Genomic DNA, 144,179 nt, shown 5'->3' with positions numbered 1-144,179 from the left:
AAGAGGGCAGACACTTTCACTAGGCACAGCAAAGCCAATAAAGGCTTCTGGCTCTTTTCTTCCCGACAGATCAGTACACACAGACTCAGCAGCAGTTCATAAGCAAGACAACTCTGTCACCTTTTGTGATAACTCCGAATTAATTCCTCCTACAATGTGATTATGAACAGCTCAAACCTGCCACCTTTCCTGGCGCTTCTGGTGCTGAGGGCTAATTCCCTCTGCCTACTGTTTGGCAAAGGGGGTGCCTGGGGAGGAGGGATGCCTGTGTTGGTTCAGGCTTGTGGGAGAACAAAGTCCCACTGTATGCAGGGGCACGGAGCACAAACGAGGATTGTCTCTGGTGACACCTTTCCTTGCCTCCTCCACCCATCTCCCAGCCCTGGGAGTGACTCACAGCTCCATTGAGGAGAACACACAGGACGAGGAGAACTTTTGCTCCCGACTCTGCCAGCCGGGATGCTGGGGCTGAATGAGCAGTGCTGGGTTAAGGCTGCAGGGAACGGAGCTGAGGTCACGACTCAGGCTGGAAACCAGATAACCCCGGGCTGCAATGGCACTTTGCCCACAGCTGAGGAGCCTTTTCTGTCACCCTGTGTGTGCCATGCTGAGCTGCTCAGCCCCACGAGAGGTGCTGAGCCCCACGATGCTGCTGGGGCACCCCAGTGCCTGCCACTAATTCACCCTGTGCTCATTATTTTATGCCCCATGTTGCTTTAAGAGCATCATCCCCTTCTAGACCTGCTGGCGTGGCAGACACAGGGTGGTCAAAGATGTCCTGACTCACTGACCAAGACTGGCTGCCCAAGCCTTGGGAGGTGACCATGGGAGCTTTGCTGGTCCTCTCCAACCCAGCCCTCATGAGGGGTGGCCGTGTGTGGGAATTGGCTTCACGGCTCCAACCAAAAACGGGCTGCAAACGGCGACCTCATGGCAGGTCCTGTTTGTACAGACACAGGAGAATCCACTGATTGTGGCTTTCTTGGGAATCATTTGCAGTCTGTGAGTAATGTGGACCACAAGACAAAAAAAAAGCTAAAGAGGGAGTCTTAAAAAAGAAAGGAGAAAAGACAGTGGAGTCAGTGTTTTCTACTCTGTGTTCTGGACATCTTGAGCAACACCATTCCCAAAAGTGTCTGCTCAAATGAAGTGTACCAGTTTGGGAATGGAGAGCCTGGTGAAAGATGACGGTGAAAAATCCCTCTCTTTCAGGATCATCACCATTTGCATGGGTTTCATCAGAAAAATGCAAAGTGGTGGTGATTGCAGTGTGAAAAAAGTTTGTGCTCTCATTTAAACATTTTAAAGCCCTGCACAAGCACTGGCATTAGCTGGAAAACTTCCACAGCTGACTACAGCTCTTCCTAACTTCCTAACTATCCCCTGTCCAAAATTACTTGGGCTAAGGAATGTGCATTGTATATCCCCTGTTATATATCCTTTATTATCATTTTCTTGATTGTAGTGATGGACTCAGAAATTCAGGTCTTGATTTCTGTCCCCATCCTTAAACTTCCTGTATGACCTTGGGAAAGTCTCCTTTTGCTTCTGTTTATTGCTCAGTACTTTGGGAAAAGGAAATAAGAACATGGGATCCTCTTTTGTGGGATGCAAAGCACAGCTTATTGCCAAAATTTGAATGAGAGAAAATGCCAATCACTTCCACAGCTGATGAAAGAGCAGAGGGATGCCACGAAGCACATTCAAAACTTTAATAATTCCCAGTGGTTCCGAAGATATTTTGGGTTTCTCACCCCTAGTCAGCCTTCCTCTGCCATTTGCTCCTGGTGCCTTCCAGCAATTCCTTGTGCAGTGCTCATCACAGCAGACTTCATCTGGTGCCAGCTGAAATATGCAGCCATAATAAAGATATTTTATTTCAAAGCTTCCTTCTCTGCTCATGGCCAGAACGTCTGAGTGTCTTCCATTGTGTTTCTGCTAATAACAACAACAACAACAATAATAGTAATAGTAATAATAATAGTAATAATAATAATAATAATGCAATAGAAGAAGAGTTCTCAGCTTGTGCTTGGTCAACACACTGCGCCTGTGAGCTGGTTTTGGGAGGAGAGAGGATTTTACTGATTGGATTCTGCAATTCGAGGTGTGTTGAGGGCAGACCCCACCTGCCCCTGGAATAGACACGGATTTGGCTCCAGCCCCACTGGCAGGACCTCCAGTGGTGCACATCCCTGTGAAGTGCCTGTGGCTTCCTGTCCCCATCCTTCCCCTGGATGGGAGCATGGCCAGGCCACCAGCGTGGGCAGCATCTCCATTCAGCAGAACAATAAAGTCTGAGCTCCTATTCCCAATGGGAGAACGTAAATTGTGAGATCTTGTCTAAAAATATGGATTATGAAAGTGCATCCATTTCTATTGTCTCGGTGAAACACTGTGTTAACTGGGCTTAATCAGACACACATTATTTGTCTCTGTGGATGGAATTCTCTGGCCTGTGTTACCCAGGTCACAGCAGATGGTCTAATGGTCCCTTTGGCCTTAAAACTCCCTGAAACAATGAAACATGGGTTTCATTAATGGAGCTAGACTTTTGAAAGAATGAAATATAAGCTCCACATATCCTAATAATACATCTTTCAGATTCCTATGGAATTTGTCCATCTTTTTCCAGACAGCTTGTGGAGGGAGGCAGGGCCCTGATCTCTCTCCCTTGGGAACAAACTCCTACCCCAGCCTTGTCTATTGAAAGGCAGATGTCTGCATGCTCTTGCAGGATGTTTGATCATCCAAAACCAAGTCTCTGGAGAACCTTAATCTTCTTTTCTCTCCTTTCAGTCATGGACTGTATAACTTCTGCTGTCCATTATATGCGTTGTGTCAAATCCCAGACCAAAGTCCTACTTGTGGGGCTTTAGTTCCTCCCTTCTCTGTGGTGACCTGCTCTGACATAACGACAAGGACAAGAGAAGGCTTTGGGGTGACCGAATTATAGTGATTTCTCTTAAGAGTTAGACTTGATGATCCTTGTGGGTCCATTTCAACTCAGAATATTCTGTGATTCCGTAATTGTGGCCTTCCTGTGTCTGAAGAGAGCCTACAAAAAAGATGGAGAGAGATGTTTTACAAGGAGCTGGAGTGACAGGACAAGGGGGAATGGATTCACACTGGCAGAGAGTAGGCTTTGATTGGGTATTAGGATGAATCCTTCCCTGTGAGGGTGGGCAGGCCCTGGCACAGGGTGTCCAGGGAAGCTGTGGCTGCCCCTGGATCCCTGGAAGTGTCCAAGGCCAGGCTGGATGGGGCTTGGAGCACCCTGGGATAGTGGAAGGTGTCCCTGCCCATGGCAGGGGGTGAGAACCAGATAATCTTTAAGGTCTTTTCCAACGCAGGCAATATGATATGAACCGTCCCAGGATGATTCTGGGATAAGATGATTCCTGAAGATACAACCCCTCTGGATCTACTTGCATCCAGTGAGGAGCTGCTGGCCTGTCCCATATCCATAATTCTGCGGAACCCTTTGTGCTCCTCCTGGTTCACCCCTGAAGCAGGGCAGGACCAGAGGAGGTGGTTACAGCCTGGCAGACAGGAGGTTAAGCACGAAGACGTTCAGCAGTGAATGCCACCAGCAAGAGATGGCACCAGGGGACATTGCAGCCTTCGCCTCAGAGCAGCCTCATCAGCATGAGCCAGGCTTCTTCATCCAACCCCATCCCTCTGTGACCTCCTTAATGCCTGTGGATGTGCACAGCCACTGTGGAGAGGGTTCCAACCTCATTAGGTTCCAGTCTAATTTGTGTGAAAGACCAAGAACAAAACAAAAAAGCTGCAGAAGGATCAAATTTCAAAACCCAGCCCCCCTGCCCAGCCCGTGCAGGCTGTGATTACAGACAATACCTTCCGGATTTCCAAGAGGGAAATGATATATCCTTCCCAGGGCAGGCCCAGGACAGCTGTCATGCTTTGTGGCTGCCCTGGGTATGCAATGATGTCATTTCAGAGAAGGAATCAAAGATTGGCTTCAGTTTGAGGAGGTTTAGTTGTTTTGGCGTTTTTTAAACTTTGCCTTAATTTCTTTTTTTTTTTTTTTTTCATTAAAATTTCACCCAGAGATGTTTCCAAACCCAAGAGCCTTCCCTCCCCGCTCGCTCTTTCCCTGCTGTCCCATGCTGGCGCCGGGCACTGGATCCTTACTGGGAAATGGGAAGGTCACACGGTTTACTGTCAGCCACAGAGACCTCTTTGGCCATGGCGTGAATCACTCTGGAGAGAGGCTCATTTTCTGCACCACCTCCCGAAATGTCAGAGAAAAATAAACCCCACTGTGTGACTGTAATGAGGCATATTCTGGGCCTGTTTATTTTGTAGGCAAACAGCCACTACCAGCAAGCAGAGTTAGCTAGAGGTTCCAAAAAAATCTCCTTTACCAAGGATATTGTATGTGGAGGAGAATTGCCAAATTCTCCAGGCTGGAATATCTGTTTTCCAAGGAACAGGCTCTTCTGGCACCTCTTGAGCAATCCAGAGTTGGATGGGCAACCAAGTGAGTGATACAGAGACCCAGCACCAGCAAGGAGAATGTCACCACTGCAAGGGGGAAAATCAGATATAACACCAGTCCTGAATCTCTGTCCCTCTCCCAAAACTCATTCATCTTCTCCTGAAGGAGGAATCACCCCAGTCTTGGCCTGGTGCCCAAATCCCTCCTGGCTTATCACTCAGCCAAGCCGGTCCGTCAACACCGGGAGTTTCCATCTCCGAGGATGGGCTGCAGGAAGCCAAAATCTGTCACCTCTTTCCTCTGGCTCATTAGATCCTGCCTTTCACAGGATGCTGGAATCAAGGTCCTTGTGTTCACAGGCAGATAAATCGCCTCAGACCACCAAATAATGGGAATTCTAACACAAGGGCCTATCTGTGGGCCTGATGTTTTCACACTCCCAGCAAAACTTTACGAGGCGGGAAGCGCAATAATTAAGAAAAAGTTCTACAAAAAGCGCCAACTAACTTTTTAAAAGGGCTCTTGGGTGCAAGTCTGTCATCATGAGTGGGGTTTTAATATTGGGAAGAGCTTTGGATGGAAACAGCAGGCCTGCTGTGAAAGGAAGGATTTCCCATCTCACCTGTGGGGCTGGAATGCTTTGACGAACAGGTTTTTGTAATTCAGGGCCCAACTCGTTAAAGTTTAGCCACCAAAACCCACGCGCAGCTTTCAAACTGGAATATCCAAAAAAAGATGAACCCCCTTGAGCAGTTTTATTTAAGTTTTGTAGGAACTCCCGAGGCTGAGAAGGTTTGTTTAGGTGGATGCAGCTTCACCAGCCGCTGAAGAATTTGACCCCAAATTAAACGATGTAACCACACCAAGTTTGAACAAAGCGCCTAGGCCAGAGTCATGTTTCTGGCAGTGGGAATGTATAAGAAAAATACATTTAAAAATATATAAATAGAGTGAAAATGTGTAAGGCCACCTCTAAACTCTCTCACAGTCTCCAAAATCATTACTTGCAGTAGGTGATTATGTGTATTTGTGAACTTTAACCTTCTGTTGGCCTGATCTTGGCGGAGCTGAGGTACTTTGCTCTCCATGACTTCAGCAATCTCATGCTGTCCCTCTGGCTATCGGGAGCAGGGATCTCCTCTGGGGTCTCTCCCCTCTCTGTGAGATCATTGACACATTTGCACTTCTGTTCCCAGATTACTTCAACACGGCCCTACCTTAATCAGCAAAGTGTCGATTCCCACACTTGGGAATGACAATTGCAGTGGTAATTTTAAAAGTATTTTTCGTCTGCCAGGAGCCAAGACCTTTTTAAAGCAGCGACATCAAGGGATTATTTGTTTTAAAAATTTTAACAGGAGGGGATGGCTATTTGTACACTTTATGTTTCCTTTTAACTTCAGCTTCGTTTTTTTGCCCTTGCAGGCAGAGTTTTCTGTGTAAGCAGTTGCTGTGTGACTCCTTTTCCTCTTCCCTGTAAATGCTGGGTACCTTATAGACCAAGAAGCCACATTTGGGAATGCATTCAGAGACCATTAGTACAGGAAGTCGGGTCAAATCCAAAGAAACCATGAAGCAGTAAGTTGGAAAACACGGGCTGAATGGCCTTTTCATACCGCCGCTTTCAGGTGGAGTTTGTTTTTGGATTAAAGGAGTTTATTCAGGTATTCACAAATATCCCGGCTCTCTGAACTGGCTGGAATGTGGAAACCTCCAAGTCATAATCAATTGCCGTGAAAGGGATTGGCGTGTTCTAACTAGGGAATAGAGGGATGAAAGTGTTGTAATTAGGTGACGCGCCTTCAAAACGGGATGAAAGGCCCAAAACATCCTCAAAGACGCGAGCAAATATGAAAATCTCAAATCACCTCTTTCTTTATTTGCAATCACGACGTTCCAAAAATGTTGGTTTCAGAGGTTTTCTATGTATCGAAATCCCACATCATTTTTTTCCCCCCCTTTGCCTGCTTGGCTGGGGAATTTAAAAAAAAAAGAAAAGGCCCAACACAAGTGAAATGTGACAGAGCCTTGTTCTCTTCCCTCTCAGGGGCTGCAGGAACTGGGATTGCTGTGTTCTGGGTGATATAAAAATGCTCAGAGGGGAAGTTTGGATGGTCGAGGTGTGATGCCATGGAAAATACTGTCTTTGGCAAGGCCGTGCTCAGAGATACATCCGCAATTTTTCCTTTTGGACACATGAAAGAGGGAAGCTGCTGACCTGAGTTCAGCGAGAGCAGGATTAGAAATGAAAGCAGAAAGAAACTGGAGTGGTGATCACCACAGGGATCAAATATAGATGGCAAACATCCTTGGGGAAGGAGAAAGACAGTGGAGATATTTCTCTTTTTCCTGCTAGAATTGTAGGGATTATGTCCTTTCTCCCCACTTGAACTTCCAGGAATGGCACCTTTTCGTGACCTGCAGGTGATGACCTTGATCTGGCTCAACAAGGATCTCAATATTTCCAGCACGAACCACCTTTGGCTGTTTTCAGGGATAACCCAGGTCGTGTTTGCCAAGAGCTCTGGAGATGCAATTTGCAACAGAGGTGTTAATTATTGTCTCTGCAAAGCAGCTGAAAATGTGGGTTTGGAGCCCACCTTCATGGCTGGGAGTTAAACACAAATTCAGGTCTTTCTGTGCTTGTTAGGCTCAGCTTATTTCGAGCCTCATCTGCCTTGTGCTGTTGTCAGTGGGAGGCAATTGTTTCCCAGGTCAGTGCTAAAAGAAATGGAAGGTTGCTGGGAACTGGCAAGTTCTCTGGAAATAAGTGAAACCTTCTCCCCTTCTCATCCTCAGCACATAAACACTCCTTATAAACAGCAAATATACCAGAGGAAAATCCACATTTTATACATCCTGAAGCACTCGAACCTCTGAGGTCTCTGTATTTAGAGAAACAGTCAGTATGGCTTCAGACACCCTTCAAAATAAAACCTTCTCCCATTCCTGTTACGTAGTGGCAAATATTTGGCACTTACTAATAGTGCCTAAATTACCTTTTTTTTCTCCCACTGCGGTCCTAACCACCCCACATGGAGCACACCTCACTCTTCCAAACCTCACAGAGTGTCCTTTTCCCTTCCCACAGGTGCACAGCCATGGAAGGACTGGAGGATTCAAGCACAGCCTTGGAATCTGCTTTGAATATGGACTGCTGCTGGCAGGAAAGCAATGTTTGAAAGGATATTATTGCTGAATTTATTACAGCAGGGTAGGATGTGTGTGTTTTTATGCAGGTTTTTTGCTCTGACCAAGATGCTGACCCAAATTCCATTTTGGTTCTCGTATCAACAATTGTTGGGTGCAGCCAGCCAACATTTTTTGATGGAGCAATTTTCTACCCGCACTGGAACGCTGTCTAAATTATATATGAAATGCAGGAATTTGGGATAAATTTACAACTCCCCAAAAGGTGAGATATCGGATTTTGGCTTTCCCACTTCTTTTTAATAATGGCAAAGTCATTTTAATTTAGTGCCACAGAGACATTTAAGTTTGATTTTCTTCCTTTGACTCATTTGGGTCAAGCAGTCCATTATATTTAATAGCATATTATTTTTACATTATGTTACACGTTCCCAGGGCCAACACTGGCATGCAGGGTGGAAACTTGTCCCTTCCACTTCTCTGCATCCTTTGGTGGTTTCCATTAGCTCCACGCTGCTGAAACCAACCCTGCTGCTTCCTCTGCTCAGGCTTTTGAAAAGATTTCTCTTGGAGATGCTCTGCTGCACTTTTCCAAGGCTCAGCTGTGGGTGGTTGAGTCCAGCTTGGCAGAAGTTGAGTGCTGGTTCCTGAGCTGGGTGTTCAAATCTCCACAAAGATGCTCCATGTTCTCCGTCCTGGATTCACAGCTGGAGCTCAGCTGACTGTGGGCCCTTTGGAAATGTTTTTCCCCCTGCACTGGCTCAAGTCCCCTCCTCATGTAAGGGCCTGCTTTCAACTCCTGCAGTGTTTAAGATTTATCTGGCAGCTCCTTCCAGCTTTACCAGCAGACTTCAGTGCTGTGTTGTCCAGCATGAGTGCCCCCAAAATTCTCAGATATCCAGAAAAAAGCTGGAAGAGGAAGAAATCTCAAATCTCTTTGCTGGTGATGAAATCTTTCCATACTCTGCCTGACCTTCTTGCAGTCTTTTCCTTCTTTTTTTTTTTCTCTTGGAAAGCATCTCCTTTTCTGCCTAAGCTCTCAGTGCCTCGCCAGCTCTCACAGCCCCATATTTTAACTGCTGAGGGAATAGCTGTGCTGAAAAGTCTGAGCTTTATCCCGAGGCTGCCCCTCTCTGCATTTCTTGTGTTGCTAAGTTTAGGAAATGCCACCCTCAGCCTTTCTAGCCCTGCTGTCACCTCCTTCTCGGGTCACTCGGCCAATCCTGCTCTGCCCAGAGAGGTGCATGTTGGCATTTCCTGCTGCACAGGAAACTCTTCTTATTCCTGAAGCTCTTTGGCTCTCCCAGGAGCTCCAGTTTTGGGAGTTGTCGCTGCATTCTGGGGAATTTTCATTCTATAACATTCTATAAATGGTCAGCTTGTACAAAGGACTTATTCAAGATAAAAAAACTGCGCTTAAATAGGAGCTTAGGTTGGATTAGGGAATACGTGATGAAAAACAAAGACGTGCATTTAGTCCGAAAAGGAAATAAAAATAAACTCATGTCCTGGCTGACTGTGCATTGAGATCACTTAAATGCTGCTGGGTTTTGCACACTGATGGTGGCTGTGTGAGTCCTTAAAAGCAAAAGTTGAGACCGTGCTCTTTTTGAGAGGAGTTGGCAAAAAAAGAGAGTTTACTTGCTTCAAGAAGGAGACAAAGAGAAAACAAAATAGAACAAAACAGGGCAGATCATTTGCCATCTGCTCATGGTGCCCACAGAGGGGTTTGCAAGGGTTAAAAAAGAAACTGATGGCTCAGAACTCTGGAGTTTCTGGAAACTGAACTGAAACTGTTCTGGAGACAACTCTGTGTAAGGATAATATGTGCTGCTCTGTGTTCCTCAGTATTCCTCATGCTTCCCATGGGCTCTGGAAAATCCGTGGGACTGTCATCCGTGGGACTGTCACTCCAGCACCTCATTTCTCCGCAGCAAAAATCACTTTGGGAACAGAGATCCAATTTGTTTGGCCTCTGTCCCTAGAGACTTTCTTGGGCTTTGTGGAATTAGTAGAAGACCCTTTCTGACATCTCTTCCAACATCATTCTGTGAGAGCAGGTTTTACTGGGCAAGGAACATTGCTATTATTAAATAAATTTATGTCATAAATGTTGAAAACACTACTTGAAGAGGATGTTTCAAGGATATTTCACTGAAATACTTCATGGTAAAAGAACAGACCTGAGTGGAAATCCCTTCTAATAGAGACCTTCTCCTATCCCAGGTTACTCCAACCTGGCCTCGGACACTTCCAGGGATCCAGGGGCAACCACAGCTTCTCCTGGCAACCTGTGCCAGGGCCTCCCCACCCTCACAGTGCTTGGGGTGCAAAGTTTGCAGATTTATGGGCATCTCAGACATCTTAAACAAAACTGGTTGTGCAGTTGGAGAGTGGAAGGAGGAGGCAGTCGGGTTAAGGCAGCTTTACCCCCTGCTCACCATCAGCAAACGGTGCACGGGGTCCTTGCGTGGTGGGAGCCGTGTCCTCCCTTGCTCCAGACACAGAATGTGCGGCCCAGTTGTAGCAAATGGATGGATAAACACAGCAGGAGACATCTGTAATGTGAAAATGGGGACTTAGGTACCTACAGGGCCATTGTGCATTCAATGCTCTGTGCTGGCCGGGCAGCCAGAATAATTACACACATTGATATGGGGAACCAGCTATGCAGGCAGGGGTTTGCTTTTAACGCAGACCAACGGCTTCCTGTTTCGGAAATCTTGCCTCTTCAGTGCACAAATGCATAGTTTTGTATGTGCATAATTTGTGGCTGTAATTTTAGAGGCTCATTAAATAACTTGGCTGTGGAAATCAAATTGCCTTTCATCAAAATCCAGCATGAGCTGGACCGGTTCTGTCCATCACAGCAGCCCTTCTGGTCTTCGTTACATGGCTGAAAAGCACAAATGCAAATGGGGCTGTGGATCTGTAGCACAGGAGGGAGGGAAAGGGAGCTTGGAAGAGGGAATGGTGCTGGCAGCAGGTTTCCAAGAGCGAGCTGGTTCTCTGAGGAGAAATGAGAGCTGCTCTGTTTCGCTGCCTGGGCAAGAAAGCAAAGTCCTGAGTGACGGGTTGGAGTGGGGCTGCTCAGGACTGTGTGACACATCCAGGGGCCCCATGGTGCCCTGCACTGCTCAGGGGACCCTCTGCCATCACTGCTCGGCAAATCCAGCCCTGGCACCTGAGCACTGAAACCCTGCAGGTACCATCAACCCAACACTTCCATTTCTGGCCACCCCGAGTAACTGCAGTGGAGTTTTCTGGCAGGAGGTCCCAGGATTGATGCCATTTCTGGGGTCGCTCCCTTCATGTCGGAGAACACTGTAAACTAACTCACAAACTCATAAAGTCCAGATTAATTATCAGTGTTACATGCTAGGAATGAGAATGAGAAACGAGAGCAGGTGAAGCCGGGGAGAGGCAGAAGCTCTTTGATGTTCTACAAAATTGTTCAAAGATTTTTTTTAGAATTTTATTTTAATCTTTACATAAATGTATTATCCCACTGCTCCTTTATAGTGGGATTGATGCTGAAATGAAAAGAACTACAAGACAAGAAGGGAAATCTGCTTTCTGCTGTAGCACTGTTACTTGGTTTGTGTCCTGTGCTCTTGCAGCTGACCAAAAACTCAGACATTTTCTGGGACTTCATCTTTATTCTGCACAACAGCAGCACAACCTCCTTCCCTCTTCAACCCTCCCTTCCACAATGATATTTATTTGCAGGAAAGTGGATTGGAAAGAAGGAAAACCAAGATGCAATTTCAAAAGGTCTCATGTCTAAAAGAACAGTTTAGAAAAGGGAGACAAATAAAGAGATAAGACAGATGCTGTTTCCTGTGGAAGGGGAGATGGCTCTTTGGCAGCTGATGAAGAAGAGGTGGGATTCCCTCTTCCTCTGATCCCTTCCATTTGGGGTTTCAGGTGTCTCCTTCAGAGACCCAAAGGTCACGCAGGGGACAGCCCGCTCACCAGAAGGGCCATCGGGCTGCCAACGTGTCAGAGATTCAAAGACCACTGACAGAGATAAGAATGCAGGAGAGGTGTGACTTCAGTGTCATCTCGGAGCCACTGCAGCTCAGATCCACTTCAAAGGCAGGAGGCAGCAGCGGCTGCTCCGAGAGCAGGAGCCAAACAGGGAGGTTGAAAGTTTGATTATGAGCCCTCGTATTCCCCCCGGGATGTGTGAAAACAGGCAGGAGGGACCCTCACACCGCAAGGTGAATGCTGATGCTTTAAAGGGATGCTTTTCTTCCATCGCTGGCTGAGCCACTGGGAAAGCTCCTTTATGAAGACAGCAAGATGTCTCACTTGTCAGGGCTGCTCCCCTCTGCAGCAGCCCCATGTGAAAGGGTAAAATGCAGCAAGGGAGGTGTCCAGAGATATCCAAGATGAGAAGGAGCTCACAGGGCTCCTTCTCCCACTGCTATCCATCGATCTGAGCAGAGTAACTCCGTGGTTCCCTCATGAAACCTTGCTGCTGATGCCATTAGAGAGCTGCAGGACAGGAGAGCTTGTTCATGGTGGTGTAGTCACCAACCTTCAAACCAGAGGAGCAGTAACTCCTGTTAGCACACCCCCAAACTCTTCATTTCTTGCTGTTTTGGTTTTTCTTTCCCCTCAATTTTTTTTTTTGTTTTGTATGTGCCAAGTACATCCCTCAGCATCTCCATTGCTAGCCCCTGGACTTTTCCAAACAACAAAGGAAGCAGAAATTACTCCAAGCTTTTATCTGTGCTTTTGAAAGAATGCAAATCAGGAAACTGAACCTCAAAAGCTTGGGCTGGAAAGAGCATCCTCCCCACTGCAAAACATTTCACCTTTAATATATTCGAACCAGCCTCGGAGACTGTTTCCCCTGCCAAGACAACTTTTCCTCATTAACTGTTGTGTTCCAGGAACCTCTTGGCTTATCCCGAACTTTTCAGCACTGAAGCAGAACACAAATGTCCAGCTCACATAGATGAGAAATTAAATCACATTTCAATAACTTGGCAGATGCTAAATGCTGATAAGGAGGCAAATCCTCTGAAAGAAACACCACTGCACCAGGGGTTTTTGAAAGCAACCTGCGATGGGAAAATCCTCCTGAGGACTGAGTTTACGCCTGTCCCTGCCATCCCAGGGCTCCCATGGAACTGTGGAGCCGTATTAATGCTGACCCCCGTAGATTTTAACTCACATGGATGCTCATGGCTGTGAAGTGGGGCTGTCATTGACAGTCCAAGACATCTTCAGCTATGAAAGCTGAGTCGAGATGTGAGTGCTGGTCATGGTCCCAGATCTACCTGATGGAATGGAGTGATGATGTACATGGATTTCTCATCAGCTCCTGTTCACCTGGGCTAAGAAAGTGGAGAGGAAACTCTTTTATCCAGCTAATAATGATTTATTCCCATTGACACTCACATGTAGTCTGATGTCCACTCTACTGTAGCATGAGAGGGAGTCACGGGAGGAAAACATTGGAAAAACCAATCCTTAAAACCTGATTTCTAACTCTGAGACACTTCCATGAGTTGCCTGTGCAGGTTTTTAATAGATGTCTTTATGGTGATGTAGAAACACAGCTCTGGCCAGCCAGTCCTAAAAATTTTGAGCAAATTGTCTCCGCACCTCAATTTTCCCCCATGTGAAAAATGGGGCAAGAACAAGAAATCCTTGAGGGGCAGGTGCCGTGGAAATGGCTTTGCTGAAGGGCTGAAGTGTCCATGCTGTGGAGGAGGGAGGCTTTAAACTGGGCCAGGGCAGGAAGCTGTGGGAAGCCTGAGTTTAATCTGCTCCGTCTGTGAGTCAGAGCCCGAAATCTTCACATCTTCCGAGGCTTTTGCGCTGCTGCCACGTTGGCTACGAGCAGCCAGCTCTGCTTTGCCCAAGTTCATTTGTGTCAGGGCCAGTTTTGGGCTTTTTCACATGTACTAATGGGATAAAAGTGGTCGAGGTTGTTCCATCCTTTCTCAGAGAGGTTCAACAGCACTCAGAGAGGGCTGGGCTGCCTCGATCTGTATTTCCATCTAGACGGCTCTTGTCAAGGAAAAGACAAAGAGAGAGTTTGTTTAAAGTGGAGTAACACATAAACAAAGTCCGTGGAAGCAAGGACATCAAAATGCCAGCAGCCAGCGAGAAGCCTTTGCCTTCGTCTCCTTTCTTAATCTAATTTTGCAGCTGCAAAAATGTGGTGGAAATGGGAACCTGGCAAGAAGCACAGGCTGAGTCCCTCGATAGGGAGCTGGGAATGTCTGCCACGATTAGGGCTCTGTAAATCTCAGCATGTCTCTCCTAATTACTCCAAGAGGAAAGCATTTCACTGTGTAACCAGGACACCCTGCCTGACACAGGCACACAGCACCCTGAGCACTAACCCTAACCTGGTGATCTGGCTTTGTTTCTAGACTAGTTAAATATAGATCAGTGAGACAGATCCGTCTGACCAAACAGGGAACACTCCTGTGGGAAAGTAAACTGGGCTTTAACCTGTACCAGTGCTGCCTTGGAGCTGGGTTTTACACACTCTTTCTTCCTGATCACATGCAGTTTGTTAATTTGTTGTTGTTTACTTCACCAGTTTTTGCCACATTCAGGCCTGGGTGTGATTTATTTCTGGGGGGTATCACTGAGTTTGTGCCACTCTTTTCTTCTGCAGGTTTTTCCGGATTAAATACAGGATTTTTAGGGGATATTAGATGGACATAAGTCCATCTAAGATATAAGAAAGCCTCTTTTCAGCCTTGATTATAACCCTGACCCCAATTAAATGTTGTCAGGGACTGGACATGGCACTCAGTGCTCTGGTCTAATTGACAAACTGGTGCTCAGCAAAAGGTTGGACTTGATGATCTTGGAGTTCTTTTCCAACCTAAATGATTCTGTGGTCACACTGAGGAGCTCAGTTTGACCCTGCTGCATTTTAAGGGCTTTCCATGGGCAAAGAGACATCCTGTCAGCCCTGGGTGCTGAGTCCTCAGTGCCACCTGCTTTCCCCTAAATGTCCTTGTCCTGGGCTGCATTGATGGTTCAGGTAGCACAGAATCATAAAATGATTAATGTTGGAAAATATCTCCAAGATCATGAAGTCCAAATTTCACCAAACAGCCCAGGAGCTCAGCTCTTCCTGAGTATTTTCTGGCTCTCTGTTAAAAGTTTCCCACTGACCCTGAATCCCAGCCCTGCAAACCCTCATTCCCATGAGGATCCCAACCATCTCGCCTTAGTTTTCCCCTTAAATGGATGCTAAAAGTGATTTATTGTGAAATATATCTGCCTGCAGCTGTATGGAAATTAATTAAGCACCAGGAATAGTTCCTAAAAGTGCTGATACTCACCTGACTGGTCAGCTTTTGGATTTTGTTTTTTGGACATGTTTCACCTTGCTTACATTCCCTGATTTATAGGGACATCCTGATGGATATGGTGCAATAGAAGGGACATAGCCCAAATTATTTAGATGGCATATATGAAATAATTTATTTAACTGTGATTAGTGACAGAAGAAGAGTAGAGCAGCAGAGAGGGAGAATTGGAAAAGGAATTCTGTCAGTTCAGTGTCTTGTGCATCTTCTCCTTCCCTCCCCTCCCTCCCCACGCCCCCACACATATTCCTTACCCAGAGCTTGTGCCAGCAGAGGATACAACTATCACTTGCATTTGATCCTATGGGCAACTTCTTGAAATTGTTGCTACTTTTTTAAATGAACAAAGCAAACAGTGGTAATCAGAGGGTTTGGCAGGGCCGGAGAAACCGCATCTCTCCCTTGTCTTAGTTACATGTCATAACAAAACTCTGGGCCAGAGAATTAAGAAATTTTCTAAAAATGTCCCCATGATGGTTGCCAGGGTATCTGAGCATTAACAGGAGCATATCTGCAAGAGTTGTTTAATGCTTTATTTTAAAAGAAACGGGTTCCTTTCTTTATAATCTGAAGCATCATCAATGGATCCTAAGGAAAACAAGATTTGCTTTTCCTTGGGAGATGAGAAACCACTGTAAATGTGCACGGAGATACAAAAGAAGGGAACTTCTCCCTTTGGAATGTGTTTTGTGGGACACCTGGGTGGGTTTAGCAGGTTGCAGGCAGTCATGCAGAGGGTTAAAGTGGCACCAGCCACCTGCTGAGTCATGCTCACCTGTGGGCACTGCAAGCAGGGCAGGCTGTGCTGCCAAGAAAAGGGTTTAACCTAACTCAGGGCAGTTCAAGACCATGAGAGAAGCTTGTAAAACGAGAAATTTCACTTCTTCCAAGCGCTACGATAATTTACTTTTCTTTTTCTTCAGTTCTGCTAGAGATGCATTGAAGTTTCCAGCAGTGGGATGACTCCCCTCACTTCAGCAGGTTTCTCCACCACCCTTAACCCCACAAAAAATCCTGTTACATATCACACACAGTATCTTTTAAAAACTCATTTCAAATTCTTGGACAACGTCAGAAAACTAGAGGATTAATTAAAAAAAAGCACATTATACCATATCATCCTCAGTATTGCAATGAAATCTCCCTAAATATCATCTTTTAGACCGAGCTCTGTGTGTCGTAACACGGCTGCCTCTCCAACAGCCAGCTAATATCATCTCTTAGGAATTTATTATGAGTGTTCTATGCCCTGTAACATTTTTTATGTCAGGTTGTTAATCACAGCAAGCAGGATGTGTTGAACACACGTTTGGATAGCAAAGATTAATTCCACCCTGGCATTTGCCACTCAAAGCTTTGGGGGGGGGGGGGAAAGGAATATCCTTATCCTTATGCTGGTTTAGTGCATCCAAAGGGCTGCAGGAAATAAGACAACAATTTATAAAGAAGCTTTTTCCAGTCGGGAGGTGTCATAAAGTTGTTTTTGGGAATAGCCATGCACAGCCCCCACGCTGTATTTTTCAATGCCCAGCACACATTTCCCTCTGATCCATCTTTCCATCTGTCTGCTCGGTTTAATTGCCCCTCCGTGGGTTTGAGACTGTTTCTCACTGTATTATTTTAATGATCCTTTGACTGAGTCAGACTGGAAGAATCCCATAAACTTCAGTGACACTGAGGGTGATGTAGATGGGCACAAATCAGGCTGCAGCCTCGCTCACAATCCTTCCCGGGACTCCCAGGGGAAGACAAACAGTTTCAAGATTTGACCTAAAAACTTTGGCCATGGCTTAAGCTGAGCCCTACAAAGAAACACCACAGATAGGTCTCTGTGGTCCAGCTGATAGAAGGTTTCCAGCAGCTTTTCAAGCTTGACCATGACCATTTTTGCTTGAAAAGCATCGAACATCTCTGGCAGCACCGGTGCCAGGCAGCTCTGTGGAGCGAGCACTGGAGGTGGCAGCAGAAACACCAGGAGACAGGAGGGAAGGACAGCCAGCTCCAACATGTTTTCCATCAGTTTGACTGTCCAGACAGCAACATGCATGGCCCGGAAATTCACTGAGCCAATGCAGAAATCAAAGAACTTTTGGCAAGGTAGGGAAGAAAAACCATTTCAGCTGCTCAAAACCATTTCACCTTTACAAAAAGCTGCTGGCAAGCAGTGGGCGGCACATTGGCACAGGCAGGTAAGGGCATGACTGCAGCTGAGGGACAGGTTTTTTGGGATGCTTCTGGCCAGCCTGGGGCTGCATCAGCTCTCTGAGCATTAATGCAATAGCTGGGTGACTCCAGAGATGCATTCCTTGGAGCCAGCATCGTGTCAGCGGCACCAGCTGTGGTGCCCAACATGACTCAGTCCCACAGATTTATCTATTGCTTGGAGCAAGCAACTCTGTCACCTCTGTTTCTAATTATCTTTTTCCTCCACATAACTGGAGATGCTTGAGTGGTGTGGAGTCCCTGGGATAAGCGCTGGGTCTTGTGCAGATGATGGGACAGGGGGCACCTCGAGAGGTGCTGGTGGTGCCAGGACATGTGGGCAGAAGGGATGGCAGCCCCTGTCAGAGGGGGGTTCGGAGTGGATGTCACAGAGGGGACACTGCAACTGTGCCCTGTGGCTCCGGCTTGTGCAAGGCTCAGCCTGGCTCACTGTTTAGGGCAGGGCCACCAGATGAGCTGAGATGTGGAGGGTGACACCAGCTTTGGGATTTCTGGTGGGGTTTCAGTGCTGGGTTCGTGCAGACAAATCCCTGCACTCGTGGCACGTAATGCTGGGCACACAGACTCCTGCTGGGCTGACAGAATCGTGGAATCACTGAGGTTGGAAAAGAGCTCTGACATCATCGACTCCAACCTTTGACTGATCACCACCTTGTCAGCTGGACCAGAGCACATCCAGAGCCACATCCTGTGGTTTCTTCAACTCTTTCAGGGATGGTGACCCCACCACCTCCCCAGGCAGCCACTCCTGTGCTTGATGCTTTGCTTGGATTAGGCAGAGTTTGGGCAGTTTTGTGGCACCTGGTTTGGGGCTGAGGCACCCCAATATCTGTTGAGATATTGATCAAGGTTTAAAACCATCCTGGTGGGGTTTAGGGCTCATTCCAGTCAAACATGAGGGAGGGAGGGAGGGAAAAGAGGTTTGCCAGCTCCTGTAGGGCTAATGGGCCGGGTTTATCCTACACACTTGAACTCTGAATCATGGTTATTATTTATGCATCGGTATTAGCATTAATTTTGCCTTTTTTTTCCCCCCTGAAACTCCTCCTCAAGAACAGAAAGAGAAAGATATAAGTAACACATTTTCAAATGTTCTTTCCTAGTGAATTACTTGGCCTGACATTGGAAATGAATTATTTTCCATTGTACCAGTGACCCCTGTTGTGTGTTCTATTAACACCACATGTTAAACTTTTATATTTTTAGTAAACCATGACCTTGTACATTCTCTGTCATTTCCCACTGGCATAAGTACAACACATGTGGTATGAAAGTTAACGGTTTTCATTTGTATACAGAGCTTTTATATCTCAGCCTTGTATGAAAGCACACAGGTCATGGCAATCAGGGCATCCCAGGATTTCACCAGCTACAAACAGTCACAACAAAGTGGATGTGTTTTCCAAAAAACATATTTTTGGCATCGTGCTTTCTTCTGTGTTGTGCAAATCCAGATGAAAATGGCATCTTGAAAGGCTGTGTTAAATTTTTTGATCGTGCTAATCCAAACAACTGTCTCCAACACATGCACGAGCAGGAGGAAGTCTATAAAATGTCAGGTTTGGTCTAAATATCTGCAGAACAAATGTGGCTCAGGAACATGACCAATTGTGCAGGACTCTTCAGATAAAAGCTGATGTCACAGAGGTTCGGTATTTTATTTCATCAAATGGTAACATTGTCCTAGACATCTAAAAAATTATGGATGATTTATGGATAGAGCCCAGGCTACGGTAGAGAGAATAATTCCTTCCAGTTGCCCAAATATTTCTTTTTATTCTTTTCTCCCTCTTTTTCTTTTTATCTTTTTTGTAGCCTGGGCTTTTTAGATGTGAGGTTTAGGTGCACTGGAGTGTGCTCTCAGCACAGGCCTGCTCACACACAGAAATGTGCCCACGTGTGGAAACACTGACCTGTGTGGTCATTTGGGCTTTTTCCTTGAAATCCAGCCTGTCCTGTGGGCATTTTCCAGCACTGATCCATCTCTTTTCCTGGGCTGATCCACCTCTTTTCCTGGGCTGATCCACAGGGGTTTCTGAAATATTATGGCTCACAATAAGAACTCGCATCTTGGCACAGCTGCCCAGGGCAGTGGTGGAGGGATTTAAAAGCCATGTGGATGTGGCACTTGGGGACACCTTGGTAGTGCTGAGTTAAGGGTTGGACTGGATGACCTGAGAGGGCTTTTATAGCCCTAAGGATTTTGTGATTTTGTGTTAAAAAAAGGCAAAAGTTTTAAGTCAGGTTGAGGTTTCCTCAGCTGCTTTCTGGACTCAAGGTCAAGACACAGAGCATCGTCCAGCCCGGAGAACTTTGCAGGTTTCCATGATCCAACACACAGCAGCAGTGAAGGAAATGGGAAAAAAGAGTAAAAATTCATAATTTCATGGAATCACAGAATGGTTTGGGTTGGAGGGGACCTTAAATCTCATCCAGTTCCAACCCCTGCCATGGGCAGGGACAACTTCCACTATCCCAGGCTGCTCCAAGCCCCATCCAACCTGGCCTTGGGCACTGCCAGGGATCCAGGGGCAGCCACAGCTTCTCTGGGCAGCCCGTGCCTCACCCCCCTGTCATATTCACCTGTCACACCACTGCATTTGCTCCCCTTTCCCTGGTGAACCTTGGTGATTTCTCCACTTGGAGATCTCATATCTCACATCAGGAGCTCAGACATCTTCCCAATTGATTCTGGTGCTGTAATCACGCTTGGAGCTGTGCTCTTCCAGGATCCACCTGCTCTGTTCTTCCCTCTATTTTCCACCCATCACCTGCAGGCTGGCACCACCTCTCAGCACTGGGAATGCTCTGGGTCATTGATGGTGACAGGGCCAGTTGTCCCCTGCTTCCCAGGACTCCAAGATGCTGTCTCAGACTTCCAGGCTGGCAGCTTCCAACATGACATAATCCTGTTTGTGATGTAACACCACATCTGCCAGGACAAACTTCCAATGTTTGGCTCGGGACCAGCCAGGCTCAGAGTTTATTTATGACAAATAACTATTGTCTCAACAATTCCATAAAGATTTCTTTTTGTCTCCTCCTGGTGCCATGGCCATTGTTGAATGATTGAAGTGTTTCTAACAAAAAGCCACATTCCCTGTTAATAAAACCTTAAAACAAATTGTGTTTGCAGTCATCCTCTGTGGTAAAGGGTTTTTTTTCCTTTGATTTGCCCTTTAGAATTTTATTCAGAGTGAGGTTTAATGTTCTCCCAGCACTAAAGCCAGAAAACAAGGAGGTGGAGGAGCAGGCAGGTGGGGAACAATGATGGGGAAAAATCATGATTGCTCAAAGGACTGCCCTGGTTTTGGGGTGTTTCCTCTCCAAATCCTTTGCTGGGTTCATATTTATGCTTCAGATTTGCCAAGAAAATAACTCCAGAGTCTTCTGAATTCCTGATTCCCTTGAAGCCTTAGAAAGTCCTGGAACAGGAGAACTTGATACACCCATGGAGATAACCAGTAAAGCAGATTTTTTCAGGGATCCCAGCTATAAATATATGTAAGTGAATAAAGGGATTTCAGCATCTCTTCTGTGTAATGACAAACAAACCAGCCCAGCTCCATTTATCTTCCAGGTTCGAAAGTGTGACTTGTCAGAGATGGGGGGAAATCTCCTGTCAGCAGAGATAATGAGAAGGATGGAAGGGAGAATACAGGCAGGAAGTGATGGAGGAATGAAGAGGAAATGTAGCAGAGAGGGAAAAAACCCAACAAACCAAACGAAGAAGATTACAGGGGAAAAAACCTTAACAACAAAGCCAAGGAGGAAACAGGAGATTGAACTGTGGTTATGTATGAAATGTAGGATGTGGGGAACTCACCCCTCCAAGGGCCATATTTGTGTTTGTAGGAGGAATGATAAAATTTTTCTTTTCCAAATACTTACTGCAGGTTGCCTGTGCCTGAAAATTGAAATTACTGAAAAAAAATGGAAAAAGAAAAGAAAAAACTGAATCGTGGGTGGCAAAACAGAAGACATGGGCTGAAATGATGGGAAAGAACTGTTATTAAAGGGAGCTGATCTGTGGGACTACATAAATCCCTGTCAGCTGAGGTGTTGCCTGTACCTGTAGCAGGTGTAGCAGGGCTTGACATCAGAATTAAAACTGTTCTGTTCTTGAGGATTTCTGGGAAAAGCAGAGCATGTGAAGATCTCTTTTTCTGGGTCTGCTGCAGCCTTTCCGAAAGGAATGTTGGAAGCAAAGCAACCCCTTCCCAACACAAATCCCAAACTGCATCCATCGGCCATTTCAGCCCCGGGACTGGCAGCAGTGCTGGGCTCTGCCAGGGCAGGATCTAGAGCTCGATAGACAGCAGCTCACTGAGAGCTTCTAAATCAAGCAACTCCCTTGTTTGGGGCTCTTCCCAAGCCGGGGGTGGCAGATCCCTCCCCAGCAGATCCCTGGAGCACTGGTGGGCTCTCTCTAAGGGCAGCTCTCTGCCTCGAGTGACACAAACCACAGCAGGACTTGATGAATACCAGAGCAGGCAGACACTGGCTGGCTTTTCCACTGGAGCTCTCCCCCTGCTATTATTTATATTCCATTTCACTTGCTCACATGTAACTTAAAACCAGCCCAAAGTCAGCAGCCCCATCCAACCACGGGCCAATTAGTCCGGAGTAGCCCTCTCTCCCTTTCTTTCTCCCTTTCTCCCTCTCTCTCCCGTCGTTTCTGCAGGCAGGAATAAGGCTGGCTACTGTTAGGCATTCCCAGTGGTGGCCCAGCAAAGCCTGGGTGCCAGTTCAGTGGCTGAATATGGGCCCTGTTTATTTTTTCAGAGTGGCAATTTTCAAGGGGTTGAAGACTTGTTAAAATTAGCATCAAGAATTTCAACCACAGAAAAGGTCCTTTCACCTTATTCTTCAAAAAGCCTGTTGTTTCCCAGAGCAGCCGCCCCTTCCAGCCTGCCTGAAAGCCTCAATTTCCATCTGGGAATAAAAATCACCATCTTCAGGCCCCAAAATGAGGCTTGGACAGGTTTTGGTGGGATCAGGCTCATTTCCATGGCTGTGAATGGCACCTGCCAGGAGGGAGAGCATGAAAATCCATCCCTGGGAAAGGCTGAGCCAACCTAGAGGGATTGGAGGGAATGGTGCTGCTCCAAGAGGATGCCAAGAGGATGCAAATCCCCACCTCAGCATCAACAGAAATAAACATCCCCTTCAGGACTGATGGCTCTTGACATCCCGGGGTCTGGGCAGCATCAGGAGAGAGGAAGGTGATACTTTCTGACAGCTCAGCGTGACATCTGGCCAGATCCCCTTCCCAGGAGTGGAAAGAAATGGGGATTCCCTAAATATTTGGCAGCAGTAAAATGGGATTCTTCATAACTGCTCCAAGTCCTAGAGCCTCCCTGTCCCACCAGATCTGTACCAGGCTCTAAGTGAGTCCAAGCTGTGGGCAGAGGGTTTTGAGTTGGGCCCTTGGCTCTGTTTTGGAAGATGAATGGCAGATAAGGAGTCTGGAGATGCAAGGATTAATTTGGTTCCTCCAAAGCTGCTTGTTTAAATTCAGGCCAAGGTCTCTTGAGTCAGCAAAACTCAGCGGGAGCTCTCATAAAAATAGGGTCTCTTTTGAAAATTCGCATGCTTCCTGTTTGTGCAAACGCCGTGAGAACTGCCTTTCCCATGGCACGTCTGCGCTGGAACCAGGAAATAGATGGGAATTTGGAAACAAGGAATAATTGCTAAAAAAAATTTCAAAAGGGAGAAAGATAATCATATTTCTTTTTCCCTTTCAGGCTGAAAGAAAGCTTTGTGTTGTTCGGTATCCTGTTAGTCAACTGTCCTTAACTAGGTTTGGGCTGGATGATCCATGTTGCATTCAGTGATCCATGTGGCTCCCTTCCAAGTCAGGATATTCCATATCCTAGGATGCATTGATCCAACACAGTCTGGTGGAAGCTAGTGCTGGAAATTGTGTTAATGTGTTAAAACATCATCCTGAGGTGTGTGACTGTCCAGGAGTTTGGAGCTCATGGAGAGCAAATCCTGGTGGGAGAGGGGAATCAACCCAGAGCTCATGGAGAGCAAATCCTGCTGGGAGAGGGGATTCAAACCCTTTCTGCAAATGTTGTCCCAGTGGATTCTGCTCCACGGCAAGCTCTGAGGATGTGTTTGCAGAGCATGAGCTTCACCCACTCTTGCTCATGGCTGGACACTGGCATTGGTAGCTCACCTTGATATCCCCTGGATATCATGGAATGATGGAATCATTCAGGTTGGAAACGATCTCCAAGATCATCAAGTCCAACCTTTGACTGATCCCCTCCTTGCCAACCAAACCACGGCTCTGAGTGCCACGTCCAGTCATTCCTTGAACATCTCCAGGGATGGTGAATCCACCCTCAACCTCCCGTGGTGCAATGTGAGGCCATTTCCCCTTAGGACGTGTCCATGTCCACACTTCTGCAGAAGCTCCTTGTGCTGGCACTCATCTGACTTAAAGCACATAGAACACCTGCCCAGCCAGCATTTTCCTCTCCATGTAAATACAAATTTTCTGAGGTTTTTAACAGCCTGGCCAAACCAGGGAGAAAAAGAGAACACCCTGCAAGCTTGTTAGCAAGTGGGATGTAAATCCAAGGAAACTTCACTCAGCCCATTTGAGTTCCTCCAGATCTACTCGAGGATAATCAACATTATCTGGCTATTTATCCATCATTTTGAATATCTAAATAATTAACGATCAAATCTGAATAAACATATAAACCTCGGAACACTGAAATTATTCAGATGGGTGATTATTTATAAGTATTTCTGCTGCATTTTCTTTTTTTTCTCTTTTCATTTCCACCTTCAAATTGATGCTTTTTGGGCTACTCATTAAGGTCTGAGAACGAGTATTTTGATTAATTTAATTTATGAGACGAAAAGCATACAAGTTTTGGCAGGATAACCTTGGTAAAATTATTAGCTGTTGTTGTTGTTTAGGACATAAATAAAGAAAATATGTTCAGTTTAAAGTCCCAAACCTCTGACTACATCAGTTGATTTTTTTTTTGAAAATTTGTTCTTCCTGGATGTTTTCTAGGATTCATGTCGAGTGACTGTACAGACTTAAGTTTCTTTTTTAAATTCCTTGAGGGAATCCCCCATAAGGATTGCTCCTACACAGTAGGAATATACAAATTGGGATTTTCCTGATATTGTTATGTGCAGAGCTGGGGTTTTTTGATATCTGTGGGGACTTCTCAACCACTTGGCAGAGGGGCTCAGCACCACCCACATGTACCAGGTCACTCAGTACCTTCATTTTAAGGTCCAAGGTGAGAAAAGGAATTTCCCTTGGATACTGTAGGATACTTCTGCATTAAATATTCCCTATTATAACACAGTTTTTCCTGCCATCACCTCCCCACGTATTTAGAAAAAAAAAAAAAATCCTAAAAGATTTCTAGACTAAAGAAGAATAAAGCCCAACCCAGATATTTTTTGAGGTTTGGAAAGCTGCAGGTTTTGTGATATAAAAAATATTTACTCTTACATGAAGAAGTTTTTTTGCTAAAATATGACTTCAGCACGGGAGACAAAACATCCCCAGTGCTGCTCTGGCTCCACCGGGGCCATCGATTCTCACAGGGACAGTGTCACCTGTGGCTCCTGCTTCACCCCGAGCCCCTGCTCAGCCCATCACTCTCCTGCCTTTCCCCCGGGGGAGGAGTCATTTATCTCCCCAAAGGTCTGGCAGGGTGCAGAGCCCGGGCGGTTCCCCCCTCTGGGAACGCTCTGGGCTGGGCTGCTGATGGATGCCCGCCACGGCTGAGCTATTTAAGGGCCTGGGGAGGCACAACTGCACTGGGAGACAAATTGTGTGCTGCTGATGGGAGCTGGCTCAGAGCCACTGCTGCTGCTCCTGAGCCTGCCTGGAAACCCTCTGCTCGTGTTCCAGAGCAGCTCTCCTGTGGTCAGTGCCCCACCTCCCTTCTGGGCTGGGTTGGGTTTATTTCATCTCTTCCTGGGACTCCCGATCCAACCAGAATGCACCCATGTGTTCATTCCTGCTGGGATATCCATACCTGGGACACCTGAGCGGGGCTGCTGGATGCAGCACAGAGATGGTTGGCTCTTCTGGAGCAGCAGCTGGTGGCCAGATGTTGTGTCCCACGGTGCTTCCAAAGCTCTGGGGACAGTTTAATCTTCTGCCACATGAATTTCTAGGGCTTGTCCTCATCCTTCATGTCAGCTGTGTGCTTTTTTCCCTTTCTCATCTCCCTGTATCCTGGCTTGACCTGGCCTCAGTGATCCACCCAAATGGCAGCGAGTTGGATTGGGCTCACACAGCTCTGACAACAAAGTTCTGCCTCTTCAACAGCGAAATTCACTCTCAGCGAGCTGCAGCCACTGAGTTTGTTGGTGCACAAGGGTTCCTGGGGCTTTTCCCTTGTTTGTCTCCAAAATCCACCGTGAAGAAAATATTTTTCAGCTCTGTAATCCCCCTGGCACTGACATTTGTCCCTCTGCTTCCAGCAAAATGCCCCATTCCCATCTTGATTTCAAGTCCTCCGCAGCCTGTGGAAAACCTTCCATCTAAGGACTCTCTGGGATTAGAAATCTCTAAAATGGGAATGAACCTTTCCAGCCTGTAGTGCTTCATAAGGACTCACTTCTGCTCCCATTTGAGTCCCAGAGGGAGCTGGATTAGAGGGATACAATCACAGAGCCCTTCAGCAATTGTTTCACAGGAGTCCCTTCGGTAAAGACCAGCAGAGTCCAAGAAAATAAAGCTCACCCTAGAGAAATAAACAGATGTGATGCACATAAAGTTATTTTTTCTCCCTTACCCACCAGCTGTGGTGGCTTGTGGGCACCACACTTTGAGAAAACTATGGAGATCTGAATCCAAAATGGATCACAATAACAGAATTAAGGAAGGTTTGGAGAACCTGGCCTTCAAGGGAGTTCTGAACTGTGGGTGATCCACTCCAGGACAGTGATTTTAACCTGCCCAGTGAATCTGGAGCCCTTTGGTGAACATGAATCCACCCAAATCCTCATTTTTCTCACCTACCTTGTGAGGAAATCTAAAGTACTGCCCAGATGCCCTCAAACCTTTGGATTACAGGTTTAAGGAAAGCAGAGAACTGGGATGTGGAGCTGTAGAGGGCTCTGAAGGAAGAAGTGGCAGGGTCTGCTTGGTAAGGGGAGATATTTTTGCCCTCTAAGAACAGCTCAGTGCTGAAAGCCTCCCCTCTGCCATATTGGTGGGTTGGCATCAGCCAAAACGATCCTATAAAGCCTTTTGATTTAAAAATGCAAACATTTATTAATAAATGGGCTCCCAAAGCAGCAGCTCCTTTGCCACATGACCTAAACCAATGGGATAAATGATAAAACTGTCTGGATTCCAGAGTCAAATATCACACAATGACCCAACAGCACAAACTGGATGTTTGCAAGTCATTTTGATCTACTTCAGATGAGATCCTGCATCTTTGCTGCCTCAGGTTATTTTTGAATGCTTTCCTGCTCATCTCTCCTTTTTCTCAAGGCACCATTCAGGACCCACCAAGGGCAGGGTGAGTTCTCCTCCTTGAATGGAATCTTAAGTAGGAGGTGCCTTGGGTTTTAATGTAAAAGGACCAAAAAAGAAAGAATTATAAACAAGCACCACAAGAGCCCAGCAGCTGTCAGGTGACTCAAGGTAACAAATTGTAAGCATTTAAAAAGAAAACCCCAATCCCTCGAGCCATTTCAATAACGTGAAGTGTGGAGCTGTTAAAAATGCACTGAAGAATCTTTCCATGTGCTGCCATCAGGTGTTTGGTTCTCTGTGTCAGAAACCAGCTCCAAGGTTTTTGTCTTGGGAGTAAGGAAGGCTGAAGAGGCAACGTTCCTCTTTTAACCAAACCTGATCACAATTTCACCCTTCAGGAATCCCCTCGCTGCCACAGCTCCACAAAAGGGTGACACAGGAACAAGACATTTTTATCTGCAAGTCCATGGAAACCTTTTACTGGTGAAACCCCCTCAGGAGTATTTTACAGAGCATAGAAGAACCAGTGAGTGCTTCTTTCCTGCACCTCCAGGAAACCCTAAAGGAGGGAAACGTCTCTCTGTGACTATGTGATATTTTATTTTTATCATATTGTACGACAGATTATTATAATAACTCTTTTTATGTGTATTTATAATATTATATGGTACTTCTGAAAGCAGGAAGACCTGAAAATGCCGCTGAATAATTCTTATGTCTTAGGTATTTACACAAATAAATGTCTTTCACCATTTTCTCTGTTTTTAAATACTGTGGGAGCAATCCTTGGACTTTTTCTTCAAACGGTGGAATTCCCACTGGAGTGGCTGGGAGGCTTGAAAGGTTCAAGCCTCTGTTTTTACAAGGGAACAAATGGCAGGAGTTATATAAAAAAAAAAGGCAGAAAAAGAGAGGCAAAAGGGAAAAAAAGAAAGAAACCTTTTCAGCCTCTACTCTCTTTAAGGGCAGTTATATGGGATTTGCTTCCCTTCTTATCTTCCTGTTCCTGCTTTTCAAAGCTGGGGTTAAGTTCAGAGGGAGGAATTTGGGACTTGAGGGCATCGGTGACCACAGCCCGGCCCAGCATCGGGGGTGGTTGGCATTCCCGGGAGTGGAGCTGACAAAGCCATGGAATTGCTGTGAATGCACCCCAAATATCGATTCAGGAGCAAACCCGAGCTGGCTGAGGGCTCAGCAGTTTTGGGAATTCTCTGGGGGAAGGGAGGCGTTATCAAGGAATCCGAATATCCAGAGGAGCCGCATGGAAACCTCAGCACGCTTTGGGCCAGCCACAGTGGAACTTTCACTCTTAAAAGGAACTTAAGGAGGCAAAGCTTCATTTCCTGAGATTTAAGGAACTTTATTAAAATTCCCCCCCCGCCTGCCTTTACTGCATCAAGAGCTGGCAGAGGCTTTGGAGCAGGAGAAGCAGCCTTGGTGTGAAAGGGCTTTTTAGAGGGGAATCCAAGGAATCATTGCCCTAATAAAGGGAAACCCAAGGGGAGGGGATTTTAAAGCTGTTGCAGGCTCACCATCATCTGAGATGTACAAATAAAATCACTTTTCTCTTCACCTATTGCACAGCAATTTCTTATCTCAGAAACCCCATGGCCCGACCAAGGAAACGGCCAAAGGGGTGGTTTGGGACAGCATCTGGTCACCAAGCACTGTCTGAAATTCTGACTGCCAAATTAGTGTGTGGGCGACAGAAATGTCATTGGGATAAACAGCAGCATTTAACAAGAAAAGAAAAAATACCACCTTGAACAGCTGAGTTTTGATCTTTCGTTCATCCCAGCAAGGAAAGGTGAGGTTTTATTTCCAATTTATTTATTTGGCGTTTTTGGTAGCTTAAATGTGATGACAAGAAGAAGAGGACAATGGGAAGAGGACAGAGGTTCTTTGAGGTGAAGCCCACAGCAGGATACAGGAACCCTGTGACTGTTTTTTGGCCAAACTGTGCAATTTTGAAGAGTAGAAAGGAGCCACGACTCCTCTCAGCCATAGTGGAGCATGTCCATGATGGACGAGCCTTTATCCATCCTCAGGAATGGCCCCGACCCCAGCACAGGCCGTGGAGGGACAATATCACAAATGTGCACTAAAAATACAGCTCTTACTGCAAGGGATGGATTTGTTAGAACTTGAACATGGAATTAGGATTACTTCATGGGCTCTGCAAAGCCCTTTTCCCTCGCTGTTGTTGTCAACATGGAAGAAGCCCCTTGGAGGGTTATTTAGGCAATGCTCCCAGTCCTTACTGGATGCAAACTGTAGAGGATGGGAAACTTGTGCTTTATTTTATGTCCTCTCCTGTCACTGGATCATAAAGCTTTTCATCCCAGTATCTGCTCCTAAGGATATCAGATTAATATTAATAAATAAAAAGCAATACTGGGCATTGAAAGGCAATTTGAAAGCCTTCAGCTTCCTCCTTTCTGAGATTAATATTCTGATAGTGGTGAGTTCACTCTGTTATAGGTATCACTGGTATTCCTAAAAGGAATGGGATGAGTTTAGGTAGAGGGAAGCATTTTTCCACTTCTTCCTTCCCACAGCAGCGAGTGGCCCTTTATTCTCCCTGAGTCTGGTATTTTCCTCATTCTGATTCCACAATAAACTCAAGGACCGTCCATCCACCTGCACCCAGGGATCTTCAGTACCAGGTGCTGACACTGTCACAGCTGCTTTGGCATCAGCTTCTGATAAAAAGGAGATTGTTTTGAGAGTTTGTGGTTAGTTATGTATCATGCAGTTAATAGTGCTGGAAGCCCCCCCCCAGCTGTATCCCCACCTCTGGATCCTGCTCCCTGCACTTCCAGCCACACTTTTAGCTGGAGGAAGGGAATCAGCATATGTGTGTCATTAGGCATTCCCCTGCTTAGGAAAGTAATAAGGTTTTTTGAGCGTTGTGAAACGCTTTTCTCTAAGGCTGGGACATAAAGCTTTGATTATCCCTCGGTGCATTTCACTCCATCAAATATGAAAACCATAGATTTCCTAGGATTTAACTTGCAGGCACATTCAGAACACTTAACCAAACATTTTGTGTAATGAAAAAACACGCAGGCTGATGGGGAGAGGAGGGGCCTGGAATCAGGTCCTGGGGATTTTCTTTCCATTCCTGCCACTGACTTGCTGCAGCTTTGGGGTGAGTCTTCAGTTCTTTTTTCATCTCATCTTGCTGAATCATAAAATGGATCTCACAAATGCCAGGAGAAGTGATGTTTGTGGAGTTTTCCCAGCAAACAGCTCTGTAAAGCACCGTTTGCTTGGTGCTTTATTGGTGTTTATGGCTGTGCCCTTCTCCAGGCCTGCTGCTAGAAATGTTCCACATCTCCAAAAGGGATCAAATCAATCCCATGCAACTCCCAGAGGGGTCCTCAGTGGTGCCAAAGCTGTTCCCGTTGCCATCAGCAGGGTGACCAGCTGCAACGAGAGGCCTGTGAAAATTCCAGCAGCCGCCTTTATTTTCCTCCCTTCCCATTTTTCCAGGGCTGCATTTTTTGTCTCTTCCCATTTTTCCAGGGCTGCAGCTCTCCCCTTGCCTGGCCTCCAGGCTGGGGGAAGGCAAAAAGTGTTTTTTCCTGCCTCCCACCTCCAGCAGAACGATAACCCAGGAGCCCCTTGGAGTGCAGCGAGTTTGGCAGCGACTCCCTGCTTGTGCATTCAGAAATATCCAGTGAGCTGTGAACTCACCAGTCTGAATGAAAATCCAACTGGTCCCAAGCCCGAGGGTCACAGGAGACCTGCTGCAATGTATGGAAATATTTGACTCAAATTGCGGCTTTTGCAAGAGTGTCTAGGACAGCAGCAGAAATAAATAGTGGATTTTAAACCCATGAAGCTCTGGGATGAATCTTTCAGTGTTTGCATCCTATCAGCTCTGCAATCTCTCTGCTTTTTGCCATGGAAAACAATCTTTGTTTTGGCAAATATTGATTTTTTAAGTGTATTATGCAAATAATTTTAAATGCCTGTTTGGATTCTGAGTTTTTATGATTATTCTTAGAAGGTCACAGAAGAAAGGGAAGAGTTCTTGTTTGAGGGTTAAGGAAAGTGGTAGAAATCCATTCCAGCTGAAAGCTGGCGAGAATTCTCAGCCTGCAAGCGAAATTGGTCATTTTTCCCTGCAGATTAAGAAAAAAAAAAAAAATCCATTTGGCTGTGTTTATTGTAGAGGAATGCAGAGAAAAAGGACAGGGAGAAAGAGACAGAAGAAGCAAAATGTTTGCATGATTTATGGGAATTTTGCAACTTCCAACCGGCCCTGTGGGGTGACCTGTTGTAATGAAATGAAAAAAACAACAAATAAATCAGGGAATGATTCCCAAGGTTTATCCCAGCACTACTGGGCAGCAGCTCTCCATGGCTTGGGGTTGCAGTGAGAAATCCCCACTGCACGAGCAGTTCCCAGCCCGAGGGAGTGCCTTTAAAAGCTATAGTGGGATGCATTCCCAGGGCACTTTCACTCCCTCAGTAATTTGGGGTAGAAATGTCTGTGGAAATCGATAGGGCTGCCTCATGTTTTGGTCTATCCCATGACACAGTTCCTTAAAATTACTGCACAAGATTCACAGGCTTTGCTCTCCCGTGGGATTCCGTGGTGCCAGAGGAGCTGGAGCTGCCTTGGCTCCTAGGAATAAGCACAAGTTTTTTATTTTCTTTTTCTCTATGCTACTGTTGAGGAGAAGGAAAGGCTTTCTCCCAGTCTGCTGCATAGAGGCAACGAGGAAATGAGGATTTCAGGAGGTTCCCCAGTGCTGAGCAGGCAGGGATGCCATGGAGGAACGTGGATGTTGTCTGCACTCAGCCTGCCTTGGCTTTCCAGCAGTTTCTGGGGTTGATGGAGGCAGTCTGGATCCACAGACACCCCTTGGAAATGGGGCTTCATCCTTCCAGCTGGCAGAACTGCTGATGGGAACTGGGCTGGGACCCCAGGAGAGGCAGGGCTGCAGACAGAAATTCCTTCAGAGAATTGCAAAAATCCCTTTCCCTTTTCCTTTTCATTTTCCTTTCCTTTTCCTTTCCTTTTCCCTTTCCCTTTCCCTGTTCCTTTCCCTTTTCCTTTCCTTTTTTCTTTCCTTTTTCCTTCCCCTTCTCCTTCTCCTTCTCCTTCCCATTCTCCTTCCCCTTCCCTTTCCCCTTCCCCTTTCCCCCCAGATCATTGGAGCTCCAGTCTCTAACACATTTTTACACGTCACTAACAGAGCTGAATTCCTGAATTCCTGTTCCTCCCACTATTCCCAGTTTGGCTCAGAGCAGCCATGGGCGGAGCAGCGCCAGGCAAATCCACCCCAAGTTGGACAGGACTGTTCCTTTGACGTTGGAGATAAATCTGATCCAGCCTCACTTTTGTTTTCCACCATCATTCCTTAAAAAGGATTTTCTTGGCAGCGAAGCCTGTGGGAGCTGCACATTTCCAGCAGCCATGGGATTTCCATGGACGAGGAATTTCACAGTCACCAGCGAGAGTGTTTGCATCAGGAATGGTTTTTTCCCTCAGCGATTGCACTTCATCAGAACACGAGCCCTGGGGACTCAGTGTCCAGTCAAAACAGCTCAGATTTCACATTGCAGTGGGTGGACACCCAAAACAGCATTTCCAGCTAAGTGGATAAGTTGCTTTTAGCTGGTAAAAGAGTCATTTCCTTGTCTGGTAGGAGGAGGTGGAAAGATTCTCCCATGCTTTAGGGTCAGGGAGACAGAGATCGCAGAGCTGACGCAGGAAAATGGAACCCAAAGAGAAACTGAAGTGGTTTCTCTTCACGCACGAGCCTTCACGGGAAATTTGCTCCAATGCCTGCGTGGAGAAGCTTGGCTGGTCTCACACGGAGCCATGGGGGCTCTCTGACCTCAACACCCTTTCAGTTTTCGTGGATTTGTTGGGATTTTTGTGCCTGTCTGAGTCACTTGGCTTCAATTTGTTTAATGGCCAACTGATTTAAGGACTCGGAGCCTGGGGTTTCTGGGTGGTTTGTGCAGCATCATGGCAAGATCCACTCACAGCTCAGTGACGTCCCTGTTTTACTTGTAATTCCTGTGCTAGAAAGCAAACCCCTTATTTTTGCCCTCTTCCAGGCTTTCCATGGCATTTTGGAAGCTATAAAAAGGCAGAGTGGAATACTGACACACCTTTAAAGTCCATCGACATATTTTGGACCGTGAGAGCTTTCAAAGAAGGACAGAATGGAAAAATAAGAGATATTTTGCTTTAAAAAAAAAAAATTAGAAACTATCCTTCCTAAATAGGGACAGCTGGCATCTGTACCTCCTTCTTTGCTACAAAAGCCTGTCCCAGTCTTTGCTGTCGGGCCCATTTCATGGTAAAAATAGCACATGGAAAATTTTTGTCCCAGAGTTTCTTGCCAGCTGAGCGCTTGGCCGCTGCTTTCAAGTGACTAATTTAGAGCAAGATTTGACTGGAGAGCACTGAGTCATGGTGCCATTGCCTTGCTTGTCACATCCAGGTAAAACATGTGGGAAGAGCTGTCACAAGTTCAGCCTGAGTCTAAAATGGTGAGGAAACTAGCCAAGGAAATTGTGAGTGATCACAAAATCATGGAATGGGTTGTCTGGAAGTGACCTTAAAGCTCATCTCATTCCCTGCCATGGGCAGGGACACCTTCCACTATCCCAGGTTGCTCCAAGCCCCATCCAACGTGGCCTTGGACACTGCCAGGGATGTTTAATCATATTCAGGGATGTGAAAATGAAGCTAAAAACGCACCCTCAGCATGTTCATGCCTGGTAGCGCCTTAAAGCTGAACTTTGCAAGGCTCAGCCTGTGCAACCCCAAAATCCTGAGGTGCAAAGGTCTCTGAACCCTGGAGCTGCTGACCCTCAGAGGTGCTGCGTGGTTAATTGGCATGATCTAATTAGTGAGTCCTGCACCATATGGTCCCTGCCTTAAAGCTGCAGCTCTTGGCTGTGATGAGAATCCCAGCTTCTATTTGATTTTATCTTTCAACTCTACGCCTCTCTTTTATGTTTGCAGAACAAAATGCGATGCCGTGACATCAGGTGATGGAGGAAAACATCCCGAAAGTTGGCGTTTCCTTTAAAATCTCAGTTTGCCTCCTCTTTTTGAGGATTTAGGCAATAATTCAGCTGCACCGCAGTTCTGACAACAACATCACTGCGAGTGAGTGGTGAGAAACACCCCGAGAGGACGCCCCTGTGGTTAATGTAAATAGGTGTAGCCCCTGCATGCCTGCAGCCGAAATTTGGAGAAGGCAGAAAGGATCATGTGTTTCTCTGCCCTGTCCCCCGCCGCGAGTTCATCATCCCGGTGCACACAAACCTCTCCTCCTGCTCCCACAGGGATGAGGAGCTGGGATCCAGCCGGGTTCCTCTCCTGGCTCCAGGCAGCAGCCGTGTGCTGCTCCTGCAGGGCGCCCAGCCTGTGCCGGAGCATCAGCGGGCTGGAAAAAAGGGACAGGAATCAGCCGGAATGGCCCTCTGGAAAAAAGGGACAGGAATCAGCCGGAATGGCCGCAGGGCAGCAGCCCAGCAGCGATCCCCTCCGACGTGGACACGACAATTTGCTGCAGAGTTAAACATTGTCCTGTTTAAAGCAACACTATCCTGCCAGGGCTGAGCCTGAGGGTGCATGTCAGGTTTACACTGCTAATTAACTGCCGCTAATTAGAGAGCATCTCGCAGCGCTGTCCTTGTCCTGGCTGCTGCTGTTTTGCGGATGACGCTGCAGAAGCCCCCCCTCGTCCGAGCATCCCTGCTGGCGTGAGCGGCCGGGGCTTCCTCCTGCTCCTGCTCCTGGAGCCGCGGTGCTTCCCGGGGCAGCTCGTGGGGATCGCACCCGGCTATTGACTCAGCTGCTCAGGCCTCTGCTCCCAGAAAACTCATCTGCTTTTGGGTTTTTTCTCGTCAAGGGAAGAGGGAGCTGTTGGAGTGGGGGGATGCACAGAGGGAAGAGCCGAGAGATGCCGTGTTTAATGCAGACTGTGGCCAGGCCCTGTGTCATCTAACCCTGAATTATTCAAAATGCGCTTTCTTTGCTCATTTTGACTCATTTCACCTCCCTTTTCATTTCTCTTTCCAACATCATTTTTAGGGAGGGGGGCGTTTCTTTTTCTGCCCACTAAAGTCTGAGCTATGAACAGCTGGAGAGCTCTGGATCAATCCCGTGTGTCGCCTTTTTGGCCAAAACACACAAGCAAGTGTGATATGTAATTTATGAGTGATCTAAGAGCCCCCAAATCCCAAAGATTTCCAAAGGTATCCCAGGCTGTGAATAGCCATGGAAGGGAATTATGAGAACCAGGTTGATTTTCTCAGTGGGAATTTTTTTTGCCAGTGTTTTCTGCTGCACGAGCAGCAGTTGTTTCCTTTCTGATCAACAGAGGACAGTGTTCTTATATTCAGTGGCCACAGCACTGCCTCATCACACAGCAGCGGGCTCCAGCACGAATGTAACACCATGGGCTGAAAAGCTAAAGAGAAATTAAGGCATTAATCTCACACTTCTCCCTGGGTAAAATCCACCCCACGACAATTCGGATGATGGAGACTGGATAAATGGGTGCCAAGTCTTGTAAAATCTGATTTATTCAACAAACCGTCACAAGATTTGGAATTGCCATAAAACCTCATCGTTTCTCCAGTTAATAAAACACTCATCAGAAGGGACTGTTAGAATCCAGCCAGAGATCTGGCAGTGACCGCTCATTTAATGGGACAACACACCCCAGCGCTTTGGATAAATAGCAGGATTCAAAGCAGTGTCCCAGCAATTTACAATTCCCCATAAAGGAAAAGCCATCTCCAACCCCGGGGACTTCATTTCAGTAACTAATGTGGCGTGGAGAAAACTTATTGAACTGAATTCCTGGGAGTTTTGAATGATTTCTGAGCAGAAAGGCCCTTTGCACAGGATCCCTGAGTCCGTGGTATTTATAAATCCAGGAGGAAATTCTTGCCAATGGCAGATTTTTTAGCCCCCACGTGCAGGGCAGTGCAGGGATGCTCTGGGGTCGGAGCTGTGGGAGCCCCTCTGTCACAGGTGGCCTTTCTGCCAGCGGGACAGAGGAGCACGGGGTTAGGGTGGGATGAGTCTCTGGGCAGAAAATCTGCAGACACTTTTCCAGGCCGTAGGCTCAAATAACAAAAAAATGAGGAGTTAGTCTGAACCCAGGATGGGTGGGAGTAAATTCCTTTCCTCTAAGGCCCCGTAGGACTCCCTGTATCAAGTTTCGAAACTCCTGGATTGGAGCAGGAAGGGAGGAGCTCACAAAGCCCCGCTCTCCCTATTTATTTGCAGAGTCTTTTGCCCCCACAAATTTCAGCTCTCCCAGTTTATCCAGCTCACCAAACTCCTGCTGGACTGACTCAGCTGATAAGCACCAGGCAAAATACCAGCCCTTGCCACCAGCAGCGGGAAACTCAGTTGGCTTGGGATGGATTTGTACTTTTAAGCCAAATTCAGCTGAAATCAGCATTCTTATCTTTCGAGGTGCAAATATATTCATTTATTTGATAAGACCATACTCATGCCCATGTTGGAGCTCCTGGAACTCTTCATGCAGAGCAAAACTGAGCTTCTGCTTCTCCTCTGATGATGATAGCAAAAACTTTTAGATAAGCTTGAGGATTCTGGGATGAATACCTGACCCAGTGGGGTGGCTCAGTCATCACAGCTTGGCGAGTGGGGAAGTATCCCATCCTCAGCACGGCTCTGTGGGAACTCCTGGCACAAAGAGATTTGGGCAGCAGTTTCCAAGAAGGAATTAGATTTAGCTTATAAATTAGTTCCTAAGCTTGGGGCCAGGGTCATTAAAAGAGGAATCCACCCCAGGGAGGCCCGTCTGTGTCCAGATTCCTCGTGCAGCTCTGGAAGTTGCTCACTGACATTTTAACCATGAGTTTGACACAAAATACACGGCCCGAGCCCAGCGGAATTAAAACTTAATGGCTTTACCCAAATTTCCTCTCTGCTGAAGTGGAAGCAAAAAAACCACCCCTCATCCATGTCCCTCCAACAACGTTCCTAATGTGTTCCTCAGGCTCTGCAGGCATTTATCTCCCCGCGTTGCAGCGCTCGCAATTCCCCAGGAAGGTCTTCCTGTGCATCGTCTTCCAGGGTTCACTTCTTCCTTGGAAAGTTCAGCGCGGGACCCTCCCCGGTGCATTCCAGCATCCCGGCTCTGGGTGAATACCTGCCCCACGTCTCCCACTGAGCCCCGCTGTCTCCAAAGGGCTGCTGATGAATGGTTCCTCGGAGCAGTGGCAATTTCATGGCTCGTTGGGCACAACCACTCTGCATTTTCACCCGCAGATAATCGAGCTATTACGGGACAATGAGGAACAGATTGCATCTGCCCAGGCATCCCCCGACAAAGGGCCGGGTATCTCTGGCATCTCCCACGCTGGGGATGCAGGGAGGGGGTATTTGGAAAGGGGAAGAGGGAGGACAGGTAATCCCAGGTATTTGAGCATAATTTTTTCTGCCCCTTTATCTGTCGCTGCTGAGGGAAATCGCATCGGCGGCATCAGCCAGGGCTGGGCTGGAATGAGCTGGGATTTTAGCCCTGGTGTTTTCCGTTTATTTTATCTCACCTCTCACATTCCTGGATCAGTTCCTCCTCTCATGCTCCTCATTTATGATTTACAATGGCTGCAGGCTTCTGCAGCTGATAAAAGGCGCTGCAATACTTGAGCCCCACAAGCTTTGTCTTTCCCAAATGCTCCCTTTTCTCCCACCCCAAGCCAGAAGATAAGGATCCAACTCCACCTTGCAAAGGGTAACTGAGGCACGATTTGCTGCTCCTGACAGCCTCAAATCACCCACCACAGCAACCCAGGCAGCTCCTCACAGGCAGAGTGCATCACACTTATGGTTTCCCATGGAGAATCTACAATTCCACGGGACCACGGGCATGGAACGTCCACAGGAAAACAAGGACTACAATCACAGTCTTAATTAATCTATTAAATTTTTAGCAGTTATGGCAAGGGATGGAAAACACTTTTTCTTCCATATCAGGATTTAGGCTCCTTTGCTGCCCTTTATTTGGTGAAATCTGCAATTGCCACGACATGAATTTTATGTGAGAAATATGAAGATTTTTTGAGACTATAATTTTTTAAAGAGTGAAGATGACCTGTTTCAGGCAGCAGATATGCAAATCTGTTTGTTAGAAATAAGGTTTGGATATCAGATTACTTCCCAAAAAATCCATAAGTCTCTCCACATACTGTACTAAAAATTCTTCCAGACCTTCCACAGCAGAGCAATATATTACATCTTCCTAACTCCATCTTTTTATGGCTTTGCTACCTCTTTGCCCTTTATTTAAGCTTCTGACACCGAAATGATTCTGTGCTCTTTGGCTTTTCTAGCCAACCATACCAGGCCCTAATGTTAACCAAAGTAAATAAAATAATGGCCATAATTAAAAACAAACAGGGCGAAGAATGAGGTGCCAAGTCTGATGTGCCACCGAATCAATTAAGAGAGGTAAAATATTGCTGCATCTTATGGAACATTTAATCAGCCAAAGAATTTCATGCAGTTGTCTCCCTTTAACCTTCCCACCCCCTTCTTCTCTCTCCCCCCTAAGAAACCCTTGAAGTGAAATATTTATGATTTTAATAAATTAGAGAGCATGGCTAATTAGCTCCATCATCAACACCCCCAAGGTTGTTAAAGTGAGGGGGAACTCTGGAGTTTAATATTGCTCTGCCCAGTGAAACAGCAAAACATGAAGTTCACAGGATGATCCACACTCAGTGTCCCTTGGGATGTTCAGGGAACGACTCCTCCCCAGTCAGGGAATTGCAGGCGCCATCCAGGGCTGGGAATGGGTGGATGGAATGGGAATTTGACAGCTGTAGATGGATAAATATTTAACACCTAAATGAGCTTCCCAGGGAGCAATCCTGTTTCCAAAAGAGTGGTTAAATCATCACACCCAGGAAGGACCATCCTGTCCTTCCACCAGTGACCTGCTCTACGTCTGGTTGTGCAGCAATGGTTTCATCAATTCGAAATACACCCTCACTTTTAGCAACCAAATGCTAACAGATTAAAGGAAATTATTAATATTTTCGAATCTGTGGGGTAGCACTTGCTAAAATTCCCACTGGGTTTGTGCAGAGGGGGAATTTTTTGTCTACTTTGCACCCTTCCAGCAGACAAAACAGATCAAATGGCAAATTCCTCGCACTCATCGTCGCCAGGCCGAGGTGATGGACATTGTTAATTGAGGGTGTCAAAATAATTTACTGCAAGTAATTAAATAAAATGGCAGGTTCTAAAACCTGCTGAATTTGGATCTAAAGTCCCTAATCGGGGCTATAATTTAAAAGCACCTGACAGAAGCTTTAATTAGAGAACAAAAATGCGAGTTGCCAGTAAAGCTCAGTGATGGATGGTGGAAAGTGGGGGGAGATACCTGCTCATGTCTGTTCTGTGAGATCCCAAACAGCTGCCTGCTCCACACAGGCTGCTTGAGGAGCCCAGCTGCTTCCCAGACAGTGGGAGCCCATTCCCAGTGCTCCACATCCTTCTACCAAGAAAATTGTCCCAAGCTTAGGCACGGCCCTCGGGTTTCTCTTGGCCCACCAGTTATCTGGGAAAGGGATTTACCAGTCGGTGACAGAGCATGAGGGCATTTGCTGGTGGCTCCCAGCTGGTAGAACAATGAATTTTGTCACAGCACAGCTGCTGAGGGTGTTTGTGGGGACTTTTCAGAAGGTGACAAACCTGGCCTTAGTGCCACAGCATGGTGGCCTGGCTGGCTTTGCATTTGAAAACAAACCAAGAGGGCAGCTCCTTTTGGCTGTTCTTTCCAGGCATTTCTTTCTTCCTAAATGGTTCTCCTGGGCCTGCTGAGCTGTGCAGGCTGGAAAACAGTTGTGGTGTTCAGGGTTGGGACCTCCCAACATGCGCAGAACACAACATATGGATAATTCTTCATGACAGTCTTGGCACCAGGGGGTCACCACCCATGTTGCTTTCTAATTCCCAGATCCAGCCCTACAGCCTCCCCCTCAGGAGAAAAAGAAGGGGAGGGAGGAAGGAAAGGTCACGGTTTAAGTTTTTTTGTGGGTTATCTAATATAGCTCTGAATTACGTCCTTACTGGGCACTGTCAAGACCGGTTATATCAACGTGGAGGTGCCATTGTTGGCCACCACTCTGGGGGACACATTATTGGGAAGATGAATTTCTTACCTTTGCATTTGGAGAGGAAACCTTGCTCTTTTTTCTACCTTTTATTGGATCAACGTTTATCTAAAGCCAATGTTACCCGAGATGTTCAAATTTCAGTGTGAAATCTTGAAGTGCCCTGGATATCAAGGAAGGGAATCCAAAGCCCAAACTGGGCCACCTTTAGGCAGGATCAATGATCCCAAGCTCTTTTGACTGAATTCTCCCATTACCTGAGTGAAGTTGTTTAAGGCCCTCTGGAGCACCTCCAGATCCCACAGCAATGTGGACACATCAGCAGGGACAATGTTCCCACATGGATCAGGCCATTATTGATTCAGTTTGTGCAGGATCCCGTAATTCCTCTGTTCCTGCTCGCACCTTCCAAGGGGATCTCTTTGAGGGTTTGTCGAAGGATGATCTCTGACGAAAGAAAACCTGCAGGAGATGCACTCATTTGGGGTTTCAGCTCTTCCTCAGAGCTATCAGCTGGGAAAGGGGGGAAATAGAGCTCCTGGCAGCCCTGGCCAGAGCGGTTTTACATACGTCAGTGGAACCAAAATATTGTTTCAGCAGTTATATTGTCACTATTAAAACAGAGCTGGAGGAATGGTGCCAATCTCCTGTTACCAGGACTATAATGCACTGAACCATCTGGCCTGAGGGATAACCGGGGGCCACTCGGAGAGGGAACCTGTGCCAGGACTGGAAGTGCAACAAGGCTCCGATTGCTGGTGAGGTTGAGAGAGGCTGTTTCCCTCCAAAACCTCTGCGATTGCTCTCGAGAGAAAACATTTCAGCAGAGAATGGAGATCCAGTGAAACCAGAATGATTCATTGGTGTTGAATCTGTGAATTTCTTTCCTTTAATATGCCCTGTGTATGGAGGGACCACATTGGTCCTAATTTATTTTATAAAAGGAGGATAAGGGAGGAAAATCTGCGCTTTTCCACAGCTTCAGTTGGGTTCAGCTCAAGATGAGATCAATGGAAATTGGTGGATTTTTAGGACCCCCCAGAAATTATCCAGGACAAGAGGAAGAAGTGTTTCAACCCTCAGGAATAAAGTGGTAAGTATGGAGCTCAGCAAGTGCAGCGTGATAACAGAAAATAATTTTTAAAGATGAGGTAAAACCATTCTTGCTCAGGCTTATTTCCACTTAATGATGTTTAATGAATTGGCAAAGCTCTGCTTAGGGGGAAAAAAAAAAAGGAAACTCCACGTATCTGGATCTTAATGATTAATAATTCTGCATGGTTAGGATGCCAGAGTAAACATAATAAACACTTTTCTTTTAACCAGTTGACTTTAGCTTTCCGTGGCCAATAAAGTTTGAAGAATTTTCTTTGGATCCAGTTACACCAGCATAGCCTGGGAGGGAGGACAGTCCACTGTATACCCACAGAGCCGACAAAATAAATGGCCTAGAAAGCTCCAAAATGTGTTTTTCACATCAGTGAAGAGATTTTTAATGATGATGTAACAATGTCAAGCATCATAAACAGTGCTGGGAGGAACATACCTGACCTGCTCCGAGCTGTGTGGAAATGGAGGCAGGAGCTGAGGGTTGTGGGATCACTTGGAATTTTACTGCCTCCCTAACTTAGAATGGCAGCACTGGAGAGAAAAAGCACAAATGAAGGACAAATCAATTCTGACACAGTTTTAAAAATAAGACCTCAGCCGGTTTCAAATTTTTAACATCTTATGACATTTTGGAGGCTTTTGCTGATTCTCCAAAGCCTTAAAAGCTCTGTTCCTCTCACTGGCCTGTTCCAATTTCCATTCAGATGCCACTTCTATTATTTAAGAGTCCCACTAAAAATGCCAAAAATATTAATCAAGCCATGACTCGTGCCAAATAGCTCGAGTGATTTGTATTATATTTGGAGACTGAGAATTAACCAACCATTCAGCTCAATGCAAAAAAGAAGGTTTCATGTTTAGAAATGAAGTTTAATTCTGCAAAAGACCACTTAAGCTGATTTTGTTGGGGTCATGTGTGAGGTTCAAGGTGGAACTGTGTGAGAATAGCTGTGTGCAGCTGGTGACTTGCTCTCATTCTGCAGATACTGAGGGTTTTTTTCAATTTTCCTTCTCTCCCATCCCTTTCTCCTGGTGGAATTGGCCATGTGGGCTCTCCCAAATCCAGGTCAGCTATGAAAGGAGCTTATTTCAAAATGGATGGGTTGGGGAACTCTGGCAACTTTGCTGGACATTTTTAGGAAGGGGCCAGCAGCCACCAAGAGGTAGGTGGTGAAGAGCAGGTCACAGTCACATCTGGAAAAGACACAGCTGGATCCAGGACAGGAGGGCCCTCTAATTACACAGCTGGCTGTGGACAAACCTGTCCCTGCTGTCACCTGGGCTGGATCTATTTCTCCTGCACCTGGGACTCTGTAAGGGTCCTGCTGTGTGCAAGCTAATACAGCAATGCCTCTGCACCACTGGCGGTGTCCAGCTCAAAGAAGGTGTGTCCAGCTCCCTCAGAAAGCTGGAAAGGGGATTAAAATCACCAAACTGTTAAAGAAAAAGCCAGGATTTGCTTGAGTCAAAAGGCATTAAAAGCTTTATTTGTTTGGATGTGCTCACAGTCCAACTCATTTAACAGAGCTCCAATGACACAATGCTTTAATGTCCAACATTTCATTTTCCTTCCCCACACAGCACAGGCAGAACGTTCTCCACTTGCATCATGTCTGATAGCAAAAGTCCTGAATTTGTCTGTCTGGATACTGCAATTTCTTCCCCCTCAGCATCCAAACCAGATCACACCTCCTGTTACCAAGAAGTGTTGAAAAGCCCAACCTTTGCAGGTTTGCTGTCAGCAGGCACAATATCTGTTCTGATAACAACAGCTGGGCGCTGACCCACATCTGGCACATGCAAGGCTTTGGTGTGTGCCTCCCTTTGCTTCTGTTCCCTCTTCCACACTACTTTTTAGCAGAAGGCAGAGGTCTGGGGGAATTGCAGGAGTTTTAGCAGCTCAATTTAAATGCTGGGAGCTGATGGAAATGATGCAGAAGGATGAGCACAGCTATAGGAGTTCTGAAACCCCGCATCAGTGACTGGATTTCCTGGAGAAAATAAACCCAAAGGGAATTGTTTCCTTTTTGCTCCTACACCGTACATCAAGCTCACCCCTTGGGCTGTAACAACACCAGAAAAATGCTGATGTGGTCTATGAAGGTCCATTTCAGCTGAGCTGTGAGTCTCCAGGAAAAATGATTGTCCCTGACTGTCCTTTCCGATGGACGGGACTGGTTGGGGGATTTTTGACAAGTCACCACCTTCTTCATATTTTAGGCCACTTCCAATTCTTGGAAGGAGTTTTTTAAAGGAAGGGGAAGAAAGAAAGGATTAAAACTAACTCTTGACTGAGGTCTCCATTAAGCCACGACTTAAATGTTCTTTTTGTATTTTGTTGTGCTGCACAAACAAATCCAACAGTGAAGAGCTCCCAGGCCTCTTCAGCTCAAAGTGAGGACTGAGCTCACAGCCTGGTGTGTGACAGGTTCTTTATTTACCCTATTTATCCCATCCCAGGATGACTTGGATGGTTTCACACAATGACTCTTTGTAGGCTGTGGCAACCCATTCCTGTGTGGCGATGCTGAGCAATCCTGGACTCCTGAGGGTGAGTTCACTCCTGGGCTGGAGCCATGGGTGTCTTTCCCCCAGGACAACCCCAAACGAGCAGACGGTTCCTTCAAACAGGCTTCCTCATTGTGCTCCACAACTGCACTCGTGGCAAGGGGACTGCTGGTGACTTGGAACACTTTTTTCCCAAGAAAAATATTGATTCGAGCTCATCGTCTTGGAATTAACTCATACCAGGATATATGGAGCAAAGCAAGGATCGGGATTAACAGAAAATCGTTGACACTGGGGTGATTCCTGCGGAAACAAGCTGAACATTCGAACCCTCAGAAACACTTTGAAATAAAATCTGCAATAATCTGGGCCAGGGTTGGCAGCAGAAAGGTATTCCAGACCTTCCACAATGGTTTTTCCATGATCTTACAAGGGGTCCATTGTCCAATGAGCACTATTATGCATTCAAACGAGGAGAACTCTTCCAAGCCTGAATGCATTGTTCTTTTGTTCCAGGCACTTTGTGTCAGTGAAGTCATGGCAAGGCACTGAGGCTTCAGCCTCGCAGCAAACACTGGCTGTGATGGGATATTTCCACTTGGCTCCCCTCCCAGCGGCTCCTGCTGGAGCATTGTTCTCCAGGACCGCCATCCATAAAAAGTGACAACGGCACAACACCTACTTCCCCTAAGCCCTCCACTTTTGGCATCTGTGCCTCAAAATGGTGCCACGGTGTTCCCAAAACACTCCCAAACTTTGCAGGATTGCTGCTGCCCTTTTTACCAGGCACAGCTTTCTCATTCCTGTGATTCTGATAGTAATTAATGCTCCTTGCTTCAGCTTGGAATGCTTCAAAATGCTTGGAGTGGTGGGAGCTTATGTTCTACCAGCCCAGCTCCTATAAAACACCGCAGCTTATCTCTAAAGAAACTATTTAGCCATGTTCCAGTGTCACTTTATTCATCTTTTAAATGCTTCTAACAGCAAACTGCTTCATTTGGCACAGGAGCAAAGTCCTCAGTCTGCGTGAGCTGCCAAGGAGCTCCTCAGATGGTGCCAGCTCTCGCCAGCTGAGCGTTGTACCAGCAATGGGTTCAGTGTTCCTGGACTTCCAACCCCCTGAGGTTTGCTTCAAGTTTCAGACTGAGAGTGCACAAGAAACTCAACATAAAACTCAGACTGTAAATTTGACTTTTCCTTGGTCTCCAATCAGAACCGTAAATCAAGCCCAGATTTGCTTTGAACTTGGTCGCGCTTGCCCCAGAAAGTTCAGGAACTTTAATGATCCTCTGGGACAGAGTCAAGCCCATTTGAGAGCATTTACAAAGAAAACATCAAACTGGATGAATTTCATGTGGTTTTGCTACGTGCCTTTGGCACAGCTCTGGCAAGGCCTGACAAGGATCCGATTCAAGTCAAAATAAAGATAAACCGGGCTCTCAGCTGATGTCATCAGACAACAAGCAAGCAAACAAACAAGCTGATGGCATCTCCGAGATTTATTTGGTTTCACTTCGCTAGAACTTTATCAGCACAATGGGGCCAGTTCTCCTTCCCTCTGCAGTGATGTAGATCAGGAGCCAAGCCATACTTTGGCTGTGATGGTTATCAGGCTCAGATAAAGTTTTTCAGATCTTTTCTCTGCGGACTTGAAATGTCTGGCCAAGCACAGATTTGGATCCAAGTTAATGGGCTCTCTGTGAAAATGCTGGAGAGCCCCAAAGGCATCTGTATTCCTCTGCCATGCTGGGACAGAGAAGGTCTTGAAATGGAGCTTTGCTGTTTAAATAGGAGCTGCTGTCACTTCTCAGGTGATTCTCGTTGCTTTCAGCCAGGGAAAATTTAAAGTAATCGGAGTAAAAAGTTGTCCCACACAGAGGTGAACGTGGAGCTCCCGGATTTATCCTCCAAAACGTGGCTGGAGTTTCTTCTAAACATTCTCAGTGTAGCTGACCATTAATGCTGAGACAAAACAAGAGATAGAATGTATTTTTTGTGGTTTATAAATACAAGCTATGTCCAAAAATCTTACAGCATGTTTCAAACAGGCTTGCCAAGTGTTCCTAGCACTTATCTGCAAATGTGCCTTTCGACTTCACAAAAATTCTAAAATTATCCAAGCACATACATGCATTTATACATTTCCAAGTCAGGTGGGACCTTAGAATAATCCTGCCTAACCTCCTTTTATTGGGAGGTGACTTTTAAAGTTGTTTTTCTTTCCTGAAGCTGAAGTCTCCCAGAATTCTGCATGGAAGGGCTGCACTGAAATCATCAGCTTGGTATCCAAGTGTGGATATTGTTAGTGAGCAGGGTCATGCTTCTTGTTCTGTTTTGCCTGAAGCACTCATGCCTGGAAGTGTTAATAAATTGCAATGGAATAACGAGGCCAAGTTTGTGGAAACCTTTCTGAAACATGCCATGACACCTTGAATCACAGCTTAAAGCATACTCTGATGTCAGAGGGCACATTTTGGAGTAGCTACTATGGTTTTATTCACAAATGATGTGGGGGAAAATGCCAGAATTCACATCTTTAAACCCGGGGCTTGCTTACCTGTCTATCACTCCCGTATCCTAGCATAATTTAAATTATATCAGTAGCACTAATGATGTCTGGTGTATTTAGCAGAAATTTCCTGTATTTCATAGATAAATGTCATGCTTTTGGTAATTTGTTTAATTGATTTGTTAATTATGCAGTTTTCATCTGTCCCCTTTTAGCTTTCTGCAGATTTCAAGTTTGTTTTACAAGTTTCTTCATGCTTTTCTGCATTTTTTAGGCTACCAACCTTTGGTGGTATCACCCCATAAACAACTGGTGAGAACTGGTGAAAATCTCTTGGTTTTAGTGGAACTATGATGTTCTCAAAGCTTATGAAAATGATCAAGAAGAGCCACATGTAAGAGTCATGAATCTACTGAGAATTGCTTACAATCACAGTTGAGTCTGGAGGAGGAGCTCCATGTAACAAGCTCCTTATATTAACATTTAGTCAAGAGATACAGAGAACTTTCATCAAAATGCCGCATTTCCACTTAACTTCCCCCTCTGTTTTTCACTGAAAAAAGAAGTTATAAAGGAAACATTCTGCTCTTAAATAAACGTGAGGAAATTGAGGCCTGAATCTGCAGCTATGTAACTGTGCTTGCACAGACACTTCCACTGATTTCCACAAAGATCTTCACACAGGAGAATTACTCACATGGATAATTGCTCCTGAGATCAGGCAATCTGGGCTAGTCAGTGAAATAAGGGCACTAAATCATTTTCTAATCTATATTGTTCTTTTTGACTGCCAAAGTGCTAGCTGTATTTATTTTTTATAATCCTGATAAGGAAGCATTCCTAAAACATTAGCAAAAAAAATCCGGTTTGAGTGAGAGGAAAAAGTGAAACAAACATCTCTCAGCCTTCCTCTGCTGTCGCTGATCTTTAAATAGCAAACTTGAGCCTCTGTCAAAGCACACTTGGGGTGGTTGTAGAGCAAGTAGCTCCACGAGATGGGATTGGAAAACCCTTCAAGGCCCTTAATCAGCAGGCTCTGGCTCTTTGAGCTCTTCCCTGCTCCTGCCTTTGGAAGGAGTCGTGCCTGAGGATGTTTAATCCGTGGCGACCCTGAGCGCCGTCCCTCGGGGAGCTCCCTCTTGTTATCGTGTGTTGGCTGTGTCAGAGGTGAGAAGGGAAAATGTGCAACCCAGACCAATCCCCAGCCCCTCTCTGGGTCAAAACTTATCTACAATCACAGCCGGGGCAGGATCCAGACGTAGCAAACCCTTTCTATTTGCATGGAGTTTAGGGATGGGGAGCAAAGTCAAACACCGCCTGCTAAATATGGCCAGAATTTGCTTGAAACTTTGGAAGATGTTTTCCATTCCCAGGTATTGACTTTGTAATGGGACCTGCCCAAGGTTTAACAGGCGTGAGAAATTTAAATATACAACCCCCTCCAACCTGGAAAAGGAAAACAGAATATTTTAAACAGTTGGGCAAAGAGAGACAGTGGCAGAACTGGAAAGGAGCTTGGTTGGACCTCTGGAAGGAGTCACCCTGAAGAGAGGAGGGTTAACAACGCCCTCCTGTTCGAAAGCAAATGTTTCTGGGAGCAGAGTAATATGAGCCACACAGATATGGGACAGCCCAGCGGGGCCAGAGGAAGTTTAAATGCATTCTGAAAAGGTCACGCTACCACACTTCATTTTTATATTGTCACAGAGAAACCTCCTCCTCCACTTAAACCCCTTCCTTATTTATACACCTCCTCACTGGAAAAAGTTCCCAATAATGAGCACACTGGATGATTTCCAAGGTGTGTTGCTGTTGTCTAATTTCTCCTTTTGATTCTCCAGGTACCAGGTTGCTTCATTCTCCTTCACCACGGGGGAAAGGTCTTCCAAACACTCAGGGAAGCTCTGGAGAAATACCGGGATTGAATCTTCCGAAGGAGTTTTGCTGGATGTGAGTAATTTGCTGTGGCAATGTGCTGATGGAGAGCGTGGAGCTGTTCCTTTCCCTCTCATGGTTTATCCACACGGGGCAGTAGCAGAGGAAAACGGCAATGGTTTGTAGGAGAAACGTTCCTGCCTCTCAGTTGTGGTGAGCCCATTGATCATGCTGCTGATAAAGCAGCTTAGGATGTGACAAGCAATTGGCTGCTGCAGTGTTTGCAGGGAGACATCAAGGCTTTGGAACACAAGCCTTGGGCTTAAAATAGCAAAACTCCCTTTGAGAAGGAGCTCTTACGATGTGTGCTCCTTAAATAGACCCACAACCAAGAAAATAAACCCTGTTTTACACACGGCCAGAAGGAGGGAAAATAAACTCAGCAGTTGCTGTGTAAATCAGTGACAAAGTCAGAGCTTGAGGCTGAATCACCTGATTCTGAATGGGCTGATTTTCCTGCTAAGCCACAGTGCTGTTTTATGTGTTGGGAAAGATAGGGATGAACCTGGAATGATTTTAAGTAAATTCATGGATGGCTGGCTTTTTTTGGTGGTACACATAAGAGGGAAATAAAGAAAAGCATGAACGTGGTCCCTCACCTTGGTAAGGTAAGGAGGAAAGGAATAACACAAACACCAAGATTTGCTGTGATCACCCTTCATCCACCCTTGGACCTCACCCACGTCAGCTCTGAACAGCTACAGGCATGAGCACGGCATTCCTAAAGGAAAAATGAGGATGCAAAGTGTCTGATAACATGAAAAGGAGTCAATACCATACTAAAACACTGGAATTGCTCTGTGAATGCCCATTTTGTTACCTCTGAAGATCTTTATGTCATGACTCATCACAAAGGTAGAGAAGCTCAGCATGATTTATTCAAGCCTTTATTAACTTGTTCTCCACTAAATGCTGACAGCTTGATGATATTTTCCAAGATCCAGTGGCATCTCCTTGAAAAGAAGTCAAGTTAGGCTCATGTGTAAAACACAAACCATATGGTCACCCCCAAATTTGACCACGATTAGCTAATGAGCCGAGCAAGGCAATATTTTATTGACAAACAAATTGGTCACCAAAAATTGCAGTTTCGGACAGATCATGACCACTGGAAAATATTATTTCTGGTCAAAAGAAATATTTTGGAAACATCAGCATTTGTCATTTCAACTTGTTGAATTCTCACTTTTTGGGGTGCTTGTCAGGAAAGGCGAGGCCTCTAAAACCCAGATGGAAGGAGGAGATCTCCAGTATCACAGGAGAAAATGTGACCGCAGCAGGCAGATATTTTACAGACATTTCAAGAGCTTCCTCAAAGTGCCCACTTGGGACCAGGAATCAATACTTTGCCTCTGGATGTCTGCTAGCAAGGATGACTGGGTCCCATGAGCACCACTGTGTGTTATCCTTCAATAAATCATTTCTCTTTACTAATTTCCAAGCAAGAGATTTTTTCTGCTGAAGAAGAAAAATAACGTGTTCTGTGAGAGGAGGCTTTTTCTCCCCAAAGCCTGTGGCTAAGAATCTCATAAATGAACATCTGAAGTTCAGCTACTGTCAAGAATCCATATTTAGACTCTGTTTTTTGAGAAAAATATACATTTAAATGTCAGTCTTAGGGAGATGCTTGAATTTTGTCAGACAGGAGCAGCTCAGAGTCAGTAGAAAACAGGACTGAGCAGGTGCCCAAACTCTGGGCACATGCTGAAATGTTTTGCTGCTTTCTGACCCTAGATGAGCAGCCTGACAAGCAGCTCTGTTCAGGGTGGTCTTAAATCTCTTTCTGGGAGCTGGTTTAAATCAGAGGGAGGGATGAGGCTGGGGAACATAACTGTTCTCTGGGGCCCATTTCAGCTTTTATGAGGAAGGTATTCCAGCCAGAAGGAAAGGGCTAAGATCAAGCCAGCCATCTTCCAGGTGAGACTGCAGCCTTTAAACCCCTCTGTGAGGGCCCTTAATAACTTTGCCATGTGTAAACAATCCCTGATGCTTTTCTTCTGAGCTCAGAGTGACAACCAGAGCAAGGAGAGAGCGGCTGCTCGACACTTTTTGACGTCAGCTCTTATAATCCTGAGCAATTGATAGCCATGGCACTCAAGAAAGTGGGTATCACATGTCATGGAGAGCCACAGGAAGCAGCACGAGGGGTTTCAGAGCTGCCTCACCCCTCTGAGTTTACCCAGGGTTTTTTTCCAGGCCCGTAATGAGCGAGGCACAATTTAACCCTTTAACCTCTCCCCACACGGGTCACATTTCAGCCCGATGGAGGACACACACCAAGTGGCTCATGTTTATTTTCCAATTGTCATTTTCAGTTTACCTTGAAGAACCTGATCTTTAAGTTGGTAACAAATAGCTACTGAAACCAGCTGAGGATTTTCCCCCCCACCCCCAGCTATAAACCAGTCAGCCCAAGAAAGACCCCATGAGACTGTGGAACATTTGCTTCCCATGTCAGCTGAGAAGCTTCCCAAAACAGCCGAAGACAAAGTACGTCAGATGGCTTTTATATTCCTGCTTTGCTCTGGCCATGCTAGGTCATCAAGGGATATAAAATGTATCAGACTCAGCTAATTTAATTTTCAGGCAGAAAGAACATTTTATTAATGGCACTCTGATTATCTGTGCTGTTACAGCCTGAGCCAATGGACGTCAAAGTCATAGGTTGTCCTCAGCAAACCCCAAAGTATTTAAATTCTTTAATGCAGCTTAGGGCTTTATTTTAGCACCTTGACCTTCCAGACAGGTAAATTTGTCGGTAATTTCTTGATTTAAATAGGTATATTGGTTTTTACCCATGAGAACAGTTTCTCGAGTATATCCAGATAAAGATAGGATTCAGAGATAACATCCCCAAAATTCTACCCAGGGACCAGATTTATCTCACACTTTGAAAAGTCTGAAATTTTTCTGTGCTTTAAAGTCTCACTTAACCTGTTTGATAACAGAGTTATGCAGAATTTATGCTGATAAGAAAGCTCTTACCCAGAAAAAAATAAGAAATCCCCAAGGAATCTGTATCCATGATCCCAGAGTCCTGTCCCAGCATCACAAGTTTTGGAAATTTATTCTGGATTGAGCCTCTGGGCAAGTCTGATTTAATCTAGAGAGTGTGTTTACATGGATGGTGAAGGAGAACTTTGCAAGCAAGCCGAAACCCAAGCAGCGCCACATCCCAAAGTGCAATTTCTGAGGTGGAATCAACACAGAGGCAATTTACCACACGTCATCTCACATCAGCTGAGAATCCCAAACTTACGTGGAGAACGTCCTTTGCCATCTGATTTAACCTGACCCAAAAGCAGACGTTTGAAGGCTGCCCCTCCCCAAGCTTTGGGGCTTCTTCCTTTTGCTCTAATGCAAAATTAAAGCTTTATAAAAACACCCACAGGTGATTCACTGCTGTAAGTGCTTCCATATCTCTTTCCCACTTTCCCCCATGCATTTTGGATGCATGTTTGTGTAGTTAGGTACCAACAGATCAGGCAGATGCGCAATGGGACCATCCTGATGTCCTCCCTGCTTCCTCCTGCTCCAGCCATCCCTTCCCACATGCCAAACATCAGGAATCCAAAGAGTTTGAGCAACCTGGTCTAGTGGAAAGTGTCCCTGCCCATGGCAGGGAGTTGGAACTGGCTGAACTTTTTAAATTCCTCCCCCAGCCCAAACCATTCCATGATTATGTGATTCTATGTTAATGCAAGAGCTTTCAGAGCTGGCAAAGACCTAATCATTTTGAGGAAAATTGCTGTTCCTGGTCACAGGGGACCTTTTCCCCTCTTCCAGATGCTTTGGCTTTGGCAGGTAGGTGAAACCCAAAGCTCTCCAAGAGGTGCAGGAGGTTTTAGCCACACAATTTGCTTTAAAGTCCAAGGGAGTCAGGCAGCCAAGCCTTGGCCAGCAGCTCCAATTTGTGGCCTTTCCTAACTCCAGCATTTATTGGTTTGGTGAGCACTGTGAAACGCTCTTTGGGTGGCCTTGAACTTCCCCCACGAAAAAACAATTATAGGCTCCAGGCTGGTAAACACTGAGGCTGCAGAGCTTCTCTGGGCTCTGCCTTCCAGTTGGCCAAACCTCACAGCCCTTCAGCAGCCGAGCTCCGATAGCATCAAATGTGGGATGAGGTCACAGCTCCTGAAATCCCCCTGATCCTTACCCAAACACGGCACAAACCCTTCAAACTCTCCGGATCCTATATAAAATATCATGCTTAATAAGGCTATTGTATCACAGCAGGGCCTGGGTTTAAGCCCCCTAAATCCCAGCTATTTCCTTAGGCACTTATTATTTGGTTTTCTCTAATGCGGGATTCTGGGTGTTGTTTGTACAGCACATTTATGGTGCTGCACCTCGAAGGAAATTCTTTCTCCTGAGGAGCAGAGCTGGAATCTTTTTGCCCCTGAATTTCCACCCTTTTTTGTGCACAGCCCCCAGCCCTTTTTGTTTAATTACACTGCAGTGCATGGGAGGAGCAGCAAACACACGGTGTCCACGCGACCTCGCTTCTTTGGGACACTTCAGCTTGTTTGTTGTTATTTAGAAGAAACTTCACCCATGTCCACGTGGATACACCATACCCACATGGCTTTTCCTTCTCTAAGTCTGTCCTCAAAAAGCCCTTGAGAAATTTGCCGTTCAAACCATCACTGTTTGCATTTCACTGTCCAGATTTTACTCTGGAGCAAGGCACTCCTGAGGCTCAGGGTTTAATGTCCATCACTGGAACATCAAAACTCCTGAGGGTGTTCACATATCTCCTCCAGAAATGCTGGGAGGGGCCACACCAGGATAACATGATATGAAAATAAAACAATGACAACTATTTAATGGCTGGACCAATTTATTCTGACCACTTCTTTTTATTTTCTGCCCTTTATCCAAGACAGGGAAAAAAAGCTGAGCAGAACAGCGCAAAAACAAACAGCAAAACTCATCCCTGCAGCCTCAGCCAACCTCTCCTGTGATCTGGGAAAAATACCCCCTTCCCCACATCTGCCCCTGTAGGCTTCCATCCCTCATTTACTGCAGAGAAAAAAAAATTATTCAGGTACTGTTGGGTCAACAGAGGACTTATAAAGCCAATGAGAATGACAAATGTGACACCGTTCCCCCGCTGAACTCCTCACGGTGGAGTCTGCAGGCAGCTGAATCCAATCCATCAGCAGATGTAGCAGCATTTGTTTCTTAAACATCTGCTCTGTATCAATATGCAAATCACACCAAGAGATTCTGATCTCAAAGCCTCATGTTGTTGTTGTTGTTGTTACAAGGAACTGGAACCAGCCACTGCTCAGAGTCACTTTTCATTCGATTTCTGACTGTTGCAGCAATACTTCTTGAATATTCAAATATTAACTCGTGAGGGTTATCCCAGGGAGTATTTTTAGGTTTTTTGTTTTTTTTTTTCTTGTGGAATCAAAGTATTTTCTTACCAGAGGAATTTAAGCCTGGTGAGTTCTGAATCAGACCTTAATTGTATCCCTTGTCAATCACTTTTAATCCGAGTGGCAGTTGGGGCAAGGAGACCTCACATGTTTTGGCAAGTCAATGGTAAAATGACTTGGAAAACAGCAAGGCAAGCTGATACTGTGATTAAATAGCCAGCGAGGGACTCAGTTCCCATTCTTTGAGGGAACTTTCTCCAAAATGTGCCAGATCTCCTTTCCAGAAGATGATAAATACATTTCTGATGCAATAAATATTAAGGCTTCCATTTTAAAAAGGACTGGAATCCTCATCCCTGCTCATGACTGCAGAGTGTTCAGCTCTTCTGGGAACCAGATCATTTCTTTTACTGCTTAAATATGGATTTGGAGGCTCCTCTCTGTCATATTCTTGACATGGTGGTTGAAGTGGTAGAATGAAGATATCCCATAAAAAAAGAAAGTAGCCTAAATATATTAAACAATTTAAAAAATATATTATTAGTGAGGACCTAAATGTGCGTTGAGGAGTATTGTGCAACACACAGGTTTTTAAAAGCCTTTTTTTTTTCAATTTGAAGTGCTTCTCCTTGTCTTTAAATATTTCCATCCAGTTCTTTCAATGTGAGAGAACTTCTGAGCCAAAGCCTGAGAGCCACAAAATGTAATTCATAAGAAAATATTCTTATAAGAAGAAAAAAAAAAGGGTACTGATGGGCTGGTTTTCCTTATCTAGAGAGAACAAAATACGAAAGGGAAATAAATGCTATTCTTGTGGAAAAGGCTCCTTGTGGGTAGACTCCTGCATCCACACCAGGCTCTGCAAAATCACTTGGAGCCGAGGAGGAAGGGGGAGGGAGGAGGCAAGATGGGCACGAGCACTTGGAAGGATCGGTGACCTAGAAAAGATTTTTAAAATTCCTTCGCTTCTCACCATCAGATAAAAGCAGGGACAAAAAGCGAGTGACTCATCTCCTCTTGTTCCCTTCTAATAGTTTCCTAATGAAGTAATTACCATGTCCTCGTTTGGAAACACACAAAACAGGAGGAGAGACATGAGAATCAAGGGGAGGGGGAGAAGCCTAATTAGCTGATCCTGCCTCCCTGTGGATCTATTCCCACTCACTCCCTGCCAGGATCACGCCAAAGTTTTCCCCAAATCCGACTTTTTACATTTAAAACATTCACTCATATACATGTAATTACTCACTAATTAGTAGGATCAATTTTGTAGCTGAACACTCACTGTAGTGTTTGTATCTGCTCAGTAAAGGGACATGTAAATTTTATAGGAGGAGGTAATTCCTTAATATCAGTTATTAGTCCAAATAATAGATCTAAAATAGACCTAATGGATGTAATAGAGCTAAAATCAGCCAAGCTCCCAGGCACACAAATCTGAAATACAAGCAGCAAATTTCTTGTCTTTTGTCCAAGCCCATCACACCTACAGCAAAATCCACCAGGAGCCCATTCCTATGAGACCAGCAGTAAAAAGGTCTCAGGGAGATGTCAGGACTGCACCTTTGTGAGAAAAAAATCTTCAGAAATTGATGTAGCTGAGAAACATTTTGTAAATCATGGCCAAAATTTGGAGCAGAAGGGGAAAATCCTGCCCTGGTTCCCTTGATCAGGTACATTGTAGGTGATTGTTATTTAGAGAGTTTTCAGAGCTGGGCTTTAATTTGGTTTAGGACAATTTTCCTTTAGGGAAGGACAATTATGTGCACTTTTGGGGGAAAGGCTGGAATCACTGCTGGTGGTGGAATGTGCCCAAGGCAGATAAACCCTGTGGGCCAAAGCTTCTTCCTCACAGCCACACATGAAACGGGCCCACGGCAATTCCAGTGTTTTGGCTTTCCAAATATCAGGAATCTCTTTCCCCATCTCCAGAGGGGGTGGATTTCTCTTTTAGAAAAAGCTTTAAAATCCAGGGGTGAAAAAATATGCTGGGTGGCCACTAAATCAGAGTTACATCCTTTGCCACGTGCTTTGGCTTTTATTTTGCAGAGGTGGAAACGAGATTCAGTGAAGGAAGAGATTCAGTTTTTCTCTAAAAACATAAATGTTATTTCCATCCATCCATCCATCCATCCATCCATCCATCCATCCACCAGTGAACCAGTAAAAATAATATGCAACAATGTAAATATTTATTCAGCCAGAAAAATTGCTCTTAACAACTGAGATCCTTAAATCTTTTTTATCTTTCCGAGCCGAATGAGGCAAAAAAACCTAATTAAAGATGAAAAGTAAATCAACAACTTCAGTTCTCCAAAGCTGCAAAGGCTACACAAGTCCATCTTAGTTAACAGAAGAGTTTTATCATGACAGCTGCCCTGCCAGCTTTTCATTTAGGTTTAAACTGTCTCCAAACAATTTTCTTCCCAGGAAAAAGCCCGCTCCCTTCATGTGCATACTGAGAAGAAAGCCCTTATTCTCAATTTTCCATCATCCATGTGCATGGGCAAATTCTCCTTGGCTAACCAAGTGTGAATCCAACAATTTTGGCTGAGCTGCAAAGGAGAGGTGATCCCAAATATAATTATGGAAGAGGAGAACACAGCTCTGGTGGAGGTGGCTGGTGGGTTGCAGCAGTTTTTGAAGCTTCCTTTCTCCCTCTTTTTTTTCCCTTTTCCATTCTCCCTTGAGTTATCCTCACAGAATGGCCCAGCATTGCCAAAAACAGGGTCTGGCGAGGCAAGGAGATGAATGTTGTGTTTTTAAAGTTAACAGAAGTTGGTTCCTCAGGGTTCACGGCGGTGTCACAGCGTGCGCCGAACTCCTACACGTTTTGAAACTTGATCTTACACCTTGCCTTTTATGAAGATGAAATCCTTGGCAGGTGATTATTTTGCTTTCTCACATCATATCAGACGCTTTAAGCACCAGTCTGCTTGCTAAGAGCCAGCTGTTGGGGAGGGAAAAAAAGAAAGAAAGCGCTCAGAAAGCCTTTCAGACGTTCAGAAATCCCGCAGTGGCCAACTGCTGCTATCCCTGGAGATTTCCTTAGGTCTCATTGCAAAGCAGGGAATGCAGGTGTTTTAAAACACTGGTCCCTGGATCAAAGTTAAAGTAGCAAAATGTAGAATGAAGCAGGAAGGCAAAATTTCTTTTCTTGGAAAATGAGGGAAGAGTAGAGGCCTGTGGCTGTGCAGCAGAGATCCCGTATTTGTGAGGGAGCCAACCTCTGCTGTAGCACAAATGTGGGGTGGAGCTTTCTTGTTCCTTTGGTAGATAAAGCTGGGAGTGACAACTCTCTTCAGTCCTTCCAACCCTATTTGGAGGCCAGCTGGGATTATTTAGCTGATTCCAGCTCTGTCCTGCACATGAAATGAGTTTATCTCCTTGGAGAGAAGAGCCTGTCCCGGCTCAGCACAAGGGAAGGGTTAACTGTAGTGCTGGGAGGCTCAGAACTGGGAGCGTTTCCACGTTGGAAATGCTGCCTTTCAGTGTTTGCCTTTTCCAGAGACCTTGTTCTGGTCCAAATGAGTCAGGAGATGGGCAGCCCTTTCTTCCAGAGAGAAATCAAGAGCAGGAACTGCCTTGCATCCACCCAGCTGCCCGACCATCCTCACCCTCAGCTGCCACCTGCATGAGAGATCTCAAATAATCGTCCTTTGTCCTGTCACTTTGCCATCCAGGACAGCACAGGAAACAGCTGACAACGTGCTCACCCTGATCTTGGTGGCTGCTTAAAAATATCCTCACTTTTATAAGAAACCTTTCCTCTGTGCAAGCCAAGGAAGATTGTCCTGGCCATCCCCACCCAGAAGGGGAGGAGAGTGATGAGAAACCCCTCGGTGAACCAGATGTGCCGGGAGAATTCCTCGCTGGGAGCAGAGGGACTAAACGGGACGTGTCACGTAGTGTGTAACTCCTTGGCAATGGCTGCACAGGGTTTCCTTCTCTGTCTGATGAAAATAAAGTTTTTCATTTGCCAAGACTATCAGAGCAACTGTTTGCTCTTCGCTGGGACCAAAGGAAACAGAGTTTCTTCCACTGTCAACAAAAGGAATATATTTATGTCTCAAACCTGCTTTTCCACGTGCACACACCCCCTCAGAACGCTGATTTTAAATCGTTCCTAAATGGATTCAGCTTCTCTGTGCTGGATGATCATTTCCTTAGAAAAGCAACAACGGGATGAATTTTCCCTGGTGCATCTCCAGAATTTGGCCCAGCTCAGGCCGTTGAGCTGTTTTTCCTTCCTTTCCTCCCTCTAAATATAATTGCTTGCTTTCAGCTACTGTGAGCCTGACCCAAATCCCACTGTGGTCCATGGAAAACCTCATCTGGGCCAGGGTGGGCTGGGTTACAACCCAGCCTTGCAGTAGAAGGGAACTGGAGGAGGAATAATTTTGGGACAGCTGGGCTCTGTCTGGTACCAGGTCTCTTCATGGCTTGTCTTTATTAGCTCGTTAAGCACAGAACAAGAGGCTGCTGCTGCCTGACCACAGCAAACCTCACAGGCACGTTGTTTTCTCCAGAAAAACACATCTGGACACTCTGGCAGGAAAACAAGCAGAAATCCCTGCTGGAATGGGATTCTGCTCATGTATAAACCATGTCCTCAGTGGATACACGGAAAGCACTTGGATTATAAAATAAGAAAAATGCTTCTATGCTGTTAGTCCCTCACTAAATCCAAATAGAAATCTGAGGGTGTTGGATGCTGGATGTGTTTGAACATCAAATATACCAAATGTAAAATGTTTGGCATCACAGTCTTTCATGACACAAATAAATGCAAATAAATTCATGTTTTGTTTTGGAAAATGTGTGGTCAAACTGATTTTATTCTACGGGACTAAGATTAAGGCATCACTGACTTATGGTTTGTTGATCCTAGATTTGGGCAAGCTTGGAATTGATTGTTGGAGTAGTTTTATCACTACCTCCAGGACTAATTTCCCAGTAGTAATTAATTCATTTTATATGGAGGTTTAAAAGACTACCTGAGTGTGAGTAAGAGAAATCCTACCATTGCTTAAATAATATCCTCAGCTTTTCATCCTGAAGTTTGATGCCAAAATGCAAATTTTGTCTTCTCTCCCCATGTTGTCTCATTGCTTGCAGGATCTGCAATGCTCTAAGAGCACCCCAATCCCAAATCCACCCCCACCCACTGCACACAGCACAGGAAAACCAAAACCCTGGATTTTCCAAGTGCAGCTACAGCCTTGTGGGAATTGTTTGGAGCTGTTGTCACAGTTAGGAATGAATATTAGAGAAAGAGATTTCTCTGTAAGGGTTTTGGAGAGCTAAAGCAGGGACACTGCTCCCAGATGTGCCACGGCACCTGGGAGCATCTGGTGGACACATCCACCCCTGGGGTTTTACCTGTTTGGTTTTAGGAAGGGACAGAAATTGCTTATGCAGCTCTAAAAATTACTTTGAAAGTTGCTGTGAAATGTTGATTATCAGCCCTGAAACACGGTGCTTTAAAAACTGGGATTGATTAATTCCTGCCTCTACATAGTCCTGTGTGTGTGCATGAGATTGTAGTTAAAAAAACCAAACTCAATTAAAGGTTTTAATATGGGAATTTTAATATGGAAATTACGGTTTTGATATGGAAATTATGGTTCAGTATGGAAATTATGGTTTAATATGGAAATTATGGTTCTTGTGCAGACACTTTCAAGAAGTTCTTGGTTTCTCACTGGTTCTGATGTCCAGTGACTGGATTCAGGAGAGTCAGAATTAGATGAAAATTATAATTTCAGCCTCCCACTCTACAACGTAGGACCAGCAGCACTTGTCATAACACGCAAACAAAAACAAAAGAAACAAAAATTTGTAGTTGAAATCCAGCCAGCAAACACCAGGAAAAGAAATTGTTTGATTTCCAAGGTACCCTCAATATCTTCTCTCTCGAGGAGAAACAAGGATTTCTTCTAACAGTGAGTCCAGAAGAGCTGGGAATGCTGCACAGAGCAGCACGTTTGTAGGTGGCAGCCTCATTATTTTGTTAACAGGGGGATAAATCAGGGGCCCCCTTGTTATTTTATTTTTGCAGTGTACTTTAAAAATACTCACACGCCCACTTAGTGCTTCCTCATCGATAACACCAGCGGCAGGGGGGAGCCGGTGTCACCTTCCATAAACAGGTACTGTTGACATCCAGCTTGTAAAATAGAATTATTTAGAATAGGGTGAGAGCCAGCTCAGGGAAAAGGTGCAGATAACGCTGCCTTATCAGACAGTATTAGCCAAAAAATACGCCTGCCTATTTGAAGTCCTGCATTTGTCTGATCCACACACACTTTGTTGAGCCGTTTCCAAAACTAACAGCGGCTCTAATTGGTTGTACAGAGCAGACAATGATGTTCAGGAAGACGAAAATAATATTGGCCCAACGAGATGAGCTTTGGGTGTAGAGGTTGTGGATTTTCTGCTCCAGCTTGGGCTGGAGTCACAAGAGTTGACCGCAGCCAGAGCTTAAATGAGATTTAATGAAGCTGTTTGGCTCAGGGCAAGGTAACCAGACACACACAGAGCATGGAGGAGAGAGTGCTGCTAATGCTCACTAGAGCCTTTCCAAAAAAACAGATTGTTTTTCCTTAAAAACAGCATGGAGATGATATAATTCCTGAATTTTTATGAGGTTTTTCCCAGGGGTCTGGAGATGGTTTCATGTGTAACGAACACGAACTGGGGGAGAGGAAAAATGCAGATTGCTGGAAAAGCCACCAAACCAGAGAGCCATTATACGAAAAAAAAATTGTGGGCAGGGTTAATGCTTGGAAAAAGAGAGGGGAGAAGTGGTGGCATCCCAGATTTCCAAACCTCATTAAATATATTTTACCCGTGGAGCCAAGAGTTGAGGGTTGGTGCTGTGGTATTTCACTGCACCGGAGTCATGCCCATGGATGCCTCTTCACCTTCAGAAAACACCTTTAAAAATGTACCCTGCACTGTTTGCTGAGTTCCCAGCCAGTGTAGGGCTGTGTGGATCTGAGTCTGACTTCCTTCAATGTTCCCCACTTCTCATCCATTCCCTCCATTGCTAAATCCCCCTGGAAATTCCGCTGCGTTCGTCGGTGAGAGAACAAAGATTCTGCCTGCCAAAATACCTCATGCAGAATACCTCATGTATTTACTAGGTGAAATAGCTGGATTATTGTCCCAGCGTTGAGCAGAGCTATCCACCCGTGGATCAGCATTAGTTGTACTCAGGGATTAGGATTTAACAGGATAAATGTCTCGTAAATGGGAATGAGAACAGCATGACAACAGCTAGTCCTTAAATCGAGGAGAGCTCTGCTCAAAAGCAGCACGTAACCAGGGCTGTTCGTATCTGCGAGGGTTCCATCTTGCATGGATTTGCATCCCTAACATTTCAACCCCTGAAATTAGTCTTAACCACCAAAAATTGGCCTGGCTCGGGCTCCAAGTGTGGTTGAACCACCGGCTTCCATCCCCGAAGCGAGAAATTTGCCAAGGCTGTCTCGAAATTTGGACACTCTTCATTAAAAAGTCAACCCAGTTTAGCTTGAAAGGTTCCATCTTACAAATGAATATAAATTTAAAAATGCTCTGTCCCAGGCCTCCCAAACTTGGTTATCCAGCTAAAAGTCTGCTCCTTCTCTTATTTTCTATCATTCCCTTCTTTTTCCCCCCTCATTTTTATTTTAATCAGCGATTTTCATCAGTGAAATTCATTGCTTTGGGCTTGGCTTTTTCAAACCACACACATTTCGGAGAGTCACTTGCCAAGGAACATCTGTAAAAGTATTTCTAGATGTTTGGAATTTCCTAGCAGTAGTAGGGAAGTTTGGTTTGTTTGAATCTTTCACTCAGCAGGAGGAAAATTGAGCTCAACATGTTTATGAGTATAAAAGCCATCTGTTTGATAGGGATCCTGGAAGAAGACTGAAGGTCTGACTCCGAGATGATGAAGTGAAGAAGAAAGGTTTCTGTTTCCTGTTGCTGAGAATTAATTACGCTGTTAATAGTGTGTTAGAAGAAGTAGGAGTGCTTTACGTTATTACTTAAGCCCAGAGAAATAAATATGACTTTAATGAAAAGCTTTCCTGAAGAAAAAGCCACCATAACTTTTTAGAGAGCTGGTCACGTACCCCAAAACAATTATAAACTGGGATGCTTCTCCCTAAATGTGCTCTGGCAAGGTTTTTTCTCCCCTTTTGCCATTTCTTTGTGGATAAAATGTTGGTATTTTTGAGGAAAGTGGGTTCCTTATGTGCCAGGCCAACACGTACAGCTTGGATTGAAGTTGTCACATAAAGACACTTGATGTCACCTTGTTCTTTGCTGCTTTTCTTTCAATTGCTTTGTGGCTTCCCTGGGATGCCCGGGGAAGGAGGGCTGGGAAATGGGATTCACCCCCTTGGCTGGAGTGGAAATTAGGAAAGAGAAATGGGAGATGCCTCACCAGAGCTGATAAAATAATTCAACAAAAATACCCCACATGCAGATCCTGGGTGAGAGCTGGGCTGCTCAGAGCCATTTTTGGAGGAACTAACATCCCTCTGCTCTTTATAGCAGGAACCAAGGGAGATGAGGTTGTAATTTTACCACTGGAGCTGGGTTTTTTTTCGGTGTGGGGTGAACGCACTCAATTGTCCCTCCCTAAAACATTGTTTAGATATATCAGGTCAAAACCTATTTACCACGTGATGATTTTCTGGTGCTTTATAGTAAAGCAACTTATCTGGCACAAATCAGTGATTAAAGGTCGTTGTGAATGAAATTATGATGAACAAAAGATGAAATAGGGTGGTTAAACTACCTTGTTTAATTTTTAGTTAATCAGAAATTATTGATTAGCAGATGTTTCTGCATAGTACAACTTTTAATTCATCAGAAATTATTGATTAGCAGATGTTTCTGCATGTGTTATGGAAGCAGATGCTCGAAACCAACTGGTTCTAAATAGTGAGAAAGAATTAAAAAAATATATAATTTTGGCTGCAACAGGTGATTTTCGGGTTTGATGGGGGGTTTGTGTTTTTTTTATTTTCTGTGGACATGGGTTTGTGGTGGGCTTGGCAGTGTTGGGTTAAGGGTTGGACTCAATGGTCTTAAAAGCCTTTTCCTAAATGATTCTGTGAATCCGTGTCTGTAGCTTTGAAATCCACCGGGAAAGCCCAGAGTGAGGAATGGAAAATATCCCTATTCACAGGATATCTGCAAACAGGCCCCTCGCAGAGCTCCTGCACGGGGGATCTGCAGGAGGAAGCCATCCCAACGCCCCTGCACAGCACAGAAATTTCCTGCCCTTTCCCCCTCTTCCCTCTTATTCCCAGCCCAGGCTCGCTCCAGCTGCAGAATCCCTCTTTTAAAATTCAAATTCTCATGGCACAAAGCTGAATAAATACCGAGGGCGGAGAAGGTGGGCAGCGCTGCCGGGCTCCGGCACACACCGGCTTTGTCCCTGCTGGCACGGGGACCGGGCTGGGGCATTTTGGAGGGCTGCCAGCAGGGCAAGATGCCACCAGTATTTTCTTTAGTGCCTTGTAAAGCCCAGGTGAGTCCTGACACCGTCCGTGTGGACACTCGGGGCTTTATGTATGAACTGTTTGGAGCGTGTGGAGTGCGGAGCCTCCTGCCACAGCCAGAAGGATTTGGGTGTACGAAGCAAAATACAGCTGAGCTAACAGAGCTTTTCAAAGAAGCTGACTTGGGTGCCTGATAGCCCCGGAGTAGGGTTTGCTTGTCAACATTACCAGCCGAAATCTCTGAAATCTGGGCCTTCAACCTGAATATCCGAGGAGAGCCAAAAGAACACATTATGAGCGTTAATGCAGTTGAAAGCAAAACCGCATGTTTTCCAAAGGGTTTAAAAGCTCATTTGAAGTAGGGCAAAGGGTCAGGAAAGAAGGAGTCCCATTTATGGAGCTCTGGCAAGTGTTTCCAAGTGAAGAAGCCCCACTTAGAACATGTACACCTCATTAGATCACTGCTGCCCTTGTCACCGGCAGGAAGAGAGGAGATGCTCGCCTTTGCTCAGACCTGTAAACTCCAAATGTTCCCCGACTTCCCCCTGAAAAACGGGAAAGAAACAGCTCTTTGTTAGGAGGGAGTGGAAAGAGTATAAACCCCAAATGAGCTTTTTTTTTGTTTTTAAAGGGGGTTTTTATGCTTAGGCAATAGGAAAAAAAAGAAAACCTGGGCATGTTTTATGGTGCTAAGTGCAAGGCTGAGTCACTGCTGGGTGTTCTGATGTGCTGGGGCAGGGGGGGCTCAGCACCTCCCATGGCAGGACACGAGGGGTTGATGAGCCAGGATGGGGCTGTGTGATGATAGAGAGGTGTGAGGGTCGCTCCTGCTCCTTGCTGCCTCCAGCTCTTTATCCCCATCCCAGACTTTTTGGTCATGCTTTTGCCTCGGCATTTGCCTCTTTGGACTTTTTTATTTTATCTCTGTTTCCCAAGAAGTGATGGCTCTTATAATCACTCAGAAACCTGTCCATGGCTCTGCTCTGACCACCCAAATCACCCTTTAAACCAAATTAAAACCCAAACCACCCTCCTGTTAACCCACAGCACCTCATCCTCTTCGTGCTGTCCCAATTCAGAGGAGCAGGGAATGAGGGACAGGCAGGATGCTCCATGCCCTATACCCTATTCAAAGTCTGAAACCACCAGAGAGGACCAGGATGCCTGGAGCAAAATTCCTTGAGTCTGGAGAGACTCCATGAACCTGTAAAGATGTGATGGAGAGAAGCTGTCAAGCTACCTGCCTCACAGGACCACTGCAGGTTTCTTGCCAGCACACCTGGCTTGTAAAAATCCAGCAGGAGCACCAGGATTTTGCCCCTCAGGGACTGGTTTCCAGTAAGTGCAGCCTTTGGTGTGAATTTCTTGGTCCTATTTTAAAGAGCTGCAAAATTTTCTTAGTGCCAGGTCCTGCTCAGAGGGAATCCTGCCCATCTCACTGTCCCAGGCTTACAAAAACCACGGACCATTAAAGATAAGGTACTCCTGGCAGGTTTGTTTGCTTTTTCTCTGGGGATTTTTTTGGGGAAAAAAAAGGTGTTTTTGTTAAAAAGAAACACATCCCTGGTCCACAGGCTGGAGCTGAGAGCAAAGGGAACATTTTTGTCTGAGGTTCCTGTTAAATCACTGGCAGGACATCACTGCTTTTGGAGCACTTGAACTCGGATCCAAGACAAATCCATAAAAAGCTGTTAAGTTGTGATGAAGGGGAGCCCCGGTGGTAATGAGTTTACCCCAGTCCTTTAGGGCGAGCTGCAGCCTCCTGCAGGGCGAGGACTCAGCAGTTCCAGGAGGGCAGACAGGTATTGCTGCAACGTCCTGTCCCTCGTGGACCTTCACCTCCCTGTGTCCCTGCCAGAAACCCTGGAGCAGCTCAGGAGTAGATCAAGAGCGAGTGGAGGTGTTGATCTGAGTCTCCATTACAACTTCCAGCTCTGTCAGAGCCTGGAAAGGGCCCTTGGCTGGAGCAGCAGCTCGGGCTGGTGGTTTTATGGGGATGAATAGGATTAAAAGGTGAGAGAACTGGAGGGACAGAGCGTGTTGTGGATCAAAGCTCCCTGGGGAGCGTCTGCTGGGCACCAAGCAGAGCTTTAGGTGTGGCCCTCACATTAAACAGGATTTCATTTCCCGTCAACACAGGCATGGGGAAGAAGAGAAGAGAGATGAGCCTAAATAACCTCAAACTGAGCAGTTTCAAGGAAGACAAAAGTTGTCAGATGCATGGGGAAAACCCACAGTGACCAGCAGCTGCAGAGCATCCCAAAAACCATCCCAAAAACCTAAATGTCTGTGAGGAAAAGGGGGAGACAGGGTCCAAATGCATGAGGAGCCCTTTCCTCTGGGGCTGTGAGTGGTGTAAGACCCTTTGGACACCACGAAGGCTCCTGGCACTGCAAATTCTCAAGGCTTTGGCCCAGGGAGGGGAGATGATATTCCCTGGACATCATGGAGATCCTCAGGCTCCTAATCCAGCTTCCCTCCTCTGGGCACTGCATGGAAACTGGAGTGGCTCCTGCCACTTGATACCCTTCATTCTGCAAATCAATCCCAGCACAGGGCTTGATTTAAATCCCAGTGTGGGATTGATTTCATCCCAGTATGGCATTGATTTAAATTTTTGCTCCAAGACAGAAATGGCTCTGAATTTGGGGACATTTGGGGGGATTTATGGCTTCAGGAAGGATAAAGCAGCAGGACAATCCACAGGTTGCATCCTGCAGGGCAATCCAGGGGGATGGCTGAGATGTTCCAGATTTATTGACGCAGGAAGTGGAGAACTGGCAGATTTTGCAGATTTTGGGATTGATAAGAGCGACAATGAAAGCTGGAGGAATCCAGGGATGTGTTGCCCTGCACCTTTTCCTGCAACGCAGAGGCTCCTGGCTTCTTGCAGCAGCAAAATCTTTTCCATGTCCATATTTCCCCCTTCCTTTGGAAATCAGAATGGTTTGAGGGTCTTTGCATCGGAGAGTCTAAATTAAATATTGACTAACAGGTTTCATGTGAGCTTGAGTGTTTTTAAAAAATCTAAATGAATCCCACAGGGTGAGTTGAGGGCTCCAAAAGAGATTCCAAGAGAATAAAGGATGTATGAGTTAGAAGCATAGGAAAAGTCTCAAATGGCAGATGAGTCAGCAAAAACCAGAGAGCCAGAAGATGCAGAAATAATATTAGGGATATTAAAAAACTGGAAGTAGAGATAATTTTCCTGCACTAAAGTAAGGAAAGAAAGTTTATCTAATATTCCCCCAAATTACTCTTGTCCAAATATTTGTTGGTTGATTTGCTTTTCCCTTCCAAAGCCTCAACAGCCTGGTTTTATTTTCCTGGCTGTGTGGTGAACCAGGAACAGCAGCAATCTGGATTGCAACATGAAATCCTGTTGCTGGCTGGAAAACCTATACCTGGTGTTGAAGGGACACGAGCATCAATTTTTATTAGAGCTTTATTTGCTACTTTTAAGCAATGAAAAAAGTCTGCTACAAAGTGAAAACACATGTCCCATAAAAATTATTGATGTGCACAGATAATGCTGAATATCCCTCGGGTACCCAGGGGATGGAAAGAGTCAGAAAGTCATTAGTAGGAAAGGACAAAATAATTATAAAACATGTTGCTTTGGACAAATTGTAGCTGAGACTTTTCAGTTCAATTTTGCCAGACTGAAGTTCAATTTATCCTTCTGTAACTCACTAATGGTGGACTGCAGGTTTAAAGGAGGGAAACTGGAATAGTAAAATCATATATATATATATATATTTTTTTTTTTTTTAATATTGTCCCTTTGTATGAATAGATTGGGAAAGTGCAATATGTTAAATTCAGTAAATATTTAAAGCTCTTTCCAGTAGTACCCAGAACAGAGAACTGATGCAAGTGTGAATTAATTGTATTTCCACATCTTTATCTTTGTTTTCTTCTCCCCCCCCCACAATATTAAAAAGGGGAAAACAACATTTGAAATGTTGTGGTTGTAAAATTAGAGAGTACCAGACTCCTCTTCTGATTAAGAGTGACCGTGTTTTAATACAAAGTCTTAAAAAAAATAGAGAAAAGCAGTTTCTGGTCATTTCTGCACCTCACCACAGAGAAGATCAGCAATGCCAAGGACTCGGTGTGGTTTTGATTATCTTTTCCTGCTCATTCTTGTTAAAGTTCATTTGGAGGTTTGACTGATCCTCCTTTTTGCCTCTGTTTTGGTCCTCCCTCTGCCTTGGGGTGACTGGGGAAGCCTTGGGATCTGTTGCCAATGGAGTGGTGGGACCTTGCCTGGGCTGGAGTGGAGATGAGGGGTTGGTTTCATCCAGAGCTGGGACAGGCACAAACCCTCCTCCCACAGCTTTGGAGCTGGCACAGCAGCCCAGGGAAGCCAGAGGTGTGGCAGCAGCCAGGGCCACATCTGGAAAGTGGAGCGGGGGTACAAATATAACTCAAACATCTCTGAAGATCAGCTCAAAGCCCAGTGCAAAATGCTTTAGAAAAGTTTTCTTCACCCTCTTTCTTTCTGACAAACTCTCTTGATAATCCCCAGGAGCAGCAGGAATGAAGGAAGAAATGGAAGGGAAGAAAGGGTTTTGGATGGAAAAATCTTCCAAGGAGCAGAAGAAAATGAATATAAAATTTCCACTTTCTTTGAGGTTAAACCCCCTTTTAAACCAAGGCTATGCTGTCAGTACTGGGTCCAAATTCAAGTAATTCCAGGCCTGCCTAATTAAAAAAAAATCTCCAGGGCTGGTGTCAGGGTACCATTCACAAGTCTAAGGACAGAGCCTATCCCTTGTCAGAAAACAAAGAGAAATCCTGAATATGTATGAAGACAGTCGGGAGCTTTCCCAAGCTCGAGCTCCTCTCCTTGGGAATCCAAATGGATCATTTGAAATCCCGCTGGAGCTCGTGTGAAGCACAAGCAGCCACTGTCCCCAGACCCACGGCATCAATCACCTCGAGATTTCCCTTTCCTCTTCCCATTGAGGGGATTGGCTTTTGATTTAATGTCAATAAAAATCCTGCCTGAGATTAGACTGTCGGGGACAGAATTCCAGGGGAAAAAAAGCTGGAATGCCCCAAGCTGGAGGCCCCTGAGCTGTTCCCAGGGTGGGCACTGGGTGCAGCCACGCTGTGCTTTTGTCCCAAACTCTCCAAGTGCTGCCTCATGGACAGTGATGCTCCCACAGGCTGGAATATTCAAACACCTCTGCAGTAAAAGAAGCCAGATCACCTCCCATCCCAAATATTGAGTTAGGTCTGGGATATTCTTTTCCCACTCTCTTTTTCATCTCACATTTGTGCTGCTCCAGCCTCGGCTGTGTCACTGCTTCCTCTGTCCCCACGTCCTGCAGAGCTGTTGGATAGCTCAGGCTGCTTGTGCTCAGATTTTTGGGCTGCTTTGCCTGGGACATTAATTCAATTTATCACCAACAAACTTCCGGCCATGAGTGTTTGGGTGTCTTTGGACACATCCTCCCACTAACAGTTTTTTTCCTCTGTGTGTTTTGGCTGTGTCTCCACGGGAATAAATGTTTTTTCCCTGTTTATTTTTGTTTCATTTGGTGGTAATTCCCATTCTCCAGCTTGGCAGATTGGTGACCCTGCAGAGATTTTCCTTAGGCTGTTGAACATCCAGACAGTTTCAGTCTAATCCTGCCTTACTCAACACCACCCATTTTATTCCCAACCAGAAGGAAGACAAAAATGAAATGGAAATGTGTTTGAACTTTTCAGAAATGGCAGATCAGCTCAAAATTTGACTTTTTTTTTTTAAAAAAAAGAGGGAGAGGAAAGAGAATGTTTTCTGATTGCCAGAATTTAACTTGTGTATTCAGTATTGTCAAGGATATCCAACCTGGAGCAATCTTCTTTCACTTCCTTTATTTTTTCTTTTTAATGATGCATGAAGAGAAACAGACCCCTTGAATTATGACAGCTTTGAGATGAGACAAGGTTTTCATGCTACTGTATTTTAATATCTTTCCCAACCATGACATCTTCTCATTAAAGCTAGGTCAGGGAGTGAATCTAATAACACACTTGTGGAAACCCAAGGAGCTGAAACCCGCCCTTGGCTTTTCAGGAAACAAAGGTCTTTCAGAAATGCCAGAGAAATGAGATTCTATTTTTCCAAGGCATCAAATTTTTTTTTTTAAATTTTTTTTTTAAGCAACCCAAAATGTGCATAATCACATTATAGGCAATCAGGGTGCTATTGAGCTCCTATATCAAACAGCCACGTCATTAGCACTGCAGGCTAATTGCTGGAGCTTTCCTTGACCTGGCACTCCAGCATTAAGGGCCTGGGTGGCCAAACGATTTTCATCATTTTGCCTGTGCTCCACGAGAGCCGAGGAAATCGAGGGCTGTGATTGCTGTGGCAATTTTCCTTTCAGAACAGATTGCCTGATTTGACATTTTAAGTACAGTATCTTGTGACTGCCAGGCAGGGGAACCTTTCAAAGGCACCGCCGGGGGTGCAGCCCTGGCTTTGCCTGGCTCAAACACCCTTCTGTGGGCTGGGGGAGGCTCCTCGTTGTGAGAACACAGCAGCACATCATGAGAATCCAGTTGCCACCGAGATAAGGTCATGTTGTGGAGAAATCTGAGCTCCTTAACCTCTGATCTTCCCCCCCACTTCCAATTTTGTAACCTCGCGCCGCACGTAGTTCACAGCGAAGGCAGGAGAAACGCCCGGATTCCTCGTGGAATCTCCATCAAGAACAGGACAAACTCTTTTTTGATCTCTTGGACTTTTTGAAAATACACTCTGTACTGTTTCACAGGTTTCTAAGTGGCTGCCACCAAAGAAAAGTTTCTTCCAACTCCTCAGCCATGATGATGATGTGAGGATCTAGAATATCTGTCCTTAAAACAGGCTCAGAGATGAGTTTAGCTCCTGACTGGATCAACAGCCAACCAAGGCAGCTGTTGGCACTTTAAAAAGAGGTTTAGGATGAGATCCTGTGCAATGGCTGCATCCCAAAATCCCAGGGAGCATAAATCAATGGTAAACTTGAATTAATCAGGGCCATTTTTTCACCAGAACTTCAGCACAAAACCCCAAATCCACCAAAAGTCGATGGAGGAAGTTGTGATCAGTGTGACTTCTCTTTAAATTTATTTAAACTGATACTGGATCCAGAATTTCTATTTTCCCTGTCTGAAGGAGGGGAAAAAATGAGCCAGAGCCACCTCTGCTCCCTGCAGTAGCTGTGGAAAGGCAGGAAAAGCCCTCCAGTGGGATGATGTCAGGAAGGGGATTTGCAGAAGGAGCAGCCCAGTTGAGAGGTCTGCCATTTATCCCCAAAGTTCTCCCTATTTCTGGAGCTCTGAGACTGCTCCTGTCCCTCTGATGGCTCTGCAAGGAGAAACAGGGAAACAAGGAATGGGAACTGAGCATTTATCTAACAAACACTTGGCTTTCCAACTGCCCTGGACAGCACTGTCAGCTGTTCACCCTCTGCCCAGCTCTCCTCCTCCTAAGCCTGAAATTTTCCAGGAAAATGGGGCATTTTGGATCTGTACTAAAAAATCTGCAGCGGGCAATAAATATGTACAATATACACAAATCAATGTTCACTTATTTTTATTGTTGTTAAATTTAATTAGCAGAAGAATAATTTAACAATTTATGATGTCTCTCTCCTTGCCCTTCCCTAAGAGCAATTAGTTTGGAAAGGGCACTATTATACAGATTAATTTTTCACACTGGTAACACAGGAGGAGGAAAATTGCTCTCCTGAAAACTTCAGATGGATGGTTACACAAAAATGGTTTCAGCGTTTAAAGCTGTCTGATGAGGTCATACAGAGACACTTATTGCATGGGATTAAACCTGAAAACTTGTGTTGTAACGTTATTTCATAGCAATATTTTGCATTTCCTGATTTGCTTCTTTGTGTTTCACCACTTCACTTATAACTTCTTGAACGGGAAAAAAAGGTGTTTCTAGGAACTTTCCATGAGGATCTCCAATAAAATTTACTAAACACAGGATGTGCTTTATGGTTTTAATTTCATCAGCTTTTTAAAATATCTCTTGAACAATTAATGACCCATGTTATTCCTTGAAGCAGGAATTTTCTCAGCTAATTTAGAGACTGCAACACTGCAGAAATCTGTCTTTTTCTTAGTATCGATCCAAGCAAGAGTGAAGAGGGAATATTCAGAGTTTCACAGAGATTTAATTACACTGGGCTACCGCAAAGGAGCGAATGCCAGGCAGGGCCAAAGGAAAATAAGGAAAATATTCCTCCTGTTACAGGAAACACATTTCCTTGGTCACTGCAAAAACCTGAAAATTTATTGGGAGTGCAGCAAAGGGGACTGAATACACAAAGGGCTTTGTTGACACAATTTGGAGAGAGATCCCATCATCTGCTTGGGTATTTCCCTGATATCATGATCTTAGCTTAGATTTTCCTTAGGATGTTGAACATCCTGCACGGTTTCAGTCTAATCCTGCTCCTGCCCTCCTCAACACCACCCATTTTATTCCCGACCAGAAGGAAGAAAAAAGAAAACGAAAATGTGTTTGAACTTTGCAGAAATGGCAGATCAGCTCAAAATGTGACTTTTTTTTTTTAAACACAAAAGGGAAAGGAAGGAGAATGAGCTTAGCTGGAAGCTGGATGGGAGCCGTGGTGAACTGGGATGTGTGTGCACACCTGGAGCCGCTGCTGCTGAGAACACCCCTGGTGCAGGTGGAGGCAACAGCCTCAGAATCCCCACGTCCAGTGCTGCACTGAGAATCCCAGGCTGCCATCTTCCCAATCCCACCCCTCCAATCTAAATTCCCATGTCAGATTTTAGCTCAGCTGCTTCAAATGAGCCGTGACACCATCAGACATTTGGTCTCTCATCCCACGAGGGGCTCAGGTTGCGCCGAGTGAGGACGGTTTATCCTTGGGTCTAACGGGATAATCTTAGAGCTCAAGCAATAAAGTCTGGCAGCTCTGGATGCAGAGGTACCAGAGGTCTCCAGCTCTCAACTGGAGCTCTTTTTCTGCAGAGGGATATAAACCCGAGCACGTGTCCGCTGTGCCTTGGCAAGGGAATGCTCTCTCTTCTCCAGGCGACTTGTGAGTCTGCTGCTCTTGCCACTATCTCAGACAGTCATTGCTCTGTGGGAAGAATGGATTTAATTATATCACAGTTCCCAGTTTTATTAATGCTCAAACAATACGAGCATTAAAGTGAAATTATACGCCAAGTACTGCAGAGGCCACTGAAACGTTTCCTGTTATTGTGTTGTAATGGAGATTGCAGGAACACGGAGCTGTTCCAAGGCGCTGCAGCAGAAAACGGCTCTGAGCCTCTCCAAGATCTGCAGAGCTCTCAGGACTGCCCTGACAATAGAGTTTCTAGGAACTGACATCTGAGGTGGCAAAGAACTCCCCTAGGAGGGCTGGGCATGGCTCAGGCACTTCCTTGCTTCCCAGTGGAAAGCAGACCTCCTGCGGCAGGGCTGGGAGCTGCCTTGGGGAAAGGGCTCACAGCTTTCCCAAGCCACACAGAAATGACCGAGCTCATGAGCTGAAATTAGGGACAACCACAGGGTGCAGAAAAGCCACAGCTGTTGAGACAGCTCAGCTGGGTGGCAGATTTCTGGTAGGAATTGTCATTTGGGCCCATTTTCCTGAAGGAATTGTGCTCCTAACACAGCATTCCCAAGAGAAGGATGGCATCCAGCAGTGCCTGTGATTGCCAGCAGTGAAGGGGAAACCTGCCATTCCCATGACATTCCTGTGAATTTTCATTCCAGCTCACAGAATCTCAAGATTGCTGAATAATTAAAGTCGGAAAAGACCTCCTAAAGTTGGAAAAGACCTCCAAGATCATCAAGACCAACATTGGAAAAGACCTCCAAGAGTGACAAGTCCAACCTTCAAACCAAATACCACCATGCCCAGTAAATCATACCATGAAGTGCCCCATCTTCTCGTTGTTTGAACAATTCCAGGGATGGTGACTCCACCATTTCCCTGGAGAGCCTGTTCCACTGTTTAACCACTCTTCTAACAGAGAAATTTTTCCTAATATCCAGCTCAAACTTCCCCTGGTGCATCTCAAGGCCATTTCCCCTTGTCCCATCACAAGTGGGAGAGGAGGCTGGCCCCCACCTTGCCATAAGTTATTTTACTCCATCTGAAAGGAGCACATTCAACTGTAGCTGGTTAAAATCCGCTGGCTCTGTTCCTACCCTGCTGGAGGATGGTGTCCTTCCAGCCTAGGTGGAATCCCTCTAGAATCCTCACCACCCAACCATTCCGAAGTAGGGGTTGTGCTAATGAGAGATGCAGCTGGACGTCCCTGATTTTAATGACAAAACTCCTCGAGGATGGGATTTCCTGGCCTGGGATTTAACCAGATTCACATTCAAAACCTCTATCAGAGAAATAACACCTCTTCTATATTTTATCCCCATTCTTCTACTGGTCTTTAATGTTAACTTCATCTCTGCCTCCTATCTGACTTTTTTTCCCTCCATCCACCTTTAATGCAGTAAAAATGAATAATTCCATCATTGCAGCTCAATATATTGCTCTGGAATGAGTTCAGGGAGACATGCATAAAGATTGTTTCCTGCCATGGCCAGCAAGTGATTTCTCTGTGTAAGCTCTGGTGATCCTTTTCCAAGGGATTTAAAATCAGTTAGGATAAATTACAGCCCGTAGAATATAGCACTGGAGTACAAGTGAAAATTACAGTGTTCTCATCTATTTACATGGAGACTCTTGATAAATAATGAGTCAGTGGTTGCTCTGGACCAGGAGTTGCCTGGATAACCCACAAACCCTTTGTTTTCTTTTTAGGATTTTCTGTCACTACCTTAGCTGAGAGTGGCTAGGGATGGTTTAAACCATAATTTCATAGAATCATGGAATGGTTTGGGTTGGAAAGGACCTTAAATCTCATCTCATTCCACGGGCAGGGACAACTTCCACTATCCCAGGTTGCTCCAAGCCCCGTCCAACCTGGCCTGGGGCACTTCCAGGGATGGGGCACCCACGGCTTCTCTGGGCACCCTGTGCCAGGGCCTGCCCACCCTCACAGGGAAGAATTCCTTCTGAATATTCCATTTAAATCTACCTTGCTTCAGCTTTGCAGGTTGTATGTTTTTCAGGTTCTGTGTTTTTTATAGCATGTTCCATTTACAAGATGCTTTGGAATAGCTGGGGGAAAACCAACTGCAACAAAACCAGGCACCTGAGACATCCCAGGGACTTTGGACACTTTCAGAACATCAGGAATCTACATTTCATCACCCTTGGGAGGTGACAGATTTTTCAGGCAATTGGGAAACTTGGTAACTGAATGTTTAAATTTGTTTTCTCTGTAATAAAAGTCATGTAATTACCTGCAAACAGAGGGCATCTCCCTTTTGCCATTTTGAGTACCACAGAAATGCTGTCTGTGGAAAAACTGAAGAATTAAGAACTCCAACACTGAAAATGGAGGAATTTATCCTGATGCTGGACTTCTGCAAGTTGTGAAAGTACAGGAATTAATTCTGCAAAATACATGTTTTTAAATGAATTAGGCTATATCTTTATCTCTTTAGCTGGATATAAACCACATATAAATAATTACTTTCTCAAAATCCCATTTCCTTCCAGTTGGACACTCACTGGGATTTTGTAGTCGGTTCTGCACCTCAGGACAGGAAGAACTGGAAGGAAAATCAACTGTGGACAAAACTGGCAGAAAATTCGGAGGGAGCCGTGCGCATGGGCGGGAGAAATCCCACGAAAGGAAAAGGGGGAGAATTGTGAAAGAGAGACAGGCTGCACACAGTAGTCTTAGTGTTTGCACTGGTTAAACCCCTTTTATCTCACATTCATAAACACAGGCTCTCTATATGATATAAACCACATTTAGCTGTCATTGAAAGGCTGTGATTTATGGAACAGGGCTGTCCCTAAGAGGGTAACAACACTTGGTGCTTATTTTGGCAGGTGCACTAATTCAAACTGCTGAGCAGCTCAAAGAACAGCTCATGCTAATGACAAAAGGTTAATGATTTTCATTTCTTTTCCTTTCTTTTTTTTTTTTTTTTTTAATATATATTGGAAATATTTGTTCAGTTTAGGCACTGCTTCATATGTGACCCCAGCTCCAGCCAAGCAGATGTCAGCTCACTTTGCATTTGGCAAAGGCACCATTTGAAGAAAATATTATTTTAGTTTCAAACATGACTAAATAACCATCAGCCTTGCTGGGCTAATAGAGAGACATCCACAGACCTCTGCCTTTCCTTCATGTTTGCATTTAACAGGCGAGAAATGATGATCTATTCCCCTAATAAATCAGAATTGACACATCCAACAGGAAAATCTGCATTAATATATTCACTCGTCAGTTTGTCTATCAGTTCTTGGGGACTTTTTGCAGTCTCTCCATGTTCCTTTAATGCTCTTGTTACCTGAAGCTTCTTCTGGCTTAACAGATTTGTGTGTAACATCTTAAATGAGCACCCTGCTCCTTGTTAGCTCCCCGAGTTATCCCATTATCTATTTGATAAGTGCTTGTGGTCATGTTTAGCAAGATGGAAACCCATACAGGCAAACCTTGAACCGACTTCCAGCACGCATCAAACCCCGGGATACAAAAAATTGGCAGGGACACCTCCCACTATCCCAGGTTGCTCCAAGCCCCATCCAACGTGGCCTTGGATGCCTCCAGGGATGGGAAAAAGAGGAGGCCAAGCTTGTGGGCAGTGTCAGTCATTCATTGCACCCTGTGCCCAGGCAGCTTCCTTGGGGTCTTTCATGGGGCATCATCATCTTTCACCTTCTGCCTTATACTGGTGATGATGAACATCAAACCTCTCCCTGTCCTGCACTGAGAGCAAACAGGTACAAGAGAAAATCCTGGGAGCTCTGCACTGGGCAAATAATAAAACCCAGAGTTTTTAAACCTTTTTGAGAGCTTCAGAGGACAGATCCTCCAGGATGCAAACCTTTATTGTCACTGTCAGCACAAGAGTGCTCGGAGAAGTCCTGTACTGAGCACAACAAGGCTGCTCAGCCCATGTGCAACAAAATCAAACGCAGCAGCAAAGTCCAACAATAACAGCGAAGCAGCAAAACGCTGGCCAGCAGAGAAAAGTAGGTCATTGTGAATGCATCCAAGAGCTGTATCTTCACAAGGAACTGGGCAGCAGCCAGAGAGACATTTGTCAAATTAATCATGGAAGATCAGGTGCCCACTCCTTCCCTGTCCTCTCCTCATTAACCTTTGGCTCCAAGGCAGGTTCGAGGCAGACTCCTAATAAGTGTGATTTTTCCTGAATAGTCCAACTTCATCATTGTTATTATTATTATTATTATTATTATTATTATCATCATCATTATTTTCTGAGCCACAGCCTTGCTCACAGAGCAGGCCACGTTCCCGTTGCTCAGCCAAGCGATCTCTGATACAAGGAGGGGAACTGGTCCTACCACTGACTCCTGGCTCTTGCTGCAGCCTGACACGTGCAGAACTGCTTAAGGTCCAGCTGTGGTCCCAGCTGGATCTGCTGAGGACCAGCAGAGCATCAGGGTGGTTGCTCACATCACAAACCAAACCTGTCCCAGGCCTGGATTAAAGCTGGAAAGCTCCACAAGCAATTCCAGTGGTAAGTGGCTGATAGCAGGAGAATTCTCCCCTGGAAAAGTGGGGTTAGATTATCCCTTTTTAATGCTCCCTGAGTAGGGCTGTATCTAAAGTGGTCATGTTAGGAAAAGCAGAAGTGAACAAAAAGCCCCTGAGGTTTAAGGAGTAGCTGTTCAGAAAGCTCGAGTCCATCAGCTATTTCCTAGGAAGGAAAGAAGAAAACCTGGAAAGCATTAGGAACAGAAAGACCACCAGACATGAAAAATGGTATTTTTAATGCTGAAGTTATCAGCAAAAGAGTTTCTCAATGTTTACAAGCAGAGTTTTAACAGTAACACCACAGCAGGACTTGACAGGTAAAATGTGTGCAAATCTAACATATTTTTTTTCCCTGCCATTGGTCAATATTTCCCTGCCACCAAAGTCAAGAGTTATTTTGGCTTGGCACCAATTTCTTCCTGAAGGAGTCCTCTCTGCAAAAGATGAGTAAATGATAAAATATATGAGAGGATGACTAAAGCACTGGGTAAAAAAATAGATGATGGGCATGGGGTGAAATACTTGGTAATGCCTGAGAGTGCGGCTGCCTGGGAAAGATAAAGCCAGGCTGGCAATTTTAGTCGAGAGCAAAGAGAAGGATGGAAACCTGGATGTTGGAAGTGAGGCTTGGTCCAGGAATCAAAACCCATAAAACACATTAGTTCTGGGGTGAAAGTAGTAAAGAGTCTACTCCAGGTTAGCCAAATATCTGTGGCTTCAATAGAAGCCTTTAGGAAAATATGGAACCACTAAACAATTTTTACTCAGCCTCCTCCAAACATGAAATATTCCTTTAGCTGTTTGAGGCTGGTTTTTCCCTCCCAGCCCTCCTGACCTGCCTCACAGGGCTGAGTCAGGAGCAAAATTGGGAGCAATGAAAAATCACCATCTGCTTTTGTCACCCCCCTGACCCCAGGACCAGTTGTTCCTCACTGGCCACATTTCTTCCAGCTTGTCCGTGTAGATAAGAAAAGCTGTGACTTTGAATTTACTCTGTATTAACAATTGTTTTCTTTTTAAAGTTATTTTCAGGGAGCTTTTTGCACTGAAAATCCCGGAGTGAAGTGTTTGTTATGTCTTTGAAGGAAGATACATCACTAAGTCACTGTAACTAATAACGGGGATATTGAAGGAGAGCAGAATTTACTGGAGCACTGGGATTACTTTTGTTAAAGCAATAATGCCTCATTTGTTCTTATGACAGAGCTTTGCAACAGTTACACAGGCAAGTCTTTAACATCCATCAACATTACTGTCTGGATTGTATTATCTAGGAAATCCCAGAGTCACTAGCCTACAGGTTGAATTAGCTGCAAATTCATTTCAGATTAGAATCCCTTTTGTAAATGCTGCAGTCACTCAGGCAATACCTCTGAGAAAGCAGGGGGATGTTATTGAATTTTGTGTTAATAATTCTTTCCCAGCCCTTTTATTTTTTCGGGAACCGCTGCTTCTTGAAAGGCATTAAGGCATTTTTAAATGCCTTTTAAACTTTAAAATAACAGCAGCAAATAGTTTTGGTTTTTGTTTTTTTTTTTTTTTTTTTTAAAGAAATCTCCCTTTGTGTCCTTGCTGCAGGAATGAAAACCTTTCGAATACAGTTTAGAGTATCTGTCCCTCATTCCAGGTGCTTAAAAAATATGGCAGCAGAGAGGCCCAGAGCAGCTCATTCAAAAATTCCTTCCCAGTTTTTGGCCATGCTTGGCCCAGGTACCTTCTCTACACCTGTCCTACTTGGTACACCTTGGATAGACCTTATCTTGGAATGCTTGGAGCAACTCAGCTCCTCTTTCCTCTGCAGGGTGGGAGGATCTCAGGGGGTTGAGATGGACTTTTCCCTTCTGATGTGGTTCTTTGCTCCATGAAATCTGTTTTTGGAGAACCTGGGGGTTTTAGACATTTCTGCAGTGCACATGAGAATTAAACTGAAAATAAGAGCATTATTGCAGCTTTCCTGATGCAAATGGAGGCCAGGATTGCTGACCAGAGCTGGATTTCACCTGGGGTGCATTTGGGTCTCTCCTGGATTTTTGTACAAGTGGTATTCCAGCAAGGAATCCTGCAGGCAGCAAAGAGTGTCTTTGACTCGAGAATGTTTGAAGAAAATGAAGTTTGAACTCCAAACCACAAGTATTCACAAGAGAATCCTGATTTGAGGATTACATGGAGCCAACCATGGGGCAGAGCTGCCACCACACGACTGCTCAAATGTCACCTACAGCTCTTGGGTTTTGGGTTGTCACTGCTGAATTCCTCCCAGGAAATCCTCAGGCCAAGGTAACTTTGGCAAAAAATGCTGAAAAAACTGTTTAACTGAAAATTCACTCGATGCCCTCATTCCTCTTACAAATCTTTTCCATCTTGTTATAGAAAGAATGGGGAAATCCAAATGAAGGAGCAGATCCCTACCTTTGAGGCTCTTCCTAAAAGATCCTTTCTATGCAACGGAGTCAGAGCTTGGTTTCAGCGCCCCATTAAAATCTGTGTTGATGACACCCAGGATATTTTCATTTTGACTCTTTAATTTTCTCACTGATGTCATTTTTTTAATATAAAGTGCCTCTCTCTGCTGCCCTCAGAGAAAGAAAAGGAAAAAAAGCCCTCTGTACCCTCTTTATAATTAGTTCACAGACGATTTTATGTTCTGAATGAAGAAATAGATGCTTTTTATTGTGCCAGAAAGTATCAAAGCATCTGTTGAACCTGAAACCTGTGCTGAAGCTGCAGCCTGTCCCCTCCCGGGCTCCAGGACACCAGAAATAGCTGTGGGTGAACGTGGGTCTCCTTGATACAATTTTTTAAAATATTCAAGGTGAGGTTGGATGAGTGTTGGAGCAGCCTGGGATAGTGGGAGGTGTCCCTGCCCATGGCAGGGAGTGGGATGAGATGAGCTTCCATGTCCTTTCCAACCCAAACCATTCCATGATTTTATGGTTTTGCTACCAGAAGTTAATGAATTCTATTAATTCTCAGAGCAGGTTTTAGCCTGTAATTGAAGGCAAATCTACATTTTTCCTTCCCTAAAGAGCAATTGTTCCCTGATTTATTAAGTGCCTGTTTCAGGTGGAGCACCCTCTTTTCTGGGGACCACAAAGCCCCAATTCCTGCCCAAGACAGGTCCTCGTGAGTGCCACCCCCTGCCCAGACACACACACACGGAAATAATGGCTATTTTAGCCTGTCATTCTCTGCAGCCAAACCCTCACCCCTGTTCACCGGGGTCTTTACATAACCTGACCTCCAGAAGCCAATTACATCTGTTTTCTTTGTGCTCATGTGTTTCTGGTATTGACACCAACTTCGCTTTCAACAAAGGGTGGGTTCCCATGAACTCCGTCCTTTATTACCAGCTGGTTCTTATTAGAGATTACCCAATAAAAAAGGAGTAATACAGTCAGCAGTGTGTTCCTACATGTAGCACTTTTCCATGTGTTTCAATTTACCAATCAACCAATAAAGCCCTGCCCTCCAATGAACTGCATTCCATACCTCACATTTTTTGCTTATTTTGATAAATGTAGCTTTTCATAGATAAAAAGGGCAAGAATCTGGCTAACACTGTCTACTGTTAGCTGGAACATTGATGCTGGGTAGATGAATTGGGGAATGCTACTTGATCTTTTCTCTGACAGCTTATTATGCCTCAGTTCCTGGGCTTCTAAATTTCTCTTGCAGAGCTCCCTGTCACTGTGCTTAGTTAAAACTTGTCAAAAAATTATTGAGTCAAATTTCAGGCTTGTTTTACTTATTTCCTTCAGCACTGAGCAGGCAAGGGAGGTTTTGAAAGGTTACACTCTCAGTGCTGCTGTAGCAGAGGTTTCGGAAAGCTAAAATTCCTTATCCAGCATTATGTGTGGGATTAAAGGGCTCAAAGTCGAAAATGGCAGCCCATAAAATGGGTCATTTCTAGTGCAAACTGTTGGGAAGGAAAGTACAAAAAGCAAACAGCAACTGAATGGATTCCTCGATGAGGGAATCTGGGAGCAGATTTGTAAAGTTGTTCTTTGCCACTGGATCTTCCCTCCCAAAAAACCTGACACATATGTTTCGTGTGAGGCACTTAAACAGTTGCACTGGAGGCAGCAAATAGCTCACAAGATTAAAAATAAGCACATGCATTCCTTAACTTTCATCTTTTAACAGGAGGAGATGAAGCCCTGGTTGTGTCTCTGGTGCCAGTGGAGGAGGATCATGATCCTCACTGGGGCCAGGCACAAACCCAAGATCATCAGGAATGAGCTGCCCTTCACAGGCAGTTGATGGGCCTTTGGTACAGAAATGCTGAAGAGTTAAGCTCTCCAAGTTTTATTCAGAAGTTTTAATTTCAGCAAATTAATTTTGCCATTGGCACATTTTAATAAAAATGCACCTTACTTCTACGTAGCTGTGGTCCACGGAGGACTGTGCTGGTCTCCTGCCTGCAAATCAATCCAGGTGGGATGAATGGTATCAAACCCTTTAATTCCCTAAACAGACCTTCCCTGTGACACTGAATTCTGCACTTGGCTTCATTACCACTTTGCAGCAGGAGAATGGAAATACAGCAAATCTCTCCGTTAAACCAAGCCGCTGAAGAGGGAGCTTTATTGTCTGAAGGTAGTTCAAAGTAGGTTGAAAAACTCTTTATAAAAACAGGCATGAACTCCTTATACCCCCCTGAGGTATAAATGTGTTCACTCAAGGCCTCGGTGCCTCTGACTCCTTCCCTGCCTTTTCCCAGCACAGGCAGGGGAAGTTCAGCTGTAGGAGGACACGATCCAGAAAGTCACTGAGAGTTCACCACATGAGATACGGAAACCTGACCTTGATGCCACACAGATATCAGCAAACCTGGGATTTTCCAGGCTGTCTCAAAAGCATCTTAATTCTGTCAGACTTTAACAATCCAAGGCACTACAGCACCAATAATCTTCTTTCAGGCGACAATCAAACAACAGCCACAAACCTTCACCCAGTGCCAAAATCCCAAAGACCCAAATATACTGTGATGCTTTGAACTTTGCCTTTTCCTTCACCTTTGGCTAATTTTAGGGGAAAAAATTCAGTCCCATTGTAGTTAAGGACAAAGCTTTGACTTCCAAGGACCCTCAGGGAAAGGTGTGGATTTATCTCCCTGCAGTTATCCTGTGTAAATCACTGAATAAACACTATTCCCAGAATAAGAGAGTTTGGGCTCTGCCTAAAGCACTTCCTTGAAGTGTCAGCCTTGAAGATGAGATTCCCTTGCTGGCTCCTCTTCCACTGCTTTCTCCCAGGGTACAAAATGCTGTTTCTAGGTGTTTTTCCCAAGGGAGCACAGGACAGAGGCCAAGGTCCTGGAAGGGTACAGCAGAGCACAAACCTACTGCAACTTTTGTAGGCATTGAGTTCCCCTGCTGCTTTGGGGCCAAGCGAGGTGGATCCATCTCCCTGGAGATTTCCAGATGGAGCTGATGGTTTTGGAACCAAATGCTTCATTTCTAGTTGCAATTAAGAGGAGAAATCAAGAATGGGCTGCTCTCCCTCTGATGCTCCTTCCGATGCCATCCTCAATGGTGAATTTGCATCCTGTGCCCCAAATCCCAATGTTCCTGCAGATTCCCATGAACCACTTGCTTCCAGCTTCCCAGAAAGCATCCTGAATTCCTGAGCCACAGCTTCCTCCAACACACAAGAGGAGTTTCACTGAAGCACAACATTTACGTGGCAAATGCGTTCCATGTAATAAATACATTCCATTTAGTAATTGATTAAGTCTTACATGAAAAATAGAGAGTTCTGCAGAAGATTCATTTCCAGGAAGGGATTTTTTATTTTTTTTAAATAATTGGAATTAGATTCTGGGCTGGAGAGAAATCTGGGGATGGCTGATAACATTTTGACAATGATGAGTGAGGCTTTAGGAAATAAATACAGCCAGGATTATTGAAGCCTTTTCAGCAGCAGAGTCTCCAATTCAGTGGAATCATATGAAAAAATATTTGCCTTTTTCAAGTCACCTAATCATTCTAGAAAGCTGGCAGCAATTCAAGTGATGTACACTTAAAATGTCAGGCTAAATTATAGATTTCAGTCTCCAGAATGTGCCGTGAAGAATAATTCATTTGTGTTTTCCAATCGAAAAAATGTTGGACCTTAAGCTCCTTTCTGCATTTCTGGTGTGGGTTTTGTTATTTATGCCAAGGAAGAACCAAAATAAATAAATAAAGGAAGAACAGGCGAAGCAGAACATGGAGTGACCAACACATTTCCTGGAGATCAGAAAATAAGAAGGAAGGAGAAGGAATTTATGAAGAAAGAAGGGCTGAGACATGATTTTCCCCACAATCCCTGGCCCTGACAAACCACGTCACCCAGAACGGCTTTCCCTGAGATCACTTCCATCACACACCCTTGGCTGTGGCTCTTGTTTGTTGTCACTGTTACCCAACCTTGTTCTTCCCCACAAAGGGAACAGAATTACACGAAATGTTTCATTTCCAATTTCAATTTATTTGGCTTTTTCTCCCAGCCGTTGCAGCTCAGCTGTCCTCTCTTGGCTAGATTAAAGAGATCTTTAATAGATGTTATTTTCTCCTTGGTGAAAATACTTAATGTGTTGTAATCAAGCCTCTGTTTGATCTTTTTAATAAGCTAAACAGACCAATTTCCTTAAGTCTGTTCCATCAGACACCTCCTATATTTTAAACAAAAGCTTTCGCAAAGGAAAGCAGATTTTTGCAAAGGGGTCTGCTCCACTTTCAGCACCCATTCCAGACTTTCAGTACATCCTCTCCAAAATAATACCCCAAAGAGCCATTTTGAGCCTTCACCGTCTCAACTGCTCTCAATCCCTTCGAGATGAAGAGATTCCAGCTGGCAATGGAGTTTTGGATAATGAAATCATGTTTTCAATGACAAGAGGACGTCATTTTTGATAGGATAAGAGGAAATGGCTTCAAGTAAACCTGTGCCAGAGGAGGTTTAGATTGGATATTAGGAAAAATATTCTTTATGGAAAGGGTTATCAAGCACTGGAATAGGCTGCCCAGGGAAGAGGCGAAGTCACCATCCCTGGAGGGATTTCAAAGCTGTGTGGATGTGACACTTGAGGACGTGGGTTAGTGGTGAGCTTGGCAGTGCTGAGGGAATGGTTGGACCCCATGCCTTTAGGTCTTTTGCAACCTAAATGATTCAATGATTCTGTGCAGTTTTACAAACCCTTTTTTCATGTTTGTGGGATGGGATCTACTGGAATTGTGTGCACATTCCGAGTTTGCATCAGCCTCGATGCCTGTGGTGGCCGTGACTTCCTCAGCTGCATGTGCCACTGGAGGCCACCACCCTCCACATCCCCATCCCAGGGGCCACCAGCACAGGGACAACCCCTGCAGACAAACCTGGCACCACAAGGGCTGTGTGAAGCAGGGTCACTCCTTTGCACTGGTCAGCAGCAGGGCTCTGAGAGAGCTGTGAAAAAAGAGAGAAGGAAAAGCCCTGGCACTGCTGGGGTTTGAGTGGGGTCACCCCACAGCTGTGTCCCTCAGGTGCTGGCAGTGTCCCCCATCCCAGTCCGGGGGCCGGCTGGGGAAGAAGCTCGGGGGAAGTGGTGGCTGGCAGAAAATAAATCACAGCGCCTCGGTGCTGTCACTCTCTGCCCCAACTGGTTTCCACAAACAAAACTTCACTGTCCACTGACAAGAACAAATAAACTGAGTCGGGAGAGACTGAAAGTCACAGGGGATCTGAAATATTTACCTTGATACCTTATAAGGGTAATAACCACTTTGCTGCTTTGCAGCCACTGACAGAATGAAAAGAAATAAAAAAATCAAATCAAAAACCAAAACAAAAACCTACCTAAAATGTTTGGGGCTTTTGACTAGTCCAACCTGTCCTGGCAAAAGCATCAAAGCAGGATTAGAACAAGGTTTTAATTATACACGCTTTCCCCCACCCCCCTTCCCTTCTCCCCTTCAAATCTCTTGCGTTTGATTATGGAGATCAGTGGAGTCAGCCAGATATTGCAGTTCATATAAATGATTTCATTCAAGCTCCTCCACCAAGGACACAACGAGCATTTTAAAAGCTGGAGGTGCCCCTTTTGCTCTGGGCCGTGCGTGTTCACCGAGTTCTGTGATGTTCCTTTCTTTCATATTCTTGCAAGCCACATTTTTCAGAATTACCTGTAAAAGTCAGAAACTCGTGCGTGCCAACAGCACCAGACAAATAAATAATCCACCCTGGGAGGAAATATCCATCATCTGCTGGACATCAGATAAATCCTGCTGTGTCCTGGACTGCTTTTGGCCAATGCTCCTCAGCGATAAAGTAGTGGTCAATAAAAATATGGGTCCATTCATTTATTTGGGAAGTACAAAACACAGGAAAAGCTTTGGGAGGGAATAACTTCATATCTCTGTGTTTTTTCCTTGACTGCACAATTGCACCAAGGCTTTAAGTCGACAGCTGAAAGAGCTGGAGGTGAAGTTGCCAAAGCAGCGCCAGCAGAGATTTGTGTCATCTGGGAATTGGACACAGTGGGTTAATTGTAGCACTGACACACCGGGATTACTTACCCCTGGTGATCAAAGGAAACTCATCCCCAGTGGGTGAGGCTGGAAGGGATTTCAGTCCTGGATGGCTCTGACAGCTCAGGTTGAGCTCAGCGGAAGGAGTTCGGTGTTTCACTGCGCTGAGCATTGGGCAAATATTCAAATATGGAGCCTCGTGTTGAACTTCTGATCTTTACAGTTGAGGTTCTCCACTGAAAGGAGGTCAAAAGTTTTAATTTTCCGAGGCTTCAGATCAGATGACAGCCTCAAAAGTAGCTTTGCCAAAATGCCATTTTAAAAAGACAGTCTCCTTCCACTTCTGAACCAAACCAGTTTGGTGTCACATTTACAGGGATGAGGAAAGGGAAAAATGCTGTCTGAGCAGTTCAATGTCAGGGTGACCATGTGTTCGACAGCCACAAAATCGTGTGCCTGACTTATAAAGTGTGAGAAATCTGACTGCTTGAGACACAAGAACAAAATCAGAATGAAATGTAATTTTTGTTTTGCTGCTTGTCCCTCATGTAGCCTCTCCCAGGATTTTAAGCTGTGTGTGACTCATGGTTGATCTGGTCCACCTTTACCCTGAGCGTGAAATCGTGGATTACAGGGCTACTGTACATGGATTTAGTACTAAAAGGCCCCGCTCTGCCTGTGGATCCTGTTTTCATTAGCAGTTAAAAAGAAGTAATTGTGTGTGTGCATGTGTGTAAACACATTTAAGAAAACCCACTTATTTTCCATCTTTGTTTTTATTTTCCTTTTTATTCAGAGATTAAAGTTTTGGTTGGCTTCCCACTCCCAAGTCTCCATAGATGCAGATTTTGTTCATCCCACACTGGGAGAACTCCCTCCTGTGTGTCTCCAAGGCACCCGGCCCAAGGATCTTAATTAACACCACAGTAATGGGCTGGGCAACCACAATTTTTCCCACTTCCTGATTTTCAAATGCTTCCCTTTTCAGCCTCCTGACATGTATTGCACCTAATGTATTTTGGTTTTCCTTAATTTAAGGAGTACAGCTTTTTTACATGGAATTCACCTTAAAAAGGATGATCCTATTTTTCCTGGTCCAGCTCTGTCCCTTCCAACCACTCACGTGTCTGTCTTGGTGGCATTGATTACACCCCTCAACCCCAATTCTCCAGTTCTTTGGGGTGGCTTTTCAAATTTCTACATTGTAGGTCCCTCCATTCACAATTAGAAATCCTTAATTACAAATACCTTGTAGGTTCCTGTATTCATAATTAGGAGTCCCTAATTAAAAATACAGTTAGAGGTTAAATATTATCCCTGCCCATGGTAGGGAGTTGGAACTACATGGTCACTTCCAACTGGATTTATTAAAAATAATAATAATATTAATTATATTAATACAATTATAATAATTGCAGTTATATATAATTATTTATGAATTATATATTTATTATAATTATATTATAGATAACATTATATATTTATTATAATTATATTATATATACTTATTATAAATTATAATAATTATAATTATTAATAATATTAATGCATTAATGGTGTAGGCAGAAAGGATCATGAGGTTGGTATATTTTTAGGATAATAGAAGGCAAATAACTTTTTTCTATTAAACTAAAACACCAATGCCAATGACTGTTCCACACCTTCATTAGAAATCTTTGGAAATAGAATTAGAATTGACCAAGAGGAGTAGCTGCATAACATCAACTTATTTAGGGCATGGGGTTTTACTGTTCTTGGTGCAGCACACTCGCCTGCAAAATGCAGGGAATACACAAAAAAGCCAGGATGCCTAAGATAAAAACGAATGGAAAACATATTCCTGAATAATTTTATTTTGGAAAAGAAGTCTTTTAACAAGAGTTAGTTCTGGAGGAAACTGCTCTTTGGGAGAAAGGTCAAGACCAATTTTTTTTCCCTCTTTTTCTGTGGTCTGCATCTCCAGTGGAAAACACTGCCCCTAGAAGCTGGCATCTGTGCCAACCCCAAGTGCTGCAGGCTAAGGAATGTGCCTCAAAATCCAGCAAAAGCCCTCAGTGAGGAGGGCATGCTTTCATTTCCCCTCAATTTACAGGCCGTATTTTCTCTCCACGCCAAAAGCCATTTGGGGTCACTCCACAAACCCATTCTCTAAATTTATGATGGTTTTTGGTATTTGGGTTGCATGAGGGCCTAGTCCCGGCCCTCTCGCTCTGGGCCTTGCGGTGGGAACGTCTCCCAAGGAAGGGAACGCCAGCGGCCCCAGGAGCACCCATCTGCCTTTAGCATTTCCTTTTTCCCCACTAATTTGTTTCTCTCCAGCCCTGGTGGGAAGGCTGTGGCATTTTTTCCTGAGGAGGCTGGGAAGGCAAAGAGGACAGAATGTCCTGGGACACACTGGAGAGGAGAAAGTGGGGGCAGAGCAGCCTCAAATGTTGCACTAAAGGATTAGGACCACAAAAGATCCAGCAAGAGCCACCAGAAGGAATTACACCAGGTCATGGTCAGTGCTGTATTTCATGTCCAACACTGAGGAAGGACAGTTTCTGTTGCTGGAATATCACAGGTTCCTTTAGGAAGCCTTATTTATTGAAGTCACGGGATCTTTAACAATGACAGCTTATCTTATGCTGGATATAAATGAGCTGCTGGAGTAAGAGCTGCCTGTACAGAAACCCCACAGTGTGATGGTCAGATTCCCACAGCCCCAGAGCAGTATTCCTTGGGAGCAGCTTTTGGGGCAAGGAAACAAATTTTGGGATGAAGACCACCAGGAGAGAAATCCAGGAGCCCCCATATTTAATGTTGGGGTGTTTGCAGCTCCTGCTGGACAGTCCCACAGGCTGCTTGGAAGCAAACAGGGCCACTTGGCCACATGGAGACCTGGATGAAATTTAAACTCCAAAGGGGTTAAATTTCAAACCAAGTCCATGTCTCCTTTGAAGTCTGCCTGACCCCTTCCCTCGCATCCTTTTGGTTTCCCACTGATAGGGCCCCAGAGAGCCGGGGGGTTTAGGGCTCTGCCAGGCCCATGGCCCAGTGCTGGGAGGCTGGAGCCAACTGATTATTTGCATGGTCCAACTGGGAGCCATCCTTCAGTTTTCCTTGACAAGGATCCAAGCATCCTTCTGCCGACACAAGGAGCCAAACAGTCCAGAGGTGCAATTTGTCCATCAGTACAAGCTGCTATTAAGCCATCCATTGCACCCCATTCCCCTCCCTTGCCCTCACATTCCCGCTTCTTTTCATGCCTCTAATTTGTCATTCCCAAACAGGCTGGGAATGGCAGAGAGCAGGGACTCACTTTTGGATTCGGCCCATCTATTTTCACCCCAAAGCATTTCTGCCATCCCTGCTTCCTCTGAAAAAATCCCACCTCCCTCATTTCCAGGTGCCAAACGAAGCTGCATCTGGCTGTGCTGGCTCATGCTGCCCTGATCAACCAGCTGTGGAAAAGCATCACCTAAAATCACAATATTTTCTACAACAGAGACAGCCAGAGACAGTCAAGAAGACAAAGTCTGGCTGCCTTTGCTGTCCCAAAATTACTCCCATCACGTACAACATTGGGTCACTGGTCTGGGACAGGGTCCAACTCCCAGAGGAAAGATGTTTCTGCTCCCAAGATTAAAGGATAAAAAAATCATTCCTTAAATTACTTTTTTCTTTTTCTACCTAAATCTCCTTTACCCTTTTTAGTCCATTAATGTACCCCACCTAGACACAAACCATTCCTGCTTTATTAGATTCCCTGATTTCCTTTTCCCACAGTATGGGATGAGACATGAACAATTTTACTTTACAACACATATTTCTGCTGTTACTGACTCTCATCCTACAAACATTCCTGGAAACTAAAATCAAGCTAAATATTTGAAGCAGGAATTGAGGCAGAAATCAATATTGTCCCAGTGAATTCCTTATCCCTCATATTTAGCCTAAAATAATTCCAGAGGTTAAAGAGACTCAAGTGTGAAAAGCTTTTCCTGCAACACATCATCTCCATGTGTCCTCAATAAATTCAAAATCTGAACAATATTTTATAGGGGATTCTTTGGTAGAAATACATGGATTTGCCTCCTTCCGTGATTTTGAGGAGCAGCAAATTTCCCATATCCTAGGATGAGAATAAACTGTTTGCATAAATTACAAACAATTAAATAGCTGGGTCACATTCTGTATAGATTTCAGAGGCTGCAATCCCTGCTTGAGAAATGGCCCCAAATTCCAAGATCGCTCACCAAATGGCTGCAGCGTCACACATCTGGAATTTAAAACTTTTAAAGTCTCTTCTCCATAAATTTTAGCCACCTCGAGGTCTTTCCGCCACAACTACAACTTTCCTGACATGTTTTAAGTGCTTGAGGTTAAAAATCACACTTTACCTCAGCTCTGTCAGGGTCAGATTTGTGGAGGGTAATTGTGTTGGACAAGATATCTTTGAGATTGCTTCAAAATCTGTCACTTGGGGGGAAGAAATAAGACTTTTCCTCAGCCCTTTGAAGAGGAAGCTTTTCAAGTGAACAAAAAGGGCTGGCTCAGCTTGCAACAGGGCAAAGAAAAAGTGAAGCTAAATGACCTAAACAGCATCTCAACCCTTTGCAATACGGCACTTTCTGCAGCCAGATTAAGTGAGCAGATTAAAGTCCTTGCCAGGGTTAAGAACAGTCACATCAAGAATCAAGCAAAAATCAGTGGGTGAGCCAATTTTCCCAGAAATCTCCAGAGAATTGCTTTAGGAATGATTTTTCCATTCTGTTTAGCACTCTGTGGCACAGTTTCACACAGCTCCTCAGACCTTCCAACATCCAGCTTTAAGGGGTGGTATTTCCTATTTTGACTGGTCGAGAGCTCATCTGTACATCTCTGAACATGTGCAAAAGGTCTTTTGCCAAAGCCTCCTTTTCTTTTCCTTTCCCTTCCCAAGGCTTTATGGACAGAAGGAATGTTCTTGCTCCGTATGCCACCTTTGCTTCTCTCAGCATTTTATCTGCTCCTCCTGTGAGGCTGCAGCCACTTAAATCAAAGCAAGAAGGTGAACCACTGGCATCTCAGTCCATGGCTCAAACACCTGAGTTCTTAGCAGGATGTAAAAATCCAGGTTTTGCCTCTAAAGAACCCAGTTCCAAGAAAAACCTGAGGTATGGTCTTTCTGGAGGGAAACATTCCAGAATTATTGCCTCTGAGTCTGGTTAGGGTCAAATTAAGAGCCGTCATAAAATCCTGTGTTGGCAGGGAGATACCTGGTGCCTTGTGCTCCCGGTCTGCCTTGCAGGTGGGACAAGCTCAGAGACACGTCTTGAAATAAATTTATTAAAAAATAAAAACCTTGGTTATCTCCAGTCTGAGTGGAGCTCTTTAAGCTCTCCCTTCCCTTTGCTGTGCCGTGGGGTGCTCGTGGGCTGCAGCTGCTTTTGCCTTTGTCCTCCCGTGTCCCTCTCATGCTCTCATCTCCGAAGGTGAACTATCCCAGGCAGATGCTCAGTGTCAGGAAGAGTGACAACTCTGTGGCAGGAGCCCAAGAGCCCTGGGCTGAGGAGCAAGAGCCTCTCTGTTTGTTTATTTGGTTCTGGCACGTCTCTGAACACGGATCTGATCCTGCTCCTACCCATTGTGCTCCTCCCGGCCTTGGCTCGCAAGATTTGGACGTGATGGCCCTAGCCAGGAGGTTTCAGGGGAGTTCCCTGCGTGTCTCCTCAGCCTGGAGAGATCCTCAGCTGCTTCTGCAGTCCTTGTGAAGCTGTGATGTTAACCTCCATGTCCTGGCCACATTCCAATGTAAGTAATTACAAACTGCCTATCTTATTTCAGCCTCCTATGTCAACTCCACGTGGTGTACTTTGGCTCTGGTGATTTTTTCTCCATTTTTCCTAAACTCTTGCACAGCACTGCTTTGTGGAATTACCCTTCATCCACCTGTGCTGGTTGTCCAGTCGGGGATGCAAAGTTTGCCCCAGAAAGAAACGAAGGACAGATAAGTTTCCACAAATTCTTCCTGTACATAATGCTCTTCAGGCAGTGGAAACACAAATTCTGCACGAGGTCTGTGCCTCCTGACAGGGGAGGGATGGGAGCAGGAAGCTGCCTGCCCTGTTCTGAGTATTTTCAGTTGGTGGATGGCTCTGCAGCACTGATGGCAACAGGCATCACTCCGGGTGTGTCACAGCACAGGGGTTTGGCACTCCCAAACCAGGGAGCTGCCATCAGCCACCGGACACCTCACGCGGGGTAAAACCTCTCTCCTCCCCAGCGGTGAATCACAGTTTGTGATGCTCACAGAGCTCCTGGCAGCAAGGGTGCAACAGGACACCTCAAATGGGTTGTTTCATCTCCAGCTGCTGCTTAGCCACCATCCACAGAGGTGCGATGTGGCAGTGGAGGTAAATTGTCCTCTGAGCAGCCCAAAAATGGGGATAAATACTCCTTTTTTTGCTAACAAAGGAACTTTCCACCGCCCTTTCTGCCCTGTAAACCCAACTCTGCCTTCCCAGCCCCAATCTAGCCCAGCCAATCTGCCTTATCACCCCCCGATCATGCTGTACCCTCAACTCCAGATTTCCCCCAGGACTTAACATCGCTGACCCTTGGCCAGACAGTGCAGGAAACACGTCATAAAAAAGTTTAGTGGGTCTAGGAACAAGCACAGTAAACGCAGGGACATTTGTGCTCCCTGAGAAAAACCACAGACGCAGCTGCCTAAAGCCAAGACATTTACTCACCTTCGGATATTTATTATTCCTTTCTTCCAACCTGCTCCCTCACTGCCATCTGTCTCTGAGGCAGGAGGAGCACATTCCAGATTTTCCCTGATGCTTAAAATGTGGCAAGGCAACGATATAAATGGCAAAGTGTGTGCTCAGAGGTCACGGGCTTTGCTGCACATCTCTGCTGACCAGCTGACCTCTCTGCCTCCCACCGATTCCTGGGTTTGGAGCATTTCCATAGGGTTTGTTTCAAAATGAAGGAATGCTACTTCAGACATATATTTAATGAAAAAAACCCTGCATTTTGATGTTATAGGAGAAGGGCTGGAGGTGGGTGATGTGGCAGGATTCAGTGTTCCTGGGGATTTGCTCCCGTTGTGACAATTTACATCCAAGTACACTGAAATCCTTGAGAAGTTTCTGTGGCTGCAGATCTTGCGTCTGCTTCATTCTCTTCCACTATGCTTTTTACCTCCTGATTGATGTGAATCAGATCCTCGACACAATATTAGTGGGGCACGAGATTTGCATGCAGAAAAGGGTGAATTTCTGCTTCCACGTTTTGTTTTCAAAGATCCATCCTGAACAGTTGCAGCCGTACAGTTGAACACTATTGCAGGTGGGAAAACAAGGTAAATACACAAATACATAAAGGATGAATAAAGAATTTTCTAGCTAGGACAGGCAGCTGTGATCTTTTGGAGAATAAAGGATTTCCTCTGAACCCCCTTGCCTTATTTTGACCCTTTGAACTATGACAGGGTGGCGTCTGTGGGAGATCCTACAGCCAGAGCAGGCTGCACATTAATATCTCTGAAGCTTCAGCACTGGAGGGACAAAAGTTTTAAGCTTGGTTTTTTGCAATTACACATTTTTGTCATGCAAGGCACTGTTAAAAGTAGTAAGTGCCCGTGTTTTGCTCCAGAGGAAATGAGGAGCCTGAATCCTTCCTGTCCCCCATGCAGGCCCCGCCGCCCCCTATCCCCGTTACGCTGCCGAGGCACCAAAGGCCATCCACGTGAAATCTTACACTGAACCTGCTTCCTTTTTCCACTGCCACGGAATTTGCCACATCAATGCAGCTCCCACCCTAGGATCTGGAAACTCTGTATCCCTTTTCAGAGATGGCCCTTTGATTTTTCTTGGACCCGGCTGTGTTTTTTAAGCCTTTCTAAGATAGCTGCCCAGGAGCAGGAAATTCTGTAGACCCCACTCTGTCTCAGGAAGAGGAGATGGAGCCAAACTCCTATTAGCTCTTCCTTTTCATTTGTGACTGTTTGGAAGAAAAAAAAAAATCATCAGGCACAAAGGATCACCAGGCCCGGGCATTTTTATGGAACTTCTTTATTCCTTTTCCTTTTCTTCCAGCGTTTAGCACAAAATGTTTCCACGCATGGCCCGTGCCCAGGTCGAGGGTATCTCTGTGCAGAGCCTGTGGGAAAGCAGAGCAGTTGTTGGTTCTAGAGGAGTTTTCAGCCTCAGCGCGTGAATCAAATACCTGAATCAAATTATTCTGTGCAGCTGTGAAAATTGTGATCCTGAAACCTGATTACAATCGCCCCCCTCCCTCCAAAGGTCAGTGACAATATACAAAAGCCCTTCCCTTCTCCAATGTAAATATTTCATGAAACAAAGATGACTTTCTCCCTCAGCCTCGTGTTTCTCAGGGAAAGAGGCTGGACAGTGCCAGCAGAGTTCAGAGCTCACGGGAGGTCAGGACGGAGACGCGCTGTTCTCTTGGTGATTGGTCACTGGTTTTTGGAAACATTTTTTTTCCCTTGCTGCTTGTCTCCCTCACCTCACAAACCATTTCAAGACACCGGGTGCTAATCCCTAAAGGGCTGGGAGATGTTTTGTTTTCTAACAAACATTTCATTTGACCATGGCCCTCTCCACATCCATTTTCCATGTAGTGAAAGCCACACAAGCCTCTACCTCCAGAGATTTTCACTTGTGTGCAAACAGGCACTGTTTTTTCCCCAGGCGAGGTGTGTTGTAGCCACAAATACAGAGAATAAAGAGATCTGCTCATTGTTTAACTGGTTAAAATGTTGTGCTTCAGCCAACAACCCAGTAAAGAGGATGGAATCTGAACCAGATGGACCCAGGTCATGATAGTCAAGGTTCCTCACAATGAGACCCAGCCTTAGTTTGCATCTGAAGTCTTATCTCCCCACTTTTCTGGAGTGGATGGATCTACTTGTTGGAGTAGAAGTGATTCACACCAGTAAAGCATCACAGACTCAACTTTTAAACCATTCATGGGGCTATAAACTGCACTGGCCGCAAATGTGTTCCGTCTGCAGAACATCTGCAGCAGCTGCGCTCTCCAGGCGGGCTTTGCTGACAAAATGTCAGCTTGGTCTCCTGGTCAGGCTGCTCCACTGGGAGTTTGGAGACCTGGCTTCAACCCTGTGCAAGGCACATCCTCCCCGGGAGCCGCAGGGCACGGCTGTCTGTGAGGACAGGAGTGGCAGCTGGAGACACGGACAGCCTGGCAGGGTGGGACGTGCTGGGCAGAGCACTGGGACGTGCTGGGTGCTGTCCCTGCCCTCCTTTGTCCCATCAGCTCCTTGGGAGTGGCATAAACGGGTGGGATGCAGCAAGAACATGAGAGAGGCAAGGTCAGTGTGGTCAGGATGGACAGGATGAGGATCCTCTTCTCCTCTGGGAGAGCACAGAGCTGTGGAGCACACAGGTAGAAAAGCAGCAGGATCAAGCAGGGAGGAGCAGCACCATCTCCCCTGCCCTCAGGGCTTGCTTGTTACGGGATGAAAGCCCCAAAGCTGCCTGTGAACTCGGGCCTTGGGATTGGCAATTTGCTGGGCTCCCTGCCAAGCCACGAGGCCAGATGTTCCTGACGTCTTTGAAAACCACTGTCTCAGTCAGTAAACATCACATCAGTCCAAGCTCAAACCTGATTAAAGGAAACTTTGGATTTTCCACTTAATGAAGAAGGGGTGAAAGGTAGGAATGTACAAGGGATTGCTCTTAGCCAAAAATGAATCAAGCAAGTCAGTGTCTTTATTTGACTGACTACAACTACTGTGTAACTTCAGGCTTGGTGCAGCTTCAGTGCAACGTGGTCACCGGAGAGCCTGAAAAATCTTGGGTTTCTGTCAAAGGATCCTCCCAGGATTCATCTAGTTCCTGAGGCTTATAAATACCCACATTTCTTGAGTTAGGAAACCTGGGCTGGAAAACTGCACCTGAACGAGCTCTGTGGGAAATTCCTGCTCCTTAGTGCTTCCATGGCTGGTGCTTCCTTGTGGTGTGACATTTACGTGAGTCCAAACACATCCAAAGAAAGGTAACCAAGGATTTTAGAGTGGCACAAAGATGAACTGCTGCTCTCTTTCGAAAACCTAAATAAACCTGCAGGTTGTTGGGTTTTTCTGCCCTCTTTGCTCATTCTCTGCCTGTATCAGAACAAGACAGGCTGGACATCTTTTTGTGTCAGCATTGCTTTGACATGATGCTGTTGAGGCAGCAGGCTCCAAATTGTGGCTTTTTTATCTTTATTCCACACAGTCTTCTCAAGATGCTGTGTTCCTGAAACACTCCCAGCAGCAGTAAACCAGAATGTTTGCAAATGACACAGATTTAAGCTCATCTGATCCACTTTCTGCAAGGATGTTCCAAGTTTTTAAGTTCCTAAAGGGAATTTTCTGGTGGTGTTTTGAAGTGTATTTACAAATGTATCCCAGACTTGGCAGTCTCTGTTTCTGAGACACCATCAAGAGAACTTCCCAGCTTTTTACTGAGACGACAGCAAGTGGAAGGGAAGCGGATTGTTGATGTTAATACCACATGAACTCTCTGGATGGATTTTGGTGTATGATAAGATGTAGGGCTTGGATGTAGATTTATGCTAACTGATCCCAGAGCACCTTGACTTTGCACAGCCCAGGCTGTGGAGCAGCTCCTGTGGTGGTGAAACTGATTTGATTTGAGAAGTCCCAGTGTAAATCTTTATTTACACAGCTCTAAGGAAGCTGCACTGCAAAGGGAACTCTGGAGTCATTCAGGCCAAAAAAAAAAGGCTCAGAAATGTCTCTGTTAAACTCAGATCTTCTCTCTGATGTTTCTGCGCACTGAGGAAAATGTGTGTGGTATCTCACCTGCAGGCAGGTACCAGATTTAATTGGGAATAACTCCACTGGAAAGTGCAGGAGCTGGGAAGAAAGAGGTTGGGAATAGCAGCTTTTGAGGTTTTATTTCTTGATAGAGATCAATTGTTGTACAGATTTGTGCTAGAAATGGATCTTCAGAGATGAGTTGCAAGGAAATGGGGAGCAGGGACAGGAGGGATGGTGTGGGAAGGTTTGGGAGGAGTGGTCACACTCCTCTGCTCACAGGAGAAATCCCAGTGCCCAGCTGCAGCTTGTGTGCAGAAGAACAGCCAAAATCACATCTGAAAAGGGACTTAAAGCATTAAAAAATGTGAGGAATTTCCAGCCATCTTCAAGGCAGGAGAGGTGGCCAAGTGGGTGTGAGTGTGTGTGTGTGTGCACAGCCACTCAGGCAGTGTTAGTGATTGTTGTTATTGTTACTTTAAAAAATATTTTTTCCGTCGGAAGGAAGGTATTCTCCAATAAACAAAGCCAGGAATGGAGATATTGGGTAAATCACTGAGTGCAAAAGTGAGGAGTTAGGAGCTTTATCAAATCTCATGGAAGCTGTAGGGAATTCCAGGGTGAGAATCCACATCCCCCATGTCAGATGGCCCAGTGTGATATCCACCCCAACAACTACTTCAGCAGTAGAGCACAGCTATAATTTATTTTACTGCACGCAATAAGAAAAAACATTCTGAGCCCTAAACCAAGTTTAAAGCAGATGAAATCAGATCAACTACTTGGTGAGAGTTAAAAATGACCGTAGGAGCATTCAGAGACATTCAACAAACCATTAAATGCTTTTGTTCCTGGCAGCCCGGGCTGGCCAAGCCGATGGTCGAGGAGTAATTTATTGAAATACTTTGTCCTCTGCATGCACATGTGTGATGTAAACAGAGAGATAATAAACAGCAGCTGGGGATCCCTTTTTCAGGCAAAAGGGAACTTGTTTGAAAATTTCCTTGCTCCCAACTGTAAAAATGTTTACTTTTTTCAGGCTGGGACAGCGGCCTGGGCATCGCGGAGCAGCGTTAATCACCCTGAGCGACGGCGCTGGGACAGGGAGATGAGAAAAGGCTGGGAGCTCGAGCCCTTTGTGATGGTTTAAAGCAACCCCTGGAAATCAGACAATGTCAGTGCAGTTTACTGCACATTTTTATGTAAGTACTCAACGCTGCTATTAACAGCTGGACTTCAAAGTTCAGATGGAGCAGGAGCCTCGAGGTCTGGGCAATGTTACTTTTTTCCCCCCCTCCCCATCCTTGTAGTCATTAACAAGAGTTGGTTTACATGAACATCAAGTGCTGATAAGGATGTCTGAGTATTGACACCGAAATTGCTCAGTAAAGAGAGCAATTTATAGGAAAGCCAAGTGTAAGACATTAGTCATGCACTATTAGGGGACAGCGAGGCTTTACAGGAGGAGCTTTTGAACTCGATTGGACTTGAACTTAATAAAAAGCAAATTCCAAAGGAGAGGTTTGTTTTGTGTTGGCCAAACATATTAAACCAATATTGCTCTGTAGGTAATAATAACATTTCAATTAGCCTAATTCTGCCTTAATTGGAAATACATTTATTCTGAACAATCAGAGCTTAATTGCAGGCTTGTAACTAGTAGAGAAGGCTGAAGGGTGGAAAAGGGTTATTCCCTAATCATTTATCTGCTGATAAATGGAAAATTGCAAAAGATTGCTGTGATTGCAGCAAAATAATTGAGGTGTAATAGAAGTTGTAATTTAATAGAAGTAATAATGTAAAAATAGAAATTGTATAATAATAAAAACATTTTTAAAATTTAATTGGCACTTTAAGGCAGAGAAGCCAGTCCCAGGAACTGTGTCTGATTGACACTACCTGATTTCCACAGTGTTGGCAATCCCATGGAAAATTTATTTTAGAATAACCTTCTACTGAGGAGAAAAAAAAGACAGCATAGAATTAAAGTCACATTTAATATTGAGATTTAAACCAAGTCTGAGTACTTTTCACAGAACACACTATTAACTTGTAGAACTCATTGCCACGGGATTTTATGGAGACCAGAAGTAAAAATTAATTGAAAATGAAGAAACAACATCCATCAATGACTATTAAAGTCCAGATACAGACTCCAGAGCAGGAAACCTCATACCTGCTGATTGCCAGGAGTTGAGAAAGTCCAGAAGGGAAAGATCATTTAATATATCCTGCCCATTGCAATTTTTTGGGAAGGTATCTGCTGGTCCCTGGTAGAGCTGAGGTGACAGCACAGACAGGAATTTATTCTGACGTGGAAAACCAGGTTACAATTTTCTATCCCTTGATGAGCATTGGATCTGCCTCTCCCAGGCTGTGAAAAACAAGGGTGGAGTTTGTGTGTGAAATAAATACGAGGGCTGCAGGCTGGACTGGTTTCTGTGGTGACATTTAGTCATGGAAACAGCAAAATCATCAGTGAGTGGTTTAAAAAGAAAAAAAATCTTCATGAGTCCATGTCTGGATGTGGGAACACGGGTGAATTTTGGGATGTGAGAGACTTCAGGCTGGGTACCACTGTGCTGGTGGTGGATGTCCACATCCCCAAGGTGCACCCGCAGAGCCAATCTTGAATTTTCAGTGTGACAGCACCTGTTAATTGTCCAGTTAGGTATTACCTATTAAACATTTACTGCCTATTTCCTGTACATGTCTGGTGAGGCTCGCAGGAAATTTAGAACAAATTAAGCGGCAGCTGTAATCCCTCACACTCCCAACAGCCCCCGAGATGATAAAATATTAGAAATCGATGTCACGAGCAGCAGCCACTCTTAAGGCAGCAAACTTCCACCGTGTCCCCAGCCTGGGCAGCCCAGGAGGTGAAATTACTCAGCTGGCATCTCTCCTCTTACACTGCCTGTCTCTCCACCCACACTTTTGGTATGTTTGATGGGGCTCTTTCATCCCCCCCACTGTTCCCACACAATTTCACATGTGGTCTGAGCGGGGCACTTCCTGCCGTTAAAAAAAGCAAACCCAAGCCCCCTGCAGGAACAGCCTGCGTGCAGAACACCCAAGTTGACAGAGTGTGAGAGAGAAGGACTAATCCATACCAGATGAGCTACAGCAATAGCCCTACTGAGCCAGGCCAAACACAGAGCAGAAGACAGAACAATCCTTTTCTTCCCCCCCTCCTCCCTGCTCCCTCTTCAAGTGGACACTTCAAAACACTAGGAAAATATTCCAAGGAGCATGGCCCTAACTTTAAACCGATATTGTTTGGGTTAAGTTGCCTACCATGCAATGTTCTTTCTTCACTTTCAAAATAAACCCTAGGAAGCATTAATGCAAATACTGTATAAACACACATTCATTCCTACATTTTAAAATCTGCCCCAGCGCTCAGGCTTGGGTTGCTGTTTAATTTGATGCGAGAACCAGATGTATCTTGAAATTGCAGATCTTCACAACCTTCTTACATGTAAACAGGGGGAAATGTGATCCATATCTGAGACAGAGACCTCCAGAAAGCAGCCCTTGGAACCCGACTGCTTGTCCTTGCCTTTGGATGTGCTTATCGCAGCTTCCATTGCATTCCAGCTTCCAAATATCAGATTGAAGAAAGGAAGTGCACCAGAGTCAGATTTTTGGACAAAGCTCAATAAAAGGCTTTGGATTTCATTTTTTTTTCTCTAGTTAATTAATTTGGACCTCTTAATACTTTATTTTTTGACATTATAGTAGGCATATTATAAGTTAACACATGTTTTCAGTAAAAGAAGGGAAAAAAACCAATCTGATATTTAAATCTCGTTGTGATGGGATTTTAAAATAATATTAAATGAGCTTTGAATAAATACAAACACAAAATTTAAGTACCAACCCATAAAATCAATATATTATATTATGGCATTCTAATACTGAATTATTCTTTCAACTGTCCTTCTGAAGGATCCTGCTCAAAGAACTTTTAGTTCATTGAAAATAAATCTGGTTTTGTCAAAATATTCTGGTTTTTAGGAATTCACTTTTAACCTAAATCTTCAAACCTGGACCTTTTTTTTTCAGCCCCAAAATGTCATATTTTGGGTATAAGACTTTATGAAAAAAAAGAAAGTCACGCCCACAAATGCAGTGGAAAGTGATCATAGGAAATTTTTGGTTAAAAGGCATTTTTTAATTGGAAGAAATCTCAAAAAAATTCCCTCTGCCTTCCATAATATGTTATAAATGAAACACTCAGTTGGGCATTTGAAAATGCGATTATTCACCTGCAGGCTGAGGTGTGGTTTCCAAACCATTCCTCCCGAAAGGCACCATGGATGAGCTGGATCCCTCCTGGATGCTTTTGGGCACCCAGAGCTTCCCAGAGGAACATCTCAGGGTCTCATCTGGACCCTGCTGTGTTTACAAAGGAGCATTTTGGACCTCCCCAGGATATTTCCCTTTTTGAAACCTCCATGTGAAGCAAATTCAGGGCTGTCAGTAATAACCCACAGTGGAGAGGGAGTTTGGTAGGATGCACCATCCCCTCGTTTTGGTACATTGAGCATTGAAGGGAAAACTTCACCCACTTTGAGCCCCTAATTTCTGCAGTTCAGGAATTTCCCCCTCTCTGGGGTACAGCTCCAGCCTCTGGATGAGGGATTTATTCCCTCTACATCCCTCGCAGGTCCTTACTCCTTAAGACTGACTCGGACTCCTTTTGGCTATGCCAAAAATGATGCATTCCCACAGTCGCCAGGAGGAGCTAAATAAAGCCTGTTGGGTCACAGATCCACTTCCATAAGAAGTGCCTGGATATATATTTACACAATCCCACACCCGATGACAGCTCCAGGGCTATTACCCCCCGACGAGCAAACAGCTCCCATCAGAGCCCGGCTTCGCTCTCCGTTCCTCACAACAGGCACAGCAACCATCCAAACACTGCTTTCCTTTCCCTTTCACGTCCCTTCTGGGGCCAAAAGGACGAGGAAAATTCCCCAAAGGAAGAGCAGAAGCAGAGGGAAACAACATTAATCATGTGTGAGGACGTCTGGGAGATGATGTCAGCAGGCTCCCTCCTCCCTGAGAGGATGGGACACAAATCCAGCTCTCCGGTGTTGTTCATGGCAGAGCAATTCAATTCCTATTCTTGCTGTTTCAGCGCTGGTGATTCTCAGAACAACGCTCCATCATCACTCCTTTTCTCCATCCTCTGGACCCTCCTTTGGATGGGGGATGTCACACAGGGGCAGGAATGCCCCCGCTCAACACGCTCATACCCCCATCAAAGCCGTCTCTGTGGGACAGCAGAGGTCACCAAGGTCTGTCCCCAACAGGTGGCCTCTGTGGGTGACTGCTCACCCAATTCTGGCTCATCAAGGGTTTGGAGGTGAGCGGAACAGCTGGGATGGGGGAGATTAAACAGAGGAATTGGAGAAGATGGGACCAGCCCCTGTGTGAAGGAAAGAAATGATTTCAGTTTTATGCCCACAGGGAAAGATTGGGATTCCCTCTCTTGCCCGTCACTTTGTTGGTGCAGGAGTGATTCTCTTGATGCCAAAGCAGTGGTCCAAGAGATGATGTTATCAAGGGTAGAGCCATGCAGACATCTACCTAAAAATACTTCCAATCATAAAAGTCCACTGTGGCTGCCCCAGGAAAAGTGCCTCGGTTGGAGTGGAAGAGGAGACAAACCTACACCTACTCTCCTTACAAAATTGACCTGCATGGGAGAAAAGCCAGAAAATCTCAGTGGTTCCTCATTTTAGGAATAATAGCCCACAAGTAGCCATGGACAAAATCTCCATATAGGGCATTATCATTGAATTTTTTCCATTTATGATTAAGATGACTGGTTTCTGTATCTTCTCTTTCTCGTCTCCTTTTTTCCCCCCAAATCTGGGCATGTTCTTGCTCCTGAAAGCCCTGGAGACACCAGTGTGGTCACTGGCGTGCTCCAGTATGTGACTCACCACAACATGAGCCATACCTATGGCCAGATCTTTCACTGCCCAAGTTCTGGGATTATTAGAGAACATAAATCACTCACACAAACACGAGCAGATTTGTACCCTGAAACTTGGGCACTGAAAATCCAGTCAGCGAAAAAATATTACATATATGCATACATACCTCGGTTCCCACTTCTCTTACCATTGTTTATTGTGCTATCCCACTTTTATGTAAAGAAGGAAAAAGTTCACTGGCAGTTGCTCTCTCCTCTGAACAAAACCCCTATTCTCCATTTTTAAAGCCTGCAGCTGAATAAACGAGAGAACCTGGCCTTTCTTTCCAGGCAGGGGCTGTCAATATTATATGATGCTGGAGAAACACAGGGAGAAGTGAGGCAAGGAATGAAACACCAAGATTTTCTGTTTCAAATACCAAATGTCTGAAGCCAGTGTTAGGCTGTGCCAACACACTGAGGAATGAGTGAAATGTGAAACATGATCTCCCTAAGACGCTGCAAGACACAGAGGCTGGATTCTCAGAGCGTTGCTATTAAAAGCCCATTTGAAACTCTGGGTTCTCCTCTGGGAGGATAACAAGAAAAAAAGTGAATTTGCTGGTAAAAATTATATTTAATTCCATGTTTAGGCCGCCTGGGCAGAAAATCAGGAGCAACAATATATTCTTGGGGTTTCTCCCTTGTGGGGCTTTCTGCAGGATTTTTGTTGTTATTGGTTCTTGGGGCAGGGGTTGCCTTTCTCCCTTGGGTGCATGAATGGCCGAAACGTCATTAGTTGGAATAATTAATCTTTGCTTCTGTGCAGCTTGGAGAAGCAGAGGCTTTATTGAATAGCCTTCTATTTAAATGTAAGCCAGATGCCGCTCTCGTAGCCATCACAAACACAAACTATTAGTTTTAGTTCAGGTCATGGCCAGTTGAGTTATTTGAACTTCTCTAAATGGTTGTGCCTCCCAGCTCTCTTGCTGGGGCACCAAGTCTAAATAAGGCAGAAAATGGTCATTTTTAAACCAAACTTTAAAGCCAGTGCAGTGCTTTAAAGCCAGCATGTTATTAAATGGAGTAAAGAGTTAAAGTTTTCAATTCCATCGTACTAAGATATAACTTTCTTTTATTAATTTCCCATGTTTTCTCTCAGCACGGGTGTTTGCAGCACATTTGGAATCCACGGGCAGGTGGAGCCAGCCTTTGTGGTACAAATATTCCCTCTGAAGGCAGGAGAACATTTTTTGGGAGCTGACTTACCCATCATGAGCAAAGGCCGCTCAGCTGAGGACCTGGCAGACACGTCACTGTATTTACACTCGCATTTCACATAGACATTGTTTATAATCCTCATTTCTGACATTCACATACCTGACTCTAATTAATAAAACCAATTTTGCTGGTCAAAGACCTGCCCCAGCCACTTTGGATGAAGCTGGGTAATACTCTCAGTCTCTCCCATTCCTCTGAGAGCTTCAGTGAGAAGAAAACTTGGTCTGCAAAGAGCAGCAGCTCCAGCCAGATGCAAATAAGTGGTGGAAGACGTTTGCAGGACAATTGCTGTGCACAGATGTGCTCTGTGATGCATCCACAAAAAATTTAGGGTCCACTGGGCTGGAGCTGAGCTTAACAAGCCAGATTTAATAAAGCAGATGCCTCGTGTCCAGAGCTCTATCCGCCAGCCTCCCTCCGTGTATCTGGATATTGTCATCTCAGGAATGACACGAAGGAGCCTCTTCCTGGCTGGTTTTGCCAGCACAGGCTCGCAGTGACACAGCGTGGGCCGAGGATCTGGCTCTGGCATCGGCGCGGCTCAAAGCATCTTCAATATTTTCCAATTTCCTGATGGATTCCGTGGAACGCGAGCAGAGTTTAACTTTCTAAGGAGATCATTAGAAGCCTTGGTGAGGCGGTGTCGGTCATGTCGCTGCGTTAGTTGCTGCATCACTGTAATTGCTCTTAATCAAGAGCGTCTTGGAGCTGTTGTGCTCAGTTAACAGGTTCCAAATGGCTTCACACTGAAGGGAAAACAAAGAGACTTTTTTTTCCCGCCTCGTCTCTTTTTCGCACTTTATGCTACATATTAAAAAATCTGCTTTCTGTATCCTGATATCAGATAATCTGGGTGCAATTAATGCCTGAGAACATTTGTTGCCTGCCTTACTTTTACAAGAAGGAAGTGTGATATTCAGATAGTTTCTGTTAGAAAGAAAATATATAAAATTTTTATGTCAATACTTGGTGGGCTAGCAGCTATATGGGTGTGAAATTCTATGAAGGATGGGAAGAAAAAGAAGCCCAGGGACTTTATCCCAAAAGCAGATCAAAATCCAAGTGTTCAAACAGCAACTTAATTACTGTAACCCATTATTGAGATGAAGTGATTTCATCCTTGCTGTCCCGTGAAACAAGACCCCCAGCTACTGCATGGTGAGGAACAGATGGAGGGGTGTCAGGAATGATAAAAAGTCCCAGAGTATAAATGTAACAAATAGGTTTAGGACAAGGAATGGCGCCGTGCATATCATAAAATCCTGCCAGGCTTCTCATGTTCCGATAAATCTTGATTTTGTAACGGGATAACTTCAGAGCCCCCTGCCTTGGGTTTCACAAGTGATTAGATCACTGATGTATGGGGTAGGGGATGGCAGAACGGAGGAAGGGACACCACTGGGAGGCCTTAAATGACCTCTGCTTGCTGCTCTTGGATACAGGAGGAAAGCCCATGGTGCGGGATTGTCATTATTTCATTGTTCATTTTGGGGTGGCCTCATTCCAAGATGAGTTTAACTGGAAACAAATTTGCCGCAGCCTGTGCCAGGAGACCTGATGGAGGAGCTGGAGGGGTGAGAAGCCCATCAGGAGGGTGGAGCAACAGCTCTCATCTGTTGATTTTCCCCAGAGTCATGCAGTTCGGCTCCAAGCATAGCAGGGTGAGCAAAAGACTCAGACAGAGTCTGGGGATCAGAGGATCATCCCCAGAAAGCTCAGGAAACACATGAAGGGTCCTCCAGCAGTGTGGTTGAGCACCAAAATCATTTCCCCATCGTTCCTCAGTAGGAATAACAGCATCTTCCCACTTCTGGTGTGGGGAGCACCACAGTTCAGCATTTGTAGTACCATTCATTCATTTTTACATCCCACTTTCATCCCCATTATTTTCCCATTGCGTTGCAAGAGTGAAACCTTTTCTCCAACAAAAACAAAAAAACCCAACCTCTTGAGACGGTGATGTATAAACAGGAGAGGCCTCCTTTTAACAAGCAAGAAAAACATTAAGCTTCATTTTGGGTAGAGCACCCACCTATTCATCTTTCTTTGTGCTGTTCCTTTTAGCACTGAAAATACCCCCAGGCTCTTGAAATCCTCGAGGTATATTGGCACTGCCGAGGTCAGTAACTCGATCTTGGTGCTAAAAAGACACTAACAGTTCTGGAGGGTAAAGGAAAGCTTGTTAATGATTTTAGCAGATGAACCAGAGGACGGGGGGAGGGTCAGCTGGTAAATCCCATACTACCATACAAAAGATAACCTTTGACTTCTCCTGACTCTCTGAACTGCACTGCCAGCAAACCCCTGAGTCCTTGTGGGACCAATAAATCCTGGGGTGTTCATATCAGAGATCCTTTACCCCGGCTGTAAAACATGAGAATCCCAACACAGCCCAGTAGTTGAGTCATTGCCGATAAACTCTCCGGGCTCCGTTTACCACCAGGCTGGCATGGGGCACTGAACTCCTTTCCTTCAGAGGGGAAAAAATCCTTTTCTGTGCTGGAGTGGCAAAATAACCAAAACAACACATCCGTAGGCCAAGCTCTGCCCTCAGATATGCACGGGCAGCTTGGGAAGTCAATGAGCGTGGGGAGTGTTCAGCTGAGGGCAGGGTTTGACCCGAAGCCCCCTCAATCCATTTGTCCCTGGGACATTCTGCCGAAGGAAACCGTCCCCAGCCAGGCCCAAATGTCCCTCAAACAATAAATTCCTTCAAAAGGAAAATAGAGACTTTAGGCAAGATGGGTTTGAGTTAGGCAAATCAAAAGATACTGCCATCTTTGAGGAGCAGTGCACAGGGAGCATGGGGTGGTGCCTTTTGGAAATTGGTGTTAAAAATGCATTTCCCTTCCAAGAATGACAGTGGCATGTGATGCAACTGTTCTAACCAGCGAGTGCTTTCACAGCAGTAGCACAACCTTGCTTTGACAGGATGGTGAAAGTGCTTTTTCAGGCTCTGGGTGGTTTTTGGTGGGAGCAGAAAAGCTGCTTTGAGCCAGAGAGGCCCTGCTTGGTTCTGGTCACTCTTCTCCCTGACTGCCCATGACTTTGAGGGCTGAACTGCTCAGCCTTCACTGGCTTCTCTTCAAACAAACCAATAATTGCTTCCCTTTCAAAACTGCCAACTGCCATTCCCTGGGGTTTGGTGGACAACACAGAAAAAAATGCAAGGACATTTCCATGTCCATGTCTGTGGTCATCATCCAGTCCATGGCTGCTGTCCATCTGTGCCCAGAGGAGCTGGGAATGTAGAATCAAGCCCTAACTGGGCTCAGGATGGAGCTCCACCAGACTGCTGTGGGGAGCTTTGGGAGCAGGCAGCTGGATTTAGCAATAAGATTCCATCAGCCTTGTGTCCTCTCCTCACATTTGGGGTTTCACAGTCATTTAATTGAATTGAAAACAGACACAAACACAACCCAGTTATGCACATGGGAGAGGGATGTTGTGATGGGTCATGCAAGGAATATTTCATTAATTACTCCAGAATTCCTCTCCTTCCTCTTTTAAATATATTAATATAAGAGTGAAATAATTACTGCTGTGAAGAGCAGTCCTATTCACTGTACAGCTCTTTTATTTCACCTTTGCTGAAGAATGATACACCTACTCCACTCAAACTCATTTTTAAATGTTAAGAATTATGTTTGGCAAGGTGAATTAGAGGTGAACAGTGATAATTTCAGAGGTCTTGGCTGCTTTATGTCATAAAGTCCCTTTTACAGCTACTTCTGGCCTCAGTTTCCCCAAATTAGCAGTACCAGATCACCAGAAGCTCTGCTCGTGGAACAGGAGAAATAAAAAATTTTATTCAATATTTCGTTGCTCAGTAATGATGGTAATGAAGAATTCTGGTTTATGTCATATAAATATGTCAGATTCTTGTCCAAATAATATTTTCCAATCATTTTTCTTTCCATTTTCCTGATGATTATGAACATATGCACCAAAATGAAATGAAGACATTATAGAAGAAATTAAGTAGTAAGATCAAGTGTCACAAGTATTTACTCTTGCACTGAACCTGAAAGGAAATCTTCCATAAAGAAGTTTTTCCTGAAAGGCCAGTGGGAAGTTAACAGGAGCATTAAGATGGAAGATAGGATACCTATAAAAAGTTATGTTTCAAAAGAAGGATGTGGGAAGAAAAGAAAGTAGGGAAGGAAATGGTATTTCAAACCATATTAAAGTAAGAAGCGGGTTTCTAGTCCTGAAAGCCTTAATTAGCCCTTTTTTAAAAGTGAAGCAAAATAGATTAATCCCCAAACATTGCATTAAATTCGCCACAGTTCCTGCCCTTCTATTTGTGTGGGTAGGAGCTTCACAAAAGAGCTCAGCAATAATAATCATAAAACAAGGACAGCAGCCCAACACGCAGCGAGCAGCCCATCGGTAATAAAGTGGAGTGTGGAGCTCAGAGCAACACTCCAAAAACAAATTAGTTGGTGTGCACAGCCCAGTGCTGAAGGACAACCCAACAATAACAAACCAGTGTGTGCAACCCAAAGCACTCTGGAGCAACCCAACAATAACAAACCAGCCTGAATGCCTGATGGGAGAGGAGAAATTCCGCAAGGAAGCGGATTTCGGGCTGAATTTTCCAAGGGGTTATTATTATTAACAACAGAGAGTTAAACTATTAATGTTTAAATGAAGAATAATACCAGGAGGTATTACCAGAATAATACTCAACCCCGCTGCCATTGGCTTTAATGAGTCTAGGAATGGGCCCAAAGTACCCTTAAGGGATTTAGCTGGTGAGGAGAACAAATTTTACCTGGAACTAATGAGCCCACCATGGCAAATGGAAATTCTGTTCATCTCCGCTGGATAATGTGAACTGGTCTTTATGGGGAGATGGAAACTGTTTAAGTGCTGGCACCAGGACTGTGCTTGTGGTAACCTGCTCCCAGATGCTGCTGAGCTGGACTGGGCTTGGATCACCTAAAGCAAGGATGTCATTCCACCTCGCTGTTTTCCTACCATGATGAAATTCCCAGACTTCTCTTCAAATGGGATAAAAGGAGCATAGATCCTCTGTGGAGCCAACATAAATCGTGCCTTAATGCATGTACCCCTAACCAGCATTCCCTCTCAAACACACCCCATTCTATGCATTATGGTGTAACTGTATTATGGTTCCTTCTCCAGCCCAAATCCATCATCGAGGCTTCCCTGAGCAGAATCAAATTGTCAAAGCCTATTCCTGAGCAGAATCTGACTCCTGAGGTCCTGAGCACAGCCCCAAGGTTCAGACACAGGCAAGCTCTTCAAACTTCACAGCTTGAGCTCCTCTCTGGCAGAGTTTACATCTCCCAAAAGCAAGTCTTGGACAGCAGACATCCCTCAGAAGGGCTCCTTAGGAAAACACGTGGTTAACCGGAGACCAGGTGATATCCAGCCTGGCATATTCTTTAATAAGTGAAGATGCCAGTTTTTCCCTTTCTGTCCTGTTTTGGTGAGAATAAGAAGTCCAGATCCATCTCTTTCCCCAGAGCATGTCTATAAAATTGACAACATCCCTGTTGTCAGTCTGGGATTGATGGGGAAGAGGCTGGATGGAGTCACTGAGGCCCAGAAGCATCCCCTGACTGTCCACACAACACAGCCTTTCCCCTCTTTTTCTCTCCTCAGACCAAGGGATTTGGGAAAACATCCCCATGCAGAGAATGTTCTGCTGATGAGGATGACAAGGAGAGTTCTGGATTATGAAGGCAAGGCAAATATTATAGAGATTTTGTGGGAGCTTTCTTTTTCCCCTGGAAAGACATAATCCCTGATGTTATCATCTGTGCCTTGGCTCCAGCGTCCATTTTGCCCAATGATCACTGCAGAGTGAGCCTCAATCCGGACCAGTTTAACTGGAACCAGAGTACAGCTGAAGGTGTTGGGAAATTACTTTCAATCTTCAACACTCCGGAGACCTGGCTGGGAATGTTGCAAATAGATCAAGGAAATTAAAAGGAACATTGGGGTCACTACTGGAGGTCAGAAGAGAAAAGGAAGAGTTGACCCTGATTAATCAGAAACATGATGCTGTTGAGAAGAGAAAATATTTTGGGGTTTAGACTCCTGGCAAACAACAGCAAAATACCAACAACTGATGCTGGGTGGATTTTTTTCCTTCCAACCAAACCAGAGGAAATTCCTGAACTGACAATGAACAGGAACAATGAGTGAGTCAGTACCCCAATGCCAGAAATTCTCTGGATTTCCTAGCCAGACTGATGTCTTTGGAAGGTCAGAGTGATACAGAGATACATTTCTATAAAACTCAGGGGTTGAATATAAGCCAAGTCAAGACATAGATAATGGAAGCAGAAATATTCCAGCTACCCATAAAGCACTGGATCTTTGAAAAGAGAGAACATACACTTTCTCCCTCTCTCTTTCCCATTTTTTTGCTCATTTATAACATTATGTTGCTTTTAGTTTTATATGAAAGGTGCTCTGATGCTGTCTGTGATGATGACCCTGTAAAACCACCTAAAAAGAGCTGTGGGAGGATAATGCTAAGAAATCCTGTTAGTATTTTAATCCTGTCTATTCTGATTCCAAGATTTTTTTTTTCATTTTGTAGAATGGGGCCCTGGCAATACCTGACACCAAAGATGTGTAAGAGGCAGAGCAAACGCTAATATTGCTTTTTTTCCAGAGTGCTTATGCCTTTCCATGCCACATCCTGGATCTGTTCTTGCTTATCTCTAATCTTCATCAACATAACTGCAGATAAAATCCCAGAATGTAGGGTTATTCTCAAAACCAGACCAGGTACAATCACATATAAAATACGTTTAATCAGCATCATTGGCATCAGGGTCCAAATTTCATCTATCTCGTGGCTCATCCTGAGTTTGCATGGACCAGTTTCTGTTCTGCACCCAAGGATGCCACAGATCCACGGTGACACACTGCCACCAGCTTAGGAAGTGCTCCATAAATGATGTAAGCCCAGGAAGTGAGGCAGAAATGAGCAGCCAGAGGAGAATGTGATCTTTAAATGCAGATGGGAGCCTGTCCTCTGTGCAGAACATTCCTGCCATACGTTACTCATCTGTTTACTTGCTATTAATTTAAATGCAAAACTGTGAACATTATCTCTGGGATTTTTTTCCCCCTGGTAGCTGTAAAGTCCCTAAAATCCCAGTTCCAGTCCCAGTGTCACACTGTTAATATTATTACTAAGCACTCACACGATATTTAGAAGCTCTGAAGATATCCAGACGCACCAAGCAGATACACAATGTGATATTATTACTGGCATGCTCCAAATCTCATTACTTTCAGCAATTATCAACGGAGAAGTGACCTCCTTGCAATGTGAACACGACCAGAAACCACAGCCCCGGGCCCTCTTTCGAGCTGTAATTTCCTAATCTCACACTGCTGAACCCAAACACGCAAAAATGCAACAATGGATGGAAAGAGAAGAAGGCTTCGCTGTATGAGTGTTGGATTAGAAAAGGAATGGCTGAAAAACCTAAATTGTAGTAGGAGAACATTCCAGCTTCGGGATCTGATGACACTGGAGCTGAGCTCTGCTCCTGTGGTTTGCAGTACCACCAGATGGATAACCTCGTGCTGGAACCGCTCCGGCCCCGTTATCCGCGGGTTGTTTTCCTCCAGCACAATCAGTGCAGCCACTGTTATGCTTAGATAAAGATGAAAAGTTAACCTGGGAAAAAACAAGGGGGTTTTATTGTTATTATTTGCTTCTCTCTGAAATTTCAAAGGCTGCAGCGGGAGCAGAAGGCATCCTCTGGAACACGCCGCCAGGAACTGCGAGTTGATACAGATGTATTGATTTAATCAGCCTGGATGACACCATTTATTTATGCAAAACATCTGTGACAAGAATGGGGCACTTTGAAGGTACAGTGATATGTGCCTGGTCCTGCCTGGCATGTTAAATGTGTGATAAGAGCACCCAGCCAGCTTGGAAGAGTCGATTTTAGGGTGTTATTTGCTTTATGTATCACCTATATTCATGCTGTGCAAGGCAGCTCACAAGCCAGGAGGCTCTAAAAGCTTTTTTGCAGTAAATTTTAGATAATGAATTCAAAATTGCCACCCAGCACACCAGACTGACATGGGCAAACAAACCAGAAAGCACAAATATTAGAAAAAAAAAACCAAACCAGGAAATATTAAAGCATCTGTTTTCTGGTCTCTATTAGACAGAAATTAAAGAGTTTTTAATCCATGGGAAGGCGAAATTTGTCTGCAAATTTGAGAGATTACATGATGGAAGACAATGTGAGATTGTCATCTCTCCAGCAACAGCATGAGAAAATATTTGGAGTTCCTACGTACACCAGCAAAAGTTTACATGATAAATCAGTAGCTTGAGTGCTTCCAGAATCCTGGTACAGATGAATGTGTTGAAACTATTGTTTCTGTTGTCTTTTTAATGCTACTGGGAAGCTTTTTGTGGTAAAGCAACAGCTATTGCCAGCTACATTATTACAGTCTCAGTCTAACATCTGCAATTACTAGGGAGTAAACGGTTCGCATCCCATATGAAATATAAAAAAAATGAGGAACAGATTTCGCTATTATTCTCCCTCTCTGCGAATTCTGTGACATTTTTTAGTGTTTAATCGTGCCTGGGCAGTTTAAAGGGTCTGGGAGCAAAGGAAGCCAAAGGGCTCATTTACAATTAGTGGTGGCTAAACATCAAAAATAAAAGAAGGAAAAAAAAAAAAGGAGGGGGAAGAATTTGGTGGTTCAGAAAAATTTCAGATGATAATCAGGAATCTGTGGAAAATCTCTCTAGAGATCACATTTTATTGGTTTCTTCTTCTGTATTCTCTTCATCCCAAGGTGCTGCTTCTCCCTTTCCATGCATCTCTCCCTCTCCAGACCTCCAGCAACCCCCTCTTAACAGCACCATCCACCACCCCACTCTGTACATTTTCTTCCTCACACAGAGCTGGGAGGAGATCCCACCGTAAAGATCCATCCAACTTGCTCATTTCCTTGCTTCAAAGCTCTCCTTTAACATTTTCTTCTGCCACAACGCCTGCAAGGAACAATAAAATCCATAAAAAGTTGCATTTCCTGGCATGAGGAAATAATTTTGCCAATATTTATGAACAGTATTGACTTCGGTGTGGTTGCTCAGAGAGCAAAGGGCACCAACAATGCCAAAAATTGATCTTTTGCCTTATTTTAGGTGCTTTTAGGATGCGCTCTGCTGCACAAGAAGCTGGACCTTGTGATCCCTCATCCTTGCTGGGATCTTTTGGGTCTTTCAGTGAGAGACACAGAGCTTGCTCCCAGCTCTCCTGGCACAGTGTGTCCTTGAGGCAAGGCTTCATTTGTGGGGAAGCCCAAGCCAAGTAGGGTGGATTCCAGCCTTTAAAAAATATATGAAATCTGCTTTTATGGAGCTGCCAAGATGTGTTGCTTCTGTGTTTCCATGGCAACCCCAGGCAGGCATTGGCCAGCGAGCCCTCGCCACGATGCCACGAGCCCCAATTTCATCCTGGATATTTCCAATGCCAAAAGCTATTCCAGAAGCAGCCAATGCAGGCTTTAACACACACGGGATTTCCAAAACGCTTTCACGTCTTCAAAGCACTGTGCAAACAGGAGCTAATTAAACTTTAATTAATGTCTCAACAGGTAAAAGATTTCTCATTTTGCTTTTAGCTGATGCTCATTCATGGCCAATGGAAATCACCTATGACCCCAAACAAAACACTTGCAGGGTAAACAGACTCTGATTTGCTGCATACATTTAACTAAGAGCTGAGTGAACACTTTTTTGGTAACTGTATTTACTTACCCATTTTTAAAAAAGAAATATGATTTCCCTTTTTTATTTTCCTTCCCTGCACAAAGATAAATAAATAGCAAGCTGGAACGAAATGACAGAATATATGTAAAACAGAGGGGAAAGGTTAAATACCAATGTGAAATTGGGCATTAAAACAAAAGTCCATTCTCGGGGTGTAAACCCTTTCATCAAAAGTGTTTACAGCTTATTTTTGTAATGTGAGTCTAAGTGGATAACGTAGCACACAGCAAGGGGCTGTGCATAAATACGGCCCTGTTTGTGATTTTAAAAATCATAACATTCTTTGAAATATGAAAATCCTGAGTCTTGATACAATCCATATTATTGAACTGATGCCAGCCACCTCCATGGATTTGATTAGCTTGCAGCAACCCAGGGATTTGATAGAGACCTGATTTAAGAGCACAGCCTTCGTAGGGTGGCGATGAAGCGACACAAACTGGGCAAAGATTCCGAAAGGTGAGGTTTGCTTCCTCCTTCCCTGCTCTAGCTTCAATGGAAGTGCTCAGTCTTCAAGTTCTTTGGAGAATCTGCTCATTTAAGACCGAAGAGATGTTTCCAGATTCAAGAAGGGCCTGAGAAACTCAAAGTAAAACCTTCATTTTGCAAGATTAGCAAGAAAATGTTCTGGTGCCTAGGGGAGACCTGAGGTCTTTTTCAGTCCAACATGTCAGTGTTAAAAGCTTCTTTCACTTGTTCATGGCCAAAACCAAATCTTGGCACAACAGGTTTGTCAAAGACCTCTCCTTGCTTCACCCATGGAAACATCCAGGGACAGATCCAGCTGAAGATGTCAGGTTGGATGAGGCTTGGAGCAACCTGCTCTAGTGGAAGGTGTCCCTGCCCATTGCAGTGGGCTTGGACCAAGAGGATTTTTATGGTCCCTTCCAACCCAAACCATTCTATGATTTTATGATGCTCTGTCCCTGTTTATTGCAGGGGGCTTGGACTAGATGGCCTTTAAAGTCCCTTCCAAATCAAGCTATTCCATAATTCTAAGATTCTAGAATTCTGAGATTCAATCTGCTGCATGATTCCTGTTGGAAAAGAAACCACCAAGGACACCTCAATTAGGTGGACGCACTGGAGTGTAGAAGGACTTGCTCTCAGCCTCTGCTGATGGAAGTGGTTTTGCGAAAGGAACATGGATCCCAGTGCCAGGGAGGAATTCCATGTTACGCTGCCTCTGCCAGCTCTAAACATCTCCCAGTACGAGAGCTGGACCTTACGGTGGTGTGGACATTCCCCAGTTCATATGGACTCCACCTGTGGTTTGGGTGTACCACAAAGACAACATGGGAATTCTCGCCCACATTTGGGCACCTCGCTGGGAATTCTGGTCAAAAACCACTTCAAGAAAGCTGGACCTGGACCAGCTCATCCTACATGGGCTGATGTTTGTGCTGGGAATGTAAATGATGCTCCTTCCCTCTTTTATCACACCTTGTGCTCTCCAGGCTGCAGCACATCAGGGGTTGTCTGGCAGGGTTTGCTGAGAAATATTTTGAAAACCTGGAAAGATGGAAGACTCAGCCCTAAGCCCTCAGAAACCCGTGTTCTTTTGTGACTGAGCTTTCTGGATGCACTCACCGCATTTTTAACAACGAGACCATTGGCAGAGTTTTCTAAAATCGTTGGTTTCCTGCACCAGAAAACAAAGAGAGCCAAACCCTTTCCATTGAGTTCGATTGTTCTTGTTCCTTGCTTTGCTGCAGGAAGCACGAGAAGCCAATATCTTTAATAACTGGGATCCGAGCAGCTTTCTCACATCTCCTTGATGCTTTTTTCAGATCAATTTATATAAAACATTTTGCAAATTCTGGTCAAGTTTACCATTAGGAACAATTCCTGTTATTCATTCAACGTTTTCCTTTGTTTAATTTAATGGGATTTCTCTGAAATTTCTTCTTATGCCAATCAAAAAAATGCCTTTCCTTTCCTGGTGGTTTACAGCCCTCATATACATGCAGACAGTTATCATATCCTCCCTTAGTCATAATTTGGCCAATTTAACCATATTTCGGTATTTTAATCTTTTCTCGTAAGCCATTCCTCTTTCACTCTTCATTATTTTTATTACTTTAAAAAACTATTTTTATTTTTCCTTCTCTTCTCTCTCCCAGAGCTGTCTCTGGGGTGTTGATTCCTTGCTGAGGCTCCCAGAGTGGAGCAGCATTCATGAAACAAGATGATCACCATGAGGATAGTTTGGGCTTTCCAAACTACGTTATCTCCGTGGTGGATTCAGATCCATCTCTCCTTCTGGATCCTCATAAAGGACAAGTTTTCCACTGCCATATCCTACAACCAGCAGAGATCAAATGTTCTCCTCAGTGGTGGTCACATATCCCTTCATGCATGGAGACTTTTTCTGCTGGAGGTGACTTACCCTGAGTTTTTGAAGCTTTACCAGTAATTCAGCTCCTGTGTTCTTCCCACGTGTTTCCCCCCATCTGCAAGTCCAATGCACATTTTGTTTGCTGCATCTTGCAATGTATCCATGAAAAAATTTGATAAAGTCAGGCTTAATGCACTTTCTTCTGCAAACAGCACCTCCTTCATCTCCTCAAACTTCATCAGACTTTATCCTGGTTTGTGGTATCCCCGCCAATGCAGAGACCACAGACAAGTACTCATATCCAGGCCAGACTGAGTCAAGCTTTCAAATAAGATTTTATGGGACTATCAAACGCTTCACTAAAACACAGAGATATTTGCCCAGAAACCATCGTAGCTGTTTTAATCTTCCTGGCCAGGCAATTAGAGATGGAGGAGCTGCTCACATGATTGTGAATATCTCTTATGGAGGTTTCTCCTAGTTTAGAGCCAGAAGGAATGTTTTCAACTGAGCTTTCCTCCCTGCTAAAATGCCCTGAGCTCCAAGAGCTGTATCAGTACCCCAGAGCTGTTTGGTAGCTGGAGGAAATCTGGGCACAGCTCCTCAAACTGTGATTTTCAGACGCAAAGTAAAGTTAGCCTGGTCACCAAATCAACTTTGTCAGTGCCCTGCAGTGCATTAATTACCTCTGTTTGTCTCTTGGTGGCCCTGCACAGGTTGTTGGAGCCGAGACTGGCAGATGAGACTTGACGTCCACCCATGTGGACCTGACCCTATAGCACCTGTGGGCTGCCCTGGGTCACCTCAACCCAGAGCAAAGGAAATAAGGACTGGGAAAGGAGAAGCTCAAGACCTGAGGCCGCTCTGTGTTGGCTTGTCATCACCTGACTTAATAGTTAACATTATTATTACATTTAAGAGAGAACATAAGGAATGCATTTGTCTGGAATTACTTATCACTTGGAAGTCTGGGCTCACAAGGAGATATGAACAGCTTTAGCAGGTCAGGCTGGAAGCCCATGCCAAATAACCTCCTATCTGCAACAGTAGTGAGAGCCCAGCAAAGAGTACAAATGTAGGTCAGTCCTACAGCGATACTTCCCCCCCAAATACTTGCCCAACCTACAGTGGTTTCTGGCTCAGGCACTTTCTGAACCAGACATGGAGCCTTTCTGTTTAATACAAAACCCAGATGGATTTTAAAAACCTCTGATGAGTTTTTCTTTCATGAATGCATCCAGTAAACTTTTAACACTCCCAGGATCCCGTGGCAAGGAGTTCCACAGGATGACGAAGCATGGAGTGGAGATTGCTCCTGCTTGGTGGGAACTGCCAGCCACCAGCTTCATTTCATGCTTCTGAGTTCTGTGTTAGAGGCAAAACCAGCAAACAGCTGCTCGCTATTCTCTCCTTGTCATTCCTAATTCCTGAGAAGGCCATCAGATCCTCTCACTCGTCTCTCTTCTGGCTGAAGAAACAGAGTTCATTTAATCGTTCTCACACTGAGGACCGAGTCTTTAATTATCCTTGGCGCCGTCCTCTAAGTGTGTTCCAGTTGGGCTGGTTCCTTTGGGAGCTGGGAGATTTCAGGTGTTCCAGGTGGAGATGCACCAAAGGTTTATAAAATAACACTCTATCTATCTATCTATCTATCTATCTATCTATCATCTACCTGTCTATCCCTTCTTCATTTCTTAATAATTTCTAACATTTACTTTACTTCCTGAGAGTTACAAGTCCAAACTATTTCCCAGGATAATCACCCTCAGAGCTCTATCTCTCCTCAATGATTAGAGTTAGTTTAGAGTGTAAGAGTCAGGGTTACTTTAGAGGATTCCCAGCACCCTCCTCCCCCGTGTCCATCACTTGACATTTATCTATCCTGAATTTCACCTGACGTTTTCTCACTCAGCCATGGACTTCCAGATGGATTTTTGGCATTTCATCACAGTCACCTTTCATCTTTAGTCCTTGAATAATTCAGTATTACCAGCAGGGTGGACTCATCTGTCTGTCTCCATCCTCAGATGGAGATTTCTTCTCCATTTTTCCTTAGTTTGACACTGGATCCTAATCCATCTGTCAAGTAGAGTGACCCATACAGAACTGTGCCATTAGTGACTGCTGAAATGCCTTGGAAAGCATCTTTCCCTCCCAGGATGAGTGATGTGGGAAGAGAAGTAGAAAGAAATTTCCTCTTATTCCTGGAAATAAATGACAATTGTTCTAAAAGTCTGCAGACGTCTGGCTATTACATCATCCGAGGCTCTGCAGTTTCCAGCTAGCAGTCCCTTAACAAAGGAGATGCATTTCCTTCAAGGAATTCCACCATTTACACATCTGATATTAATTCTTACTGGGCAAAAACAAGAATAGGCACAAGTGACTTTTCCAGTTGGTGTTTACTCTTTCCCAGGCCGCAAAACATCCATTGACTGTGAAACTTCAATTTGCTGTATAACAAATGCCTGCTTTTGTAATAGGCTAATAAAGCTGTTTCACAAATAACAGCACGAGAAGCTGCAGATGCTGACCTAAAAAAAACCCCCAAATAAATACAAGCAACGTTCGGGTTTAATTCGATTATTTATTAAATATTTATCACAGTATCTGGGAATGGCAGGAATTTCATTCTGCCCAGCTGGTCATTCTGAGATGTTGAAGTCAGCAAAGGGATGGCAAGAGGGAGATCTTGTGCCTCCTGGGAGCTCTAAATTGCACTTTGAGGCTGGAATTTGGTTCTTTGCTCCTATTTCGCCATCCCTGGGGAAAGGAAGGTGTTTCTTTGCTCACTTACATGGGGGAAAGCTTTCTTTTGAAAGTGTGGAAAGCACAGAAATCTGGATTGTCAGTAGCCCTGCCCAAGCTTGGTGGTTATAAATAAAATGAGCCAGGAGAAAATCCTTGGTCCTGAGGTGTCAGGGCTTGTAGCCCGTGGGATGATCCTTGGGATCCAGGCATTCCCTGGGAGCACTGCTCTCATCCCCATGTTCACCCAGCCCACCTCATGCAGATTTTCTGGATGGGTGGAAAATGTGGCTGAGCACAGAAGGGAATATTTGGGCCGGGAAAGGGAGTTAGATGCTGATTACTGAGTAAATATTGCCCCCTTTGAAGCGAGCAGGTCTGTGTTTGGGCAGGATCAGATACTCTTTGCTCACAGTTTGAGGCACATCATGAGTTATTTTGTGTTCCTGCCACTGGGAACATGATTTCACCGCAGCCCATTGCAAAGGGCCAGCTGAGGTAAAGGGCAGGGAAAGGCGTTGGGATGCAGATGCCCTATGGCCACAGCCTGTTGTCCAGCTGGAAAATCCCTAATTTCTGCTATAACACAACCCAGCCATCAGACATTTTCCAGGGCAACTGCTGGGTGGGGAGGACAGGGACATCTGGATATTACCAGGGAAGCTCTCTCTGCCATGAACCATCCTCCTTGCTCCTTTATGGAGTCTGAGAAGCTGAGATTTGAGCTTTATTCCTGCCTGGGAAGGCTTTATTCTTTCCCTTTCTCCATATTCAGTGTGGTAATAAAGTCAGACATGAGGAATCTGGTCAATGTTGTGTTCCATCCCTGCCACACACGCCAGTGCCCTGTATTTAAAGGCTGTATTTTGGAAATAAACCTTTTTTTCCTATCGTTTGTCCAAATCCTGGTATTTTTCCTAAGCAGCATCTGTTGCAGGGAGAAGTCAGTGGGTGTCAGTGTCATTCAGGATCAGACCAGGACAAGCAGGGCTCTCCTACGTCAGAGCTTTTCAGGGTTTTACCACATTTGGATGCAGCGCGGATCAGGGATCTGGCATGAATTGTTCTTCCGCATCTTCTGTCAGTGTCACTGAGATAGAAAACAGAAAGCACCAGCCTGCAATAAACTCCCAGATGTGCTAAGTACCACACAATGGAAATCCTTTCAGCAAACTGTCAGGAGGAAGAGACTTCACTGGGAGTAGGGAAGGGCAGCTGCCTCTGCTGGATTTGGCAGACTGGGTTTTACAGCTGCTCCCCACCCCATTACAACCCCATTTATCTGCTCCATGCCCATCCCTGTCCTGCCCCTGCTGCAGACAGAGCTGTGCTGAGCTCAGGATAAGGAGCTTCATCCTCTCCAGGGGTGCTGGAGCTGTGATAACTCCACCAGTGCTGAGGGCAGTTTCTGAGAGTTTAAGGGTTTTTGGAGACGTTGTAACAAAATCTTTCTGCTCATGGGAGGACAGCTTTTTTAAGCACAAAAAAAAAAAATCAGATATTTGCCATTTTCTGAGTTGCCACCCTCCAGAAGGACCAGCCACTGCCTGGGTCAGGATCAAGTGCACTGGACTAAGGGAAGGAAAGGACAAAGCTGTGGCTCTGATCCTGCTGGAAGCATTTCCATGCCATGCTGAACACTTGGCTGCTCTGCCCTCAGCTGAGCTACCAACAGATGTGTTTTTTATGGCCACAGATAACTTTCTTCTGAACACGAAACCCCAGAGATAAAAAGGCCTTTATTTACAAATGGTGGAGCAGAGAGGTTGCAAACTGCATCCCTGAGCCAGCCAAGATTTCTGTCCAGGGGTGGGAGAGTGGTGGGAAGTCAGTGGTGTTGGAAATAATACACCACATTTTGCCCCTGGCACTTCTGGGCTCATTTGAGCTCTTTCCACTGGGCTCTGTGAATTTCTCCTGCACAGAAAGAACAGAAATTAAGTAGAATCCAGCTTTTCACTTATCCCAGGCAAGTTTGATTCTTAAAAATCTCTTTAAATGATTTTTTGGGGTGGCTCACATGACTCGGAAAGTCCTGGGGCATGGATCAGGGAGAGAAATCCTGCAGTGCCAGCTTCTTTGGTACAAAGGGATGAGACCCCTGTGTACTCCCAACTGTGGTGGAAAATCCCAGAAGATTTCTGGGCTCATAAATGGCATTATCTGCAAATAACTGCACCCACCCAGAAAAAAATTCCTTTTATTTTGGGGGGAGGGGGGCATTTAGAGTTGCATCCTTAAAGCTCCCTCGCTGAAAAATGAGTTGAAGGAGGTTCCTTTCACAGGTTTATGCTCCAATTATTCCTGTAAACTCATCTAGCTGGGAGCCATCCCTTTTTGCTTCTTTACATGTAGAAATAAGGGAAAGGCTGAGCAGGGAGGCTGTGAATCCCTGTCAAGTAAGAACAGCAGCATCAGTAAGAGCTCTTCAATCAGGAGGACTTGCTGCCCTCACTCCCAGGAGGGAATGTTCCCGGGAATGCCACGTTCCCAGCAGGAACAGCCTCATTTGCATTATGGCAGGACATGGAGACCCAGGTTGGGTTGGAAGTGTTGAGCAAACCTGGTGTGACAACATGGGCCTTTTTTCCAGACCCTGCTTACGCTGAGCTGACCCTTTCCAGACCCTCCTCCCTGCTCCCAATGGAAGCTTTGTGGGAAGGAACACGGAACCCCACTGCAAGGAATAAAGGTAGAAGAGCAAGAGAGAAAAAAAGGCAAAAAGCATTTGAACCGTCACTGACTCCAGAATTCCTGTAATCCCTCAGACTCCTCTGTTTTCTAATATGGTAGTGAGATTTCAGGGTATCCTGTTAATCATCAAATTGTGGAATGGGCTCTTTTATAGATAATATCACTGTCTATTTAAAAAAAAAAAACAATACAATCAGAGTCAGGTTCAAAATCTGTTGTTTTTCTACACAAACACACAGTGTTTTATTAACACAGGGGTGAGAAATCAGCTGACACGGGCTGTGTTAGCCACAAACCACTGATAAATCCAAAGTACATGGAGGAAAATGTCATTATCAGACCAAATTACACTCTCCAACTACAGGCTAAATTATCCCATGATTCCTGATTTTGCAAGATGATAAAATTCATGTTCTTGTGAAAATTCATCCTCCAGTGCTCAGCTCCAAATCCCTTTACAGCAGCTAGAAATGAGTCATTAACTCCAACCCGGCTTGGATCAGGCTCCTCTCTGGGAAACTCCTTAAAAAATGATGGGAGTTTGCATATGGACAATCCTCAGAAATCATCTCAGGGTTTTATTTGTACACTCGTGTAAAAACTGAAAAGCAGGGAAGCTGATCTTTTCCCAGGAGACAGAAAAATAAGGAGAATATTGTATCCTAGTAGAATAATCAATCTTCCTTGTGGGATGAACATTTCAAATCAGAGGAATAATTTACTGTAGGTAATGATTTAGGAGCACAGATCCCACAAGAGATAATAGGATTTCACTTTGAATTTAACAATATTCCTTTAAAAATGCTTCCTCTGATTATAAAGCTGCTCTTATGGGTGCAATGTTTGTGTAGTAGGTATAAAAAGAGAAAGGGTAGTAAGCTCTACTCATTAGAAAAGCAGAAAATATTATGCATTTCAACGAATAATTCAATATATTTTCTTTGTGTTCAGCTTGAAGGTTATTTAACAATCATCTGAAATTATAAGGCTGGTTTTTTTAGGATTTGAGGGGTTTTTTGGTAAAACAAAATAAAAAATTAAGATATATATCTTTTGCTGCAAGAACTAAGCCATTGAGTACAACAATGTTGTACAAATTGCAGACAACTGAAAGCAAGTTCATAATAAAATATAAATATAGAGCTAAAAGTTTCTCCTTTTCAGGAATAAGTCTGATGTCATATATACAAATATCAAATCACTATTAATGACTTTTTAAAGTACTGTGCCGTGATTTTAGAATGGAACTGATGCCTACAACCTTGACGGGAATATAATCTCTTTACTGGCATTTTTATCACTATAAAACACTGGTTTTAAATGCTACTTTGTACTGAGAAGAATATTTTTCAATGTTAGATTTCCATTTATCTTGTGGCTCTTAATGTGTTCTGTGATTTATGACCCATTTTGTTTTTCAGATCGGGAGTTCTGCGCTTCAAAGAAATTTTTTGCCAACGTTGTTATTCCCTGCTAAAACTCCATTTCTGTGGTAATGTATTTTTAAAGAGTGAAGCCCAAGAGCAGAAATAGCACAGACTTTTTTTTTTGAAATCTATACAGCCTTGTATAGTTTTCATGTACAGCCCAACATTCATCATCTCCCTGCTGCTTTAGGACCATTAATGTTATTATTCCCTTCTTTTTCTGCTAGGTAGGAATATTAATGAGATATCATTTCCCTGCTTCTGTAAAAATCTCTCTCCTGTTGCTTGTTCAGTGGATAAAACCTCCAAAGTCGGTGAGTAGTGAGACCACTGCTGAAACCCCATCCCCTGAACCCAGCTCTGTAAACTCACAAACCACGCTTCACGTTTCACTCCTGCTCCCTGGCTTTGCCTTCAGCTGCCCCCAAATTTAAGGAGCCAAAATTCCCCCCATCCCACCCGTTTTGTTGTCAAAGCATCCAACACTTTACTGAGGCGGATCAGAAGAATCACCACAAACAAACAAGCGGGCAAACTGATTAAACCCCGGCGAAAAAAGCCTTCTTAGTCATCAGATTTCCTGAGATTTTCCCCCTCTCTTGCTGCTCTACTTACTTGTAATTATGTCTGGGGCCATTCCTTCCTATTCCACGGGATAAACTGGAATATTCTGCTCGGCAGTTTTGTCTCTAGCCCTTTAAACACCAGAGACCTTAGAAGCAAACAACCTTTTTTTTCTGCCTGTTATGAAATTTTAATGATCTTCCAAGGCTCTTGAAATCAAACCAACTTTCTTCCCTCCCCCTGCCCCAACAACTTGGCTCCTTTCTACCTTTTGTTTCAGAACTGTGCCCAAACTAAATATACCAAGTCAGGAGGGAACTACAGCTTTAAAACAGGGGTTAAAGTGGCCCTTGTTTTTCTGCACCTCTTCCCGCTCCTGGAAAACACGGGATTTTGCTTGGGGAGCGTTGGAAAAAAGCAGGTTGGGGAGTGGAAAGCAGAGCAGGGATGCGGTCTCTGGGCAGAGAGTCCTCAAAAGGGGTTTCATGGAGGGGATGTGGGCCAAACAGCTTTGTGATGGATGTGTTTATCCTTAAAACTAAGGTCCCATTCAGCGCCGGGACAGCCGGGATTGGGCGGGAGAAGTGCCTGGGAGGACACGGGGGTGTGTTAAGCAGCCTTGTTCAAGCATTCCCTCCAGTGCCACGGCAAGGGTTTCTGTTAAAGGTGATCTGCAGACCTCAAGGATCACCAGGAAGGACACCAAAAGGGTTTTATTTTGCTGGGAAAGAGGAAAACCTCCCTCCAAAGCCTTCCCGGTGCCTGGGCATGGCAGGGCTCAAAGGGCTGCAATGACAGGGGGACTACAAGGTGACAAAAAATGCTGTAAAATAAGGAAGATGCCTGGCTAATCGCTGCTGCTGGAATGCATGTTCTCAACTCAGTACTTGTCTGGATATTTGGGAGTTCTAAACCCTCCCAAGTGTATCTTTGTGCCTCTTGTCAATCCCCTTCACCCCAACAACTCCAAATCCACAGTATTTGACTCCTCTGTAACACCTCCTGCTGCCAGTCCTGCGCTGCTCAGGCACAGATGGAAATCACAGCCTTTCTGGACGTTCCCTAATTGATGCCAAGTGCTTTTAGTTAGGTTGGAGAGAGCTGGCAGGGAATCCCTAAAATGCTGCTTTGTACCCCTGAGATACCCCAAAAAGCCATTCCAAGTGGAGTTAGCGGGTTGTAGCCCAAATTTCACCTCACAGTTTGCTGTGTGGAGAACACCAGAACAAAACATGACCTGGCTTGAACTTTGAAGGGAGTTTTGTTATCTCAGGATGAGGAGATCTGACATAACTGCACTTGGTTCCAGAGGAGGGAGATGGAATTGGTGGATTGTCCTACTGGGCTGGCAGCTCTCCTGTCCCCATTTTATTGTCCTCAACAGTCCATTGGGATATGGATGGAGGAGAAGAAATAGCTCCAAGAAAAGTCCAGGGAAAGCATTTGGGGTAAGAAGCAGAGGAAGAATTTGAGGTAACAGTGCAGGTTATGGGATGCAGACTGGGGATTTGGGGGATGTTCAAGAAGCTCCAGAGCATCCCTGCTGCCAACAGCTCAGAGACAGCAAGTGCTGCACCCCCATAAAGGGAGGAAGGGGCTGCATTTCCCAACTGCCCCCAGCCCTCCTCATTTAGGATTTAACCCTCTGGAAGGGGTCGGTGCAGGGCTGAGCACGGCCAAGGGCTGCCCTGGGAACGGGCTGCGGGTTGGGATTCGCACAGCCCAGTCACTCACTCCCACGGCCCTGGGCAGCATTGTTCTCTAAAAGCAGACATGTTTCCTTCCAAGGAGCAGACATGGAAAGAAAAACACACACAAAAACAAATCATCTCGTCCTTCCTTCTCTGGATGGCGCGCAGCCCACTCCCGCTTGTCACTGAGGCTCGAGGTGCACACAATCCCAGTGTGACAGAGGCGATGGGGGCATGAAGAAGTTGCCTCCCAAGTCCCTTTTCCCTGGAAAATCCGCTCCTGATGATGGCAGACCAACCAAACTTTCTCCCCAACTCCTCCTATGAGCATCTCCCTGCTGCCAGCCCATCCCAGCACCTCCCAAAGGCAGGCGTGGGCTACTTGGGAGTTTTCCACGTGTCCAACTTTTCCTCCTCTGTTGGGAAGGATCTGAATTAGCTCACGGCTCTGTCGGTCTTCCCTAATATTCACCCATGCACTTCCCTGCCTTTCTGTAAGCTTTGGGACTTCGCTAATGTCTTTCAGGGGTTTGGGGCTGCAGGGTTTTGTCTGGGAAGAAATTGCTGCAGAAAGAAGAAACAGCCATGTGTTATTTCATCCCTCCTCCTGGGCTGCATCCAGTCCTCATGGCCTCAGGGCATTGAGATACAAAAATCCTGGGTGTTTTGTAGGGGATAAAACCACCCCTTGCAATGGGATCGCCACCACTTTTTGCCCTGCCTGTTATCTGTCCCTCATCATGTATTTTTTTAAGCTTTCTCCCCTCACAAAATATTCAGTAGATCATAACAGGCTCAAAACACAGTTGGGCATCTGTCCTGCTGCCGGGGCTTTTGGCTGAGTTTCGGTCATTACACGGGCCTGGCTCTACACAACCTGACAAATACGAGGTGAACTTTACCCCCGGGTCTGCCACCTTCACACAACAAGGGCACATATTCCACAGCTGGGGAGCTGTTATTCGGCTGGGACTGTACCACAGGTCAGAATTTATGGCTTTGTTATTATTATGTTTGTGAGCTTTACAGCCACACGGGCCCCACGGGAACCCGCAGCGCTTTCGCTTGGCCGTGTCAGTCAGACATTCATAACCCACCAAAAAGGAAGCATTGAAAATGCTGGGAATATCCTGTCTAACGCTGTCTCTCATCTCTCTGGCCCTCAGGTAAGGGCCAGACTTTGTTTGCACCCAGCAGCGGAGGAAGCTGATAAAGAGCATTAGAGGAACATGGAGGGGGAGTGAATGGCAATGAACACTCAGCAGCGCTGCTGCCAGACACCTCTGCTGCCCTGTTTGTTCCCTCTCATGACACATGTCCCAAATTTCCTGATCATAACAGTCATCATGTTGCTCTTGGTGTTTTATTGCCCTCTGATGTCGAGCCAGGAGCTTCACAATAGGAGTTAACCTATGATTGTTAATGAGTTTAACCACTCCAGTTCATCTGCTGACTCCTCAGAGCATTAATGGCTTTGGGGGGACACAGAGAGTGATTGTCACTCAGGGACAATGTATAAACACACCACACTCTGCCCAGATTTCCCTGTGTGCCACCACAGACATGCTGACAGCTCAAAAGCTTTGCTTTTTGGCTCGGGGATGTCCGTGGTTTGTCATGGAGGGTGTCTCTGGTGGGGTAAAATATCTGGGGTAGGAGATTTCCCTCATAAGTGCCATGGAGAGATGATAATGAGCCTCTGCCAGGCTTCATTGTAGGGACTGCAGTGAGCAAACTTCTCTGCTGCAGCGTGGGTTGTAGGGTCAGTGACATGGGGGCATCTCTCACTGAGCAGGACCAAGCCATCGAGTGGGTTTAGCTGCCAGAAATGCCATCTGAGCCTCCTGAAGCAGCAAGGCCCTTCCCAAGAGCCACAGGCTCTTCAGAAAAGTCAAAATATTCCAAACAACAGAAGCTCTCACCCTCAAGGAGCACCAACACCTCCCACCAGCCACAGTCAAGAGCTGACGCCGAACATACAAGATGTATATGATAATAAATATGCAAGTCCCTGATGCACTGTGCTGTGGTTTTCTGTAGAATAGGATAAACTTTCCAGCCACCTTTTTTTTCTCCCTCCTGTCTGAAGAAATGATTCCATTCTGCACCTGTCCACAGAATACATCATCTTAATTCGGCATACCTCAGCTCCTGCTGGGCAAAGGCAACTGGATACCCTCAGGCAAAGGCCAAACCAGGAGTCCTTTAACCTAATAAGGCAGACAAGGCTACAAAGGCATCTACAGTTCCCTTGGATTTTCCTCCAGGGAGGCAGGTGTTGTCTATCCTTGAGGAGCACAAACATCTGACATGGCCATGACTCTGTCATTCCTTTCTTTCCCTTCTGTGTGTTCCCGTACTATGACAATTCCTGGCTTTCCAGCTGAGATCATAAGAGTCATGGAATCCTACAATGGTTTGGGTGGGAAGGTGCCTTAAAGATCAACATGTTCCTGCTGTGGGCAGGGACACCTTCCACTATCCCAGGTTGCTCCAAGCCCTGTCCATCCTGGCCTTGGAAAGTTCCAGGCATCCAGGGGCAGCCACAGCTGCTCTGGACAACCTGTGCCAGGGCCTCACAGGGAAGAATTTCTTCCTGATATCTATGCTAGATCTACCCTCTTACATTTTGAAACAGTTATCAACTGTCTTATCTGTACATACTCTTGTCTAAAGTCCCTCTCCAGCTTTCAGCAGCCCAATTTTTGGCATCAATAGTCCAGAGCACGTACAATATCTGGATTGGCATAACCACCACCTGCCTTCCATCTGCAGATCCCCGTGTCATCCCCTTGTGCTGAGGATGGCCCTAAAATCCATGTGCTGGATCATCAGGGGGGCAGAATGTCCAGCAAAAATGCTGCATAATGACAGGAAACTGGGACTGATCCTCCTGTCTCCTGTCACCGCCTGCAAATTCCCAGTGACACACGAGAGGGAGAGGAGCATCCAAACAGTGCTGCTGCCAAAACGGTGAAGGGAGGGATGTGCTGAGAACTCAGGGCAGTTTTTGTGGGAGAACAGAAGAGATTCAGTGTCCCCAGAACCTGCAGGGTCTCCCACATGCGCCAGCAATTCGCACTCAGGCTTTTACGAGGTGAGAGGAGCTGCTGGAAGGCTTTTTCCCCAGCTTGCTGGGGAGGCTCAGGCAAAGCCCTCCTGGTGAGGGCAGGCTCTCAGCCCAGGTGTGAGTGGCCAAAGTCAGGAGTTCCTGGAGTCTGCACATGCCAGCCTGGAGAATGGGCAGGGGAAAAGGTTAGAAATGCAACATCTGCTTTATCAAAAAAATAAACCAGCATTCTGCTCCAGTACACGAGTGCTTTGCTGCACTAGGAGAATTTCCCTCTTCCACGAGCTTCTGAATGAGGGAGCCAAGAATCTGAAAAGCTAAAAAAAATAGAAGAAAGATGGCGATAAACTTCAGCTCCAGTGCTGCGGGCTGAGGGTGAACAAATGCAGTCTGCTTTTGTGACATTCAGCAGAAAGGCAGAGCCGAGCAGGAGGAAAGGAGGATCCGATTTCACATCTCGTCTTAATGAGCCCAACATCACACGTGCCTCTCACAACAAGAAAATGCTCTGTAGGCTCTGGAATGGCTGCCTGTGGATTTGTGCACACGTGGGACAGAGCTGGGTTGAGATAGGGTTGAGCTGTGTTGTTTAAACCCAGCTCCCCACTCGGGCATGTAAATTAATCCTTGTGGGCGCTTGGATTTGCACTTCACACTCTCAGCGAAATGTTAGACATTTGTGAGCTGCGTGAGATGGAGAAAAAGCAGCCTTTGGCCTGGCTGTCGGGGTGACCTGGCCTTATTTTGGTCCTGGCACCCCCTAGACCCACTCACATTTTTTTATTCCTCATTACATCCTGCGCAAATTCCTTCTGGTCTGAGAGTTTCCATTCTTGATCTCTGTCCAAAGGTGAGCGTTCTCTGTTGAAAGTTTGCTCTAAATTGATTTAACTATTTTTAAAAGTTACTCACTGCTGGATAAATATCCCTTTCCCCCTGCAAATGCATTTCCCTGATTTTCTCCTCCAAAGGGAGCAGCAGGGACATAGTAAAGCGTTTTAGGAAGAATAGGCTGGTTGATAGCAAGGGAGCCAAATGAAAGAGAAACAAAGAAAGCAAACAGGATATTTATGGCAGCTCTAGAGACCTCTCTGTATGTAGACATTAAAAATAGCCCAAAAATAACAATATTGGCTTTCTGGTCTATCCTCAAACACAAAGAGCAACCTTTGAAAGGCTTGGATGCACTTCCAAAGCTTGTGTGGGTAACTGTGGATTGACAGGTGAAAGGAAATAATCCTGAGCACGTCCTAAACCTGCCTAAAAGGCAGTTTAACTTGTGCACACCCTGGAATACACACACCAGTCTAGTTTTAGATGGAGCTTCATCATTCACTCCTCATTTCCTTGGAGAAAGCTGGTAGTTCTTCAGGGCAAAGAAAAACGTGGCTGAATTAGGAAGCTCTCGTGCCTTTTCCTGCTGCAAATGTTGAGTTGCTCCCTGTTCTTTTGAAAAAGCGAGTCGGTAGTATCGTCCTACAAGAAAAAAAAATGCTGTACTTTCAGTTTACTAAATAAGCACAAGAAAAGAACCATGCAAGGTTTATGTAGTTTGCAAGTGACTTAAAAATTAAAAATCCCTTTTTTTCCTCCACTTTAAGCATTGCTAATTTACAATGAATAGATCTTGCTGCTTTAGCAATTTCCATCTCCAAAAGGGTCCTACACTGCCCAAATGTTCATTTTTCTGCCAAAATAGTAAATAAACTGGTCTTCCCCTTTTTGAGCACAAGAATTTGTCACTGCTACAACCTGAGGTCTTCCAATGTTGGTCAGAACTTGCTGAAGGGAAGAACTGCCTGAGACACATCTTCCCTATAGGGCTTTGTCCTTTCTGCTCTTTCCTCCAGCAAATGTATCAGATCCTGCTTTAGAAAGCTGGCTGGAACAAGTAAGGCAGTGTTTCAGCGTCCATTCTATTTTTCCAGCTGAATTTAAATTTCTTTTTAAACATAAATGGCGTCATTAATGTCAATTTGTGGATCTGTTAAGATGTAGGTGGTCTGATGCCTTAAATATGACTGTGCTTCTTTCACTCCACCACTCTGAAAAATCCTTCAGTGGGATACAGCACCAGGAATTACCATCCAACTCCTTTTTTTTCTTTCTTTTTGTTCCCAAAACAGCTGTGTCACAGATAGCCCTCCCCTCCCCTTGCTCCTCTGACCCCTTACTCTGCAATCCTCTCAGATTCCCTCCAGGGACGGCAAATATTCCCTCCACCTTCCCCCAGAATTGTATGTTCCTTTAACCTCGGAACAATCTTCAGCCACTAAAAATAGACTCCCAATTCCCAACTTTGCCGGCCCTTGTCGTGCCACCAGTGCTTTTTGACATTCCGTTCTCCTCAGTGGATCGCATGCACAGTTCCTGCCTCCTTGCCCGGGCTGACAAAAGCACAACGTGTCACCAAAATTTTAGACAGGAGTTCCGAGGACCAGACCAAAAAAGCAACCAATGAAAAAACCAATGATTTGTTGAGAAGCCTTTTTGTACGAAGACCGACAGAGAAAAACATTCACAGAACTACAGACTCATGGAAACTCGAAATGGAAAATGGATTAGGTCATCCAGGCAATTTGTTTGCTAATTCAGGATAATCCCCTATGCCACTGGCTGCTTTAAAAGCCCTAAATGAGAGATGTCTTACCAGCATCTAAGAAGATTATTCACAGCCCAATATGTCTCTGAGAATTTCTGAAAGTTAAACTGAATTCTTCCTCTCAGAACAGAACCCTGTCCACTTCCATCATGGATCTCCAATCTTTCCATCCCATCTTCATAAAAGGACTTGAGGTATTGAGACTTTCTCCGTAAGAAATGTCTGGGTTTTTTCCATGAATATTTCTTGGATAATATACCTGCCTTGTGTTTTATCAAAATTGACGTACTCAATGATCTGAGGGGTCTTTTCCAAATTTAACGATTCTATGTTTCTAATTAAGATAAATCAGCTTTCAGCTTTCCAATTTTCTCTTGGTTTTAACTGATTTAATTGTTGCACAGCCTAAGGTATCTGTAAAGAATACACATACACAGAGGTAGCCCCAGAGAAAATCAAATCGGTGCAGGCATTACCCCCTGGATATTCCAGATCTGAGGCATGGACAGAAAGTGAAATATAATTTCAGTATTATTGTACTCTATGCCACCCCATCCCTGATTTCAATCAGTCTCTTGGACCCCATCAGTTGCTTGCATTTTGGAGAGATAAAATGTGTGTGTTATTCAAGTGCAGCGTGGTGAAAAAGGGTGAAGAAAAGCAAATCTCAACATTTAACATGGAGAGCTCTGACAGGTTGGTGGTCTGGGGTAGCTGAATGATCCCTTTCTGGATTTTCTTGCTGCTGGGGGAAAATCCTTGGGACTAAAGGAGCACAGCTCCAAACCAAACCATTTGTATCTGCCCTGGTAGCACCATATATCACTTTGATTTGAGAACTGTCCTCACAATCCCTGCTTGTTGCTGATCAATACTTCACTATGAATAAAAGTGAACAGAACAAATGGGAAAGATTTATTAACCCTGCTGATATGTTAAAAGCATTCTGTCAAAGAATTTGAAAAATGCTTCTCATATTTAGTGTTCAGAGACAGAAAATCCCTTTTGAGTAAGGAAAGGTATGTAAAACACATCAGTACCTCAGTGTGGAAATCCAGACCTGGCTCACTCCATACATTACTGATGAATAGGTATTATTGAAACCTGCATGTGGTTCTTAGCAGGGAGAGCAGCTCCACACAAGAATGAGAAAGTAATTGTCAGCACTCAAGGAGAAACACTGGTCACATCTTTAAGGGAGCTGAGAGAATGGGAGGCTTTAAGATGGTAAAACACAAGATTAATGGAATTGGGAGAAGCTGTTGACAGAATTTCTTGAGGGGAATGAAATTGGAAAGTGATACTTGTTGGGACGCGGCCCTTGGAAATTTGCAGCAGTCTGAAGCTACACAGAGATCTCCTCACTGTAATAAAAGTACGGTCGGAGACGAGCTGGGGGTTGGAGCCGCATGTCAGGGAGTCACTGCTGGAGCGGGGTTCCAAAAGTTGCAGTGCAGCCAATGAATCCCAGACACGGGCACAGAACACGCAGCAAATGAATCCAGCATGATGCACTGCACTGCAGGAAAATCAGCACCTTCAGCACTGTCAGCGAGAGTAGTAATCAACCCCAATGCACCACCCTCACCCAAAGCTTTTCACCCAGCCTGGGATGACACCCCGGGCAGTCAGGTGTGGCTACGGAGGGAAGAATTTACCTCTGGCCAAATGGCTTCCCAGTTTGTGCTTGGGACCTTGCTGGATTGGCATAAAGACGAGAAGCAGCCTGCAGCCCAGCTCAGACCAGTGTGCTGCCACTGGGATGGGGGAAAACCAAGAAAATATATGAAGGAACATCCTGGCTTTGGATGTAGGGGATATTCTGGTCATTTTTAGTGATTTTGCAGTGCCAAGGAGCGGCACTGCTAAAACATGAAGCAAGTTCATGGCCAGGAGTTTGAAGGCAGGTTTTTCCCTCTGTGCCTGGCAAGGAGGCAGGGAGTTTTATTGGAAGCAGACATAGTTTCCATAATTGCCTTTGTCAACTCCGAATTAGACCGTTCTTCTGGAGAACATCTTTAATCAACTGGAAGCTGATCAACCCACTTCATGGGTCAGGTTTTTCACTGGAACAATGTAGTAACACCAGAGCTGTGCTCCACTTGGAGCTCTGACTTTTAAAACTCTAGATGGCTGCAGCAATGCACTTAAAAAAAAAAAGAGAATTCTGAATAAAGAGAAATGAATAGGGCTTTCTCCATAAAGAACCTCCGGCTTTGGAAATGACTGCCCCTTCTCTGGATGGAAACACCCTCAGATGTGGAGAGGATATTGGAGTGAACAGAAATCTGCCATGAAGCCATTTGGTGAAAGGGAGGTCAAAGTCTTGAGAGGGCTGAAGGAAAGAAGACCCTTCCAAGAGCAAATCCCTCTCCTGGGATGCTGAGGCAATACCTCCTTGGAGCTAAATTTTCTAACTGAAGGGACACCATCCATTGCAGATTGTAGGAGGTCTTCCCTGTGAGGTCTTCCAAATCCCTCGTGGCTGTGTTGAGCCTACCCAGGCTGTGAAAGCCAAAATCGTTTCAGGCAAAGTGAGTACAGCAGTAGGAAAGTCAGCTGGAAACCTGTTTTTTTAAAATTTCACAACAGAAAGTGAATTAAGTTCAGTCATTTCTTCCACAATGCTAGCCTGGAATTATCAGGGATTATAGCTTGATGCAACATGAAAATTATCTTACTGCGTTTTACGTATTTTTGTTCTCTTGGGAGAGTTGGGGAGGAGAATTATGGAGAACACAGAAAAAATGTGAAATAGTCATCTTGCTTACAATGAGCTGCTTGGTTTCCTAAACAAAATGACACTGGAATACTTCACACTAAATGGCATGTTCTGCCATACCCACAAGTATGGCTTTCCTCTCCATTGCATTATAATCCAGCACCTAGGAATACTCAGCCAGCTGGATCATTCCTTGGGCAGACTATTCCAGTCAGTCCCTCAGAAAACAGATGTCAAATCCGGTACTGGAAATGCTCCTGAAGACCTCCCCACCACCACAGTGAGAAGAAAAGGTTGCTTAGAACCTCACATTAAAAGCAGCGAGGTTTTTTGGGGGTATGCGTTTTCTGATTGGTTTTAAACTTAGAGCTAAATTGAGGGATGCAAAATCAGGGGATGGAGGAGCATCTGAAGATTTGGACAAGTGGGTCTGAATCTCAGAACAGATATTAAATTCAGTCTCTAACTCTCAGTGTAGACTGGAAAAGATTCTCAGTGGAATATCAGATTTTCAAGTGACCCTGCAGTCTTCTATCACAACTCCTCATCACTAAGTCAAAATAGATTAATGTCAATATTTCAAGATCTTTTCTGAGAGATGGGTGGGTTGATTTCACACAACAAATTGTCAAAGCTGGGGGGAGAATCTCTTCCATCTGCTCTCCCTGGTTCCTGGGTCTGCTGTGGTTCCACACAAGAAAATGTTGATCACGCTGAGTTTTTTCCATACAGCTCCCTGCTTCATTCAAAGCCTTGGATGGAAAGTACAGTGGGAATGAATCCAGGCTGTGCCTCAAAATGGAGTCATTTTTGCAGGTCTCACCTCTTTTTTCACAGTAGTTGGAAGGGGCATGAACTTGGAGCAATCAGATGTCTAAAGGCTTTATAGACGGGGGATGATTTAAGGTTGCTTGGGTGTTCTGGATCCAAGCACTTCTTAATCTTCTCAGAGCTTGACTTTACAACTTAAACATTTCTTTAAATGCTGATTTTAGATGTGCAGCAGAGTTTTTAAAAGGCTGGCATTGTAGGAGATCATAACCTGGGATTGTATAAGAAATGACAAAGAAAAAGCCCAATTATTTAGGATAATCTACAGGGATTAAACTGAGCAATGGAAGTTAGGATGGACTGTGATGTTTAGCTGGCCTACAGTGGAGTATTTAAAGAAAGCAGATGGCACAGAGGTCCTTCATTGTAGGAAATAGGTGGTCTACAATGATCCCATTAAAAGGCAGGAAGATGTACCATTCTTTCATTTTCCTCCTCGGATAAATGACTGTATGGAGAGCTTTGATCCCCATGCCCCACCCATAAAAGTGCTTTTCTTATCCTGGGTATTGAAGAGAGTGCAAAGACATCAGGATTTGGCTCTGGAAGATTTATGAGGGTGTTTAGTCAATCACCTCTACACCTTCAGTGAGCTGGGTTTGCCCCAGCACTGCCTGCCAGCTCCAGCCAAACAAGTATTTGATCTGAAAATGCTGCAGCAAACCCCAACATTTGTGCGTGATTACCCAAATTACAAAGCCAGTTTGTAACATGCCCATAACGAATTAAATGAAAAAATGTGTACAATAATGAGGTCTTTATTTCCCAACTTTTATTTTCTACAGCAAACTAATGAATTGAACGATTTGAGCACCAAACCCTCCAGCCCACCTTGCCCTAAACAAACCACGGAGTGATTGCAGAAATGGAGAGGTAATTAACTGGGAGTTAGCTCAACCAGCTGCTCCCTGGATTACTGAGCAGACTAAGCCTTTGGCAACTCGCTTTGGTAACACCCCTCAGCAATTTTCAGCGTGTCTTTTCTCAGAGCCTTTAACGTAGCCAAAACCCCAGGAATCCACAGGTTTTTAAATGATCAAATCCACAATTTTGCCTGCCTGTCATGTTCATGCTGCAGACTTAGCAGATCTCTCTGAATAAGGTTTGCAGCACGTCTTCTGGATTTGATTAGGAGCAAATCTGCACTTCATCTTAACTCCTCCACTTTTTCTGCCCTAGACCTGAGGAATGCAATATTGGCTTCTCCTTCAGCAACTCCCACGTTTGTAGCAAACATTATTGAGCTGGGTTTCTATCTGGAGTGTACTATTTTAGAAGGTTCCAATTCCCACCTGAACACCGCTGCATCTCTAGCATTGAAAATCTATATTAATTCTTATATGTTACTATTAGCTATGTGTCTGCTTCATAGCTTGCCTTGAGCTTGGGAACCTATCATGCTCCAAACTGCACTGCATTCATCACATTAATTAAACACTGAATAAAGAAGTACTGATGGCAAATTCCCTCCCTCCACACAGAATATGAAATATAGATGATTAAGTAAAAAAGCTTTGCTCGTTTAAATTTATTTCTATAGATTACCCAAGAGCTTTCCAATTTGCTTAGACATACAATAGAACACATTCCTTTTTTCCTTTATGGCATTTTATGTATAATGTAATAAAAATACCCCCAAAATAAATTGATTTGGAACTTTAAATTACTCACCTATGGCAAGTTAGTTTCACCCTATTGATTTTTTTTTTTACTGTTTAACAATCAACATCAGTGTTCCAACAAACACTGCCATGAGGCTTTCAATGTTAAACTCCTCTCAGCAAGTCAAAGGTAAGTTTTCCATGATTCCTGTGGCAATATATTTTGGTGACTCATGTAATCAGAGGTTTGAGAGGTTGTGTCATGCTCCATCCCTATATTTTACCTGTTATGTGATTGATCTCAATTAAACTTCCCTAATGAATCCCCACGTCACCACTCGTGTAAATCACAGCTTATGTGCACGGGTGAGAAAATTTCCCACACAAAAGTACCAGACATTGGCTGGGAAGGATTTCTTTGCTGGCTGTTGATAAGAGCCACTGGAAGTGAGTGGAAGGGGTTGAGAGGAGATATTAGCAAAATGCAAACAGATAAGGAAAGAAAAATGGGATGTGTTTATCATTCCTGGCAGGGGTTCAGTGTTCTGTGCTGCAGGAGACCGTTCAGATTCCAGGGAAGCTACTGCATAGGTGTAGATTGCCCTGGAAAAACAGACTTGGAGCCGTTGATTTTGGTTCACTCCATATCCAGAACACCAACCACTTTCCCCTGCTGCAGGTGAACTCTCCAAAGAGGAGTCCCGAAGCCAAACGGGTTTGGGAGCTCACAACTCAAATTAGAATTGAGAGATTACGAGCACTAAAAGAAGACCTGCTCACAACTGCAGCTGAATGCAGGCTGAAAAGGGCTTTTATTTTATTATTCAGCTGTTCTTGTGTCCCTAATTCATGTTGCTGTAGGTTTATAAGCCCTGCTCATGGATCAGGATTTAACTTTCAGAGGCGGTGTTAACATGGAGCAGAAGGTGACACTCAAGGAGTTTTCTGGTTGACAACCCCTTTTTTTCTTGCTCTAAACTTGAAAGAAGCTCAAGCTGTGCTGGCTTTCAACAAAGAATTACTGTTCACAGAGATAAATTGATTAGGTTTTCCTCATTTGGAAAGTTCAGAAGAATTAAAATGACCTAATTGCTTTAAAACACTGCTTTTTTAGAAATATCACATCAGGAGTCGGGAGATTTGTTGGTTTCCAATCATGCCAATGCCAAAACCGATTATTTCACTGCAACCCCACATCCATTGCTGTGCACCTCGATTTGTTGGTATCCATGAGCATGGAAAGAGTTTGTGTAAATCTCATTTTCAGTACAAATGCCACATAACTTGGATTCGTGCACAAAAATGAAAGTGAAACTTCAGCTGAATCCACATTATTTCCAACAATTTTGTTATCCAGGTCCAGTTTCCAGCAAGCCTAGGACACTTAGTTGGAAGCTCACAAACCATTCTGATGAACCTTGGTTGACTTTTCAGTTTCAAAAAAAAAAAAAAAAACAAGCCGAGATTGGGGCAATTTTTACCTGGTTTCCAGTTTCATAGGTACAGCTGGTTGATATTTTTCAAATAAAACAAATCATGACCACTTGGCTTTGCTCCAAACATTCATATTTTTAATGCACCGCCACCTCCATTTTTCAACCTCACTACTTTCTTTGGAAAAATTAAAAAAAAATCTTCACTATCAAAAGGGAAAAAAAATAAAGACCTTCTCAGTGGCCTACAAAATATAACTTTTGTTTATTTCTAGGCATTTTTTCGGTTGTTTTAGGACAGCCACAGCAAGTGTTTCGCCTGGTTACCTCAGATTGTTCTGTGCTTTAAATTTCCTTCCATTCATAGCTGAAACACTTTGGGTCTGATTTTCCAATGACAAAGCCAAAAATATTCGACTTCTGGTCACCATCTTCCAGGTTTTCTGGGGCAATAAAGAATGATTTATCATAAAACCAAACAGGCTGAAAAATGTTATCGCACTTGTAAATGTCTCAGTAAATCTTTAAACTCTGCTTTTCACCCTCAGCTTCTAAGGAAGGCTTTTGTAAGCATCAGTCAGGAAGGTCACAGCACATCGTTGTATGCAGCTCAGGCAAAGATTAACTTCCACTTCTTGAGGAGCTCAGTTTAGGCTGTGCAACGGAGGCTGTTGAAAATCCAAAATGTGTCGTAAATCGCCCTGTCCAACCCTGAGAGAAAATGAGTTGAGTGACCACAGACGGTGGAGTGAAAGGCCCCTGTGTAGCACAGCTCCAGCCTTGTGGAGCTGTACATTGTCAGGAATGACCTCTCCTCCTCCCATGGAACTATTCCTCCTCTTCCTCCTTCTGTCGATCTGCACATTTTATGACCGAGCGCCTGGACCCCCCAACATGGGACTTGATTTGTCCTTCAGCTGGGATATTTTTCACTTCCTGGCCACTTGGTAGAGGGTTGACACCTCGGTGAGCATGTTCTCAAGCTGCTTTTAGCCAGAGACACAGAGCTTAAGCTTTTCAACAGCTGCTTTATCTCTGCTTCTCACCCCCACCCCCACCCCAATTTCAGGCTGAGATGAGCCTCCACCCCCGACGCCCATGATATCTCACTCCAAAGTCCTGTCAGAGCCACAACCAAGGCCATAAATTTCCCAGCTGGGTCACAGTACTCCCTATTCATTTAGTGAAACATTATAAATGTGTCCAGGCTCTGAGTGAAACCTAATCCCTACATTCCCCGCCTGGCGATTCCTGCGACTGATGGCAGGGTCATCTGGAATTACCACCGCCTTATCTGATTGGAAACTCATCACCTGCACTTTCAACACCGAGGGCTCGGGAGTGCCTCGTAAAATGCAGCCCTCTGCTCTTCCAGCTCTGCTGCTCTGGGATGGGAAGCATCACAGGGGGCCTGGTCCTGCCAGGCTGTGGAGCAGCAGAGGTGAGCTGGCCCAGAGTGATGCTCTCCAACACATCCGAGGATGGGAATTGTCACCCCAAGGCTACAGTTCCAAGCTTGGCAAAGCCAGAGCTCTTGAGGAAGGGGACAGTGAGCAGCTGTTGTGAGGCAGCATCATTTCACTGAGACTCATAATTTATATTCTGTTTATTTCATATGGGACCCTCACCGTGACCCTCATGAACATCATCTGGTAGTGGTTACGTGACATTGGATGTCTTTTCTTTCTCTCATCCTATCTGTGAGGGAAAGTGGATCTGAAATGCAACGGAGTTTTTTGGTTTGACAGGTGAAGGGTTCAGATTTTTTTTGTAGGTTTTTTCTTCTGCTTCACCCAGGGAAAAGGAAAAAGCCAGAAGGACTCACACCTCAGACGTCACAGTCTGAGTACAAAGAGCCACAGGGCAGCCCTGTTTTGAACTGTTCCACATAAACCCACAGCTAAACCCTTCAAATGTTTCAAACACCACCCGAGGCCCTGTGCAGGTGCAGAATTAACTCCAGGTATCAGCAGGCTGAGCTGCCACCCTTCCATCTCCCAGCACAACGCTATGTGTGGAGCTCCCATTCCCAGATACGAACCAGCAAGTGCCTCCAGCTGTATGCTAAATAAACACAGCCCAGGAAAAGCCCAAACCAAAAGGCTTCGCTTCCAGCCAACATTCCTTCCCCAGTGCCAGCCATTCATTCCTGTAATATTTAGTGGATTGCAAAGAGATTTTGGATTTCCTGTCAGGTTTCTGTCCTTCAGGGAATTAATTGAGACTTGAGACTCAAGGAATGGTCCCTTCTGCAGTGCCACGCTCGTGCATGTGTTGCTGCTCTGATTTATCATTGTGTCCTTGCTCCTCTCAAAGGTTCTGTTCAAGTGTCTGGAAAAAAATAAAAGCAGGGAATCCACTGAGCTGGAGTGATCGATTTGGAAACAGGAGGGGACATGAGGTTTGATAATTTGGTCTGGACTGGTGGATGCTTCTTACACAGCTCCAGGGAAAAGAAAGGGTCAAGAATGGAAAAAACAGAGATTTTGGTTTCCCTTTAGTTCCCTCCACCTTGTATGCAGCTCCCACAGAATAATTCAGTGTTCTTGGTGGGTGAGCCCTTCCCACGGGGCAGGGAGCAGGCAGGAGCAGGCTCCAGCCACCTCCAGCCTCAGGGACACAGATCAACTCCTGCGATTGCTCCAGCCTCCCCTGCCTGATTCCCTGAACCCATTTCTACCCTGCAGGGTGTACAAGTAGGTGCACTTAGGTGCACTTAACCCTGTTTTCCATTAATTAGCACAGGTACTGCCAGCATTCCCCACAGAGCTCCTTGCCCGAGTATTTACCCAGCGTGGCAGGTGGGTTTTGCAGCCACGCTGAATTCCGTTCTACTCAGTGACTGCTGTGAATACCTGCACTTAAATCTCCCCGTGAGTAACTTCCCCAGCTGTAAAATAGGGACAGTGTATCTCCCCAGTGCAGGGGTGAAAGGAAAATAAATACACTAAAGCTTCTAAGCAGCTTAGGTATTAAGAAAATGAGATACATCTGTGGGTAAAATTTACAGATAGGCCATTTGGATACAATCTGATTCGATTTATCCCCTAGTAAAACGGGGTAATTTCTGTAAGTTCAGGAACGTTGCCTCTCTCCCAGTGAAGCAAAAATCCCTGCCAGCTCCTGGGCTTAGGCTATGCCAGCCCTTGGGGAAACATCTCAATGAAGCAGCTGATGCAGGAGCTTCATTCACTTGTCTTTCCACGCAGGTTTGTGCCCATCCTCAGCTATATGGGGATGATTTCCCATGTCCCGTGTGCTCACTGGTGGCTCTCCTTGGCTCTCCACACTGCAGATCCCTTCAAACCACAGATACTGGCTCTGGGTCAGCTCTGGATTCACTGCAGCATTCCTGTCTCATTTCCCAGTTTATACTGGATGTCTGTGTTGTGGGGTATGACTGTGGGTTTTAGATCTGGCACAAAAAAGAGGACAGAAAACCGTGGTTTGCTGTGTTGGTGAACCTAAGGTGTCATTGCAGGGCCTGGAAGAAGATGACATTTAATAAAGGGCGTCTAGTAACAGTGGGACAGGGTTATTCCAGGGAGATAAAATTTATTGTCGAGGCAATCTGTCTGAAATGGCATTATTCATGAGAGAAATGACCAATTCCCAGTGTTACATTTTTCCTGGGTTCAGTTCACAGTTAGCCAAAGCCATGCCCTGGGTGAAATGAAGACCCATCAGATAAAATACTGGTGAAGATTTTCATCTCCTCTTTTCCTGGTGCTGGTCCCATCCCTCTGGCTCACCACGGCCTTGCCCTGTGGTGGCATCACTGAAGCCTTGCTCCCACCACAATCATGGAATCACGGAACAGTTTGGGTTGGAAAGGACCTTAAAGATCATCTCATCCCATGGGCAGGGACATCTTTCACTATCCCAGGGTGCTCCAAGCCCCGTCCAACCTGGCCTTGGTCACTTCCAGGGACAGAGAAGCCACAGCTTCTCTGGATAACCTGTTCCAGGGCCTCCCCAACCTCACAGGGAGGAATTTTTTTCTAATATCCCATCTAACCCTGCCCTTTGTCAGCTTGAAGCCATTCCTTCTTGTCCTGTCCCTCCAGGACATTGTAAGTTGTGTCTCCATCTTTCTTGTTGTCTCCCTTCAGGTATCAGCCATCCCCCTCACCTTCAGTTTGATGTTAGGCTTCACATTTGAAAAATAAAATATAAAAAACACCCCAAACCAGCACTGAGGGGCCATTTCCTGCCCCAAGGAGGAGGTCACTACACCTCCAAAATTCCTCTCCCACTTTTCAGCACATCCAAAGCGACTTTGCCATCCCGACCCCAGTATCCTGTGTCATCCATGCCAGGGTTATGGACTCGTGACAAATCAAATTGCCTTGTGACAAATCACTGGGGGGATCAAACTGTGAAAACCCCCTCAAGAGGCACCAGCCCAGCACAAAATTAATCTGGCTGCAGCTGGGGAGGAATTTTGAGCAAAACATGGCAGTTCCCCTGGGTTGGCCACCTCCAGCACGCTGCTCTTTCCTTACCCACAATCCTTTTTATTAGCACTCAAACAGCACTTCCTAAAGCACTTCTGTCATCTGAAGACTTTGACCTGGTTGAAAAGTTTATTGTGAATATTATTTTCAGACCATTAACAGAGGAATCATCATCTGTTTGGGGAAAGCAAGGTGCAATAAAGCAAAAAAATTAACCAGGGCTACTGAGAGACTCATTGTCAACACTGAGATTAAACTTCCAACGTCAAAGAGCACCTCTTTTGTCATGAGACCATGTAAAAATAAAGAAATTGTAGCTGGAAATGGGTTTGTGAGGGAGGCTGCCCCTTTTCCTAGACAAGCTGTGTGTCCTTGGATCATCACAACCACAGCAAGAGGCCTCTGGAGATCTGGACTCTGACAGCAGTGCTAGAAGGATTGAGTGGTCTGGGAATAATCAACCTCAACTCCAAAAATAATACAGTTTAAAGGATTAGTCCTTAATTGTTTCACCCTCAGACAAAAGCCAAAAGAATGGTGCTGTCTCAAAGTCTCAGGCTAATGGCTTAATATTAGCGAATTTAAACTGAAATTATTCATTTTGCCAAGAAATCAGCTTCATTTCTTGCTTAATACCTGAGACCCAGCCTGGCGTGGGCCTTTTCCAGCCACACCAGCCTGATCAATAAGAACACATTCTTATTTCTGAAACCCTGTCTTGCTTTTGTCTTTGCCCCATCAAAGTGACCACAAATGTTTGGTGCATCACAAGTTAAGGGCATAATTCAACTCCTCTGGCACATTCTTCTTGAGGTGATTGAGCAGGTACAAGGGGCTGATACAGCCGGGAGATGTGCGGCTCCCTTGGAAAAACAGCAGAAATTGCATTTTTTTGGCTGAAAATTCCTAAGTGGAAAGGATTTGCCAGTTCATTTTTTCACGTCCCGGCCCTGTCACTCATCCACAGCCAGGCTGAGTTACAACACCTGCACCTGTCCCTGGGAGCTTCGCCTGCAGCTCCAGCATTGCCTTCCCTTTGGACACACTGAATTCCCTTGGAGAACAGCAGGGAAGGCTTTTCCATGGAGAGCTCCAAAGGACTCCTTTGGGTTTCTCAGCACCAAAGGCATCACTGAACTCCTACACTGTAATAAAGGAATTTTTAGCAACCCTACATATAAAATTGGAGCAGGTGCTCTCAATAAAGAAAATTCTTAACCTTGCTCGTATTTATTTCAGTTCCTGTCTGTCTGGGCACTAAGCCACCATTTCAGTTTCAAGCTTTCCTGGCTTGCTTGAAAGGGTGAAGGATAACCTTTTTTTCCCCTCTTTTTTTCTTTTTTTCCCCCCACAAGAAAATGTGGAAACAGATTTTAACGTCAGCCCTGGAAGCAGGTTGGGTGATTTGCCAGCAGCCCTTCTGAAATAAGGTGCGAGGCCACCTAATTAAACAAACCTCTAGAATTTTTTAAGCACCTCTCTCCCAGAGTGCACAAAAGGTGGGTTTTGTCCTTTTGGAAGGTGGCACAAAGGAGGGAACTCAAACAGCCTAATCCTGGTTGTGTCCCAGATATGGATTTATTTCAGAGATGAATTCCACCTGCAGAAATCATCCCTGGATCCAGACCTCGACTGCAGTGCTGGAGCTGCTGGTGATGGAGAAAACTGTTAGATTTGGGTTATATTAGGCACAATGTGTGTTTAAATTTGAGCAATTATTTTAAGCATGTCAGGTGCCCAGAGTCACATCTCTAAGAAAGAAAATCAGCTCCTTGTCCTCTACCTTCTCAAAAAGAGGCAATTTTGTAGTGAAAAAAACCCCCAACTTGACAAAACATCGGGGTACAAATCAGCAGAGCCACGTTCACATTTTCATAATTCCTGGAGCTGCCATATCTGCTAAACTGCTTTGGGCCACTGGACAAGTGTGGGGTAAAAAAGGAAGGGGGAAAAAAAAGAATTTAAAAAAAAATGGGCTGCCAGGGGAGAGGGAGACAAACAGGCCATTCATAAAGGCTTCGGCGCGGAGCTCTCCGGCATTTCACGCTCGCCCAGAGGAGTCTCTGGGAATGCTGCAGGGAGGCTCCGTGTTACCCATGGCAGGGGCTGGAACTCTCCTGCTGCTTGAACAGAGGTGTTTGCCCCCACCCCACGCTGCTCTCCTCACGCGGTCCCTGCTGAGAGATGCTCTGGGTGGGTGTCTGAGGGGAAAGTTTGGCTTTCTGAGCACCCAGGGTGTGTTTGAAGTTAAATCATGCTGCTGTTTTATTATTTATAGTTCATTAGAGGAAAGAATAAAAGGGGGAAATTAAAATAACCTTCATTTATTTGAGGCACTGTATACCAACACTGAGCTTTCCCAGCGTAGATTTCCTCACAGATTCCACAGGCACTGGATTGAAGGAAAATATTTCTTGCTTGAAATGATTATTTGAAAGATTTCACAGGAATCTTTTCTCCTCTGGAAGGGATGGGCAAATTCCCAAAGCAATACTATCAGCTGGGAAAGAGATGAATATCATTTGAGTCAAATCATTTACGAAAAGACTGTAAAAATCTGCCAAAAGCATTGTCCTGTGAATATATTCAACAGACTCCAATCACTGGTGGATCAGACAATAATCAAAATACTGCAATGATTTTCTCTGCCAAGGAAGCAGAATTTTTAAACAATTGGTTAAATGTTATTGAAAAAAAATCAGAAATTCTCTATCTGCTTATATGAAACCTTCCACTTGTAGCAGAATTCACTTAATTCTCCCCCAAAATATAAATATTTCTCAAGAAATTTAATAGAGGAAAGAATTGATTACTCCCACCTGAAAAAGAGAGGACAACCTGACACAATTAGACAGGTTTAATTCAAAATTAAGAGTGCAGCCTGTGCCACTGCCATATTTTTATATATATGTATGACATACATATTTCATCTTTCTCTTATTGCACTGTTCAGGCTTACAGATAATTCTTCTTCAGTATGTGAATTTAATATTAAAAAAGTTCTCACTAATAAGGAAAGTAGAGGGAATATTAGGTAAATATATAATTTGGATAAGAACTAAGTCTATAACTGTGAGGAAATCAATACTCAGAGGAGCAAGGAAAAATTCAAAAATCAGGGAATTTAGGAGATTTTAGTTACAAACATCCCATTAACAGCACTGAAATTCAGTGGTGACTATGAATCATTTTTTTGGCTTGTTTTCTTTGATCAGAGAGTGAACTACAAGTTAGAGAATCCATTTTATCTTTTCCTTTCATTTACAATTTTCCCCCAAACTCAGCCCCGGTAAAACTATACTTTAATAAAATATTTAATTTTGTT

Source organism: Coloeus monedula, assembly GCF_965178545.1.
Source record: "Coloeus monedula genome assembly, chromosome: 13".
Classification (NCBI taxonomy): domain Eukaryota; kingdom Metazoa; phylum Chordata; class Aves; order Passeriformes; family Corvidae; genus Coloeus; species Coloeus monedula.
The sequence above is the reverse complement of the archived record's forward strand: the minus strand, read 5'-3'. Positions refer to the sequence as shown.